The 144,179-nt window shown below is 35.4% G+C and overlaps 2 protein-coding genes across 5 annotated transcripts; both read left to right on the forward strand.

Annotated features, from left to right (window-relative positions):
• The first annotated feature begins 12,292 nt into the window (after nt 1-12,292).
• On the forward strand, nt 12,293-90,615 carry LOC145690674 (SET domain-containing protein 9-like). 4 transcript variants are annotated; one of them, XR_014132255.1, is made up of 8 exons: nt 12,293-12,410; nt 18,289-18,405; nt 20,689-20,833; nt 29,904-30,027; nt 48,435-48,558; nt 50,627-50,742; nt 75,193-75,543; nt 90,404-90,615. XR_014132255.1 is itself a non-coding variant. In XM_081765811.1 (7 exons), the coding sequence occupies exons 2-7, from the start codon at nt 18,326-18,328 to the stop codon at nt 90,598-90,600; spliced, it is 786 nt and encodes a 261-aa protein (XP_081621937.1). In that variant the 5' UTR covers nt 12,294-12,410; nt 18,289-18,325; the 3' UTR covers nt 90,601-90,615. The 4 variants fall into 4 exon arrangements, 3 of the variants coding, with proteins under 3 accessions (XP_081621937.1, XP_081621939.1, XP_081621938.1); XM_081765811.1 differs by lacking the exon at nt 75,193-75,543 and having other exon boundaries at nt 12,294-12,410; XM_081765813.1 differs by lacking the exons at nt 12,293-12,410; nt 75,193-75,543 and adding an exon at nt 12,421-12,651.
• Nucleotides 90,616-113,760: 23,145 nt separating this feature from the next.
• LOC145689469 (uncharacterized) lies at nt 113,761-114,150 on the forward strand. The gene has a single exon (XM_081763637.1). The coding sequence runs from the start codon at nt 113,761-113,763 to the stop codon at nt 114,148-114,150; it is 390 nt and encodes a 129-aa protein (XP_081619763.1).
• Nucleotides 114,151-144,179: the final 30,029 nt, after the last annotated feature.

The following is a 144,179-nucleotide window of genomic DNA, read 5'->3' on the forward strand; positions in this document are numbered from 1 at the left end:
TCACATGCACACCTTTAGTGCACATGTTCCTCGGTTCGACTTGCGATAGAAGTACATTTAATGAGTTGAGTTGATTTTCTGCTTAACTCCCGTGCAGCAGCGAGGCTACATGAGACGTTGACATATTGATTAACGTGGATTCCAAACCACATGAGCTCCCGCCTGAAATCGAATCCTAGTCTTCCAGGAAGTACATTGAAATATAAACGCATTACGATGGTTCAAATTCCACCTTAAATTGAAGGTCTGAATCTCATATAGTTTCAGTACTGGGCTTGTGTATAGCCCGCTCCCCCCAGTTCTTTGTCACCGGAACTGGTAGAGTCACTACTACTACCACACTACTACTACTACTATCACTACTACTACTATTATTACTACTATTACTACTACTACTACTACTACCAGTACTACTTCTACTACTTCTATTGTACTTATATAGAGAACAAAACCCAACCAACCCCTGCGGAACTTCTAACCCGTTCCTACTACTAGTACTACTACTACTATTGCTATTAAATACTACTACTATTACTACTACCGCTACTACTACTACTACTATTACTACTACTACTACTACTTATACTAAAGCTTCCTTATCACAAGATTTACATCTTACATCTTTATAACATGCGATTCCGATTCATTATGAACTAATATGAATCGTTAGAATCACTATGATTCGTTAAAAATCACTGGGGGGAGCGGGCTATACTCAATCCCAGTACTGAAAGGGACACTAAAGTATAATTCAACTAAACGAAGATTTTAGATTGGTTCACCTATTCTTAATCTGCACATGAAAGTGCAACAGGACTCATTTTGTAGTTCCACAGCTTTTTTTGGTTAAATTTACACTTATCATTCACTCTGCTCTTATACAAACATATTAAGTATTGCTAAATTTATGTATATATAACGAAAAAAGTTCAGTTAGCAATATATAGGCCTACGTGTATCTTTGCTACTCAATTACTTCGTTAAACACACAGAACCTAAATCCAACAAAATTTTAATTTTAGATAAAAGTTAGTAAAACTATTATTTGTGAATATTGATATTCGAACACTGAAACTTTTAACTATTTACCCTATAATGTTATAATGTAACAAACCTATTTTCTGGAAAATACTAAAACATGTAGCAGCACTTCTTTCCAATCGGTAATGACACAGCCGCAATGAAGTCATCCATACTGCTTTAAAGAATGTCATATAGCCTACATAATACAACAAGCAACACATTATAAAATAAGCGGATATTTAATTATAAATATGAAATCAATTGTAAACACATTAAAACAAGACGGCTCAAGATATACAAATATTACTTCTCACCAAAAGATCTATCTTGGAATCGGTTCTTATCAGAAAAAGATGGACACATTCTTAAACAAGTGAGTATTAGCATGCGAGACGGAGCGACACTATCGACATCGCTCTCGCTCTCGCAGTGAAAGTTATGAACTAAAACAGTGTACTTCCGGATTCCCTTTGACTGTCATGGGCCTGATATAGCTTCGTTGAATTTAAGTTTCTATGAATATGGATTCTTCTTTTTTTTTTTTTACTAATCCTTTATTATAATTCTTCCTCTTGAATTGTTATGTTAATTTTAATTAATTGTTGTTGATTCCTATATGTTTATGCCTGTAGAGTTGATAGTATGAAATGAATTTTTTTTATATATTGATACCAGTTTCTATCAAGAATTTTATAATCATTTTTATTGAATTCCAATTATGAGATGCCAATATAAATTTATATGAAATTGGAGTATTTTCATGAGCTTTGATCAAAATTTCATATAGGTTTTTTCTTAGATTTTGGTACAATTCACATTCAAATAATATATGGTTCAGAGTTCCAATACCTTTGTCGCACCAACAGTGATAGGTTTCCTTTTTATTGATTTGATATAATTTGTATGGAGTCAAAGCAGTACCAAATAGTAATCTATAGTATATAATAACTTCTCTTCTAGACCAGGATTGTAGAGTTTGATAGAAATTTTTATTTCTGTTATAATGTATACTCCAATATAGCTTTCCTGGAGGATTTGTATGTTGAGTTTTGTAACTTTGAATTTCATTTTCTACTATGTTTTTTAATTCTGAATTTAGATTTTGAGGACTGATTTTTAGTGATATTCTGATTCCTTCTGTACATGATTTCTTAGCGGCTAGGTCTATCGCTATTTTTTATGTTTACATGTGACCTTATAAATAAAAAACGTATTGAGTAGTTCTCTTTAATCAAGGATGAATAAAGATATTTTATATTGAGAATAATCCATGAAACTTTATAATTCCAGTGAGAATTACCTAGAGCGTTGATTACACTTAAGGAGTCTGTGCATATTATTGCTTTGCGTATATGGTTTTTTTAAATGTATATTAGAGCTTGTCTTATGGCGAATGCTTCTCCATAAAAAATTGTCAAGTATTTTGGAAGTTGAAACTTTTGAGTAATCTTTCTTTCTTCTGCGTAAATAGCTGCACCTACATTCGTATTTTCAAATTTTGAGGCATCTGTATAAATTAGTGAATGTTCTTTACCATATTTTTCTATATAATATTCCCAAATATTTTGGTAAATATTATTTTGTATTCCACATTCCTAAAATTTTAGTATGGCGGAATTATCGATTTTATTTGAACCAAATTTATTGAATATTTCCATGCATAGCATGGGATTGATGATATTTTATGAATTATCTGATCATATTTTTGTAATTTAATGTATGACATCAAAATCCATGGTTTGTTCTTCTTGTAAGGCGTGTTAGTTTTTCTTAGTATCATATTTATTTTTTGTAAGTTTGCTATGAGAGATGATCTTGATTTACTAAAGCTTTTTATAATAAATTTATCTGATATCTTGGAAGTTTCTACTGAAAAAGCAGTATATTTGGATTCATTTAATATCGCCAATTTTGGGCAGTATGAGGGTTGTGAGAAGATGATTTTTGCTATGTTGTATACAATTTGATCCACTTTGTTATTTATTTTATTGTTATTATGAAGGAAAATGCTCCCATATAATAATTTTGCTTGGCTAGTTTGTTTCATTATTGTTATTGGGTTAATCCCCCATTTTTTCGCTGAAAGGCATCTAAATAATTGCGATTGTTTTTCTATATTTCTTGTTAACTGAGAAATATGTTGATTCCAATTTAGCTTTCTGTCTAAATACATTCCTAAATATTTGATATAAGGTTCTGACTTTAATTTTATATTATTGTATGATATTTCCCTTTGTACATTATGTCTTTTTCTAGTGAATATGATAAATTTGGTTTTATTCCAGTTAAGATCCAAACCATTATTTTTCATCCATGAAACCAAGTATGTAATGTTGAATTCTAGTGTATTTATTCCATTGTCTATTGAGGAATTGAGATTATATAAAATTACGTCATCTGCAAATGATATTATTTTACAATCCTTCGAATTATGTTTTATTAAATCAAGTACATATATGTTAAATAATACTGGACTTAGTTTGCTGCCTTGTAATAATCCTAAGGAAGTTTCTCTAGGTTCCGAATAAGTATTATTAAGTTTGATGAATACTTTTCTATTTATGAGAGAATTGTGAATTATACGAATTATTTTTCCTGGAATTTTTAGGTTTGCAATTTTTTCTATGAGGATGTCCAATATTACGTTGTCATACGCTCCTTTCATATCAAATGAAATTATTAACATTGACCTCCTGGTAATGAAAGCTTTATAAATATCTGATGTAATTAAAGCTAATGCATCATATGTTGATTGATTTTTTCTAAAACCAATTATATTATACGGGAAAATTTGGTAATATTCTAGAAACCAATTTAATCTATTTAGAATTAAATTTTCAAAGATTTTATAAGCACATGGAAGTAGCGAAATTGGTCGAAGGTTGTCTGCAGAATATGTAGACGCTTGTGATTTGGGAATAGGTATAATTAATACCTTTTTCCATTCTGGTGGAATATTACCTGTATTCCATATTTGGTTATAGTATTTTAGGAGTAATTGCTGTCCTTTTAGTGGCAAAATTTTATAGTGTTTATAACCAATTCCGTCAATTCCAGGTGTTGTGTTTCGATGAATGTTACTAAGTACTAATTGTAATTCTTTCATATTGAATTCTGAGTTTAAGTCTGATGAATTATTACTAAATAGTAATTTTGTTAACCCAAGACGATTGTTATTTGCTCAGCATGGAGTTAGTTTTTGATGGAATAATTCTAGCCAGTCTAAATCTTGTAGATGTAACGCTGAATCTTTTGAATGATAATTTTGAAATTTTCTCCAGAATGTCCAGATTTTATATGTCGAAGTGCGTTCCGATAAAGAATCACAAAAAGATTGCCAGCAACATCTTTTATTTTGATTAATAATTTTCCTTAGTTGAGCCTTCTGTTGTTGATACTCGATGAATGTTGTTTTATTCCTGTTATTGAGGAAGTTCTTATAAGCTGGATGACAAGCATTGGCATATTTGGTTCCACCATATGTTTTTTTCTTATTATATGCTTTATATAAGCCTATATTCTCTTTATTTTTATTTGTTTATTTAATTCCGTTGCTGAATTCTTTATAAGTTAGAAGATACTCTGAGGTGGTGATGAATTTAATATTTTCCTTTCTTTTAATTCTTGATACTCATTCACATTGAAATTTGTTTGTACATGCTGTAATTTGGAATTAAAGTTTTTAGTCATTTGTTGTGAAGATGAATCCAAATTTTTGATGAAATGTGTTTTATAAATGATCGGTAAATGGTCACTGTTGCAAGGGTGATGGTAAGTGCGCCAATCTGTTTCAATATAATAAGTATATTTAGTTAGTGTTAAATCCGGTGCACTATAAGAATTTATGCTGATTCTAGTGGGAGATCCATCATTGAGATAAATGTAGTTCGAATTAGTTAAAGATTTTAGCAGATCATTTCCAGATTTGTCATTTTTATTAGCTCCCCATAGTTTTGAGTTGGCATTGAAATCTCCTATAATGTAATCTATGTTATGATTTGAGTTTAATAATTCATCCCAAATTTTTTGATTAGTTTGAATTTTTGGAGGAATATATAAATTAATCAATTTAATATTCTGAACTTTTATTCCTAGGGTTTGAATGTGGGGATGAAAATGACTGAAATCTATTGAAAAAGATTGATACTTAATATTTCTTTTAATACAGATAGAAATTCCTCCGTATCCATCATGTCTTATTTGATTGATGCAAGTATATTCTTTCAATTTTAAAGGTATCCTAAAATTTAACTATGTTTCCTGAAGGAATATTATATCCGGTGAAAAAAATATTAATTAAAAATTGCAAATAATATAATTTTCCATATATACTCTGAATATTCCATTGAAGGATGGTGTATCGTTTATATGCATTTTTATCCATAGTAGAGTCTATTGTAGGCATGATTGAATATTTGATAAGATTATTTCTAGTTGTGGGTTTGGACTATTATCCAGAGTATTTGTAAAAAATGGCACTGAGCATTTTTTATTGCTTCCATGATCTTGTTGTTGTTTGGATTGGATCGTTCCTGTAGTCGTTGACCCAGCTTAGTATTTTGTAATGATGTAAATTGTTTACCTTGATTCAATTGTAGCTGATTTATCGAACGGTTCGGCTTAGGAGTTAAACTCTCATTTGATTCTAATTGGTAGGAGTCTTTCTCCATTGAAATTTGTTTTTGCTTTTGAGTATTATGATATCCTATAGATTTTCGTTTGAAATGACTGTCTTCTTTTGTAGTGTTTGAGTTCAGAAATGATTCTGGCATGTCAAGTTTTGGGTAAGAATATACATTTTTGCTATTATTTGATTGGAATGTTGAACTTTTCTGGGAGTTTTTGCGTGAATTAGAGTCTGAAAGAAATATTCTTGGAAATGAATTTGCTTCTGATCTAGTGTATGTGTTGTCAATCTGACTACGTCTTCTTTTTTCCGGAGGAATTTCCAAAGTTTCTAAATGAGGAGTAACTAGTGGGGGCATGTTCTCAAATAGTACCGCTGAGGTATAGGTTTTAGTAGGTGATGTGAAATTAGTATTGGGTTGTATTTGACTACCTCTTGTTGAATTTTTGCCTATTAATTGTGTTGCAAGATTCATTTCTGTCTTTCTTGCCTAGTATTAAGTTGGCCTCATTAAAAGATAATTTATCTCTGGCCATCAGTTCCATTATTTTTTGTTGACGAATGCGTTCTGGACATTGAGGATTATTTGCTGCATGTTCATTACCACAATTGACGCAGTGCAAGGGATTATTACATGTTTCCGGTGGATGACTACCTCCACATTTAATACAGGTGGATTTTTTGAGACGGCAACTGGTCCGCATATGCCCAAATTTATTGCATCCATTTACACATTGACGTATTGTTGGTATGTAAGTATAAACTATTCTCTTTATGTAGTATAATTTAATTTCAGCAGGAAGTGATTGTGAATCAAGTGTAAGAATTATGGTTGAGGTTGGTTGTAGTTCTGATTGATCAGTTCTCCTATAAATTCTACGCGCAGAAGTAACTGATACATCACATTTGATGTCATTGAGAAGATCACCAATTTCAATTTCTGGATCTACTCCCTTTATAACTCCTGTAGAAAAATAACGTGGTATGGTATGTATGCGTCCCAATCATTTTGTTTGAGTATTTCATGTTCTAGAAAATTATTAGCTTCTTCCCCTGATCTGAACTGTACTTTAAGAAGATTTCTACCTATATTATCTAATTTCTCAATTCCTGATATTTCTGCCAGAAATAATTTCCTACTAATACTCATAATATGTTTTTTCCCAATGTCATCTTTAGTTGACTTTAAGAAGACATAATACGGTGCTAAGTGATGTGGTTTATATTTTACTTTTTCTAATTGGAAAGAATTATTGTTAGTAATGAAAGCACTTTTACGACTATTATTAGCCGAAGTCGATGCTATGTTTGTATTGTCTGAGATTGGTATAACTACGTTATTATCTATATTGGTTTCCGTACTTGGTGAATTATTATTTTCAATTTCCATGGTTTCTGAGGGTTGAGTCCCCTCATTAATGTCTTTGTTTGGTTCATCCATTTTCTTTACATGTATAGATTGATACCGTATCTATACATTTTCATTGTGAACCTTGCGAACATAAACTTATACACTAACACAAATATTATTAACACTAAAACATTAAACAAACAACGAACAAAGTGAAATTCTTGTGACACTCAGAAATAAAATGACAGAAGGAATAAAGTTATATATGGAATCGTCTCACCCGCTTTTCCAGAAAGTTCCAGATTTCTCAAATCGAGCACACTTAGTTAATTTTTTGTCTCTAATTATCAGCTTTTGTGATTTATTTTACTGTATCACACCAAGGTGCAATTGTAAAGTTTGTTATTATTGTACTAACAGCACTGAGTATATAATCTTTAAAGCTTGTACATTTTTTCCACACGGATTAATTCCACCTTAATAAACACTTCCACCATCTTTCCAACCAACTCCTGTGAATTCGATGCTTGTGTGTCCACTGAAACTTCACTAATACAAAATAAATTACACTTTGGCACTTTGATTTGAATAATTGAATATAATAGTTGAATTTAACACTTGGCCCAATTATTTTCACTCTGAGTGCGGAAGTCGCGGGTCACCGGTTGAACTTCACTACATTGTTAGTTTCCGTAATTTCGCACTGTCACTGGCCTCCCACTTTAATGTTTAAGAAAGATAATTTCTGGCGGTTCCAGAGGGATTTACTTAAAGTTGGAGGGATGAATATTCTTACTTCCCATTTTATCTTCTTTCGGGTAGTCTTGAAGTTTCTCCATTGAGCAGCTAGCGTATGCCGTCAAAACGACTTTACAAGCAACAATTATGAACAAATATAATTTAAATGTTCTTTTTTCGACAACATTTTCGTCATAACCAATGCACCATTTAAATTTTGGTGCGATAAACACTGTAATTAACTGCATTACGTTAACATAGTTCGCGCACTGTTGACCGTCTTCCTTTCCAGAGCTGACTGGCTGTTTTGGATTTAACTTTTGAGAGTTGTCCGAAGGCTTTGGACTGCGTTGCTTTACATGCTGTTATCACACCAGAAATAATTGTCAGACTGACTTGGCTTGCCTCCCCCTCCCCCGACTGTCCATGCTTCTACCCAGCGGAGAGGCTCCCAATGCAACCTGTTGATGTCAGAGCTAAAAATAACTATGACAACTTATCGAAGGGAATGTTTGGAGACGAAGTTTGCTCTCTATGTCGGATTTTAGCACCTTATTTGGAGAGACGAAAGGGTCCACCAAGACTTCCGTCGCAGATAGACGCACACATACTTATGCATATTCGTCTGTTTGCTAAGGGAAAAATTCTTAAGAGTGCTTTTATACGAGGTTCACTTAAAAAGTTAAAAGTTTCTTCATTAATATTCGATGAGCTGGACCATATGGTTACAAACATGTTCTATTATAGACACAATGGATACTATGATCTATTGAGTTAAAATAGTTATTTGCTATTGAAAATTACTAGTAAATTGTAGTTTTTACTTTAGATTTTTTTGCTAGTCACTACGAATAGTAATAATAGTGATTTCCAATACATAATTGCAATAAATTCGGAAGCGATGATAGCAAATTGAGCACTGGCATCACGTTATTGTTTATAAAAACACATTTTCAACTTAGGCTATATGTAGTTCAACGTGAGGCTGGCGCGAAGATGTTCTACTTGGAATCTATTCTGTTTTTGTATCCACTTTTATGTAAAATCATCTTCTGCATTTTTACTACTACTATGACTTTTATTAGTGTAATCCTTTTTGTGTGTTTCGTAACAAACCATCTTGTGCCACATCAGTATTTAGTCAATATTTTATAGTTGTGACATACTGTTCGTAATTAGGCATTTGGTTGATACATACCATCCATTTTTCTTACTTTCTTTTTGCGTTTGTACGGTGTACTTTCAATCAATTACTGTTTTCATATATTAGTACTACACATACTGAAACATTGTCAGTGGTATGGTCAACTTCGCCCAGAAGCTGCGTCCTAAAAATTTTCCTTTTTCATTTAGTGGAAGAAGCAGTAATGCCAATTTAGCCTACTTTTGGCTAAATCTAGCTCATTTGGAGAGGCATTTATCCATACAAGTGTACGAAATGTTATAGCCAAAAATATAGCTTATTTTTGGCTTTTTATTAGCCGTTAAATTAATTCTAAAAATACGTTTTCTTTGAAAATAAAGTGTAATTTAAAAAATAGCCTATTTTCCATTTTCGCTTTAATTGATTTCTCTAGACAAAACGTGTTTTATTACACAAATGTTTGTTTTTCATTGTTCTTCCGCCTCCCCACTTTCAGATTTACAACTACTTAACAATACTTTTCGACTCAGAAAGAATTTTAACGTCGCTTCCGTAACGGCTCCGTTTGACTTAAGTCAAGTTGGCGACCACACTTCCAGCCACCACACTAATATTAACAAATTTTTTTGTGCTCAATTTGTGCTAATTTATGCTGCAGTTATCAGAATTTGTGCTACAATAGTTACGGAATAAGTGAAAAAGAAAGTTGGTCGCCAATTTGATGTCAAGTTAGCGACCACACTGTGAAAAAGAATTCCTACCATAGAAATATTAACAAATTATTTTGTGCTCAATTTGTGCTGATTTATGCTGCAGTTATTAACATTTTTTTTGCAATAATTACAGAATGAAAACAAAATGAACAGGTTGGTCGCCAAACTGACGTCCAGTTAGTTACCACATCGCGGAAAAACAATCCCAAACGCACTATACCAACAACTTATTTTGTGCTCAATTTGTGCTAATATATCTGCAGATTTTAGAGTGTGTTCGGCAATAGTTACACAATAAAATAGAAAAAAAATTGGTCACCAAATCGACATCAAGTTAGCGACCACATTGTGAAAACCAACCCCTACAATACAGATGTTAACAAAAAAAATTGTGCTTAATTTGTGCTGATTTATGCTTCAGTTATTGCTTTTTGCAGCAGAACTTTTTGCTGCAATAATTACAGAATGAAGAAAATACAAATCAGGTTGGTCACCAAGATGACGTCCAGCTAGGAAGAGAAATATAAAAATTTCAGCGACCTCCCTTTCTACACTTGAAAGAGGAAATTAATGCTTGCGATGGAATTATCTCCCGATGCTTGTATTTGTGCTCGCACAAAGCAGTATTTGTGCTCGCACAGTTAATTAGATAAAATGCATTAATACAAAGTAGAGGGAAATATTAAAATTTCAGCGACCACACTTTCTACACTTGAGAGAGGAACTTAATGCTTAAGATGGAAGTGTCTCTCGATGCTTGTATTTGTGCAGCACAAAGCAGAATTTGTGCTCGCACGGTTAATTAGATACAAGGCGTTAATAAAATGTAGAGGGAACTATTAAAATTCAGCGACCACCCTTTCTACACTATGAAAATTTTCTAATACAAATTTAGTAAACTTTTCTGTTCTTCAAACCACAGAGTTTGTTCTTGTTTATTAAATGGAAAAAATAGGATATTCAATTACTTTGATAACTCTCAATGTAATCATGATGATTCATGTGGGTGTACGAAGAAATAAGAAGTATTTGTACAGACTATGACCTGCCAAAGAAGTACTACTGAAAATTGGGACATGGCAGTCTACACAAACATAACCAATCTACAATCCAACGATGGTGCATCCAGTTTCAGTGCCTCGGCTAGCTGCGACGTCATTGATGATGACTTATTTCAGTTCGAGTTGTTGATTACTTTATTGTAATTTAAAGACATGTATGTTGCTTGTTAGTCTTCAGTGAATAAAATTCATCATTTCAAATTTTACTATAACTCACTTATAATCCATCACACAAAAAAGGGGGTTTCAAATCTACAATGTGGGTTATAGGTTAGCAATTCAAAATCTAGCCAAAGATTTTTGCCTTAAAAATTTTATTTCTGAAGGCTATCTAGCCTATTTTCTTCGGAGATTGTTGGAAACACTGGGAAGAAGAAGTTTGTGATAGTGAGGCCGCGCCTGCATTGCATCCGAATGCGAATGTGAATTTCCCAGCACGTGTAAATAAATTGGAGTGCCCCGATTAGTTCCGACCTGCGAATTGCGAAAACCGACGAAAAGATGCGAATGCGAACGATCCCAACATGGTGGGATTGTTCGTCCAAATTCGTGCGAATGGAGAGTCGTCTGCAGATAAATTGAGCGCTACGTGAGAGAAGAAAGTTCGTTTTGCGTGAAAGCAGACGACGTTGCGAGGTGCGGAGTTAAAAATGGAAAGAGATGTTGATGTTTTAATAAATTGTGTTTTTGATAAAGTTCCATTGTGGATCCAAGCTCATCCAGATTACCACAAACGACACGTCGTGAACAAATTATGGGCAGATGTAAGTAAAGAACTTGGAGTGGAAGATATGTATATTTTTCTTTGTTTTCTCTTTAAAATATGAAGATTCAATTAATACACGAACCGCAACTTTTTATTCAATTTTTTATATTTCATCTTTGTTCCTCAAATAATGATTTTACGAATACATGTAATTATTGACTAACAGCAAAAACTGGTTTTTTACACATGGAGAAAATTTTCTTAGAAAGTTGGTTGATTTTGCAATCTCTAATTTTATTTAGTTAATTTATTTTAAAGTGAAAATAGCTGTTACCACTGAACCATAATAATAACAGGAGCGACATTCACTCTATTTTGCACACAAAGGAAATTAATAGATATTATTATTATTATTATTATTATTATTATTATTATTATTATTATTAGTAGTAGTAGTAGTAGTAGTAGTAGTAGTAGTAGTAGTAGTAGTATTGCTCTGAAAACTTTAAGATATGAATTTTCAAGCAAAAATATTACACATTGAAGGATTGGAAGATATATTGCAACTTGATTCGCATTCACAAAACTTCGGATGTAGTAGAGGCAATGGCTGTTACGTCGAGTGCCTCGTGTGTGGTGGTGCTCTGTGATGAAGAGAGTTGAGTGGGATTTCCTATACACCTACACTATACTTACACTTTCTTTTACATTTACACGTACATACATCCCCTTCTTTTTTATACTCTTTCTTTTTCAATTTTACACTTCCCAATTTTCTCTAACTTTTTGCCCTTTTCATCTTTGCTTTCAGCCATCTTGCACTGTCTGTACTTGTTTCCCGATTTTGACCTTTGCCTGACTTTGATCTTTTTCCCGATTGGGTCCTTTATCCCAATTGTGTTCTGTATTTTATTCATTTTTCTTCCTGAATCACAAATTCTCTGTGTGAGGTATACATATGACTATTTGCAATTGTAGCACACATGAATTTAATGCTGGTGCCTCTACCTATTTGACCGATAATGGTCTTAAGACAAAGAAGACGAGGTAGAACGTATTTTTGAATCATATTTTAAAGTTTAGGTTTTTATTGGTGTAATATTACATTTTACGAGTTTTATATTGATATTTTAAAATTCAATGGAAGAAATATAACCATTGATAAGATTGATACAAATGAAGACATAAGAAACACGAACTGTAGACACTTTGGCCTATGTTTAGTAGAAGGGGTCCAGCCCTTTTCTCTAAAAAATGTTACAATTTTGGTAATTCCTGTTCACATTCGGTTAGTTTATAGTAGGTTAGGTTAGTTTAGGCTAGCTTACGTTAGTTTAGTTTAGGTTAGGTTAGGTTAGTTTATGTTAAATTAGTGTAGGGGTCCCGCATAATTTTCCAAAAAACGATAGAATTTCGCTTATTTCTACTAATATTAGGTTAGTTAAGGTTAGCTTAAGTTAGTTTATGGTAGGTTAGGTTAGATTTGGTTACGGTATGTTACGTCAAAGTATTTGCATCATTCATTTCTCCTGTAAATTTTGTGTGTTTTACGTGCTTCTGGACCCCTTGTACTAAAGATACTCCGAAACTTTTAATGTTAAGATTGAAAATATGGGGTTCAGTAGATTTCATCATATTTTATACTTGGTACTCATTCAGAATAGTCTGTCATAAAAAAAAAGTAGGAGGTAAACTTTACATTACACGCTCCAGTTGCGCATCGTTGAGTACGAGCGCTTTAAAATGGTATGGTAAAATAGGGTAGGGTAGAGAAGAGTAAAATAGAAATAAGTGGGGCACGGTGCACTTAAGCTTAAGGTTAGGGAAGTTTTGGCCCCTTTTCATAAGTAATTCCTCGTTTCTGAGTAAGTATACCAGCTGGAGCGAGCATTGTAAGGTGAACCCATAGTAGGGTTAATTCTATTTAATACAAACCATGGAGGTGAGGCTATTGTTTACCTTTAGAGCGCTTGGTTTTTAACAGACTTCTTTGATATATTGTATTCACATTCGGTTATGTTAATAACATCCAATTCAGACATTATAACCGAGCGAGCGTCAGCAAGTGAAGGCGGGTTAGAGCTTCGCAGGGCACGCAGGTAAATACGGATTATATTTAGAATCTTTCCCAATTTGTTTCATGGCACCAGAACCGTGTACCTTGTTTTTGTCTAAATTGTGATAAAGGTAGAAAACAACGAGCTTCTAACCCGTTCGGTCGCTCAGCTATATTTTGTGAAATAAGTAATTCTGACCCTTCGTAATTGCAATTTATCGAGGTTAGGTTCCAAAGTTGGTCGTCCGTTTCTAGCAAAATTTTGAAAATTTACCGGAAAGAAAAGAATAATTTGCTTGTTTGTGTGCTTGATAATGTATAAGGAGGGCGAAAGTTATGTTTATTTTCTTATATAAACGGTTCTAAACCTGGATCTATTTAGCAAGCGGAGAGAACTACTTGGCGCAAGGTTACTTCATGGTAGGATTATGGGAATGTAGTGAGCATTTGTTTTGTAAACATGGCTGCTGATACAGGAAAATCTATTAAAGGTAAGTAAAAGTCATGGTTTGTAATAAATTAAAAGTAGATTGCAGAAAATGCGGTAACAAATAACGGCAAGGTTCTAGAACAGAAGTCCCCTTTCGAATCTAGCTGTAATAAAGAAAACAATGTGCCTTACGGGGCTGTAACCCGCCTTCACTCGCTAACGCTCGCTCAGCAGTACTATGTGAATTAAATACTAAACTTTGGTACAGAAAGAAATCAACCTTACTACTAACCTCTATGGGGGACCTGTGTTGTAGGTAGAACCATCCCGCAAAGAACTGTAAAGAAACGCGGAGAAAGTTATACTTGTCAATGTAACCGTATCATAACTAACATGGCGGCAAGGTTCTTCGACACATTCCCCCATCCCATTTACTTGTAAATAAGACAGAAAACATTTGCCCTGTGGAGCTCTAACCCGCCTTCACTCGCTCACGCTCGCTCGGCAATACTATTTGGATTAAATATTAAACTTTGGTACAAGGGAACCATTTATTACGCTTTTAGCCAAAAACTTGACGGGCGACCAACTTTGGAATAAATGTCATTTATCCTAATGGTAATTTTACGATGAAAATTAAGGCACTCTTCTGCAGATGTCAGCCCCAAAATGGACCTATATGAACCTGTTTTGAACGTTATACTATTGTTTATTAGTTGTTATTTTAATATGCTTTCCTAGAATTAGGGCCTACTGTTTCATTACTTTCGTCGTTCACTCTTAATTGTTAATCGCAATAGGGCCTATGTCTTCTTCACTCTTCATTAAATACGTATTCATCTGTAGTGTATTATAGCGTAAAGTTAGTGCCATCCAACTGTTAAGTGTTGCAAACTACACATTATTCTGAAATAATTAAAATTGTTGCAGACTAGCGCATTTTTAAAAAAATAAGCAAAACAATGAATCCTTACGTTCTCATGTTTCCAAGCAGCAGTATAAGTGAACACCCAATAACAGTGTTTTGTAAATATACTCTTAGAGGTAAATTGGGAGCGAAGCCCTCTGTCAAATGCATGTCCTTCTGACATCAGCAATTAGAAAACGCATACGAAAATGCTTCTTTTTTTTACTAGTTGCCACTCAAGGGGATAGTTATAGGTTAAAAGGAAGTTACCGTGGCCCCGTATTTTTGTAACATTTTGGGTTTAAAATGTAGGTTTCGATGAGCTGTGTTCAAGTGCACCATTTTCATTTCTGGAACCGAACGCTTCAAGATCAAATTAGGGGCCAAAAATTAAAAGTGGGACCATTTCGGCCATGCGGACCCGTGACCGATTGGGCGAAATGGGTGTCATTCGATTCGTATCTACACCCATTCGTCTCAGTCGCTCACTGCCCCGCATTGCCCAAAATTCCAGATTTTCTTTAATTTTCGAGGTCAAATTAGAATTCTCGGGAAATTGGCATATCAATTATTCACGTACGTGAATACTAATCGAATGAATCCATTTTATTTCAGTCGGCTACTGGTCTGCATTGCCCCAAATGATCCCACTTTTTATTTTTGACCCCTAATTTTTTCTTGAAGCAGTCGGTTCCAGAAATCAGAAGTGGCGCCATTGGACGCAGCTATTCGAAATCTACATTTCAAATTAAAAAAGAAAGAAGCCACGGTAATTCCCTTTTAACCCTACTTATATTCATGAAGTATGAACTTTTCTTAGCAGGAAATTCACTTTTACTATCTTAGAAAATGTTTTCAAGGGCGAAATTGGATTAAAAGTGCAGATTTACTTTAGGAGAGCTGAGTATAATACGTGTGTACGTATGGTATACAATTGTAATGCACAAAACATGCATTGACTTAAAAACACAAACCGACTTATGCTAGGTAGCCACTAAAGGGTACGAAAGCTACCTAACCGAGTCAGGACAGGAGCATAGCAAGTGGGTCCCAGCGATAACGAGGGGCATACATGTATTTATATCTTTCTATATGGGTGTTCTAAAAATTGTGATCACCGACCACAGAGCACTATTCTACAGGTCAAAATAAAGCGAAAATGTTATATGATAGAATGCCCTCCGGGGCCTCCTTCAGCCACTATTGGGAATCAAAATTTCACTTTGTGGCAACATCGCATATTAATTGAAAGCAATAGCATTGCTCTACAATTCCATCAAACAGTTACATGAATTGTTAAGGTAGTAAAATAAGTGTCAACGTCTATTGACGTTAACTAATCTGGCAAGAATCGATGTAAGTATTTAATGGGGAATATTGATTCAGTTAAATTTTGTCAGTCATTAATTTTACAGAGTATCGATACGTTGTTAGCAATATTATCAGTCATAAATTCCGTTAGAAGGACCTGATGTTTTTGTCATCAACCTAATGTATACTATAAATTCTATATATGAAGCTATCCAAATGTAGTGTTAAGAACATAGAAATAGATCTCTAGTGATTTTCTTTTGAAGTGATTCGTGTGTAGTGTCTTTGATTCAAATTAGGGAAAAATAATACTTTGTGCATGTGTAATTAACAACACAGAAAGATCTTGTTTTTCATGCAACTTTGTTTTTGTTTGTACCTGTATAATTATTCAAATGTATTGTTGGGAAAGTAGAGATATGTTTTTAGTGATTTTCTTTTTTAGGTGAAGCGTTTCGATTTGTAATTCACTGACATATGGAGAAAGACATTTAATTATTTATCAGGTGGTCCAAAAGTATAGAGCCCTTTGCACACGAAATGGCGTTAGTGTCCCAAGTCTTAGGTGTATGAGTTACAGTGAGTTAGGCATAACGTCATTTGACAGCTGATAGAGCTAGTAGATGTGCAAAAAGGTTTAATTCTTAGAATCAGACGTAAGGTATTGCACTGTGAAGTGAGTGAACTTTCCGCAAAATTGCGCTTCATTTTACGCTTTTTATTTCTATAAAGGTAGATATGTTGAGCATTCTCGTGAAGAAATTCGTGCTGTTAATGGGCAAGAAACGTTACCAATACCAACAGCGAAGAGATGGTTCAGTCGCTTTCGTTTTGGAAATTTCGATGTCTAAGATGCTTCTTGAAGTGTGCGACCAATCACAGCAGAAGTGGATGATATTCTGGCAAAAATCGAGCAAGACCGGTGTGTAAGCAGTCATGACGTCGCTGAGGACCAAAACATCCATCATCTTGCAGTCCTAAGTCATTTGGAGAAAGCTGCCACCCGTCCTCCCAAAAAAAGCACGACGTTTGGGTGCCACATGATCTGAGTCGAAAACATTCACTTGATGGTCTTAGCAGTACAAACGAAACGGCCGGAACTGGTCAACAGAAAGAGTGTCGTAAACCATACTGACAATACCAGACCGCTTTTTACATCTGTTATTTTTTCTGCTCTCTATAGAACTTTTTGAATGGTGTTAAGTTAGTTTCAAAAGAGGCGTATGAAAATGACGTGATGACTAATTAAATATGACGTTATAGAAGCGGATGTTTACATATTTGATCGAAGTAGTTTATGAATAATATACTATTTTCCTTGGTACAAATGTAGACTACTGCGGTATAGCTTCAGTCAGAAAATACTTAACGGTAAGTTTACCATGACTAAGCTTAAATTAATTCCCTTTTATTGCAAATATTTAAGGACTGTTTTCATTTCATTTTTCCAGTTCATTCCACAACTGTCCCATTTTTCTATGTTCACGTGGCACTTTAATTAGATTTCTAATCTTTCTTTCAAAAATTTAATTTTATAATTTCGTTCCAGTAATAATAAACTGGAACATTACGAACTAGTGTGCATGGGCTGTTCGTATCCTGGCATTTCCATTTATGCGAGAAACAGAACAAAAATATCATGTTTGTACAGCACCTTCCATTATCTGTACACCGGACGGCAGCTAACATGAGTTCTGGAACACTTACGGTGGCCAAGGAGCTCCTTTTGGCTAAAATCACTATTGTTTTTGTACTTCTTGAATTTACTTGATCATTCCATGTTAACTTGAATTTGATGTACTTGGCATAGTCCATATCAATTCAGGGAGGGGGTTACCTTGATAGTCTCTGATGTTAAAATTCATATATATATATATATATATATATATATATATATATATATATATATATATATATATATATATTGTAAAAAAAAATTCCTGGTCCGAGATATGGGGCGCCAGAGATGGCACTTCGGACACCATTTCTCATGTGCGATTTTCTCCAAATATTAAAATGCTTTTTCTCTGCAGTGGTTCAAGAGTTTTCGTTGCTTTTTATTTTATTTGAAAATAATAATTACTTAGAAAGATATATATATTTTTTGTATTGTTAATCCAGATATGTAGTTTCTTAATTATAGAATGGAGTGCCACGAATTATGTATAAGTATGTACTTAAATACTGCATCGCTACCTTAATAAATTCTCTCTCTCCGTAGAATTCGACAAATTAGATTCGAATGTACAAAGTAAGGAATGCTGGAGAAATTTCTAGAAAGATGGAAGAGCTACAGGTACAGATTCGTTCCATGGGTGGCTTTGAATATAAAGAACAGGTGAGTGTACAACAAAACTAATAATAATAATAGTTGAGGTTGGCAAAAACTTGTTTAAAAAAACTTTTTTGGGTTTAAACCAGATTTTTTTGTTTAAACCAGTTTTTTTTTTTTTTTTTTTTTTGGCTTAAATAATTTTCTATGTATTTATATTAGATATGGACAGAAATAAGTTTGTTCCGCCTTGGTGTCATTATGCAAAACGAGGGGAAGGGGTCACGTAAGCTTAAAGTGGAATCCAAACCGCTTCTCGACTTACATCCGAGAGAAATTGTCCTCCATTTGGACTTGGAACAGCGTAATGGAAGTTCCACCCACTTCACTCCAACACCAATTGTATATTCCTTATTTTGGAAATCAAGACTGTCCCGTTTCATTATAAAGTTGGGTGGTCCGGTCTGTAAACTTCTTAAATCGGGAAACCCCCCACCTCTGCCACCGAGAAATCCTGTTATTACTTTAAGTGCAAAGCAATAACTGTAAAATCCCGTTATTACTTTGCGTGTAAAATTTTACAGTGAACGTATAATCAGTACGCTAAAACTGAGATATTAAATTACAAATTTAGTACGTAGATATCATTCAATAAAATTAAAACTGAAAGTAAAATCGAAACTAATGTTGGGAGCAACGTAGACAGTCGATATTTTTTTCCAATTTCTTTCAATACATTTAAGCAACCTTGGCTTCTTTATAAAGCAGTCAGGCAGGCAGAAATACACAATTTGTTTTCGTTTCGTATGTCTAGGCTTAAAATCCTTTAGGTAATATCGCGGGTATCAAGAAGACTCGCTTAAAGTGACATCCGAACCGCTACTTGGTTACTCTTGAAAGACGGGTTGTGGTTCGACCGAAAATTGAACGTGGGAAGCTTTGATTAAACGGTGAAAAGGAGATAATTTGATATGTGGAAACGTCACCATGAAGTTCACACGATTTAAAGCATTTTTCGCTTTTTTTTTTTTTTTTTCGTTTAAACCAGCCAACCCTAATAATAATAATGTTCATAGGAACGTTCAAATTTTTAGTCGTCTCTGCATTAGTATTCCCCTTTCGCTTGTAAGGTCCACATAGGTGGACTTGTCGTTCCGTTGTTTAGATATAACATTTAAACCTTATTAATTCTCATCGTGTAGATTTGAGCTAAAATATTGACAAGCATTATAATAATTTAGTAAGTAACGTCAATACAGAGACGAAGAAAATCTTGCAGTGGATAAATTAAAGCGAATAAGTTTAAAATACGTTATTAGGTTAAAGAAATATCCTTAGATGAATGGTTTGTTCTTATCAGTGTTGGAAAGAAGAGCTTGTTCATTTTTAAAAAAATATTCATAGGATAGTGATGTTAGCGATGAATACAGAAAAATAAGAAATTTCGTTAATATGAAGACAAGAAAATTAAGACCCAGTATTATTGTATTATTTAAGCTTGTTCACGATCCTTAACAGTTTCGAAATATGAAGTAAAAAAATTAGGCAAACTCATAATTACAAACTGAAACTGTGCGTAACTCAAAAAGTTATTTCTCAGAGTAACTTCTTTCTTAAACAATATAATAAGATAATATAAACTTCAGATTGTATATCATAAATGAAAAAGGTAACCGATTTTATATCAATTAAATTCCTCTACCAACATTTCAATCACTTATTGTGCAGTGGCGGCTTTAGCAGTTAGGCCGGGTAGGGATGGGCCTACCCAAAAATGCTAAAAGATACAATAAGGAGTAAATATATTTTCCGCTATTTATATTAATGGTAAATAATTATTCAACAAATAGCATCAACCACTACTGTAAAAGTAATTTTCTATTGTCATTAATCAATTAAATTTGTATAGCCTATGTATCAATAAGCGAGGGAGCGGGCCTACCCAAAATTAAAATTCAAAAGCCGCCCCTGTCATTGTTACCACCACCATCATCATCATCATGATCATCATCATCATCATCAAGGTTATGCCTGCCGCTAATATTTTTTAAAAAACTAAATGTTAACATTCGCTATCTCAGTGAGTAGTTTATAATAGCTATAGAAGCTCCAAATACACAAATGATTTCTCACTTTCACCGATAGTTCCAAATAACAGATATATTCTAGTTAAAGCCTTTCGATCTGAGAATATTTCGTAAGCCATGGTCCTATTGTATAATAATCCACTCCACATGTTGATTTTATCTAAATCATTTATATGTATGTAGGACTGTTCCCTAACTTACTATTTCAAAAATTATAGCTTTTTTCTGAATAACTCATTGTATAATTCTCACGCTTTTATAGATCCGTTCGAAAGGTATCACCAGGAGAAAAGGACAAAATTGTAGATGATACTGTCGTTCTGCGTAGCTTATTAAATTTTCTACCATATTTATATACAGGAACCTCAGAGAATAATGCAAAGTTGGTTTCGCAAAAAAATAAGGAGGTGAGTAAATATAGTTATTAAGCTATGGTAAGATTTTGAGGTGAGTAAATTATTTCGTTTTCACCCCAAGAATATTTGAACAGAGTAAGTTTCTAATAATAACAGGATTCACACGGACTTTGATAGTCAGACAATCAATTCAAATATCCCGAGAGTCAGACAAAACCAACATATAGATGAATATGTTTATTAGGGCTTTCAGGTTAATACACTTCAGGAAGATGTGTATGGAAAACTAAATAGAATATGAAATCTAAGGATATTAACGGATAAAGCCCTGTTATGAAAGAAACATGGAAACAGAAAGTCCACTACATTTTTAAGTGGGAAAATGGGTCTGAAAAAAAAATTGTAAAAAAGACTCCCTTCCCGTGAGTCTTACTGCTAGAGGTACAAGTTTTTCACAATGTGCGATAAAACGAAATGCGTCAGAATTAAGTAATTTTCAGTTTCTTGACGTTTTATGATATTCTATGTGTGTTTTCATTGGTTTCCGTTGCGCGATAAAACGCGAAATTGGCAGTTTTGCGCGAAATTTCTAACAATACGCGATATAACGCGAAATTTTAAAAATAAGTTTTCATTACTTTAAAAACGCTAGTTTTCCGCTGACGGATCGGTAGAACGTGGCATGAACGGTGCATTTTGGGTGATTCGGACACGGCTACAGGGAACATGTTGCGCATTAGCTATCACCATCGCAGCTGGATGGGGAGTTCCCAAGTGATGATTGATTGAAGTTTGTTGTAAATGCATTTACATATGTGTGGCTTCCAACATGCAATGCCAATTGTAAGAGGGTTTTTTTTTCCTTTCCTTTCCTTTAATGTGTGAACTGGTGATAAGTGACAAACGTACAAAATGAATGAATCAAATGTGGAAACCACTGGCGCAAATCCCGGGGGGGACGAGGGGGACATGTCCCCCCAATCTTGGACCTGGGGGGGACTGTCCCCCCCAATAATCTGATTTAAAAAGTGATTTTTCGGATAAGTGTCATGATTTGTGTCCGACTGCCCCAAAGGAATGTAAGATGAAATTGATTTCTCTTGGCTTTTCCATTTTTTAAAAAAAAGAATCGTATTCTGTAGTATTTCAAACTGAACTTAGTGCTCTAGTGAGTTTAGTAGTCTCATCAATATGTATTAATTCCACTTCCGCTATTTGGGCACAACTTGCAATGAGTGCCAGAGGAGGATATGCCCCTCTCCTCATGCTGGAAAGTTGTCTCAGCTGTAGGTACGGGCACAAATTCTGGGGAAATGGGGAGACATGTCCCCCCCAACATTGGAACTGGAGGCTTTCCCAATAATCCGATTTGAAAAGTGCTTTTTGCAGATAACTGTGATGAGTTGTGTCCGAGTGCCACAAAGGAAAGTGAGATGAAATTTGTTTCTCTTGGCTTTCCATTTTTAATGAAAAGGAAGGCGTGCGACTGTGCGTGACGTAACCTGATATGAAATCTTATCTCCTCCTCTCCCCTAGGCTTTAGCACACGAAGAGTATATAGACTATCCAATGTCAGTAGAACCCATCTTTTCAATAAATGCGCATTTAATCTATTTGTAGTATCAGCCTACTCATGCTTCGTAAGCTAACTAACTCTATAGCCTATGGAACCCGGAGGTTCAATGCCGCGTTCACAAAAGCTCTCCACTGACTTCTATTCTTAACCAACTGGATCCAGTTTATTCTTTGTATTCCTATCTCTGCGAGATCCATCTTAATATTGTACTCCCATCTGCGCCTAGGTCTTCGTAATGGCCGTTTTCCGATTGGTCTTACCGCTAACACTTTGAAAGCGTTCCTACTTTCTTCCATTCTGGCTACATGTCCTGCCCACCCAAGCCTCCTAGACTTGATGACCTTAACAATGTTTGGTAAGCCGTATAATTTACGTAGTTCGTCGTTATGAAGTTTCCACCATTCCCCGTTCCCGTTCCTCTTGGTCCGAATATTTCTCTTGGGATCTTGTTCTCAAATACTTTCAGTCTATGCTCTGCACTCAGTAAGCGACCATGTTCCGAAACCATACAGAACAACAGGTATGATTATCGTTTTATAAATTTTAAGCTTCAAATCCCTTGACAGAATTCGCGACGACAAGAGGTTTTGAACTGAATAATAACACGAATTCCCTGTTTTTAGTCGACATTTAATTTCTTCGTGAATATGATTTTCGTCTGTTAATATTGATCCTAGATATTTGAAAGTATCCATTTTATCAAAAGTATTATTTAATATTTTAACACATACATAATTTGCCGTATTACGGTCCCGACGCACCTCCATGTATTTAGTTTTCTCTGCATTTACTTCTAAACCCATGTCCATGCAAGCGCGTCTAATAAGACCTCTGCATTTCTTTCTATTTTCCTCCTATCATCCCCTACTAAAATTACATTATCAGCGTACGCATAACCTGGTGAACACCGTTCAGCTCTAGGCCCTGGTTGCTATCTTTGATTTTCCTTATAGCGTATTCCAGGATAAAGTTGAATAATAATGGCGACAACGCATCTTCTTGTTTCAGGCCATTCTTAACGTGAAAGCTCGTTCCCAAAAATTTTCCTACCCGGACTTTACTTTGGGATCCATTGAAACATGCCTTAATTGATCTAATTAGCTTTTTCGATATTCCAAATTCTGTAAGAACGTTGTACAATGTTTCTCTCCTAACCGAGTTATAAGCCTTTCTAAAATCAATAAATAGTTGATGTACCGGACTACTGTATTCCCGCTTGTTTTCGAGTATTTGGCGAATGGTAAATATTTGGTCGATAGTTGATCGATTTCGTCTAAATCCACACTGATAATCTCCAAAAATTTCATCTGTGTATGGGGTCAATCTTGCTAATAGAATGTTTGAAAGGATTTTATAGGATGTTAACAGAAGAGAGATGCCTCGATAATTATTACAGTCAGTTTTGTCGCCTTTCTTGTGGATTGGAACAATGATTGATTCTTCCCACTCTTGTGGCAATTCTTCCTTGTTGTAGATAAGGAGAAGGAGTTTGTGTATCTTGTTCCACAATTTTTTGCCTCCAGCTAAAATTAACTCAACCGGAATTTCGTTTACACCCGAGATTTGTGTTTCTTTAATTTCTTTATAGCGATTTTTACTTCTATTCGATTGGGTTCTGGAATATATCTTCCTTTCTCCACGCACATTAGTTTTTGGCGGCATGTTAAAGCAAATCGTCAAAGAAATCTTTCCATCTATTTAAAATGCTATCTGTATCAGTGAGAACTGTTCCATCAGGTTTCTTTCATATATAAGAACGAGGTTGATAGCCTTTCTTAAATTCCTTTGTGGTGGACAAACACCGTGTGCGTGGGTTTTCTCGGGGTTCTCCCGTTTCCTCCCACTTTCTTCATTCCACCATTTCATTCATTACTCGTCATCACCGTCTCCTTTAGCCTAACCGGCATAACCGTGGGACGTAAAACTCAAAAATTTCATTTCATTTCCTTTCTTAAATTCGTTGATCCCTTTATACATGTCCCGAATGTTTTTATTTTTACTATTATCTTCAAGTTCCTAAATTTTAGCTTTCAAAATATCGCGTTTCTTTGTTCTAAAAGTTTTGGAAGTTTCTCGCCTGATGTCTACGAAATTTTTTGTAGTTATTTCCTTCGGATTTTGTAGCCAGCGTAATTTTGCCTGTTTTCTCTTCTCTGCTATTTCGAACCATGGTTTGTTCCTACGTATTTCCGCGTGTCCCAATTTTTCTTTTGAGAGAGGATGTTTAGTAAGCAAAGCAAAGAATTCAATTGCTGGAATATTTTTCACTATAATCTTAAGGTTACATCTGTTAAGTAAAGAGTATGACATGCGTCAGATTTCTGAAACGATTCCTGTAATGTTATTGAGATGATAATCATTTTGCTCAAAGAGTATTGTTGTGTCATACATAATTGATATTCTTTCTTCATAGTTTTGGGGAAGTCGTCATTTATATTGTTATATTACTATAAAACAATTTTAACGTGGATCTTTGTGGATGCCTAATTAGAAACATACCAATTATAAATATGCATGTATTCAGATTTCAGAATGTTTTCACGGCAGTGATTTGTAATACTGATATGTACTACTACTTCATCTACATCACCTAATATATAATATACTCTACAACAGTTGATTAGATTCATCTACCGTAATATGAGTTTCATCTCCCTTATCTAGAATAAGCCTCAAATCTGCCCACCTTCCAATGTTGAAGACAACCAATGGCGTATTTAGGATTTTCTTTTGAGGGCTATGCCCAACACAAGGAAGGAAGTGGGCAATTGCCCACCTGAGTTTGAGAATTAAATATATTTTAATTTATGCATAAATTGAAGTTATAATGGCAAGAATTACTGATCGATAAATCCTATTGAATCTAACCCTTTATTCTATTCATACAAGAAAAAGAAAGCATCCTCTTGGCCGTCCTAATTTCCCGGGCTAATTATTCCCCCGTTTTGATTTTCTTTAATTCAAACATTTCCTTCTTTTAAAAATAACTAAACGATATAATTGTTCCTTTGTTATAATAACTTAAGTCCTGTCATGTTGATATCCGCGCATGTTGGCGTGGAACACTAGTTTTGCTTATCAACTCCTCTTAGTTTTGGTGTTACTGATGACGGCCAACTAGAATCACAACTGACAACGGTCGATAAAGTATGATAGGCGAAATGAAAGTAGTAACGTCAAGAAAAAGAAACAGAAAAATAGAAAGGATGACAGAAAGAACAATTAAGGACGCAGTTCTTACATGGAATGAAATTTGACAAATACAGTATTATTTCTGAACAAAAAGCATAAGAAAATGGAAAGTCAATGACATTCTTAGAAATGGTAAGAAGGATTATTGTTGTACGTGGAATGCGTTAAACTAACAAATTATTTCGAGGGAAGAATGAGCCCGATAGCCTCCTGAATACGTCACTGAAGACAATTCTGCTCCCCTGATCCTTCACAGCATTGTTTTTCAACTTCATAAATATTTTGAACATCGCTTATATATATATATATATATATATATATATATATATATATATATGGGAACGTCTTACCCGTCCCCCCCAATGTTGAAGACAGATTTGCGCTTATGGTGGAAACATATAACATACTTATGTTTAATGCTTAAATGTAACTTGTGCCTATGTGTTTTCAGGAGACAGCACAACTTTCCTACTCGTAGTAAGTTTAGTTACTGATTTTCCTTCACTTTGATTTTAAAAAATATAATTTTCTATAAGTGAAATTGACAATGTCAAATGAATTATTCAGTGTATTTTGTTTTTAAGTAATTAATGGTTTAATTTTACAGTGATCTTTGAATAAAAAAACGAACAATTCTAAACATGTGAGGGAATCCTTTTCCACAAGAGCTACAAAATGAGAAACTTTATTTGGAAAATGCGACAAAACGTTAAATATGAAAAACGAAACGCGAAGTTAGTGCAAAGATCTTAGTGCAAAAATTTCGTGCTCCTACTTATTGCTGTTGTATCCAAGAATATCATACAAATTAAAGAACAGACACGACCTTAAAGTCATTTTTAAGTTGTTAGAAACATAGAAAATACTTTATCAGTACAAAAATTATTTCGTGGTCAAAGAAAGCCTAAGTGGTATACATCAGACTTATTGCATTTGAAATATTCTTACTAGATTAAAGGAACGCTTAGAGAGACGCGCGAAAGTAAGAAACTGCTTTAAGCCTATCAAAACATCTTGTAAGTACAAAACATTCAGTACAATAGGTAGAAGTGTTACACCGGTCCACAAATAATATTGTAGGAACATATTTGAAGCTTCTCGTGTCAGGACAAAAACAAACTTTGAACACCGAAAAAGGGAATCTTGAATAAGATTGGGATATGATTATTGCAAACTATATTAATAGATACATCATTTTACGAAGTTATTATTATTTACCTCTCCCCATTGGGCAGTGACTAGCGTGCATGTCTTTAGTGCACAGTGCCGAGTTTGATTTCCGATGGGAGAGCTTTAAAAATTCGAACCCATTGTGGTGGTTCTGATTCCACCTTAAACTATAAACCCACTTCTTATATAGCCTCCATGTTGAAAAGGGACGCAAAACTTCAGTAAACAAACAAACAAACAAATTATTAATAATAATAAGATAAGTGAAGTTTTCGCTTCTGCTCAAGTAACTAGCACGCCCCTTCAGGGTATCCTTGTTCGATTTTCAGCTGGAGCTGTATTGAAGAGTCGGGCGGAAGAACAGAAACTATTAACAGCATTTTGGTTAAGTGCAATATTATTGTAAAAATAATTGATTTCATAATTTCTCAGAAAGTAGAGCATGAGCTTGGAGAGGACTAAGGCGATTGGGTATCGTGTTCGATCCCCGAAGGAAACCCATGTGGTTCGGATATCATGTTAAGCCACGAACGTATAGCCTCAATGCTGATAAAAGTGCTAAATTCCATATAATCACTCGACCAATATGTATAATTTATATTCATCCATGTCACTTCCGGAGTTTATATTGTTCTTTCCAGTAAACGTTCCAGGATGGAACATCTATTACGGTTATTCCACTTTTTCATTGAAAATAATCTGGAAAATTACCAGTAAACTCCTTTCTTTGGTGACCTTAATTATCACTTGACTTTTAAAAAATAAAAGACAGTCCCTATACGGTACAGGCTTAATGGACCCGCGGGTCGTGTGAAGGTAAAGATAACTTTCACAGACTTCCTTAACTACGGCACGTAGTGGGAGTGATGTAGCCAGCACCGCGCACTAACCGTATCCAGATTGTCGTAGGTACGATTTTACAAAGACAGGTGAAACTTAGAGCGGCATTTGGACGAGGATAGAAGAAAAAAGAAGTCCTCAATCGGGAATCGAACTCGGGCCGTCGTACAGAATACACTACCGCTTCTCTCTTCTTAGAAAGGAAAAAAATGTATATTTATATTTGAACCCAACACTGGAGCTTGAACCACTTAAACATTAAATACTGTATATTTTTTAATGGGTAACTGTAAGAATAACTTTTGTGAGTACGTCGATACCAAAATAATTACTCAGAAATTGTTTCCCAAACCTAAGTCATCAAATGTTATATAATACCATTTTATTATTTTTTTAACAAATAAAATACTCATGCCTTACATAGCGTAAAATTAATGATTTAAACAGTATTTCAATCAAAACAAAATTGAATTAGTAGTACACATTTTACACCTCTTCTGAATGTGACTCTAATATTATCATGTTACGTATTATCCACTTGGAACCGCGCCGTGCATCACCGATGGTCCACCGACTACTCTTTGAGAAACACAATTCATACATTGAAATGAGAGAGGTAGGTTGAGAGGGCAGAATTTGAGGAAAATATTTGGTAGGAAATATGGACGAACAAACGATTGAAGTTAGACATTTACCGTACGCAGTTCTCAGTAAATATTATATCTGTTACCGAACGTCATAAGGACATCAAGATAAAATCGTCGAAGATGGAAGAGACCAATGTTGGCATTGTTAGCAGTTTTCCATTAAATTTGATTGTTTAGAATCATGTCTAGTGATTAAAATTGGTCGTCACAGGTTGATGAGAACGAAAACAAGTAAAGTTTCGGTAACAGATGTTTCCATGTAACTGATGGGTGCTAGGGCGAGTGTATTGTAGATGGTTTCCAGTTGCATATACGAAAAATAAAGGAAAGTGAAATATAAGACAAGTGGTAACTGTCAGTATCACATGTTTTTTTTTTCTTTCTTTCTTGATTACATATATGTCGCTTGGTATTTGTTTAACTGCTTTTTTTCCTCGGTATGTCCAACTTTGTTTCATGTTTCTATATTCTTCGAATGCATTTGTGATTCATGTTTCTATATTCTTCGAATGCATTTGCGATTCATATGATTCATTGAACCAAATTTGACGGACTGAGTGTAGGGTGAAGATGAATAGAGAAATGCTGTGTGATTTTGATTTTCTAAATAGATATTACAAACTATTAGTACAATAACTAATGCAGCTTATTTCACTTCACACGCTGAAGGTAGTGACTCCTACGATAATTTAACACCGATTATGCATTGCTGATTGGTACTAACAACGCTGGGCGAGATACATTTTTAGCAGGGTAATATGTGTAGGGTGAATAATTGTCTTGTTGGAAAGCTTATTAGAAAGAGCCTTTGGGTAGGCCAAGAACATGATAGGATGATAATATAAAGTTAGATCTAAGGATGTTAGTAACAACAATTCCCACTAAATTGGTTTAATACAAGATAAACACGTATTTGCCACTTGGGCTGAAATTAATATGCGTATATCTTCTGAATAATCAGTTGCAGTTTTGATCAATCCCAGTGCATTGTATATATTGCGAATGGAAGAAACAGTCAATCTCCTGTTACAGTATGTCCACTAGAGATACAAATTCAATGAAATTCCATGAAAAAGTGACACATGCACCAAAGGAAATATCCTCGGCCAACCCAATAGTCTCCGTTTTTATTATGCCAATACTCAAACCGTTACTCAGTCATACACAGAACAGTACTCAGTCTGCCCCAGACTATTGGGTTGTGGTAAGACAGGAGTTGTTAGTATAATCTAACTGGTCTGAACGGCTGAACATTGATTTCAAGAATGAGAATGTGTGACTGATCTTAGGATGGACTGGACACTGTAGTAGTTGAGAAGATGATACGTTAAGTCGGAAACCTGGATTTAACTCCTGTAGTTGCACTTTTTTCATTCTCTGAATTGGTAGTAGTTTGTACTGTATAGAGTGGTGTCATGGAATGGGGGCTCTAGCAGGAACTTGCCACGAAATACACAACATGTGCTTATTGTTTCATATTCATGATTCTTTGAACTTGACATGTCAGTTGTTAGTATAAAATGATGGTAATCAACTTATTAAGGTTCTTAAAACAATTTTCAGTGTGTTCATGGTAACTTAATGGAAGGGTAGAGTAGGATTCTTGAGATTTCTAACTACTGAAAAGAAAGGTGTATAATATGGACAATGCGTAACCACTCTTGTGAATAATGTATTTATTTATTTTTCTCGGAAGGTAATGTTGCAGAGGTGTGGATTTAGTATATCCCGGTCCCCAAGTCAACTATACGCGGGTGGAATTGGCGTATTTGTCGATAAAGGCCGTGTTCCGTCTGGGACAGTAGTTTCGATGTATCCTGGTGAGTGAGCAAAATTTTGTACTTGCTTTCGTGTTTTGCTAGGGATGCTTTGTTTCACAGAAATTTCACTACTTTCAAATAACAAAGAGCAAGTAGTTTTTATTCAGCTGGAAAAAGACAGAATTTTTGGTGATAACCCTTTGTCTCTTACTGAATTGCTCTCCCTTTCGTTATACTGAGACAGAACTTACCAGTACTAGACTCACTGTTTCTGCTGGGCAAGTGGTTAGTGTTCTCGCTTTCAAAGCAATAGATCTGGGTTCGATCCCCGGTGGGGTACTTTTTTGTTTTTCTAACAAGTAACATTTGTTTCAAAATTCATTTATTTTGTGGAATATTTGAAATAACGACATAACGACTAAGGAAAGTAAGCATCTTTGAAATCCATACCATCAGCAGAAATAAATATAGTATAAAGAAAAGAAAAAAGAAACGCAAACTGGTGAGCAATATAAAGAAAAGTAAATTAAATGAGTACAAATACACCAAATAATGATGCTAATAAGCGCAAAGTTGTGTGGGAAAAGGTCCAATATCTATAACGAAAACAAAGAAACTACATGGGTATAAATAAATTTTTCACTGATATACTTATCAGTCACCTGAAAGAATGTAGCTTCAATTACATTCAGAGAACTCTTTCTAATGCAGTTGAAAGTTATTATAAATTATAAAATATATCACTGCTATGAAATGTCGCCACCATATATACATATTTTCCAGTGGCGGCGCTACAGCGCACAGTGGGGCGAAAACGCAAAAAGCTGGCCAAAATATGATAACTATATTGAGATTGAATGAAATTTAGTATTAATGGGTTATTGAGGTTGCTGATTACAATTCTGCAACTAACGTTGAAAAAAAAAATGGCGGAATAAAATTTGAAAAAGTCGAAAAAGTCGTAGAAATGTTCTCAAAAGTTGCGATAAAGGGGTTATTGAGGTTGCTGATTACGATTCTGCAACTAAAGTTGAAAAAACAAAATGGCGGATCCAAAATGGCGGAATAACAAGAATGTCAACATACTTCGTAATTTTCACAATGTATCTTTAACAACATTCACTTTTTTCACATATTTTGTTGAGCAATTACTTGTTACTTACGTTTTCTTTTATTAGAAATGTATTATTACTTAAATGACACAAATTATTGGTATTTGATTCGGTTATGATAACTGGAACAGCTTGTCACTGTAACATTAAATGAACAATAATTAACGTCAACACGCTTCGTAATTGGCACGTTTTGGCAGCTACGTTTCTGTCGACAGCATTAATTAATTTTCAGACTACCATTCTACAAAATATGAACGTGGTGCACGAGGGTGCACATAATTTTTCGAACGTTTTAAGTTAATAAAATGTATAAGCAATGTGAAAATTTTGCCTGACTTGCGATTCAAATTATAAATTATTAAATCATTACTATTAATTTTTCACTTCATACACTTATTTTACTTACCAGTACGATAAAGGAAAACTTTACAGATTTAAAAACTATGAACGCGTTCGAAAGTTACAACCGTTTGAACGGACGCGTCACAATGTTTCTATTGTTCTCTACGCATTTGGTCTGCTGAAGGGTCTACTTAAGAGTGGCTCAGGTAGTCGGGATAAAGTAAAAACCCTATTCTATTTATGGATTTGGGCCCTTCTAACATCACTCTAGCCAACTACATTAAAAAAAATTCCTATATTACTAATTTTCGTGTTTTTACTTTTGGCCAGCTTTTTGCGTTTTCGCCCCACTGTACAGCGGGGCAAAGAGGAGCCGTCACCCCAATATTTTCTTTCGCCCCCCCCCTTCGCCCTCCATTTTTCTATGTACAACTGGAGAATAATAATAATAATAATAATATGTACAATCGATAGTAATAATAGTATTCAAAGCAAAACAAGTGTGGTTGCGTCGTTCCCCCAAAATTGTTCTTGCCTCCCCTCTTGCCCCCTACTATTACGAGGCCTAGCGCCGCCACTAGTATTTCCTAAACAAACTTACAACTCTCTATAATGTATACCGTTGGCCAGAAAGCAGTATAGAAAATACTATCAGAAATCTGTGTTCTTTGTACAATAAAAATTGATTTACGCAAAATATTCGAAAGGTGTAATTTGAACTCCCTTTTCTCCCCTTTAGGATACGTATTTGAATTGAAATGAAGTTATAAAAACTCAGCTCGACCCAAGTGGAACTACTTTCCAAAATTCATGTGAAACAGTTCAAACAATTTCCCGTGAGAGACAACGCCGATCGAGATTTCTGTATTACAGAAATTTCTCCCTTCTCCCATCTCCCGTAGAAGCGTAATTTTCTGAAACTTCGGGCACGTCCCTTTATTTAAGGACTTCATATTTCAAGTTTCAAATCTGTAACATGAGAGCCTGTGAGATACTCTATGTTGGCATGAATTTTGAATCCCTTTTTCCACCTTAGGATACGTGTTTTAATCAAAGTGACATGACAAAACTCCCGGCTCACTGTTTATGTAGACTGCCATAAGCTTTTCAGACTACTACTCATCGTTTCTGCTTATCACCAACCAACTGCTTTGCACGAAACTTCTAGAACCGTTCGATGCACCTTACGAGTATCTTACGCGTTCCTTCCCTTTAAGACCAACTACTCCTTCCTGTTATTTGAATCAGTGGAATGTTTTTTTACAGGAAATCGTTGTGAATGATCTAAAATAATAATAATAAAAAAAATCGTGGTTCCTTTATATTTTGACGTCAATGGGAGTAGACCATATCATTCAAATAGCTCCTAGGAAATGTAATCGCATGGTGATAAGTCAGAGAAGGGTGAAAGACCATTCAACGACTCCGAAACAGAGGCTTTCATTAAAAACAAGGGAATACGTGTTTCAGCGTTTTCAAAATTTCTCTTCTGAGGAGGAAAGGGGGTATTATTTCTCTAATATTCAAATGTATCTTTCTTTACTCAGAAAATGCTGAATATAAAGACTCGTTTAAGTGGGAGGTGTGCAATTTGTATATAGGCTTTTAATTGAAAGTAATGAAATATGTTTCCCTTTCTTTCCTTTATTTTGATAGTGCTGATTTTAACGATTCGTTTAACATGATTGCGTGAAATTTGGTAAATAAATTTTTAATTAGAAATAACGAAATATGTGTTTCAGTGTTTCTAAAAATTCCGCTTCTAAGAATGGAACCTAATACAATTCTGTATTATCCAAATTTCCTTTTTAATTATTTAGAAAATGAACCAGTTGGAGCATACTCAAGTTGGAAGTGTGAAATTCGGTATATACACTCTCTTAAAAATAAGGAAATACTTTTTCGGAAATTCCTCTCTGATGCAGGAGGGTTCCACAAGTTGTTGCTAAAATCTGATTGCCACATAGCACATCTGATTGAGCATCATGAGAAACGAAAATGAGCAAAATTTAAGGTGCTATGGACCAGAAGGATAGGAGCTACGGGGCTTCAAAATGTGAATATCCAAAAAAATATATCATGGTATTATGTACGTTTAAAGTAAATATCTTGAAAACCGTTAAAGAAATCAAAACTTGCACAATATAATGAGAACAAAATACCCTATCAAAAACCACAAACAGTGTTGCCATAGATGAATCAGTGTTGGTAACTCAGCATAAAAGTATTGTGTTTGAAATAGCACTATATACAAGTATGCACAGATTTAAAATGCACTATTATTACTAAACATAACAGTGAAGTGTAGTGATACAGTGTTGCACACTATTGGAGCTACGTGTGCTGAAAATGTACAATGGAGAAGTCTGATGTGGGGCAACGGATGGTAATAAAAAAAATCTGAGTCTCATACTATGAATTTAGTTCAAATGCATAACACAGATAGTATAACATAGCAAAATGTCAGCAGTGTCACAAAATATTGATGTATTTGAAAAACGAAATTGAGTGATGCCATTTTTACGTCCTGTGTCAGTTCCGAAGCTATATAGGAGTGTAAAGTGGGATCCGAATCACTATGAAAGAGAAAGATTTTAATGAAATGTAAGGTGAAAAGTACAACAAAAACATGTCCGAGGTGGGATTGGAACCCACGATGTCCGAGGTGGGATTGGAACCCACGATGCCTAGTATGTCGGTTCTGTAGCATACCACACGGCTACCCTGGCCGATAAAAACGAAATGAGGTAGTAATAAAATATTTCCAATGTGAATATGGTAATATCACATTGTACAAACATAATCATATGGTATGTAGGAGAGGAAATAAAAGAATATGTCACTCAACACGAAAGACAGAAACCAAGAAATTACTCTTCCAAATATTGATTAGATAATCGAGAACAAGTTTGCAGAATTAGAAAACACGTATTTCTTTCCTCGCGTGTATCATTTTGTTTTCGCGAGTTGTCTGCTTATTCATCGAGGCTACAGAAGTATAATGCAATATCCTCACTTGTTTCTAATGAATTCCTTTATTACCTTTTGTTTTCATATATTAGACTTCTCTATTGTAAATTTTCAGTACATGTAGCTCCAAGAGTATGCAACACTGTGCCACTACACTTCACTTTTATGTTTAGTGATAATAGTGCATTTTAAATCTCTGCACACTTGTATATGCAAATAAAAAAGTATGCTGAGTTAGCAACACTGTGGTTTTCGATAGGGCATTTTGTTCTCATTATTATTATTATTATTATAATTATTATTATTATTATTATTATTATTATTATTATTATTATTATTATTATTATTATTATTATTATTATTATTATTATTATTATTATTATTATTTTGCTTTAACGGTTTTTAAGGTATTTACTTTAAACGTACTTAATTTCATGGTATTATTTTTTGGATATTCAAATTTTGAAGCCCCGTAGCTCCTATCCTTCTGGTTCATAGCACCTTAAATTTTTGCTCATTTTCATTTCTCATGATGCTCTATCAGATCTGCTATCAGATTTTAGCGACAACTTGTGAGATCCTCGCGTGTGAGGAAGAAAAGACAGAATCTTATAAAATATTAAAATCTCTTTATTCCGAAAGTGCTCAATATTGGGATTTGCTTAAGTTGAAGGTGTGCTCTGCGATATACATTTTATTCACTAAAAATACATGTTTCAGCATTTAAAAATCCATGTTTGAAGGGGAAAAGGTGGACAATTTTTGCAATATTCAAATTTGCGGTTTTGTATTTATTACATGTTCCTATTCTCAGATACGAAATATCTGCTAGTATTGATAAAATTTAGCGACTATTTATTTTCTTACACAGTGATTGCCCTTACCTGCTGTGTCATCTAAGGTTTTGCTTGGGGGGAACACTCTCCGATATACATAGTTTTACATTTTTCATTAGTATGTTATAACCGACAGGAGTTCGAGTCGCTGTTCGGGCGGCCATTTATTTGTAACCGTCCTGAGTTCGTGGTCCATGTTTGGGCTGTCATTTATTTGTAACCACTTCAGTTCGTGTCGCTGTCCGTGGCTCGTGGTCCTACCAATAAGTATTCCTGATACTTGAACTTACCTGGACAGGACGATGAAGGACCTCTCCAAGAAAAGTTTACAAACTGTTTCCCAATCGCTCGTCGGTCTCAACAATGAGATGAGCATTAGACGCCGAGAGGTTCGGGCGTCTCGTCTCGAAAACCTCACGGACGATCAGACGGTCATCCAGATCATAACGCACACAAACGTCACTCATACAAGCAACGAAAATACACTAGATTAAATGACACTATACTTATTTATTAGAGCACTATTATATAAAAAAAAATAACGAAAAGAAATGAACACAACACTGGACACTAATAAATTTTGTCGCTGAAATTACGCTTTGCCCTTTTCGGACAATATAGCCCTTTATATATATATGATTATAATTCAAATATCACTACAAATGCTTCTCTCACACCATTGACACACTTGGGGGATTAGCACTGGGGAAAAGTTGTCTGGATCGTCCCACGATGAATCCAGTTGTTACGCTGAACAGTCCTGCAGCGTAAAGGTGAATCTTCAGCAAATAAATAAAAAGAAGGTCTCCACAGTGGAATACTGATATTGGAGGGCGCGTTTATAACTTTTTAGCGCACTAGGTTTGTGAACCTGGGACTTCACTAGTTGGGGCTAGCCGTAAGAAAACGTCCTTCACCGGCTAATAACTTTTGCCCCTTAACACAACTTAATGATTGATTCCCAACGCAACGTGCGTGGTGGCTGCGTACAACACCGGAGTCGAACTCCTCGAGCACCCAAGCTCAAGGTACGGGTTGCGATGATCAACTAAAAAAGGTTGGCAGTTCATTTCAAAAATCACTCAGTTAACTCACCTGTACGCACATACAAACAGAATATGGAAAAGAATTTACGTTAATTTTAGCCAACTGCCTATAATGCACTAGACACGGCGATAACACTGGCGTGAGAAAGTACAGATAACGAACTGCAAAAATTGTGAGGCTGGTGCCACTTTGGCCACTGGGACATCTGGTCAGCCCGTATTTCTCTAATCTATTGTAATGTTTCCATAAGTGATTAAAGAAAGCACTTAATTCAGTTCCCAATAACTGCAGAATATATACTGTGCATATAATAAGTCAGGGAGAAACACTGAAATGGTTAGTCACTAACTGAAATGTTCTCAGCAAAAGCAATGTTTTAAATATATATATAAAAAAGCGATGAAAGACTTCTTTGTCCAATTGTGTGGGAAAGAAGCAATTCCCACCGAAGAAAGAACTTATGTGCGTTGCAGAATAAAGTATAAATCGAAAATAATAATCACTTTCTTCACGAAATATACAGGGCGTCCACAAAAATTACTTCTATAACCTGGTGGCGGTTATAGATTTGGGGTCCGAAAGGGAACGACCTGTTAAGTGCACACGTAAACAGGTTGAGAACCCTTGGCCGTATAACGAAATATGAATAAAATTAGGTTTTTCACCTGAGATTTAAAATTAGTTAGTTGGCAACACTGTCATATGGTGTGAGACTTACATGCATAGACGTTGAATGGTTTTTCACCTGAAAAAGGGCTATTTAAAATAGTTAAAAACTTGTTCACTCACTACAACATGATGAGGTTCCTGCATGAGCAATGTCCAATCCAAGTGTTCCATGAAGTAATAAGATCCTCTTGAACAATTGGTGCAATTGGGTTTCCTTATCTTCCATTTCTTCACATATTGAAACCATGCTGTCTTCCTGTGTGAGTATCCTCCATGGTTCTTCAACGATGAGTTGATGAGGGGAGAAGGGGATTTTTTTTTTTTAACACTGGTGTGAGAAACGAGATATGGTTATAACACCTGTATGATAACTTCACTAAAAATGCGCAAAAAGCGTTCGTAGGGCTATTAAAATTCTTACTTTTTTTTTAAAAAAACAATAATATATATATATTTTTTTAAACACTTGTAAATACTTTTCGTAAAATGTTTTAAGTGTTCCGATTCGATCACTACATTTTGTATAATATGAAGTAAATATGCACACTCAATAACTATTCAAGAAAACATCGACTTAAAGAATTATCAAATATCTCAATAAAAATTAGTAAATATACTGATACCTGTATTTAAAATATTAAAATATGAATGACTATGCAAATAGCAAACATGTTAAACGTATTGAAATATTAAAATTATTATCAAAGTTTCGATGTTACTACAATATATTTGAAAAATATGAAAATCATAGAAAAAGTAAAATGAATGGAAATGTAAACACATGATAAACTGACAATATGTAAACAAAATAAGGTTTTCACCTGTATGTCCCTTTTTTTTTTTAACTGTGCCTCGTGTTGTTTGGCAGAAAGAACGAAAAATCGTTTTTCAAAAATAAAAAAAATAAATTTAAGTGTCAAAAATGACGTTCATAGTAATTCCAACAAACAAGCATGATTCTGCATATCAAAGAAAAAGATCGTGATTTCGTTGACATGTATGAAGAAAATTCGGCACGCCATAAGATCAAATGCCATCTGCTCGTCGAGATTTTAGTTCGATAATGCTCAATACAACAAATGATTTTATTCTGAAACATATTTATTATTAGCTTAGGCCTAGAATAATGGTTGTTGTACACTTCCAAAAACGTAAACATTGTAGGGTTACCAGAACATATGGGTATTATCTGCAAGAGAACTTATTAATAAAGCGTTGAAAACTATACAGTGTTGATCCAAGTTTTTTTAAAGGTCTGAATCAAGGAAGTTGACTCACTAGTCCAAACATTCCTGAAAATAAATGGTCATTATGCCATGAATTGACCAAAACTATTGGTGGGAAAATGTGTAATACTACACGTACTTACACACAAAATATGCCATCGACACCTGCGAGGCAAAACTAGAAACGAGAAAAGGCCTGCAACCATAGGCACTTACAAAATGTTTCTATACATAACTGAAATATCAACACTAATATTCAGTAAAATACACGTATGTTCCCTGGAACATAACGTACATCATCCACCTAGAATAAAGATGTGTAAACACACAAGATACAAATGCTCTCGTAGCATCGTAAAGATATGTCTCTATAAGACAAAACACATGAGACCTACCAAAAGAAAAACCTGGGATACAAACAAAAATATAGTCAACGACATTACAACTTTCTGGTCGGTCTGAAACATCAAGATTAAATTCCCTACAAAACAGTTGTAACAAGTTTCCTTAGGCATCTTCGCTACAAATATTCAAAATGGTCTTATTAACACATTAAAATTCAAAGTCGTCGAGCATATGAAATAATTGATAGAAAGTAATTTTCATAAAACGTTATGTTGCTGTTGGAAAGAAAGAAAATAAGTTTATTTTTGGGATCTATAACAATATCTCTAAGACGGCTGAAACCTCATAAATGATGGGCCATGTCGATTTTTGAAGAAAATTATCCGTCATTGGTAGTATGGCTGAAACCTAAAGGTTTGTATTCCAAAACCTTTGGCCATGTTGATTTCTGAAGGAAATCCTCCATACTGCTTGTTATGGTTGAAACCTAAAGATTTATATTCCAAAACCTTTGGCCATGTTGATTTTTTTTTTTAAATCCTCCATAACAAAAACAATTTTACTAATAAATTCCAAATAGTTTTGGGACATACTGTGACTAAAACAAACTTTCTCAAAATTAATATGAAAAATAAACATTACAACACATTAGCATACAAACGCACATAATAGAATTACGGTTCATAAACACAAATATTTACTGATATATCACTAGACAATAAATATACTCAAAAAATCTAACCTAAGAATACACATGTTAGTTACGGGTACCATAAAGGAAGAAGAGAAATGAAAAACTATATTTTGCGATTGATGGCGAAAATACAGTTAGCTATGGAATATCCAATGGATTAGCCACATCCATTTTTGAAACAGATCTGCAATTCCAGGAAATATTGCCTCCCTAAAAAAAAATATTTATATTTATCCCCATAAAATATCCTACCCGAAGAAGTTTCCCTACGGTCGTTCAGTGGTCTAGAGAAGACGAAAAAAAATGTTAATTAGAAATTACAAGAAATATAGAAGTTAAACATTTCCGCATACATATTAATATGAGGGGAAAAACGACCGTTCACCATCAGAATATCTGTTCATATAGTTCCTTCTAAAATAAAACGATTACTGCTTTCGTTCGGAGAACATACTATTCACACGACATTCCTGCACATACTATTGACCAACAAGGAAATGCCTGTTATCACTTGTTTAAGGCTTAGCCTACTTTCCGTTCTAAACTTTTCTCTTCGAACAAAATATATCATGTCACATCCTGGAAATTCAAATAAAGTCAAAATCGGGTAAATGACGTAAATGAGGTTCAACAAAATTACAGTAAACACTTCAAAATGAAAACGAAAACCTAAGATTTACACTGAAAAATAAATTTAACATTAATTATAAGTAACGTTTCATATTCTACGCATGAGATTACATACTAAGTTTCAATCACAAATATAAAATTTATATATATTTAACAACCAAAAGTTTTCTTATCCTGGGCATCTCGATACATTTTTTTTTCTAAAAGAAAATCAAACATTAATTCTAAATAACATGTAATAACATATTTAAGAATTTCGAAAGTGGGAAGGGATCCTAAAAGAATTTTTTAAAATTTTAAAACACAATAAAAATATATATATTATAACGCCAAAATATCTTCCCACTAGCTGGGGGTACGGAAATCTCGCCAAGATTTCAAATTGCTTTTGAAAATGCAATTCCCCTACGTATATAACGTAATTATTTACTAAAATCTTAAAATCAAACATCTAAAATGAAAACAAGAAAAATCAATAACATTAAACTAATAGTAAGTCATTAACAAGGTTTGCAACATTAGTATTCAATTTTGAGGTGCGACACGGAGTAAAGACCAAAAGAGGAAAAGAATCAACCAGCTGTACGTCGCTCGTCATTCGTAACCATAAACACAGGTGGTCGAAAATGCAGCGACTATCTTATCAAAATAAGAAAGAAAAACGTGTTATCTGCTCTTTGCTGAACAGTTACAAGCTAGAAGCAAAAATGAGTTTAAAAGAAATGCGTAGTTCTTCTTTTCGTGTCCAGGTGTTCTATCAAAAACTAAAAGCAAAAAGGAAGAAAAATGAATGAATGTCTATCGCTTAAAAGTTGAAAGAAAGATTAAAAGAAATGCGTTGCTTTCATGAAAGAAAAATTTGTATCAACACCCAAAGTCTTGGTTACTTTTTTTTTCTTTTCCTATGATTACTATTTCTATTTTGATAATTACGGTTTGTTCGTCTATTCCTATAGCGGTTACCTCTATGTACAAATCTATGTTTAATGTTACACAAATTGCGGTTCCTGTCTCGTTTGTGAGAACTCAGGTTACGTGGCCGTGATTTACGACTTCTTTTGTGTCTGTTATTCTTTCGTATGCGATCTTGGTTCTGATTCCCTTTAAATTTCGTATTGTTTAACATATGGTCTTGATATCTTTGCTTATTGCAATAACTGTAAACTCGTTTGTGCTTTTTCAATCTGTGGTTTGTGACAGCTGTTTTTATGCGCTTACGACCTCTGTCGTCTACAATCATATGTTCGCAATTTTCACTAGATTCTGAATGAATAAAATCATTATCAGATTTCTTACGAGGTTGGTTTAGACTACCTGTCTCTGGTTGGAGTTCAGATTCCTGCGTTTCCTTTTCATTAGGAGTGTTAGTCTCTAGCTCAGGTTCCAATTCCGGTGTTTCGTATCCAGTAGGAACATCTGACTGTAACTGGGGTTCACATTCCGATGTTTTGTTTTCAGTATTTACTATTTCCTGGTCGTTTTCGCAACATTCTTTCGGTACGGTGTCTAAACTCTGACCTGATTCATTATTTGGCTCGACAAAATTCTCTTTATTTTCATTCCTAACTTCTATCAACTGATAATGTTTCTTTCTTCCTTCTTCTACTAATTTGTTAATATCCTCATTAGTTAAACCCATTTTTTGTAAGAGTAAATCTAGTTTCTCATTAAATAAAGCTAGTTCTTTTTGTGTGTATGGCATCTTGAACAAGAATAAACTTAAAACGTACCATAAAATATACTATCACTAAAGAATATATGATTAAGATAACCTGAAAGAGATTTTTTTTTTCAGATTACTGGTTCTAAGCTGGAAAAGAAGTGATATATTGAAATATTTATCTTATGAGTATTCGAGCACCAACGGTCTCGATTCGGGTCGGTAGTTCGGGCGTCATTTATTTATAACCGACAGGAGTTCGAGTCGCTGTTCGGGCGGACATTTATTTGTAACCGTTTGGTGTTCGGGTCGCTGTTCGGGCGGCCATTTATTTGTAACCGCCCTGAGTTCGTGGTCCATGTTTGGGCTGTCATTTATTTGTAACCACTTCAGTTCGTGTCGCTGTCCGTGGCTCGTGGTCCTACCAATAATTATTCCTAATACTTGAACTTACCTGGACAGGACGATGAAGGACCTCTCCAAAAAAAGGTTACAAACTGTTTCCCAATCGCTCGTCGGTCTCAACAATGAGATGAGCATTAGACGCCGAGAGGTTCGGGCGTCTCGTCTCGAAAACCTCACGGACGATCAGACGGTCATCCAGATCATAACGCACACAAACATCACTCATACAAGCAACGAAAATACACTAGATTAAATGACACTATACTTATTTATTAGAGCACTATTATATAAAAAAATAACGAAAAGAAATGAACACAACACTGGACACTAATAAATTTTGTCGCTGAAATTACGCTTTGCCCTTTTCGGACAATATAGCCCTTTATATATATATGATTATAATTCAAATATCACTACAAATGCTTCTCTCACACCATTGACACACTTGGGGGATTAGCACTGGAGAAAAGTTGTCTGGATCGTCCCACGATGAATCCAGTTGTTACGCTGAACAGTCCTGCAGCGTAAAGGTGAATCTTCAGCAAATAAACAAAAAGAAGGTCTCCACAGTGGAATACTGATATTGGAGGGCGCGTGTATAACTTTTTAGCGCACTAGGTTTGTGAACCTGGGACTTCACTAGTTGGGGCTAGCCGTAAGAAAACGTCCTTCACCGGCTAATAACTTTTGCCCCTTAACACAACTTAATGATTGATTCCCAACGCAACGTGCGTGGTGGCTGCGTACAACACCGGAGTCGAACTCCTCGAGCACCCAAGCTCAAGGTACGGGTTGCGATTATCAACTAAAAAAGGTTGGCAGTTCATTTCAAAAATCACTCAGTTAACTCACCTGTACGCACATACAAACAGAATATGGAAAAGAATTTATGTTAATTTTAGCCAACTGCCTATAATGCACTAGACACGGCGATAACACTGGCGTGAAAAAGTGCAGATAACGAACTGCAAAAATTGTGAGGCTGGTGCCACTTTGGCCACTGGGACATCTGGTCAGCCCGTATTTCTCTAATCTATTGTAATGTTTCCATAAGTGATTAAAGAAAGCACTTAATTCAGTTCCCAATAACTGCAGAATATATACTGTGCATATAATAAGTCAGGGAGAAACACTGAAATGGTTAGTCACTAACTGAAATGTTCTCAGCAAAAGCAATGTTTTAAATATATATATATGAAAAAGCGATGAAAGACTTCTTTGTCCAATTGTGTGGGAAAGAAGCAATTCCCACCGAAGAAAGAACTTATGTGCGTTGCAGAATAAAGTATAAATCGAAAATAATAATCACTGTCTTCACGAAATATACAGGGCGTCCACAAAAATTACTTCTATAACCTGGTGGCGGTTATAATGTTATTATACTATGCACTAAAACGTTTGTACATCTCATACTAAGGGGAAGGGGAGATCGCTCACCTGCCCTTCAGAAATGACGCCCCTGCTTGCGCAAATTACTAAAGAACTAGTTTCTAGGATGAACATCTTTCCATATTGCTTTCTGTTCAAGAGTAAACAGAAAGACTGTGCTGTAATAGAATTTAGCGTCCTTTTCAACACCGGGTTTATATAAGACCTGAACATATTGTTTAACGTGGAATCCAAACCACATAAGCTCCCGTCGGGAATCGAATATAGATCTCCCACGTCGGCTTATACATTAGAGATACGAGGAAAAGCATTTGTAATTTTGTTTAATATATATGATCTAATGTACTATGTTACATAGCTGTGATATAATTTGCATTGAACTTTTTGGACCACTTTTTGTTACCAGAAGTGTGCAGGCACAATCCTATTTTATAGTATATCTATTTTGATCGTCAACCATCAGCCCTCTTTGCTGATATAGACCAGCAGTTTGTGCACTTGATCCTGAGTTTGATTCCCGGTTGAAGAGAATTGAACGCATTACGGGGGTTTGGTGGACTTCATCTTAAACTGTTGGTCCATATCTCATATTGCTTTGGTGCTGAAAAGAAACGCTGAACTTCAACAAATAAACAAGTAAGCTTTAATAACTGGCTTACTTTGTAATGGAATAATAACTGGCTTACTTTACATATTTTATTTCCTCCTCGCCGTAACCCAAACTACTGTTCAACCCAGGCTCATTGTTACCAAGCCAAATTCGTCTGATCGCTAGAGATGATCTTTAAATTGTCGAATGAAATTTTTTAGTCTATATATTCATTGTTAAAGAATAAGATACGAGGGTCACTACGAAAGTTTTGAGATACGCATTGTTGTGGCACAGTATTTGAATTCCAACAATTGCCCTCGGTAGTGGTATACAGAGCGAAGAAGCGAAGCAAGTTTCAACTCGCCTCGCTTATCGGCGTGGTCGTATCGCTTTCACTTGTTTGTTGATGTGAGCAGTATTCGGCTGTCTAGAATGGAGCGCGAAATGGAACATTTTCGGGCAATGATCCTTTACGATTTCAAAAGTGGTTTGAACGACACACAAAGCCTTGACCGTTTGCAGGGGGCATTTGGGGACCTTGCTCCTTCCCGTGTTACAATTTTTCGGTGGTTTGGTGAATTCAGAAGAGGCCGGACATCGCTTAAAGATGAAGAGAGAGCTGGACGTCCGGCAACAGCTGTGTCAGATGAAAACATTGCCGCTGTGGAACAAATGATTCGAGAAAATCCTCGAACAACTTTCAAGGACATTGAATCTACAGTGAACATTGGATAGCCAGCAATAACAAAAATTCTTCATGATCATCTTCGGCTCAGGAAGGTTTCATCTCGTTGGGTGCCTCACACTTTCACTGAACAGCACAAGCGTATGCGTGTGGAATGGTGTGAAGAAATGCTTGCAAGATTTGATGGAGGCAATTCTCGACGCGTCTCTGACATTGTTACTGGTGATGAGACTTGGATCTATCAATTTGACCCTGAAAATAAACGCCAGTCTACAGTTTGGATCTTTCCAGACGAAAATCCACTCACGAAAATGAAGCGACCGTGAAGTGTGGGGAAGAAGATGGTCGCAACTTTCTTCTCCAAATCTGGCCATGTTGCAAGTCTTCCACTTGAAGAACAAAGGACTGTTACTGCTCAATGGTACACCACTGTTTGCCAAACAAAAGTGTTCCAGAATCTTCGAGAACGGCGTCCAAGAACTGGATTGCATGGGATGCTGCTTCATAATGACAATGCGTCCGCACACACGTCCAACATCGCAATTCAGTTTTTAGAATCTACGGAGGTCAAACTTATGACTCATCCGCCGTATAGCCCTGACCTGGCCCCGTGTGATTTTTTTCTGTTCCCCAGGATTAAAGATCGCATGCGTGGGAAGAGATTTTGCAGCCCTGAAGAAGCTGTAGTGGCTTACGAGAATGAACTTTCAACACTTGAAGAAAAAGACTGGCAACACTGCTTCCAAAAGTGGTTTTCGAGGATGCAAAAGTGAGTACAGTGTAATGGTGAATACTTTGATGAAATGTAAGTGTTAAATTAATTTTAAGTATGTAAGTTATTTCAAATCTCAAAACTCTCGTAGTGACCCTCGTACAAGGAAACGTAAATTATAGGGCAACAATTCTCAAACTCTTTGGTTGATTGGAGTTTAACATTTCTTTTTAACACCGATACTGTACTAGGCAGTACTTTTTTTTTCAATGAGGTCAAAACTACATAGTGTTTTATCCAAGACAAGTATCCCTTTCTAACCGCACTCATAGAAAGCTTGCACTGTTACCACTTGGTCATAATGGGGATCACTAAGTGTTTAAGTAGTGGAGCACGTTTCAGGGGAGAACTAAATGAAATTTTGTTACTCTTATAGAATTTATTGATTTTGTGCTCAAGTGAAAAAGCACAGCTAACGTGCATACGACAGGATTCAATTCTCGACCTCGAGAGGTGCAATTAATTTCGGAGGTTAATCCAGCATTATAAGGCAATTTGAATTCGTTAGTGGCATCTTAAGTAACTTCTGAAATGAAAGGCAAGCGCAGCTCATACATTTACCAATTTATTAAATACCTATACTTTAAACATGTTATATATGGCACATGAAAGTGAACAATTTTTGTTTTGTCACTTAACAGCTTCACAACTTAAGAACTCGCGACTAAATGGCTATATTTGCAAGGCTGACACAAGCATCTCAAGAGATCTTGCAATCAAGTAGCTATGTTTGCAAGGTTGACATAGGCATCTCAAGAGACCTTTTGACTAAGTACCCCATGCCGTAAACGTCGCCAACAGCTAGTGGCCCACTTGCCGATAAATGTCGATCGTCGATATAGCGATGTGTCGAAGGATTGCTGCTAGTGTGCCACTAGTGGTAGGGTTTCATCGAGTCGAAACAGATGTCTACAGTCGGGGTGTTGGAAGTTACCCCCGCGTAGCAGCGAGGACTTCATTTTGGTCTGCGCTCCTTCGATTCGTCGCGGAGAATCGCAAAGGGACCAACTCGAACTATCGCCAGTCATGTGCAGTTGGTTATTATTGTATATTATTTTTTCCTGAGGAAATGTTCCTAAAGTGAGCTCCGAGTGTCGAGAGCAGGGGGGGGGGGGGTCTGCCTCTACATCATGAAGTGAAAAATCTTGAGATGAGTGTGTATAATTGTATGAATTTAGATGGTAACTATCACCGATCATTAGAAAGTGAGTATGGGAGAACTATGAAATAAAGTAAATAGTCGCACGTCATTTTGTTATAAAATTCCATGGCAAATGCATTTTATCTGATCCCAAACAGTTATCGTCGAATATACACAGTTAAAGGCGCACTCTAATTGGACAAATTAAAAAGACCTCAACGATTTATCCCTCTACAAGTGAGGTTTTCTGTATCTCCTCCGTGGCGAAGTCGGAAGAACACGAGCTTAGTAATCATAAGGCTGGTCGTTCACGCCTACCCCGGCGTACTTTTTCAGCACTATAAAGTTTTTTTTTTTTTTTTTTTTTTTTTTTTTTAATGTTCACCTTAATGTAAACAAATCAAGCATATAGGCGATTTAACATATTGTGGGGAGTAATTTTGTGATTCATTGGCGTTTCGTTACGCCTCTGCCTCTGGTGGGCTGCTGGTGATATAATTTTAAAAATGGAAGTGGGGTACCGCGGATCGTCGCTGCGGGACCGCTAATTTTTGGCAAAATGTTGCTAATTAGTCATCGGTGGTCCACCGACGCTTACGGCATGGGGTAGCTACATATAAAAAGTGACACGGGTAGACATCTCATACTATGTATGTGAGAAAGATCATTTCAAGGCATTCATGTACGTATAAACAATATCTTTGTTCTCGTACCCGTTCCCTGGACAACTCTTATTATGGCCAAAGGGGATTTGTTACTGGTTGGTCTTTTATGCTTTAGGCTAGTGTCTAAACCCTGCAGATTTCATCCTCATTCGCTCCCATCTATAGTAGTATGACTAATATATTCGTTAGGGTTGGTTCTAACCCCCCAACCCTCATATGTATGGTGAAAACTATTGTTGGTTGAATAGCTTTAAATATCTCTTTATTACGCAGCGTTTAATCCATCTCATTCGCATTGGGCTGTTGTTTCTTCTTATTTTCAGTCCTTGCTCGGGAGACGTAAGATATGTTAGTAATTTCTCTGTTCTCAGCTTTCATAACTCGAAACGACTAGGGTTGTTAACGGAAACGAAACCGCAGTCTACTTCTGTTTTCCCGAAAAACTATGAAATTCTCTAATAAAAAATGATTTCTGACTCTGTACCGAGACCAGTTTTCCGAGAAAATAGTTTCCGGAGCTGTGTTCGAAATTATATCGAAGTAAAAGCAAAATTACAGAAGAAAGAAAAAACTTGTAACAAAATAGACGTTAATGGTTCCCTCGAGTTATCGTTTCGTAGTTACTGAACATCGTTTGCAACTTGTAACGATTTTTAGCTCACGATGTTGGCAAATGTTGGTGGTGGGGGGAGCATGGTGGCTCAATGGTAGAGCGGTTATCTCACGTTTTGAACCGTGGAGTCCCTGGTTCGATTCTCGCCCAAGTAAGTTGTGGTTGACAACATCGTGTCCATAGGTTTTGTCAGGGTACTCCCACTTCCTCATTCCACCATTTTTTCCATCATTCACTTGCTTTATTAATCGTCTTCCTTAGCCTAAAGGGTTTAATGTTGGACGTTAAACTGGAAATATTTCATTTCATTTCCATGTTTTTGCAAATGGTGTCAGTGTTTCGGTTATCTTTCTGAAACGTTCCGAATTGTGGTTTTCGATTCGGTGAACAGAACCGATATGTTGAAATATTTCGGATATCTTTCCGAACCACGAAATTAAAACGTTTACGTAGGTTCCAGGACCGGAACCCAAAATATTTTCAGTTTTGTTAACCATTCACACCCTTGAACACTGCTAGTATAGTGACAGAGAATCATCATTGACAAGTTAAATGAAAGTAGTCAGTCGTAGAATTGATTGAATCGTTGTTAGAATTTATTAATGAAATAAATACAGAATATGTATAAGTTAAGATTGCTTTGTAACTGTTAATTAATACTTTTTTTACAGGTACTATTTATCGACGTTTTGAACCGTTATTAATACAGTCACTTGGAAACCCATTTGTATTTCGGTGCATAGATGGCATTCATATAGACGGAAACAACAGAGGATTTTCAAGGATTATATACAAGTGAGTAGTTACGTTTTTAATAATTGTGTCTAAGTCGATATAGGTCTTATTGCAAAGTGAAAACTGTGTACGGTTAATATGATCTTGCAATGTTGCAATGCGTTCAACCTCTTCGTCCTTCCTGTTGGGAATGGCTCCAAGTGAGACTTTTCATATATTTCAATGTGAAGTCTCATCTGGAGGTCAATTACTTTATGTACGAAGATTTCCACCCGGTGTGAAACCAACTTCTTCAGATCTTTAAAAGAAGCTTTTTGAGGTGTCTTTTATCCACTAAATTTTGGAAACATACCACCTAAAGATTTCTTCAGCCCTAAAAACAGATGGGTAATCGCTAGATGATAGGTCATGCAAGTACGTAGGATGTAGAAGTAATTTCCAACGCAAATAGTTTAAAATATTTTTTGACCGGCCATATAGGGTCTTGATTGTTCTGTTGCAATAAAGGTCTCGCATGCAATTTTCCAGAACTGTTTTTGATAAGTGCTTGTTGTAATGGCCAGATAAAAGTTTGTAATAGTACTCCCCATTTATTGTGGTTTTCTTTTGATAGGCAACCTATTAAGATTATGCTATCACAATCCCAGAAAACAATAATCATTACATTGCCCACAAGAAGAAAATGCGTAAGCGTTCTTCTGGTCTTCACCATTCTTAAGATCATTTCGGTTAAAGTACGGAATCAGGTTTCATATGTTGTTATTAACCTACATCAGAGTTGATCACCATAAAATTACCAAAGATCTTGAAGGTGACGACAAGTTTTCACTTTGTCAGCTGACCCCAACAATCGAAGTTCCTGACGAGCTGTCATGGACTTGACTAGTTCCAGCAATTGTTGTTAATAGTCCAGGATTCTGTTGCTGTTTAGAAATTCCTAGAACTTCGGAAATATTGTTCTACATGTAGTAAAAAGTATAATTATATTAATTACAACGACAGTGTTTACCAAAAGATTTAGTTTCTATAGTAATATCCTAATAGCAGATGGATTTAACATTTAAACATCAATGAATAAAACATATGATCATTAATAGATTAACGGTGGATAAATAGAAGGTTTTATTTTCTTTATTTATGGTAGATACCTTAAATTCACTTGCAAAGCGATTGAAAATTAGTAGGATTTCTAAATGAAAATTTTGTTATATGAAAAACTACTACCTGAAAATGATATATTGGGAAGGCCATTGGTGAGAAAAATCTCGTAGAATCTCGCACTGAAGGCTTCCAAACAAAAATATGTAGATCTCATCTATTAATGCCCGACGTATTATTCAAGTTCCCAAACGAAAGAAGGGGTGATGAATTTTGGCATCCTGTTCAGCCACAAATATATTTAGACATTTCATCATTATTTTAGATGGTTTCTAAAACCATGCCACGTTCAAAACCAATTATATGATCAATTGCATACTATCCTTTTCATGATTTTTGATTAATTGTTACTTTTGTTTTTGATACGGCCGTAGTAAGTTTTCAACACACGTATATAAATGTATTCTTTCAAATTACCCACGCTACACTGTGTATTTTCCCATTGTACGATAGCACTAATCAAATTAGGAGTTGGGCGGTTCATTTGGGAGCTAGACATCTCTCCGTTTTAGGCCATCAGAAATACCGTGTCATATAAAAGGTGCCTTTGCTCAATAACTGAGGCTAGTCACTACTTTGTGTATATTCTGTATGTTATCTACTCGTATACAGTTGCTGTCTGGTGTCTGTCGATCATTAGTGGCATAGAATGTTATCAACAAACTCACAGCACGATCGATCACAGGGCAGTATAGCCCAACCAGAGAATGTTAAACTGAGGATTTGATTTTTCACTGTTTTATCGTTTACCGTTACCGTCTTCTATCTTTGCAACCCCAGTGACAACCGTGCCATATTGCTAGTACTCAGGGTAGGTATGAACAGCCAGCTGTCAGATTTAATTTCTTCATTTTATCTTGATGTTTCAGCTTGACGCCGAGTAGAAAGATTGAAATATTTCGGACATATTTTGTGATCGTGTGTGTGTTCATTATATATTATTCTTGCTTTAATTTCTTTCTTTCTTTAGATCATGTGTTAGTCGAGACCATTTTGTGCAGTATCCAGCAGCTGATATATCTTGGCTAACTGAAGATTGTATTAATCCCATGAATGTTGGGCAGTTTGTAAATAATCAGAACAAAGGTAAATAATTAATATAAATGTAAGAACTCTTAAAACGTACAAAAGTCTTATTGAGAGAGAGAGATACATAGAGAGAGAGAGAGAGAGAGAGAGAGAGAGAGAGAGAGAGGTGTATATCAATTCTGTTAATTAGCAGGGGAACAAATGTGTAATGCAATAACATTGAAAGAAATGTGGTAAGTCAGGCTGCTTTGAACCCGTTGAAGTTTTAAATTGACAGAATGTATTTTCTTAGTATATTAAATCAGTGTTAATATGAAGTTTTATCAAAATAATAAATGATTAGAGAACGAAGAAGTCGACATGATACAACAGTAGTTGGACATTTAGCCCCTATGGCCAATTTAGCCACTCACGTATGAGGGATGACGTCCCTCGGCTATCACACTGCTCGGAGAATTGGGGAGGAAGAAAGAAATGGGGCAGGAAAGAGGAGGCCTGGGACCATTATGTAAGGTACCATCCCGGCATTTGTCTGGAGTGAATGACGAAAACCTCATTTACGATGGCTGACCTGCATAAAACCTTTACACTTTTTCGACTCAGTGTCCCCACCGGGAAGCGAATCCGAGACCGCCAGCACCAAAGGTGGGAGCGTTACCGAGTACGCTATGCGGGGCGAATGCAGTGGCGTAACTACGTTTTATCCGCCCCTTCCCCCCGCAAGAGAATACCTAGGGACCCCCGCCTTAATAACATTTTTTGTGGAATGATAGATAACAATAAATAACCATACTTCCCTGTATCTGTGAATAATCAGTTAAATACATGCAACTACTAGGCTTAAATTTTCATAAATGGAAACCACGTTGTTATACATATAATTTATTCAATAAGCTTCAAAATGGAAGATGGGCTTAACTCTTTGCAGTCAGTAACGTCAGTCTTCATGAAGAGTAGTAGAAATTAATTGAATGGTTTCCTTCTTGCTTTTCTGTAAGCAAAATCTTTTACTAACTACCGTACATCCATTTTTTTTTCAGCTTTGTCCGCATTTATTGAGAGCAGTTCTAGATTACTTAACCTATTTTGGCCCGTTGTGCTTCTCACATAGTTTTATATTAATTTCAATTTTGAGGACCTCTCCGCAGAACTAACAGAGACAGGGAGCGTCAAAAACAACAAATACGCGGCAATAAGTTCTGAAAAGCTAGATGCCAATGACTTATATTTCACAGTTAAGAGCCTTACATTTTTAGGTCAAACAGAATTCTGAACACTTATTTCAAATTTCAGCTGTTTCACAAAGCAAATTACTTCCATCGAAAACGAAGAACCAATATCACAACTGTAAGTTGTTTAAAGTATCTGTGCCCTTTTTAGAATTTCTTCATCAGTGAAATGAATTATATTGGCAGGAAACAAAAAGGAAAATTTGTATACTGTATCACGCAAAGATGTAAAACGACAATGTAACTGAATTTAGTAGTAGAATCAAATAGTTTAATATTGTAAAACTTTGTCTCATATAGGTTATAGGTAGAGCATTTAATAAAAAGAGCGTCCGGAATCGACTCCCACTACCAGTTTTATTATAAAAGCTTCCACTATAAAAGTATTTTCACAAAACACTATACAAAATAATCTCTCTAATATGAAAGGTTAAAAATAGGTAGTCTTTGACCGTAAGGTCGCAGACAGGATCTTCAACAGAGCCCCGTAGCAGACTAAGGAGAGGGGAATTAAGGAACCAATGCTCCGTAGCAAGCAGAGGCGGGTTAAGTGGCCAACAGAGCCCCGTAGCAGGCTAAGCGGCTGAGGTTAGGATTCCCAGACAGAGCCCCGTATCAGGCTAAGCGGCTGAGGTTAAGATTCCCAGACAAACCCCGTAGCAGGCTAAGCCAGGAGATAGGATAGGCGTAGTCCCGTAGCAGACTAGAGGCCTGGGGTTAGGTTACTCCAAAAGTCCCGTAGCAGACTAGAGGAGGGTCACCAGAAAACTGGTGTCGAGTTGCCTTCGTCCATCCAATTTATAGGGTCCTTTGGGTGGCGGTGGCACTGCTGCTCCGATGTCGTCTTCTGCTCCGTGGGAGGGGCCAGAAGCCGTCGTCTGCATGTGACTGTAGATCCATCTGGTGGGAGATCCTCTTGCCGAACCACGTGGTGGTGGTTGTAAACACTGATGCATGGAATTGTTTGTTTACAACATCACACATAGGATATTACAATATAGATGTTAATTTTAAACTTTGATTCAATATTTCCCGCCGAAGAAAAATATAAGAGCCTATAAAAGCCAACCGAACCGAATTTCCCTCCTTTTTTGTTCGCGGTGCTTGACCTACACGTCAAGCTTCCCAAAGATAGCCAAAAAAAGGGGAGGGTGGAGGAACATTGCCGACTAATACAAAACTGAAAAGCATGTGATTCGACCTATTAGGAGGGTAGGGTGAAAAACCCCCTTGGAAGTTTCGAGCCCCCCCCCCCCCTCCGCGTTGCAGGGTTTCGCGCCATAGTAGTTACACCATTGGGCGAATGAAGTATTGGTGTAACATTAAGTAATACCTGTGAAAACTATAATGGTTCGGTGATGGAGCGAGTAATGAATAACAAGTGATCATATCCTTGATAATGGGTGTGTAGTTGTAGGTAGGGATACCAGCAGGGTTTGAAAAAACCCGGGTATTTTTGAAAAAGCCCATCCCACCTGGGCCCATATGGGTTTTTTCGGGTATTTTCGGGTTTAATTGTTTTTTTTCGGGTTTAATTGGGTTTTTTCGAAATATTTCAATGTCTTTGGGGTAAAAGTGTTAAAATTTTATTTGTATTTCAAGATTGTCATTGTCGCAACTTGCAACAATATTCTGTTCACTACTGTTTTGAAAAACTGGGCGCCATTTTGAAATTTTACGTTGGATGGCCGCCAAAATATATATACAGCTAATTTAGAGTGTCTCGTGCTTCTACTCTGAAAATTTATATTTAAAAGACCCAAAATTGCGCCTTGTAGTGTGGATACCCGCTATTTTGAAAACAAAATTGCCGACATTTTTTAAATTTTACATTGGTATACCGCCAAAATCTATACAGGAAATTTAACTTGTCTCGTGCTTGTACCCTGAAAATTTAAGACCGAAAGCTGTACCCTGTAATGTGTGTGTGTGTGGTACAGGCAGACAAACGAACAAGTGTAGATCAAGTCATCCCAGGAGCCTTAGTAACGTTCGCCAAATATGAATATCAAATATATATAAAAGAGAACGCACAAATCCTTTGTGAACTCATCACGCTAATACGGCTGAACCAATTTCTTTCATTTTTGGGGGGTTATTAGGATTTGGACCCTAGATGGTTTTTATCATATCACTTTAATTTTTAATTACCAGTGTCTTGAGATAATTGACCATTCAAGTGTCCATACGTACAAATCCTTTGTTATTAGTTCATCATAGGTAAAAATAAACGTATTTATATGCAACCCGCATGACCATGTGACTCGGCGGGTTAACATAAATGACAGGCGCTATAATGTTAACATTTACTGCAATTTGAAAGCGAAAAAGTAAAAATTATCTAAGTAACAAAGTTTATTGCGTTCCGGGGTGACCGCAGCGAAGCGGGGTGAACGCTGCTAGTCAAATATATCAAAACAAAGATATCATTCATGGCAAATATTTTACAGCATAAAATAAATGGTTTTGTTTTTGAAGTTCACTTTCGATACTTTGCGCGTTCAATTACGGGAATTTCCCTAGTACTAGCAAGATGGTTCTTTCCTGAAAATGAATTTAAAACAATTAACACAGAGATAATTCACATTTTATAAAGTAAGTGTTTCAAACTGCCTTAAATGAAATTAAATATCTTCCAGCTTAAAATAAATAGTTTTATTGTTGAAGTATTCAGTTCCGATGCTTTGTGCATTCAGTTGCGGGAATTTCCCGAGCACTTCTTTCACGACGTGTTTTCCCCGAAAATGTAGCTTTCTTTACTGTACATCGACACTTCCACTAGTACGGAAGTTTGAATTCAGCACTTGAAATAGTAGGGCTACATTGTCTTTGGAACTCCGAGCATTAAGCTTCATAAATCTGACAAGAATTTTTTTACGCTATTGCTGGTGTTGATTCTACAGAATGCTTATTTGAAAAGTAGCAAGTAATGACGGAACTACACTACTGTTGTTGGAAAACAAAATTTTACGTAAGAATACTTGCGTTACCATCAAATGTATGAAATAATACAAATGTATTTGCATATTTACTGCTGGTACAGGCACCTATGGCCTTAAACTTGTCAAATGTATGGGGGATAATCTCCCCCGGTGTCGCCGAGTTGGCAAGCACACTATTCACGGAAAGTATTTTCTAAAATATAAAATTGCATATTTTACTTCAAGTAGGCTATAAACACAATCCATACATTAATTTGTTCTATAATTATCTCAAGCTAAAGTAAGCTTTTTTATCCGTTCAGTGCATTCAGAACTTTATATAGGTCTAACGTTGAATGTTTTTGTATACTTTAACATGAAAGCATCTAATTCGCCTAGTGATGAGCGCAAAAGTCTTGGTCTTGCAGTTTTTGCAAGAGTCTTGCATGCAAGACCAAGACCAGGAATCCCGATGCAAGACCAAGACCAGGAATCCCGATGCAAGACCAAGACCAAGACCATCCCTGCAAGACTAAGACTCTTACGCAAGAGTCTTGCACAAGTACTGATACTACTTACTTTTTTAGATAGATGTAAAACGGAAGGTAAAAAATCATTACTTGAATTTTTTGGCTTCAGTAAAAATTTTGCTAGAGTGATTGTGTTCCCAGTAGCAATGCTATCCATGTGAGATCCATGTGAGTAGAGCTGCCCCTGTAGTATATAGGTCCGGTATGTTTTTTTCTGAATTGGTTGTTTCCGTTTTCTGTAGTTATTACTCGTTATCAAACTACACAGGTGTCATTCTAATCAAAGCTTGTTGCACACAAAGAAATATATCATTGGTGCTCAATTACGATGCATTCCTGCGTTTAGAAGATGACCGGGAGCATAATATGAATTGTTACAACGTATAAGAACTTCAGTGTCTGATTTACTTTGGTCATCATTTGATTCATTTACGGCAGCCCATGATTGGATTTTGGGAAATCATACGAAGAATAGTTGTGTCCATAAGAAGCGGATAAGCAAAAAGTAAACTAAAAAATGTTATGGCCGCAGCGGGTCAGTGGTAGAGCGTTTGCCTCTTGTGTACGGGTTCCCTTGTTCGATCCTATATTGCGCCATGTCAGCTTTTTGGTGGACAAACACCGTGCACGTGGGTTTTCTCGAGTTCTCCCGTTTCATCCTACTTTCTTCATTCCACCATTTTATTCATTTCTCATAATCACCGTCTCCCTTAGCCTCGGTGCAAAATCGTGGGACTTTAAACTAAACGGCATGACAAACATCTTGGCATTTGAAGGCGGCGCTCCAAGTTCCCTTTAAATGCTGCTAACAAATGAGAGGCCAGCGGTATTGCCACGTTTATTTCGTACACATCCACGTCTATCCTCTGCCACCTGATCGCGCTGTAGTTCGTCTGCTTAGCCATAGCTACACCTCTTAGCACTCGGCAACGTCGAGTCAAAGCTTGCGTTTTGTTCATTTAGCTGAAATGCCAAGATGTTTGTCACAGGCTTTAGATATATTGTTTCATTTCAAAACACGTTCGTGGTGTTCCTCTTCCAAAACTATAGAGAAATGTAGTATTGAACATCAGTAATTCCGTACAACACAGGTGCCGACTACATGAGTATGGCCTTGGCTCCGAGGCTTAAGCATACGTAGGAAATTTTTAATGTGTGCTCATATCGAATTGTGCTTAATATCGAAATAACATCCACAAGTTTGATTTCATGGTCGGATGCTTATACGTTGAATAATGGTTTATCAGTATAACGTTTAGCCTCCATAGGTATACGCCACATCGAGGATTCAGCGATATAACATTATACAACAATAAATAACCCATATTCACAAGTGAGAGTGATTTTGTACAATTACTTCAAATAACTTGGAGTTTGATGCCGTTATTTTGTATTTCTAATATAGGTCAAAAGTATTGATATAAATTGAGTTTACACAAAAGACAGACAGTTGAGTCGTTTTCAGGTCTCACTCAAATTATTCTAAAATATTAAGACGTTTGATTAATAATCATTATTATTTTAATTTTCTCTCTCTCTTTTTTTGGCCAATATTTCTAAAAAATATCATCATCATAGCTATTCTCTCATTATTGGCAGGTTACTTGCTTGCACTGAAAAGCTTCGATGTATGGTGGCATTAAACTAGTCTCTTCGACTTGACGATAGCAATTTTCTGTTTTACTATCTTCCTCCAAATACAGTCTCCACCTCTCCCTCTTTTTCCTTCCACCATACATTCTAGCACGTCTCCCATAATACAGTTCCTCCTCAGCAAATGTCCCAACCAGTTCCTTTTCCACCTCTTAATTACAACTAAAGTCCTTTTCTCTCCTACTTTTACTATTTCTAATACCTTCTCATTCGTTTTCCCTTCAAGCCAGTTAATTCTCTCCTTTTTTCTTCATGTACATGTTTCAAAAGCCTCCATTTTTTCTCACTTTTGCGTAATGTCCATATGTCTGTCCCATAGAGTACATATTAGACTCAATAAAACAATTAGAAATTTGTTCAATACAAAGATTAGCTAATCGTGGTTGGAAAGAAAATATCTGACTCCTTTAGAGTAAAAAAATAATTTTGCAATTCATGGTATTTCACTAATCTGTTCCGTCTTGATTCTCTTTTATGCGTCTCAGGGGTACCCTCCCCAGTTTGGGAACCAGTGGAGTGTTTCATCTGTTAAAAAATATAAAAATATTCGAAACATTGTGATTTGTCTTATAATTAATGAAGCGTGGGCATCCATTGAAAAAAAGTAAAGGTCGTCGCCTATGTTGTACACTGTCATCATACTTACTAGAAGGTAAACTATATTATATTTAGAAACAAACGTTGTATTTCCGTTACTATTGGCACATTATAGAATTTATTATCTCTTATATCCAGAGTATAATTTGCCTTTGAAAAGCATAAGATTTGTTAAAAGCAAGACTTGCAAGACTCTTGCAAGCAAGACCAAGACCAAGACTGTGTGTGCATGGTCTTGCATTTGCTCATCGCTAAATTCACCCAAGGAAAGTCCAAGATCTGATAAAAATCAATTTCAATGTGATCCCCTTAGTTGTACCAATAATATACTAACGAAAAGGTCAAAAACCCAGGTGGGTTTTAAAGTGGGTTTTTTCAGGTGGGTCCAACCCGAAAAAACCCGCCGGGTTTTTTCGGGCTGGACCCACTTGGGCAAACCCTGGATACCAGATGTTACGTTTTCCCCATAAGTTTATATCTTTCTAGCACCTTTTAGGTTATACGTTTTTATTTTCCCTGTAAATGAATTTCTTCCATTTTTATTAAATAAAAAGTGAGACATTAACTAGACGAACTCATTCCTACGCAACTCAACGACGTAACTTATTATTCGGAGAAGAAATGCAACCGGCTACGTTTTTATCTTCTATCTGACCAATAGCTCAACCTTATGTTCAACAATAATTTGGTTTTAGCATCCTAGTTACTGTGAAGCTATTGTGAACAAATAAAAGCCGAACTCTCAAGTGGTTGTGAATTTTAGGGATGGCCAGAACCGGTTCCTGTTGGAACCGGTTTTCGGGTCTGAATGGATCCGGTTCCGGAACCGGTTTTTCGGATCTAGGTCTGGAACCGGTTTTTTGGATCCAGGTCTGGAACCGGTTCTTCGGATCCAGGTCTGGAACCGGTTCTTCGGATCCAGGTCTGGAACCAGTTCTTCGGATCCAGGTCTGGAACTGGTTCTCAAGATCCAGTTCTGGAACCGGGTTTTCGGATCCAGGTCTGGAACCGAAACTTTGTGACGATCCCTACGCTAAACCCGAGCTGCTGGAAGGCTGTGAACAGTGTGCTAGATGAAATGATGGAAGCGACAGGCAGGCGCCCAGGCGGCGGCCGCTTGTCTCATTTGGCTAAATAAACTGGGTAACTGACAAACTCAATGGTTAAACAGGCAAACTGGCCAACTCATTTGGCTAAACACCCACTGGTGGACCAAAATAAAAACAAAAAAAAAAAAAAAAAACACTGGTGGACCAAAATTTTTGGAGGGGGGCACAAGCGCATGGTCCTCTTTGCTGTGTTTTGAAGGTGAAATTTGTGCCTCCTTTACGGGTCTTTGGGGGCTTTCGGAGGTCTGGAACCGGTTCCTAAGATTCGGTTCTGGAACCGGGTTTTCGGATCCAGGTCCGGAACCGGTTCCCGAACCGGTTCTGAAAACCGGACCTCCGAGAACCGGTTCCGCCGGAACCGGAACTTTGTGGCCATCCCTAGTGAATTTCGATATGTCCTGCAAATATTTTTTGAATGTATAACAAGGATGTGGGACTGTTAAGAATAGATGCCAAGTATTCCTTAAATACAATTAAAAGGCAACAAAGATGTGTGTAATAATATACTTAGTTGGTTGGATTAGAATTTAGCGTCCCCTTCAGTACCGAGGTTATATGAGATGGGAATCTACACCTTAACGAGGATCCAAACCACTTGAGTTCCCACAAGACTTTATTTCCGGTGGGAACCTTTATTGTTCCCTGTATTGTTTATGCGTTTCAGTTATTTTAGTTATGCGAGGATACAAACCCTTTGTTTTATGCGTCTCAGTTATTTTTAATGAAACTGCCCACATTTCCAATTAAATTATTCTATGTACTATATGGAACTACACATGAGTTGGTTGCTTTGTAAATTCTTAATATCACATATCTTGCATTCTTTCTTCCTAAAAATCGTAAAATCTTCTTTATTTCTCTCTGAGAAATCTGGCAACCCTAGTTGTAGGTAGTAGTTAAAGGAAATGGAGATGTTTCCAGTCAAGTGTCCAATACTGGAAACAGTGGATCTTTTTAGGGTTGTGAAATTTATGGTGAGAATTCAGGAAGTTTTGTTTCTGGAATATGATGATGGTTTGAGATATGCCCTGGCCTGTTACTGTAAATATTTGACACTGTTCTGAAACAGATAGGGCTTCAGAGTCAGTGAATTGTTGTTTAGTGCGTGTGGTTTTGAATTTGATCCTTGATTCTGTTTAACAGGGATAGAACTAAACTAATGTGTAAACGAGAAATTATTTCATATTTTTTTATTTTGATTTAGAATTTATTAAGGGAAGTGGTGAGGTTATCTGCTCCACTATGATGTGAATCAGCCGCTATAACGACGACGGAACAATACAGAAGGTCGATCCACATTTATGGAAACGGAGTGGAACGTCCGTCAGGGGCGCTAGAATCGCACAAAGCACAGCAGAGTTATCAGAAACCAGTTGTGTGGAGAATTCGGTAGCAGGAAGTGAAGTGCTCAGAGTGTAAAATACCTCCAAAAGTGACCCCATTCTGGGAGGGATACATCACCGCTCTTTCCGACATCGGATACATCTACAGTGCAGTTGTGAAACTATGTTCGTCCAAGGATTTCATATTTCCAAGAAGGGTATTGCGAATGTACTCAAACGCAATAAAAATGCACAGCCAGATGAAGCGGGTGTGCGCACAGTGGCACGAAAACAACACCTCCGTTCCAAACGTACAATGGATGTGGTTCGACAAGTGCAGAAGTTGGTGACCCAGGAGAATCCGCCGCCACAAAGAGATTCCCAGGAGTGTTAGAAGATCCAAATCAACTGTACAGAGGATAATCAGCCAGGATTTACGCTTGCAAATGAAGCATAAGCCACATGTTCACACCCTCACAGCCAAACATATCCGGGCACGCAGGGTCCATTGCAAACGGTTCTATGAACGGTATTTAGCGGGTGCCAAATGGAAATATGTGGTCACGTTAGACGAGGCCTGGATCTATTTGTCAAACTAAAGCGGGTTCGAGCCATTTACTATCATCCAAAGGATGCCAAGGACCATGCCAATTGGGTCCGCACGTGCCGCGAAAGTTTTCCCCGTGGAGCGAATTTTTCCAGGTCAAATCAACACAATTTAAAAACAGAATTTACCTTAGCATCTTGAATTGTCATGAAATTTTGCACAGGGGTACTATTCATATAGACTAAGAAAAATACCAAATTTCAACTTTATATATCGACCGGTATTGAAGATAGGGCTATGTAAAGTTTGGAAAAAAATGCCCAAAATAGCATGTTCAATGTATTTTGAAATTGGAATTGCAGCTCTCCTAATTGAGCTAGCGAGCTGGTCGAGATGTCATTTTACGGCATTTTTCATGCCTTTTCCTGTGGTATACATCATATAGGCTAATACAAATTTTTATTTTCAAAATCAAAATCAAAATTTTTCAAAAAGTACATATTTTAAAATTTTGAAATTAATTCCATGAATAGATAGTATTGTTGGAAAGCACAATATGAATTTGTTGTGGCAAAATATGAATTTGGGATGATAATGGGTTCATTGTTAAATAAATTTAAAACTAACACTATAATTTTCATTAATACCCTGTTCCTATCAGAAAAATATACGAATGCATTTATTTTTTATAACTTATGGGAATAAATTTAAACACTAACATGAAGAGTACAGTAATGGGTCTAAAACATATCCTACCGACTTGTAATCTGCTGGCTATACTTATTACCTCATACTTTAAAAACTAACTTAAAGCAAGTTAAAGTGCTGATACTTTTGAACTTTAAAATAATATTAATACAAGTTTCACAATTGAAAATGTTACTGTAAATAAACGTGGTTTCTAAAAAGTATACATAAAGCACTGGTACAACAGCATGGTTGGCTGGTTTAAACAAGGTGTTTTTTTTATAGAAAAAAACAATTGATGTAAAAAAAATGCAAAAATGCCAATTGAATTTCATAGTGACGTTCTCACATATGTCGAATCATCTGTGTTCGTTAAATCTAATTCTTGCCAATTAGTTAAGGAGCCCGATGACCCACAAAATTTCTTACAGGTGAAAACCGAGTAGTAGTTCAGATGCCACTTCAAGTAATATGTCCAATCCTTCATAACCTCGCTGTTACATAAGGACGTTAAGCGTAAACAAACCAAACGAATTGTAGCAGTTTTAGCGGGTAGTCATGAGTTCATTGCCAAGCAACAGGGAGCCTTCCTTAACTACACAAAAGAAAATCTCAAAGAATCAGAATTTGCTGTCATCTGTGATTTTTCTAAAAATTATAGCACAGCGCTACAAGATGAAGCATAGAGCTACCACTGGACAAGCTAACAGGTCACAATCCATCCTTTTGTTTTATATTTCAAACAGGAAAAAGAAGTTGAAGATGTTAAATATGTAGTTGTTTCCGATTGCCTGGAGCACAATACAGTTGCTGTCTACACCTTTCAAAAAAGACATATCATTTCTGACATCCAAATTTCAGAAACTTCCAAACAAGGTTTTTTAATTTTCCGACAGGTCTACCGCGCAATACAAACATAAGAAAAACTTTGAACCTCTGCTTTCATGAGGTAGCTTTTAAAATGAAAGGAGGGTGGTACTTCTCGGCTATAGCACATAGGAAAGGGTCTTGCGATAGAGTAGGCGGTTCAGTAAAGAGACTAGCAGCTTGTGCTAGTTTGCAAAGACCCTATGACAATCAAATTGAAATCCCCAAGACAACTTTTTGAATGGGCAGTAGAAAACATTACCAAACGTTACATTAGTTAGTTTGTTTACTCAACCCAAGAGGAATATACTGAAACTGAAATGTCCCTGGAAAGTCGCTTCGATTAAGCACTGACTATCAAAGGAACACAGCAATATGATGCATTCATTCCCAAAACTACATCAACATTATTGGTGAAACATTTTTCAGATGGTTTGCAGGCAGTGCCGTAACAGAACTCTTCGCTCCCCACCCCCCCACAAGAAAACGTATTTTTCAATATAATAGTAAAAGTAGCAGACACAATAGTACACACACACACGCATATATATGTATGTATGTACAGAAATACTTTCTTCCAAAGTAATCTCAAATAGTAATCCCAAAACAAGAAAAAAAAAACTTAATATCAAAGTTGCAATACAATAAATAAATAACAGAATATAAGTATTCAGTAATAAACGGGTTAGCAGGGACCACTGGGCTTGGGGGCCCCAAAAACAGAAAAGAATGTTACAAAATTGCTAGTAATCCAGAATTTCACCACAACGATTATTTTTCACACATAAGAAATGTCTCTATAGGCTTGGGGGCCCCAAAACAAACAAACAAACAAACAAAAAAAAGTTACTAAAATTGCTGGCAATTTTAACATGGACAATGATTTTTTCCCCACACATAAGCAATGAATAATAATATAAGTTATTAGTACTGAATAATGAACAGGTTCAGCGAGACCTCTTGGCTTGGGGACCCCAAAATCAGAATAAATATTACTAAAATTGCTGGAAATCTTAAAATTGATAATGATTTTCTCTCGCACATAAGAAATGAATAATGAAATATATGTATTCAGTAGTCTACTGACTAATTAATGGCTCCTAGGCTTGGGGGCCCCGGTGCGTTGCACCGCCCATTGTTACGGCACTGTTTGCAGGGTTGGAAAAAGGAAGTGTCACAATCTTCAAATAAACTTCAATTAGAAGACATATCAGGCTGTCACCGCTGTCTATGAAGGAAATTGGTGGCTCGGGTATGTTTTACAGAAAAATGAAGAACTTGAGAAGTAAAAATAACTTTTCTTCATTCACATGCCATCTCCATCATTCTCATATCCAAGAAACGCTGATGTTCTGTGGATGTCTGTAGTGGACGTTCTGCAAAAGTGAATCCTGTAACTCCCGATGGAAGAAGTTATGTTCTCCTTGAAAGTGATGTATGCCAAACAAATGTGGCTTTCTCAAATTTCAAGTGATAAACATATCCTATTACTTACTGAAAAAGTTTTACTATGAAATCATCTTTACTCTTTCTTCAGATTAGTGTTCATTTTTATTTTCACAGAAGTGTAAAACTTAGTATTCTTGTGCTATTACCCTACGTACAGAGTATTCTTGAAAAATAAGTATTAGTTTTGATTTTGTAAACAATGAACTCATGATCATCCCAAATTTGCCAGGTGCTTTACAACAATACTATCTATTCATGGAATTAATTTCAAAATTTTAAAGTATGTACTTCTTGAAAAATTTTGAAGTAAAATTTTAATTTTGATTTTGAAAATAAAAATTTGTATTAGCCTATGTGATGTTGTATACCACAGGAAAGGGCATGAAAAATGCTGTAAAATGACACGTCAACCAGCTCACTAGTTCAATTAGAAGAGTTGCAATTCCAATTTCAAAATATATTGAACATGCAATTTGGGCATTTTTTCCAAACTTTACATAGCCGTATCTTCAACACCGGTTGATGTATATTGGTTTGGTATTTTTCGTAGTCTATCTGGAGGGCATCTGTGTACCAAATTTCATTAAAATCTGGGATGGTGAGGTTAAATCACTGTTGAATTGATATAGAATGACCCCGTGGCTTCATGGTGGTTGCAGGTTTTTGCCATAAAGGGAAACTTCCCTTGCATACAGTTGCACGAAATGTGAAAATTAACGCAGTATACTAACAACAACACGTTCTGGAGCCATTATACCGGCAGCATATTCCGTCGTTGTATGGTGCTGAGGTGTCGAAAATCTTCATTCATCAATACAAAGCAGTCAGCCATACAGCTCGAACAACTGTGGCATACATGGCCCGCAAAGCACGTGAAACTGGAATCCGTGCTATCCCATATTCAGAGATCTCTGTCAAGTCTCCTGACGCTGCACCAATGGACGTTTATGCTTTCGGGTGTTTGAAGCGAGCGATTTCCTTACGTCGCTCACGCACATTGACTGGCTTGTGGAGAGTTTGCAAGGAGTGGTCCAAACTTCATCAGATTTCTCTGAACAGAAGCCTACTCCAATGGAAACTTTGGTGTCGGGCTAGAGTTTATAGTCAGGGTCGTCATATGGAGCACAACTGCTGATGGAAATACGACTTTACGCCCTAGCGTAGGGGACACAAATTCGTTTCCATAAATGTAGACCAATCTTACCAACTTTCTGTATTTCTTAGTTGAAATGGAACCTCAAAAAATAAAAATTACAAACCAAATAACCACATATGAGAAAAAAGTATACAAGTAGAAATAGAAATGTCGCGATGTGGGAATTTTGTACTCTTCTCAATAAGGTTTTTTGGATGTTGCAAAGTTCATGAGTGTAACACCATTTTCATTGCTCTCCTTATGCAGACTTTCATTCCCTGTAATCGGTTTGAAAATATCCTCTCGTCCTATCTTTGCGTTGAAATCCTGTAATAAAATTTCCATATGTTTCCATATCGCGGAAGTTGGTAAAATACCCGTTCTACTTCTTCGTAAAAGCTGTGTCTTTTATGTCGTTCCCCTTATCTTCTGTTGGGGCATGTACATTTGCAACAATATCACACCACCGGTCCTTAAGACTAATAGACTAATAAAGAAATATATCATTAACAGATTTTTGCTGATATTCGATTGTGAACGAAAAATCCTGTTCCTAGTTGATGATTTTTATTTCCTTTCCCGTACAAGAACGTAAAATATCCGGATTTCACTGCTCCCTGTCCTTTCCATATAACTTCCGGAACTCCTACTAAGTCCATCCCATATTGGCGCACCTGCCCTATAAAGACTTTTTATATTCCATGTTACAAATCTCGTATTCATTTTACTTTCCTGAGGTTGTGTCAAGTTTACAATCCTGGTTCGAGTCTTCTCCACAAGTTGGAAATTATTCTGAACAAGTGCTTTATATATATACATATATATATATATATATATATATATATATATATATATATATATATATATATATATGGATGAATTTGTTGTTGTTTCAGTAGCCCCTGACATAGGGTAACTCTGTTATTATTAGGGTTACAGGAGCCATTTGGACTGTGTAGCCGCCCCTTCACTTTGCTGGGTCACATCTCTGGACATCATCAAGCCAACACGAGACGGTTCCAAGTAGATTAATATTTTTATTTTGGCCTGGATATCACTAAATACGCTGCCAAGTCCCCTGGTTGTGGTCCGTCGTTCTGTAGAAGTACTGTGAACTATGTAGTATGCAAGACACATATGTCTAATTGGAATTTTAGCCATTAGATGATCAGCACAAGATGGAGAAGGTAATTTCAATATAAGGACGAGTAAATAGAAGATACCGTATTATATGCCACCTATCGTCGATCAGGCTTCTTAACCACGGGCCACAGACGTGAATACTATGAAGAGAACAATACGCTATAACTACACATACGCGGGCTCTTCAGCACCAGCATCAACATATTGCAGCATTGCCTCCATTTTATACATTCACCGTGACTTATTTCACACACCTGATAACTATACGTAGTCAGCAGCCAACAAAATATATGGTACTCGTTTACACAGGTCATCCTAAGGAAACAGAAGTAACTAATATTTAACAACGCCCAACTGTGGATATACGCTGACTATCACCAACGACATGAGAGGTAACTAAATTCCATCTATAGCATGAAAGAGGAATGGGACATTATTAGATGTTAGGAGATCTGGTCAGGGATCTCAACTACTTACTTGTACATGGTATTTTTATACGTATCAGGTTCATAAACAAACATATTAATACTATTCACTATTGTGATCGAAAACAGATTCTCTCTCTCTCTATGGAACACGAAATAACTACTGTAATCCTTGTAGTTATATTTTATAATTTTAAAAAGAATTTCTCACGTTTAAAGCTACAAACGTAGTTTGACACTGACTGCATGACATATATAAACTCCATGTCAGTAAATTCTGTATTTACAACTTTCTTCTTCTTCTTCTTTACATAAAGTTTTCATTAATTGTTCGGTTTTCATTAAAATAATAAAAGTTTAGATTGGATTTCCAAAGGATTACAATGCTAAAATTTATAATTATTTTGTTACATAATTTTGAAATATGTTTAATTACAAAATTGTTTTTTTATTACATAGTTCATCGTTCTAAATCTGGATATTAAATAGCGAATTGCACATCTAGATATAAATAATCTTTGACAAAATGATAAAATAGATTAAATAAACAAACTATTTCAAACTTTCAGATAAGCAGCTAATGCAGGAGTTGACAAACTGGATTTACATGATGAACAAAATAAAACTGTAACGACCATGTACCAAATGGTCCGTTACAAGTATACATTCTTTATGAGCCCAAGGCTAAATAAAAATGCAACGTTGCAATTTACCTGGACCCACAACATAAGCGAATGAAGTGACTGCCTTTTACGCTGTTGTGTCGATAGCCAGCCCCCATTCACTGTACTTTTACAAAATTTATCCACATCTCGCCTCACCCTGCCTTCCCCTAGCCCCTCTATTAATTTTATGAAGTTCATTTCTTGAAATTATTCCTCGGATACCATTTAAAGTTATGCTGTCAATTATTGTGTTCATTCATAAATTAACTGCATAAGCCATATTTACAACATAACAAAACTGTCAGTTGCTACTCATCACAGTAGAAACAAAAAGTTTGAACAGTTGACAGCCATCAGGGCAGTAGGTGTTCGAACTGATTATCCTGTTGCTGTACACACAACCGGATACGATTATGGAAATTCGCTCGTACTCGTGACTGTATGGTAGATAGTAGTATGTAGTATGTGTTCGTGGTTATAAATGGGGAATGCGGCGTAGGATCCAAACTGCGTAGGAACAAAAAATTCAGCTCAAAACCTGTTTGGATCCTACGCAGTTTCGATTCTATACAGTTTGGATCCTACGCAGTTTTGGTCCTACGCCGTTGCCCTGAAATAATTTAAATTTTAATCACGCACTCAAAAAAATATTTTTTATTATCTCTTTAATTTATTTAACCTATGCAGCTGTCAATTAGGGTTATATTCATGGACTCCGTACGACCGAAACTGCGTAGGGTCAAAACTACATAGGATCTAAACTGTACGGTCCAAACTACATACGATCCAAACTGCGTAGGATCCACACTGCATACAACCAGGGGCTGTGATTTTCAATTTCTTTATGAACTTGGCAGTTGGCACAGTTGAATGTTTATGTAATTAGTCTAGTTTTAAGTAGGTGGGAATTTGTCGCGATATACAAAATTTCCTCATCCTACGGCCTCGCACCTCATAAACCTACAAACATACCAAACTTCCTAGTTTTTATTCTGATTTCAATCACGGTACCTAAAGTATGATATTTCATACATTCAAAAAGTCTATTTAAATTACCCAGGCTTTCTTGTCTCTTTAAAGCTGCTAAAAATGGAAAATATTCACTTTGGGAATTTTCTATATAGTTTCAGGAGGCTACAAACCTCACCAAATTTAGGGGCCGCGGTTGCTCAGTGGTAGAGCGTTCACCTCCGGTGCTTGGGGTCCGTGGTTCGATCCCATATCGCGCCGTGTGGGCTTTGTGGTAGACAAACACCGTGCTCGTGGGTTTTCTCGGGGTTTTCCCGTTTCCTCCCACTTTCTGTATTCCACCATTTCATTCATTTCTCATAACCACCGTCTCCTTTAGCCTAACCGGCATAAGCATGGGACGTAAAACTTCAAGATTTCATTTCATTTTTTTCTTCTGCGGTTTTAATACTGTGTATCTGTATTTGCCTAAGGTTATGCCGCGTTGCCACATTCTTTACACCTCCCCCCCCCTCAATACAGTCGCAGAGACCCTTGCATGGCCGGTTTCACTGCAAAACCACTGCTTTATCGGACATGTCTGCATCTCGAACATCTGAAAGCGATTTTTAAAGTGGGATGCAGCACCATCAGAAATGACTGACACGGTTTGGGAAATTGTAGACACTTATTTTCTCGTATTCAAACCTTTTTCTATAAAATATATTTTCGCTTTTCTTCGAGTATTTTTAGAATCTTGTCTATGGCTATGAGTACATGAGCCGAATCGTGTGTTTTATCGTCGTTTATTACAACAAAACCGTCAGTTGTTTCATATTCCGGTGATAACTCTGAATTTCACTTTGCAGAATAACAGTCCAGTTTTCAGCGAAGTCCACATGAAGTAAAATAGAATTTGTATCTTGAAATTTTATATGGTGCTTTTCGGTAGCAATTAATTCTTTTTGGATTTTCTTGATGTAGTCATGAATTACAATTCTTACAGTTAAACCAGCAATGTACGATACGAAAACAGAAAGTGGCAAAGTTTTTTAACGAGATTATTGTTTTCCCATATGGCATACGTAACACTTTCATTTTCATCAGGATCAATAATTAAAGACTCCACACTTATTCCTTCCACTCCAGGACATTCACCACATTCTTGAAGAAGACAGTTGTCATTTTCTACGGATCATACTACTAAAAGAAATAGGTCACTCATGACAGCTTCAATACAGGCTGCACCTTTGATTTGTAGCAACGTAGTAGCAGCTAACTTAAAATTTGCACAATACACACACACACATACCCACTTCCCTCGCAGGTTGCGGACTGACCCACTTTAGTCGAATACTGTAAAATTCCGAGTGACCCATTCTAATGTTGGGATTGTTCTGTTTAAAAAGTTAGTAAATTTCTTTGGAACGCGTAAGGAAACATTTCGATTTTTTGAACTTTTTGTCCTTTTTCGATCACTGTAATGACATCGCACTTAATTGAGACTTTGTCTGGAGCATTCCAAATCATCACTGAGGTTAATAGTTCAGGTTTTCTGTAGATCATCAGAATTTATTGGATGGCCATTTCAAGTAAACTTAAAATTTGTGTGTTTCGTAATCGTAATTTCCACCTCAAATTATTTCGGTTTAAGAAAACGGAGGCATAGGGGGGGGGGGCTCATTTTACTATTTCAGAGCCTTCTTGATCAAAATAATGAAAAAACAGTCAAGAAAAACCTTTTATTCTTCATTTAATGAATGTGAACCACAAACATCATCAAATCACTGCACTTTTATTGTTCCCAGTGTTGCTAACTGTGACATCAAAGTTAACGAAACTTCGCTAACTTTAAAAGGCTGCAGTTAATTCATGAAGCATTGGTCGAGAATGGTATTTGGTGTGTTTATTATTCATGTAAAGTTGAACCATCTGACAAAATTTCAGAATTTTAAAAGATGGTGTTTTCGAGAAAATGGCGCCCAAAAATGGCGATTTTTGAAAATTTTACAATTTCTCGAATTTTTTGCGACAAACCGGTTGCACACAGAAGCGATACAAATTTTTTTTTCGGAAAGCGGGTAACTAGGTCTTACCAACCGTGAAAACAGAATTTTAAAATTCGAACCGAAAGTGCTCGAAAAAAATTCGCAAACTTCGACTTTTCAGATAAATTGACGTTCATTTGTTAATTTATCTACAAAAAGATACGCATGCGCAAACTAAACTATAATAAAATATAGTTTATTTATATCCCTATGTACATACCACAACAAGAATTATAACTTTACCTGTCTCCATAGCCGAATGGTGAGGCTCCGAAGTTGACCATTTTCCATGTCTTCTACAATTCATAAATTGTACTCCCCGTCTTTGATGGGCCATTACTTGGCGGAAAAATTTTTTTCGACAAAACAAATTAATATGGGTCTCTTAAAAACATGTCTAGTTGCTATAAAAAAAAGTTTCAACAATATCTGAGATGGTGATGGTACATGCTCTGCCTGAATTGAAATGGAAGGCACCTATGAAATATTTTTATGTACGTGTAATCACCGTAAAATGCAACATAAATTAAACGCTAGAAATTGATACGCTACAAATATTTTACAATTTATATGAATAGCATACCTACTAACAATTCGAATTTCAGCAGTATTCATCAATATCAATTAAAAATAAAAGTAGAAATGAAATTTTGTTTTTTCGTGAAAGCAGGCCTTTAATAAGTACGAAAATAATGTCACGAAGAGTATAAAATTCAAATAACTTGTCTAAAGGTAAAAACTAACTAATTTGCGTATTAGTATTTTTCTAAATATCATATATAAATAATTTGTCGGCTAGATATATATATGATATGCAGAGCCGGCTCTACCATATGTGCAAAGTGCAACACGTGCATTTGCATAGAGCGGAAAGTTTGAAGGGTCCGGCAAAATCTGTCATAAGTATATTATTTAAATTAAATACTTCTTGTTGGAAACAGACTTCATGATGATGGTAGTTACATTTACCAAGCTGACCTATGTGAATACTACGTTCATAAATTATGTTTAGGTCGCATTAGTTTAAGGTCATATGGACAATGCTAAAGCAAATGGTCAAATAAATCCGAGCACAAATTGTTTGATTATTGTCATATGCAAGAATTCAATTGTCGATTAGTAGCGAATATCTGTTCCACTTAGTCAGTTATCACAGTTTTGATATGACAACTAGTTATGTTTTTGTCACAAACTAGTTCCTTATCATTGAATATAAAAACAAAAAACAAAAAAAAAAAAAAAAAAAAAAGTTAACAGATGTAGAAGAAAAATCAAGAAATAAAGATAAAAGAGCTAAGTTTAGTTGCACTGGAATTGCAAACTGATACATTGAGATTGAAGCTCGATATTGAATTCTGTAAAAAGGATTATCATCTTTCCTCTGCAGGTGTTTGCTTTATCTTTCACTAACATAACAGGTTAATATTTAAAGAAAAAAACAGACACAACGAGATTGTATTTTTATAAGTATTTAAGCCTTTCTGAGTGCGACTGCATTTACCCTTCCCTTCGTCGTTCATGCTGGAGTAGCATACTTAAAATCATGACTTTTAAGAGTTGTCCTTTCTTGTAGTTACAGTGCAGCCGTCTGTGTGGAGAATATTAAGGAGACGCTTGCAACTATCCTTATCGTTTGCAGTTGCTACTGGTCTAAAGCTTACAGACTACGGTTTACGTGCCAATTTCGCAAGTGAAATATCGCAGCATAACAATGAAGATTTTCTGGATCGTGTCGTCTTCAGTGATAAATCGACATTTCATCTAAGAGCTAATGTGAACATTCATAATGTTCGCATCTGGCGGTCAGCAAATCCTCAGAAGATGGTACAGTTGAAACGAGACTCCCCTAAATTGAATGTTTTGTGCCATATGGCGGAATGTTTAAGGGCCTTTCTCGCCTATCGACTAGATGTGTGCCGTGTGACGAATGAATCTCACATCGAACATTTGTAGCAAAGACTGTTTGATATGCTTTTTCACTTGGTGTATTGTTTGTAATTGTACGTAAAATGTGATAAGTACTACGAAGACTTAAAATCCCGATATTCATTTTGAAACACCCTGCATTTCTCACTAACTGTTGGAACTAAGATGTGAAAAGGATGAAAAATTTTCCTTATAAAGTTATTATTTACAACAACGATATTATTATTTGTCAAGACTGTAACTACTACAACAACACGGGTTAGTAGTAAAAAAAAAAAAAAAAATAATAATAATCAATTGTACACTCGTAACCCTTTCGGACCCAGGTGGCCAAAGTGGCATACACGGGTGTGTCACTTTTTTAATCCGCTCTTGTGTGGACACTAATTAAGATATCGGGGTATTATTTTTGGCAAATATGATTGGACCATAGTTTATCATATTAATTTCTTTTTGTTCTGGGTGTCGAGTTTCCTTCTTAGATTTCACCCCAGTCAAAAATTCGAGAATTTTCGAATTTCGAATTTACTTTACTTCTTTTTTCCCAGCTTCCTTCGCTATAGAGAGACTTCCTTAAGACTTGCCAGACAGATACCTCGGATGGATACCTAATTGTTGACATTAATTGGACGGGCCTACGCGCAGTGTTGCCAATTAGGGAAATTAAAATTTCCCTAAATTTTGGCAAAAAAATCGAATTTTTTGTTTATAAATCCGTAACTATACGTCCGAGTGCAAGTCAACTTACGCCAGTCGAACATTTGTCCTTACTGAACAAACGCGGGTACAGATCGTTATAATGGGGTAATTAGGGGGCGCACGAAAAATTCGTATTTAGGTTCTAACCCTAGATATTTTCTAGTTTTTCCCTACTTTTCTGTTTACCGTAATATATTTATGGTAATTAGAAGCTGTGCTCCTTAAATATCGCCATGATACTTGTAGGATATATTAGTGGTGTACCAATGTTTAATTTAAGATAGTTTCCGTCTGTCTGGTAGCAGTCTTGCCAGCTACAGAAAATTTTAATTCTAAATTTTAGGGGCAAATTTTGGGAAAATTATCTGTTTTGTCTATTATTTCCCTCTTGTTAGCTACATCGGAACAAACGCACCAGTATCTGAAAGTCTCGTCTTTGCCCTACACAACGCACTATAGAAAGTTTCAATAGGATAATAAGGAGAAGTACAGTTGAGGTTTACAGTAGACCTTGTTCTCTAATAGGAAAGATAACTGATTTTTTTCTTTCTTTAGGTAGAATGATATATTTTTATTTACATGTTTACTTTATTAGATATCGCCACAATACTTGTAGGATATATTAGAGGGATACCAAAGCTTATTTTAAGAAAGTTTGTGTGGGTCTGACAGCAGTGTTTCGGCTACAAAAAATTTTAACTCCAGATTTTAGGGGGAAATTTTGGAAAAATTTCCTTTTTTGTTTCTATTGTTTCCCTTTTGTTGACTACATTCAAACAAACCTACCAGTGTCTAAAAGCCTCGTACTTAGCCTACACAGTGGACCATAAAAAGTTTCACTAGAATAATTAGGGGAAGTACAGTTGAGGTTTATAATAAACCAAGTTCTGTAAATGGCAAAAAAAAAAGAAAAAAAAGAAAGAAAAAAGTGAATTTCTAAGGTAGAATAAGATATTTGTTTAATTTCATGCTTACTTTGTTAGATATCGTCATGATACTTGTAGGATATATTCTTGGGGTACCAAAGTTTATTTTCAAATAGCTTTCGTCTGTCTGATGGCAGTGTTTCCAGCCAAAACAATTAATTCTCGATTTTAGGTAAAAATTTTGAAAATTTTCCCTTTTCCCCTCTATTATTTCCCTCTTGCTGGCTACAGTGAAACAAACGTACCACTACCTGAAAGCTTTCTCTTTGACCTACAGAACGCACCATAAAAAGTTTCATTAGGGTAATTAGAGAAGTTGTATCCCCAGCATACGTTGATTTTTGCTTCTGGGGCGTAAAAAGTGTCAAAATTTCATATGTATGATAACAGAGAATTTTTTCTTTCCCTCGTTGAATGGAAACCAGCGACTTCAGGACTTCACTGTACCTTGTCAATACACCAAAGAATTTTTTTAGATGACTTGAACCCATATGGCAGCAGTGGTGCTAGATACAAAAAATTTTGAAATTCGGTTAGGGATTTTTTGTAAATTTTCACCCCTACATTTCCCTCAATAATTTCCCACCCGTTGACAACACTGTAATGCAACTTACACCAAAAAATAGCCACATCCATTTTCTAAAAAGCAAGGCCTTAACCATATCAATCGAATAAATGATTTTTGAGCAATGAGTCACTAACTGAAAATGTAGGAAAACGACAAAAATGACCTGGGTCCGAAATTAATAATCACACAATTTTGCTCGTATAGGTACAAAGAAACAAACGATTTGTAAGTTACGAGGGCTTCGACTCAAGTTCTATTGACTATTTCAATAATTTGCAACAAATAATAGTTGCCAGAAAAAAAAACAGACATTTGAAAAAACAAACATGAAAAGGAACGATGTTTTTTATTGAAAAAAAATTCACAGAAAAAAAACACGTTTTTTTTTACAACACTACTTGGGATGCTTTAAATTGAAATAAGTTGGAATGATTTTCAGTTCCCCATAAAACACAGTTAAAGTTTTAAACTGTTATTTTATTTATTTATTGTAATTTTCATAGACAACCCTATCCAGACCCTGAAATGCCAAATTTTAATTGTTTTTTAAATTCCAATTTGTGGTCCCTGTGGCGTAGTCGCTAACGCTCGCGGCGAAGACAAGAGCGTTGCCGGGTTCGATTCCCAGTAGGGCCACTAGTTCGAAAAGGTGTACAGCTTTTTTAGGCCAGCCATCCCGAGTAAAGTTTTTCCTGGGTTTTCCTCACGCACACCAGGCAAATGCCGGTATGGTACCTCTCATATAGGCCCCACGCTGCTTCCTTCCCCTCATTCGTTTTTTCCCTTTCCTTCCCCGGATTCTGTGCTCGCCGAGAGACGTCATTCCTGAAACGTGACGGGCTTAAGGCTATTGATGCCGCTAACGCCACAAAATTCTATAAATTTATAAAACTATATGAACTGACAGAAAATAACGCATACTTCTGGTTAACATTACACAAGTTTAACGAATTGTATGTAATTTTAGGCCAGTCTTCCCTAGAGGTATCGTACAGTGGTGTTAAGTACACTTTCAAATTTTAATGGCAAATGTTGTGTCTGGTATACCAAAGCTACCACTGAAATGTTAGCGTGTTATAAAATCTTACAAAATGAATTTACACTTTTACGTAGGTATCCAGTTGAAGTTAACTTACCATTTCCAAGCGTGGAAACTTTCAAGTTAAGAACTCGAAGAACAATTATGCCTCCAACACCCATAAATCTGGAACATGCAAATGACTTATTAAGACATCCTCAACATGCATCGTTTGGAATGTGTGGCAGTCCTCCGAAACCTTTTTACAGAAATCTGATTTCAGTAGAAGATAATACCTAGGAAAGATTTTGATCTTCATTCCTGATGAGGTAACAGAGCTGCTCCAAAGTACAGAAACGTTTCTAACTGATGGGACTTTTAAAGCCGTCCCAATTTCAGTCGGTGCAAAATAACTGGTAACCATTCATGGAGTTGTTCGAGGAAAGGTAAGTTTCGATACTTAAAATCATGCACATTTTTTTTTCTTTCAAATCTAGTTCCATAATATAGGATGCAAATAAATTCAGGGGTATAAATTTGGGAGGTGACTCCTAACACCAAAATAAGAAAAAAATGTCTATGCAAAGAGATGTCCGAAACTGCATAGTTTCGAAGTTACAGGCTCCCGAAAATGCGAAAAAATGGTCCATAGCTTCAAAGACTTCAAAAACTTCAAAGGTCCATAGCTTCACTACTATGGAACCTATCGTTGTCGGATCAAGACATTACTTAGTAACTAGTGTGTGTTTCATTCAAATATTCATGTTTCAGAATCCTCCGATAGTTGCGCGTCAGTTTTTACAGATATACTTGGGGAATACGTCAAATTTTCTGAGAACACTCTAACCAACTATCTAAAGATTGTTGCGCAACTACAGAAGGATGATGGTACATGAATATTTGGATAAAACACACACTAGTTCCTTAGTAAAGTCTTGATCCGACAACGTTAGATCCCATAGTAGTGCAGGTGTGGATCTTTGAAATTTATTTTTTTTTTAAATTTCGGCGCCCTATAACTTTGAAACTATGCAGTTTCGGACATCTGTTTATAAAGACTTTTTTATTTATTTATTTATTTATTTATTATTTTGGTGTGAGGAATTACCTCCAAAATTTATATCCCTGAATTCATTTACACCCTGTTTAACTTCAAATTTAGTTCAGTCATAAATGCCATATTCTTATGAAATAGATTTTCTGTTTCCATACATTTAGATTTGGAAGTTGCATAACCGTTAAAATACTTACTTAAGGATTATATTTCATATTTTTACGTATTTCACGATATGTTACGTACAGTAAAGCCACGAATAACCGAGTTCCGGGTTACCGAGTGGTCAATAAAGAAAATAATAAAGAAAGAAAGAAAAAGCTACCGGCTTCCGTTGCATCGCTACTCGCTGTCGCATTCGGTTTGGTTTGCTGTGGTTATTGAAATTTGGAACATCTTTTCAGTGGCGAGGCTATATGAGACGTGAAGATATTGTTAAGTTAGAATCCGGATAATCGTATAGTCAGTGCAAAACCAAGTGGGTCGAATGAGTAAAACTCTGTTACAGGAAAAGGCTATTGAATTCCATGAAAAAAAATTAGAGATGGAGACGAAGAATTTACAGCAAGTAGAGGATGGCTACATCGCTCGAAAACGAGGTATGGAATCAGGCAACTTACTATTTCTTGTGAAAAGATAAATCTAATCATGGGATCATGGTAATTTTTAAAGACAAATTCAAAGCTCTGATTGAAAGTGAAAATTTTCCATTACAACAGATCGTTAAGTGAGACGAAACGAGCTTCAGCTAACGCATGCTTCCTACCAGTAGTTTATCTAGAATTTTGAACTTAGGGGGGGGGGGGGGAAGGTGTTAAAAATCTTGGGGGTGCAATCTTGCATATTTTTTTTTTTTAATTCTTTGATGCAACGAATGATTGCATTGGATTTCCTTCCTCAGCCAGAGACAATTAGCGTCGACTTTCTCATGCTTGGTGTGACGTCGACATTAAATTATTAGCAATCGATTGATGAAACGTTGTTGTGACGACCACAGCCATGTAAAGGTTGATTTTCATGCAATCTTGCGTTGCGTGCTTTGCTTGAAAATTTATCTTGTCGAAAGTAAGTTGTTTTATTCTATTGGCACTTAAAAACAAGAATTCAAAATCTTTTAAAAAACAAAATAGCAAGATTTTTAATGGTGTGTTCCTGTTCTGCCTAAAGGCCCTCCAGCACTTTGTAGAAAATATTTTAAATGATCTTATCTTTAGGCAGAACGGGAATTACCGTTCTGCCTAATCTTTTGAGACGAGGAATTCTGTCCAGGGAGGGATTTCTTCAAGAGAATTTTTCTTTAGTAATTGTAACAGATTCTTTAAGAAGAATGACTATTTAAGTTTTATCATAAATTTTAGATGTTATTCTTGTCGGAAAAATGACGAGATACTGTTCTATTATTAACAATGTTATTCACAACTATATCAGTAAAAATAAATGTTATTTTTTTTAAAAAAAAGGTACCTGCATAAAAATGGAAAATTGATTGACTAAGTTGCAAGAAAGCTGTTTGACATTGTAGCTGAAACCAAGATAAAACAAACTTACTTCGGTCTAGTATCAAGTCATTTCCTAACAAAATTTTATTCAGTTTTCCAGTAGTTCACCTCCTACATGCTAAGTCGCAGTCAGGGGTGGTTTTAGGATTTTAATTGTGGGTAAGCCCGCTCCTCCGCGTTTGGATACATATGCTTATAACAATAGGAAATTACATTTACAGTAGTGGTTGATGCTGTTTATTAAATAATTATTTACTATTAATATAAAAAGTGGAAAATATATTTACTCTTTATTGTATCTTTTGGTGTTTATATATTTTTCAAAATTTTTGGGTAGGCCCGTGCTTACCCGGCCTACCCGCTAAAACCGTCACTGCTCGCAGTACGTAAAAGGTGCCACAGTTCACAGCCTCAAGACATATTTGGCCATATGTTAAGCAAACAATGCAAAAGGATGCGTAAGACGGCCCTTATCCCCGATTATCTGACCTTTTGATGTGATTGAAACTACAAAAAACATACAAGTATTTCGATATTGATATTGATATTTTGTATTGCTTCTATTTACATTGATAATATAAATATGAAAATAGAAGTATATATGATACTTTTGCATATAGTATAGAATTATGTATATAACACAAATCAGCTGATAAGGTGATGCCGAAAAAGAAGTTATGATTTAAAACGCTAACATTCTTTCTTAAGAGTCGCCTTAAGCATCCTTTTGCATTGTTTGCTTAATATATGGCCAAACATGTCTTGAGGATGTGTAAACAGTGGCACCTTTTACGTATTGCGACTCTTTAGCATGTTAGAGATAAACTACTGAGAAAGTGAATAGAATCTTGATGGGAAATAATTTGATATTATACCGAATTTAATTTATGTTTGTTTCAGTTACAATGTCAAACGGCTTTCTTGCAACTGAGTCAATCAATTTTCCATTTGCCCGCAGGTATTTTTTTTTAAAAATTACATTCATCTTTACCAAAGTAGATGTGACTAACACTGCTGATAAAGAACTATATCCTCGTCATTTTTCCGAGAAGAACAAGAAGAATAACATCTAAAATTTATGATGAGTTATTCTTCTTACAGCCTCTTTTAGAATTACCAAAGTGATAATTACGAATGCAGGACTGAATTCAGGCGACAGAATCATAGGCGCAGATTAATAAAATAATGATTATTTTTTTCTTCAACTATTATGCATCTAAAGCGTTATCTGAAATTCTTCACTTTACGGAAATAACATTTTTTTTAAATGTTGAAAACCCAACAAAATACGTAAGATTGTTATAGTAAGTATATATACCCTGTTTCAAAAAGAATATACGTATTTCGAAGAATTATTTTGTACAAACTATCGATCGCTGCGCCTCGGCTCGGCTATTGGAGAAACGAATACATAGTCTAGTTTATATTCATGTCTTCTGTTTTGCTTGGTAACCGTCATTTGTTTAAAATGGCTATTCCGCAGCAGAAATCATTTTGTGTTCTCGAGTTTGCGAAGCGCAATTCCGTGATAATAGTGCAAAGACGTTTCAGGTTGAGGTACCAAATTGATCCTCCGAATACGTGGAACATTCGCAGATGGTATCGACAGTTTGTAGATACAGGATGTGTATGTAAAGGAAAGAGTCCTGAGAGTCGTGTTCCTGAAGAAAATGTTGCACGAATTCAAACTGCTTTCCAACGTAGTCCTTCAAAATCAACTCGTCGTGCCAGTCGGGAGTTACAAGTGCCGACAACAACAATTTGGCGTGTTTTGAGACGTCGGTTGGTTATGAAGCCGTACAAGTTACAGCTGTTACAAGCTCTGCGTCCTGATGACAAACGCAAACGTGGCATTTTGCAACGAGATTCTGGATGCTATTGACAATGATAACACTTTTGCACAACGCATCGTGTTCAATGATGAAGCGACTTTTCGTGTTAGTGGTCAGGTAAACTAACAAAATGTTCGAATTTGGGGCCTACAGAACCCACATGCAATCATTGAACATGTACGAGATTCGCCCAAAGTCAATGTGTTTTGTGCGATATCCCGATCATCTGTTTATGGCCCATTCTTCTTTAATGGAAACACAGTTAACAGTCAGCAGGATCTCGCTATGCTACAAAATTGGTTGTTTCCGAGGCTGCACGAAGACAACTTCATTTTCCAACAAGACGGGGCACCCCCTCACTGGAGTCGCCAAGTGCGTGAATATCTGAATGAAACTCTACCGAACCGTTGGATTGGTCGTCAAGGATCTGGCGACTTAGCATGTTTTAGCTGGCCTCCACGGTCACCGGATTTGAACCCTGTGACTTCTTCCTGTGGGGTTTCGTTAAAGACGTTTATGTACCACCACTCCCACAGAACCTGGAAGAGTTGAAGAACCGTATCCGTACTGCCATAACATCAGTGACGCAGAACATGCTTGCCCGAGTATGGGAGGAATTTGAGTATCGATGTGATATTGTTCGTGTCGCTGATGGAGGACATATTGAACATCTGAAATTTGAACTTTGAACTGTAACTTGGACTTGAGAGGTTCGTAAAAATGTGTGTAAATTTCATATTCGTATGTCTTAAAGTTTAATAAATATATGCATTTGAAATACGTATATTCTTTTTGAAACAGAGTGTATTTCACAATTTGATCTTTGCTTAAAAAAAAAAAAAAAAGTATTTCAGAATTAAAATAAATAAATATACATTACTGAAAATAAAAGACTGCCACACAAAAACGACTTTTTAAAAATCAAGTAGCATCATAGTTACTTTTTGTAATTAAAGTGAATGATCTTACTGTAATATGCTAAACGTATTTCAAATATATTAAAGGTATAATAAATAGGAATACCCAGAACTTTTCATATTGGTATATGTAAAAGTAATTAAAACTAGTCTGTCCTTTTATTTAACATTTTTACGCATGTTACGAGTTTTCAGCATTTTAAAAGAAAGAAAAAGTTATTTCAGTTGAAAAAATACAGGTAACATTTTAGAATATGTGACAATTGAAGGGAAAAAATAATCATATAGGGTGTGCATTGATACATATTCCTGTGATTTTGTCCTTTGGATTTTGTCCTCGTCAGAATTTCCTTGCATTTGGCCTCTTGGATTTTGTTCCTGCGCTCCTTACTACAGCTATTTTATACATGAGTTCCTATCTGCATACAAACACGCTAGGAGACAAGCTTTTCGGTGCTGCATTTCCCTAAAAATTTCTTCCTCGCATAGAATTCCCTATCTCCAAAGATTAGGCAGAACGGGAATTCCCGTTCTGCCTACAGGTAGAATCATTTAAAATAATTTCTACGAAGTCCTGGAGGGCTTTAGGCAGAGCGAGAATGAATCTTTTTAATATTGCACCCCTAGTTCCGAAAATTTTAGGGGGGTGTAGATAAATCACTGCTTCCTACGGAAACACTTGCTCCTAAAGGCGAAGCATTTGCTCCTGGTTTCAAAAAATCAAAAGATGGAGCCACACACATGACATGCATTTTGTTTTATTAATTAATTAATTTATTTATTTATATGTTTTATTTTCAAACTTAGACTAGAACCATTAAACATGTTGTACAATGAGTTAATTAAGACAGATTTATTTAGTTAGTACCTAACGCCTTCACTACCATGCGTACAGTACTGCTCTTCATTTTTCAGCAAGTTCTTATTATCGGAGTATTTTTTTAAATTTGTTCGAGCTTGGAAGATCCATATTAGCTTGAATATTTATAGCTCTACTGAATTACTGTGTTTCCTATTATTCTATACAATATATAAGTACGCAATATGAATCGTGAATTCAATCAGAAAAGCCAGTAAGCAATCCATATGATATCTATATATATTAAATTCCTCATATTACGGCTACTAATTGACACTAATAATAATATACCCTAATTCCTCCCTGCCTGATGAAGGCGTGGGGGGGTGAATGTCCTATTTCGTAAATGTATCAGGGTCGTATATATTCTGACGAATTGGGACACTGTTTTGAATATGTACGTATTGTTCTTTCCATGAAGCGAAATACCGTTGTATTAAAAGTGGTCTTAGTGGGACCAGAAGGATAAAAGAGTCTTTTCGGACTCTTCGGAAATTCGTTGGGTTCCTCCATGCAATGATGGATAAAAACCAAATTCAGGACATGTATGTTTCACTCACTGGAATGAAATTCCTCTCATAGTATCTATCGGGGCTTCGCCCCATCCCCCTAAGGGTCCAGAAGAGAACCATTTCGTAACTTCGAAATTTTACTTGAGTCTTGTATGTTTTAACGAATGTAAAGCCTCGGGAAATACCGGGAACTTGAACATGTTTTATACAACAATATATATTTAACACGATAATCCTTATTTGTAAAATCTGGCATTAAACTTTTCAATCTGGTATAAGAACTTCGAAAACGAGCTGCTCTTAAGAAAATTTCATACCTTCCATTATTGGTATTCAGTTACCATAAGGTACCTTGCAATGTGTTGACCACGAATATATCTCACTATCACATTCAGCAATTCAGTTGCGAACTTCATGAGTTTGATTGTAATTATCTAATTTCACTAGTTACAGTCAGTTATGTTTCGATTTCGGGCCTCAGAAACTCCAGGAAAAAAATGTGTTGGCCAGGAAACTGAAACCCTTGTGACGGTTTGAGAAGCTAGCATCTCCCATTTATAATCATCTTCTCGCCTACGTCTTAGCAAATCTTCTGTTGAGTTACTGCTAATTACTATTGTATCACACAGACAAATCTTTATTCAAATAAACTACTAACAAGAAATGGAATATATACATGTACATACATAAACATAGGTTCTCAAAACTGATTTGTTCAAAGCAATTTTAAAATATCACAGTTAGTTACTTGTAATATGATGAAGCTTCAGCTGAGTTTGTGTTTTCAATCTTAATGCCCAGCACATTATTTTGCCTCGAAGGGATAGAGATTATATGTCCACCCTGAAAATGCCACTAATATGTTTAAGTTGTATGTTTTACATGACTTTAATGCCTGTGTGACATTAGTAATGCACTACTTTGAAAATGAATCAGTAATTTTTAAAAGGGGTTATGTCATTTGTGGCCAAACAGAGTTTCGCATAAATTCGTAATGTATGTTAGTAGACCTATCTGTCACTGAGAAAATTTTGTTGTTATTTTACTCCTAACCCCTCTTTTTAAACACTGAAATTCTCAGTCATTGTTAAATTACATTTGTCACTATTTTATTTGTCAGTTTCCTTTCTATGCAGTTTGGTTCCTACGCAGTTTCGGTCGTATACACTTTTGATCCTAGGCCGGTTTTTCCCTACATAACTTCAAAAAATATTATTACTTAATATTCTGTGATTATAAAATAATTCTTTTTTTTTAAAAAAATTTTATTCGATCATATGGCCATACCTGTTTTGGATCCTACGGCGGTTTCAGTTTCGATCGTACGCAGTTTGGATCCTACGCAGTTTGGATGCTACGAAGTTTTGATCCTACGCATGTAACCCTATTAATGTAGCTCGCGAAGTAGAAACGAACACGTCATTAAACATAGGGGAGGGTCGGGGAAGCATGTGGGTAAATTTTGTGACCGTATGGTAAATAGAAGTATGTAGTTGTAAATGTGTTTGTAGTTATAAATGGTGTCCGAGGAGTAATTTCAAGAAATGAACCTCATGAAATTAATAGGAGGGCTAGGGGAAGACGGGGCGAAATGGGAGTAGGGATGTAAAATACCTGGGTATTTATTTCAACGTGTAAATACCCGGGTATTTACCCAAAATGGGTATTTTAGTGGGTATTTTATGTTTCAATTACCAATAAATGAATTTTATCGTTGTCAATGAAAAATATAATGGTCATTTGTATCGCCTACAACAGGAGCACTAAATAACCACATAATTGATCATTTTTTCTAGCAATTAAAGAATGAATTTGATATTTATTAAGTAATACAGTTCAGATTTCCTAGCTACTCACCATTATTTTTTCTTTCTACTTACACTAAATTTCCTTCTATTACCCTTGGCGGAAAATTATTGTCCATTCTGCCCCATGAATTCTTACCTTAGTGTACCCCTGATGCATCCAATCAGCTGCACGGTAGAATTTGATAGTTTATCAAACCAACACGAAAATATAAAATTTATAACAACATGACGATGACTAAAAAAAATGCAGTCAGTTGTCACCAAACTAATCATACACTATTATTAAGTATTCTATCTGTCACCAGCTCCTGGTATTAGTGGCATGGAATTTAAATTCTTCCTTAGGTTCGCGTCTGACGAAACTGCTTTCTCCATTTTTCTCGATCTGGCGCATCTTCTTTTATCTTCCAATACCTTCTACAGCTTTTCAAATCACCGATGAACACACTAACTAAACTATTTAAGGTACAGCAGGATCTCTATAACTAAAATGAAGAACCACTTTTTCTTTTGGTTTACCAAATTTATTAATCGCGGATAATGAATTATTAATAATTACTTTTCTATTTTAAGGCTCTAAACTTTACATTACCTTAAAAAATTGAATAGTATTGATGACAAACAACTTTTTTAATAATTAAAAAACTGAACTGATATTCCAAATACAGCTGATTACTTTCTTCACGCAAAATTATGTTATTTTTTGTAATTTTATCTATAGACAAGGAGATGTCCTGAATTGTCAATTATGCAAAAAAAAAAAAAAAAAAAAAAAAAAAGACCAGTAAGTTTCATATATTTTATTCCCGGTTTACTGAATTAATAAAAATTACATCTATTTAAGAAATTACACTGTAACAACTAAGTTGTTAATATAGTTATATCAAAGTAAAGAAACAAGACTTTAGTAAGTAGCCTAATAACCTAGAAAATACTTAGGAACTAAACAAATTACACATTTACCTAATATGCCATTCTGTAGAAGTAATTGTATGATTACAAAAGTTATAGAATAATTAAAGTAAATAAATTTAATTAATTTGTCGATCAAATTATTTACTGAATATGCCGTTGAAAGAAAATTATCCATAAAATAAGAAATAACAGTTTGTAAAACACTTGAGTAAGTAATTCGTGATTTTTAGAAGTGTTCACTAATTTGAGTTTAACACTAACAATAATACTTTGTGAAAGTATTTATTGGAATAACATATTTAAAATATTAATGCGATAAACAACGTTAAGCTGTATAGTAACTCAGTGAAGGAAAGATTTATACCTTAAATTATTCAGTATAGAACAGCAATTAACCTCTACCATGTTTGGAGCACTATAAATAAAACTACCACGAATTTTACCGTCCTACTCAAAATCAACCATAAGATCAGAGTCGGAATCATCACACAATTCTTCAGTGTCACATCACTATCACTCGTTTCTTCATTTTCTTCTATGTCACTTATTTCTTCTGTGTCCTCTTCCAGTTTCTCTGGTGTTTTGTTCTGTTGCATGCCAACAACTGGTGACTTCTTCCTTGACCCTGGTCCTGAGTGTTGCATCCGTGAAACTTCAGGCAATTTCTTACTGAAAAGCTTCCAGTTATATGAAAGATAAGCTGGCCTCCTTGCCCTCTCCTATGTTAAACGATTTATTGTTTTACTATGGTCCAGCTAAATGTAGAGAGAGTTCTTTCTGTGGCAGCAGATGTAACCGGAGCACTAAGGATTCGAATGGCGACATCAGCTAATTCAGTGATGCCTCGAAACCCTCTTCACCAAAGTAGTGAGCTCATTTGTTCCACTCGGTCCCAAAAAACTTCCTTGCTCATATTCCTTCTTTGTCCCTATAGTCAGTTGAATGTGCTCTCAGTAAAACAGAGTTCAATCCCATTTGTTTTCCAACTTCACAAACGAAGTTTACTTCATCAAGCAATTCTTCAGCGGTCAATTTGCAGCACTGGAAAGTAGGATTGAGGAGATCTGCAGTCAGATTACTTGGATCCAAGTCAAATTCGCTTCTTTCTTTAAATTTTTCCATTATTGATTGCTCTTCTGTTTTCGAAATGATTGAAACTGTTCTGTCAGAGTTTGATGAAGGCTCTGAAATTTTGAGTGCACAATGTCTGTCTGAGGCTCATTTTACTCCAAGCAATTAATCAAATCCACTATAGGTTTCAAAATAGCTACAAGTTTTTCAATACGAACCTAGAATACATAATCAAGAATTCTTTTCTTGGTTTCTGAAGGTAATGACTATTCCTCACTCAGAGCAAGTGTCTGAATTCGAGTTCTATTGACAAGCAAAGTTTGGAGGCAGTGTAAATGCCTTCCCTATCTTGTTTATCCAGCAACTTTAACGAAATTGTAAGCCTTTTTTTCCGTGAGATTTGTGTAAATAGTGCTTGCAAATGATGGCTAAGTTGAGTTGTTTTAACATCAATTACACTTCCCAGTAATGTCTTTACCGATGGACATCCGATGATGTCAGAACAAAGCAAATGGAGAAGATGAGCAAGACAACCCAAATATACTATACTAGGATGCTTCTATTTTACTAATATAAAAGCTGCTCTCATGTTGTACGCGTTGTCTCCTATGATTACTAAAAAATTTTCATTCTTATATTGCTTACAGAACATTCATAATCTCTTCAGACACTCGCGTCATGTTTATTTTCTTTCGACAACGCGAAATCAACAAAAACAGGTCAGGCTTTGAAATGACAAAATAAATGATACAATCATTTCTCAAGTTACTCCAACCGTCACACTGTAAATGTGAATTTCTTGATTCCTCTAACTTAATTTTAACTTCCCCTTGCATTTCACTGTATTGAGCATCGTAGCCAGGCGATGGGAGATCATACGAAGGACGAATTTTCTTTAAAAATTCAATCCACAAAGGATGATCAACAAGTGACAGGGGACACCCACCAACGAAGATCGCTTTGGCAAGGCTTTCGTTCAACACTTCCTGTAAGACTTCGTTATCGTTCTGTACGTCGGTATTTGTTAAAAAAAAAAAAAAAAAAAAAAAAATCATCATCAAGATTCTATCAAAAGTCCTATATAGTAACATTGAACCTAAGAAGCCACAAAAAATTAACAAAAGTCTGTATTTGATGGAAATTGATGCAATGTTTTATCTTCAGAATTTTTTTCATATAATAAATGCGACTACACCAAATATATCGAACTCACTTTCTCCTTTCATGATAAAACTACTCTAAAATGTTCTTTTAAGTTCGAAACTAGTAGACATAAGGCACAATCTTTTTCATGATTAATTTGAACTCCACAATGTTCGACTCGGAAAGATTTTAATAATTTTGGTCGTTTTTATTCAACTAGTTGTAGCCTCTGATATGTAATGCTTTGGATGCATGATCCAGCTTTCGTATCGAGACTTTACATTTAAAACTGGGGCTGTCTCCCAAAGATTCAAAAAAGAGGGTTTATATGTTTGGACAATCTCAGTATTGAAGTCATACTATAATTTATTTATTTATTTATTTTATTTTTTTTAAAGTCTTGGTGAAACTAATTCAAGTTTAAAAACCGTTCACACTTTGGTGAAGAAAGGGCATAGGTGGACTAGTAAAATAGCCCCAGATCAATCTTGAAACAACAAGTGGGTGGTAATGTAGGTACCCCTCAAGTTTCAACTCTGGCTCTGATTCTCAACTCTGATTTGTTCGTAAGTAATGACATAAAATCGGAAAAGTTGTGTGAATTATTTCTCACGATTGGCTCTACCGATGTTCTCCAAACTTAGATGTATGTATAGGTGTACACGAGGGCTTCGTCTGAAAATTGCAACAGCTCACCCCACTATTTCCCCCTTTCAAGAAATTCGTTTTATTATTTTGATCTCATCTTTACCTATGATGATTATCTTCGAGAAAAATTATTTAAAAAAATAGGTTTTAAATGTCGCTTTAACCTAGAATAGCACATAATATCCAAAATTGTACCGCGGGTGCGGCATGGTCAGAATTGCCTGCAAAACCGCACCGAACCTGAACGGGGTCAATTTATTATTATTTTGCATATTTATAGTGAACGAATGAGAAATTACGCTCGAGAGACCCCTAAATCTAGAAAACCTTCACCGGTATGGTTAACAATTCTTAAAACTTCATAATAGTTGAACTTTCATAAATTACCCATTTTTTGGGTAGGTAAATACAAAAGGGGTAAATACCTATTTTTTATTTACCTACCCACTGAGTATTTACCCGACCCACATCTCTAGGTGAGAGGTGAATAAAGTTTGTAAGAGTATAGTGAATGGGGCATGTTTGAAATGGGAACTGGGAATCGACACGATAGCATAAAATGCAGTCACTTCATTTACTTATGTTGTGGATCCAGGCAAATGGCAACATGCATTTTCATTTAACATTGGGCACATAAAGCGTGTACAGCACAGACGGGTGACATCCAGAAGTCCTAAAGTGCAGAAGTCCTAAAAGGCAGAAGTCCTAAAAATATGGGCACTAGACCTAAATTTTAGGACTTCTGCACTTTAGGACTTCTGCACTTTAGGACTTCTGCATTTTAGGTCTTCTGCACTTTAGGACTTCTGCACTTTAGGACTTCTGCATTTTAGGACTTCTGCACTTTAGGACTTCTGCCTTTTAGGACTTCTGCCGTTTAGGACTTCTGCCGCGATATGATTTTTAGGACTTGTGCCTTTTAGGACTTCTGCCATTTAGGACTTGTGCCTTTATCATTCACTTGCTTTAGTTCTGAAATTCGCCACCACCACACGAAATTGGACGATGCAGCAACTAGTTGGCAATAATGTTACGAACATATCTAATTCCAACAGTAACAGCTATATTTGTACTACTAAGATCGTTATTATCACTATCTGTTCTGCACTTATACACGAATTACATAATACAACCTATTTCATTCTAAGAATTAATTACATAATTTGTTAAGAAATTCGTTTCTTTCGAATGGAGATACGAGAATCCCAAGACAAATTCCTAAAACAAAAATAAATAAATAAATAAATAATAAAAAAATGTTTAAAAAGCATATTTTACCAGACTTCTGAAACCAAGCAAACATTCAGAATTGCAATATATACTGTGCGGAGCGTATTTTATTAAGAGTAGGACAAAAATCCACCAAAGTTTACTTAATTAGGACAAAAGCTCACTAGACATTTCACGAGTGAACATTAAATACCAACTGTATACCTAAAGAACGCAGTAAATTTAAAATTGAGCAAAGAACATTTATTATGCAATACAGTGGGTGACATTAATAAGTCTTAAAATTAGGTAGAAAGTTAAAATTTTGTCAACATAGAAATATATCATGGAAAGAGTAAGAAAGGACAATAGGCTTCATTTATTTATTTATTTATTTATTTATTTATTATTTCAGAAATATAGAATATGTATTTATACAAATAACTTGTAAGAACTAAGGCTCTGTAATATGAAACAGTATATCTAAAACTTGACTAACAGATTGACAGTATTCTTCTTACGGACGCGATGGTAGCGCCACAAGAGATTTTTAGGACTTCTGCACTTTAGGACTTCTGCCTCGGTATGATTTTTAGGACTTCTGCCTTTTAGGACTTCTGCCTTTTAGGACTTCTGCATTTTAGGACTTCTGCACTTTAGGACTTCTGCATTTTAGGACTTCTGCACTTTAGGACTTCTGCACTTTAGGACTTCTGCCATTTAGGACTTGTGCCGCGAAATAATTTTTAGGACTTGTGCATTTTAGGTCTAATGCCGTTTAGGACTTCTGCATTTTAGGACTTCTGCCATTTAGGACTTCTGCCGCGTCCCCGCACAGACGGCTCGTCCGATTTAAAATTTTCCTTCACTTTAGACTGAAAACATCATATTTGGAGACGGTTTTCCCTCTTACATTTTGTTGTAACTCTAATAATAACAGAGTTACCCTATGTCAGATGACTTTTGAGACACATAATATATGATGAGGTTTCTAGCCTCATGCCAAATTCCTAAACTAGAATACCAACCCTTGTTGTCCGCTACTGTTTATTCAATTTATTCACAGCTAACCTCTATTTCAAGAGGTCTCCTCGATCCACAACCTGAGGACACGCCATGTCATGATGACAGGAACCCACATTACACGGTAGAAACATCAATCAAAATAGGGGTATGTTAAGTGAATATGACAAAGGAAAAGTTACTCGAAATGTTTAGAAAAAGTAATGAAATAGCAAGACTTATAAACAAATGCAAAATAATAATAATAATAAAATATAAAAATAAATAAATAAAAAAATCAGAAAATCTAAATGACCAATTTCATCTAGTGCAACTGGATGTGAATCCGGATATTATTTAGTAATTTGAATTGATGCATATTAAATGCTAACGTAAGCATTTACATTATTACAAGATTAAACTGTCAACGATATTACAGATAGTATATGCGTCACAATGACGATTACGTGGTTCGCTGCGGAATATGTGTGCCACCGTCAGAGAAAAAATAACAGATACAAGCTGCTTCTTAACTGTTTTTCTAGCATACGCAGTACATAAAAACTCTAAATTAATATTGGCAGCAAATCGCATATTTTTAAGCACTATAAAAATTTGTTCTTCATTTTCTCGAAAATTACGGATGAGAATTTACCTACAAGCATGCCATTTTCTTTTCAGCTCAATAAGATCTTCTGCTTAGTATTGTCATCTTTCGACTTTTTTTTTTTTTTTTTTTTTTTTTTCACGTGATATGCTGATAGTATTGTAGAATTTGGGTGAGGGATGTGCAATGTGTTTGTGTACAATTGTATTTTCTTTCTTTTGTACTTACAGAATTCCCATGCAATGTGGCTTACCAAGAGTATGATGTACCTGAAGACTTCCCACTACATCTTCTCCAGTTTTTACCTAATATATTCTACTCGTCCGGATTAGCTTCGCAGTCGAGGCGAATTGTGGTACTAGTCTCCGTAAAGGATATAGAAGAAGGGGAAGAATTATTTTCAACATATTTCACTGTAGTCCAATAAATGTTTGTTTTTGTATTGATATGTTTTATTAAGCTTCATTCAGAAAGCCTTAATTTCAAAGTGAAACTTTATTGTTGGCTTCTTAATATGAGAGATATTTGTGCAATCGAGAACAGAAGTTTCATAGAAATGAAAGTTGAATTTCATGTCATTTTTCTGTCAGTTGAATAACTTTAACCCCGTAGATAGTACTATATAATCATGACAGTTTAATCGATCTTAATGTGTTCAGGTTGGAAATTATCCGTACATCTGGGAACTTCCTACATTTGGATTCATTGATAAGCAATCTACTTATTGAACGAGAGAGAGATTTACACCGTATCGATGAACTTAAACATAAGTTAACATTTGCTTTCGGATTATTTAACAGTAAAGTAACCCGTCCAGCAGCCCGTAGAAAAGAACAAGAAGCTACCAGCACATACTGCTGTAAGTTGAGTATATGCTACACATCTTATCTATCAACACCTTCTTTCGTTCGGATGTACGTAATGAGGATTTCTGGCGGTTTCTTGATCGATGTTCGCATTGTGATGCACGGTGGATATAATTATTACATTTGTTTCTTGCTGGCACATATGATACTTTTGTGCTGTTTGGACTGAATTCAGAAACACTGGTGTTTATCTCTCGAGTTTTAAGTATAACTAGTGGTGTAGTAATCTCTGATTTATTCTTCCTCAGAGTCCTGACGGTCTCTTTCGCAGTATGCTTTCTGTGAATAATATGCTCGAGAACCAATTATTTGCAGTTACGTTTCTGCCAGTTTTTTCAATTGATATCACTAGCTGTAGAATCACATCATTAGGTTGGATTGATAATGTACTACGTGGTCTTTCAGTTTGGTCTCCCGAATAAACCTTTATTGGTTTACAGTAGATTGCTCTTACGTCCATAAGAGTAAATGCTTGAATTCCATACTTGACAGGCATACTTGCCATGTGCTGCCGAAATCAGCATTTTACTCTAATATTAAATTAAAGACGATCAGCTTTGTTGTCGAATCTATTATACCATAGTAAAAGTACAAATCGTTTAGCAAAGTGTTATGGAATACATCTATTTTAAATCCCTCTTAATCCCACAAGTGCTTAAGATTTATGTGCCTTGATTGAAGAGATCCAGCTAGAATTGGCAGCTCCATTGTAGCTATCGTTTCATTGTCTGTTAGTTTCGCGTATCCGTTACGGCTAAATTTTCACTTACCTCGTAAATACTGTTTGTTTGTGCTTCTTGTAGAAGAAATTATATATTTCTATAGCACTTGTAAGTTATTTTGCTTCCTTAGCAGGACATGGAAGATGAACAACAATGTTCAACTAGGCAAACCAGGATCCAGAAAGAAATATTGTATGTTGTGAAAGAGGTTTGGTTACCAAAAGAAGTATGCTGATTGTAAGAGGCCTCATTCTATTTACTAATTTTGAAATCTCGAGTTGAATACTAGTTCGGAAGCGCAGTTGTTCAGTTTTGTTGCAAATTTCCTTACTCAGATGAATTTGAATTTTATACGAAAAAGGTCAAATTGAAAGCAAGCTTCAGAATATTATTACGAAAAACAGACTAATTGACCTCTTCGGCTGAGGAAAAACTCAATTATACACGGAAAGAGAGAACTTAAGAATAGTCTAGCCATCAACTTGACAGATGTGCTCATCTTTTTGAGTTTTAAGGGCAAATTATGCAACAATTTGGCATCCGATATTTGCTAAATATATACGCATCATTGATCACTAAACTGCCGGATGCCAGAAAAAATACCTCACGAAAGGGGAGGGGGGAGGTTGGAAAGCCGTAATTTTAGCCGTTTCTATTATTCACTATATCTCCGTAACCATTGGAGCTAGAGCATCCAAACTTCCTTTTTTGTTTGTCTAATTGTCTTCTGCATTTTAATTTTAGTGCATTTTTGTGCTAAATGTAATGGTTTTCGTGTTATTTTCACTTTTACTCAGTATTGGTTGCGCGTGACGTAAGTATTTTAGCCATAGATTCTTTACAAGATCGAATTCGAAAAAAATGTTTCCTTTAAAAGTTTTTCGTCATTTTATGCTCTTTAAAAAATGTATACTTATACAAGATGTGACTGTTAAGATCCAGGACTGACGTCACAGCACGAAACCGATCACACATTGGAGAGAGGCGCTGCTGATATCCAGAAGGTAGTACACCTGCAGATGCTCCCCGAAGCACGCGCCAGTTGGAAACAAGAGCTTGACTGGGAAAGACGCGTCGAAACGTATCTGGTGCAGTGTTGTTGTCGAAGTAGTAAAGTGGTGTTGTGAAAGTACAGAAATGGAGCAAAGGGTGAACATCAAATTCTGCTTCAAACTGGGCAAAAGTGCAACAGAAACACATGCAATGCTGAAGCAAGTGTATGGTAAGCAAGCATTATCCCGTTCCCGCACATTTCAATGGTGTGGACGTTTTCGGGACGCGCGTGAAAGTGTTACGCCCACATCGGAAGGCCGATTTCCGTGTGTACGCCTGAAACAATTGAGAAAGTTCGCGAACTTGTAACATCGTATCTGCGACTGACTATTCGAATACTGGCCAGTGAACTGAACATCAACAAAGAAATGGTTCGCCAAATTCTGACGCAAGACTTAGGGGAACGCAAGGTATGTTCAAGATTTGTTCCGCACTGTTTATCGGACGAACAAAAGCAACACAGAATGGACGTGTGTGGTGAACTGATCGACAACGCTGACGCTGACCCTGCTTTCCTGGATTCGATGGTAACGGGTGACGAATCTTGGTGCTATCAATACGACCCTGAAACCAAGAGACAGAGCGCAGAATGGCGGTCTCCCAGCTCCCCTAAACAGAAAAAGTGTCGATTTTAAAAATCAAATATCAAAGTCTTGTTAATCGCTTTCTTCTATAGTAAAGGACTTATTCTTCATGAATTTGTTCTACCTTGCACGAATGTTACAGGACAGTATTATGCAGAAGTTCTTGCCCAACTTCGACAAAGAATTCGCAGAGTATGTCCTCATTTTCGACAGAATGGGAGTTGGTTTCTGTTGCACGACAACGCCTGCCCTCACATTGCGTTGCCAGTGAAGCGGTTGTTGGCCAAGCATGAGGTTGTAGAGCTGCATCATCCGCCATACTCTCCTGATTTGGCTCCCGCAGACTTTATTTTTTCTTTTTTGTTCCCACAACTCAAAACTGTGATGAAAGGAACACGGTTTGTGGATGATGAAAACATCAAGAAGCACGTGACGACATTGAAGAGCCTTCCGAAAGAGGACTTTTAAAGTTGTTTCCACAACTTATACAGTCGAGCACAGAAGTGTATTACAGCAGGTGGGGTTTACTTCGAAACATTAAAAGGGCACGTTTTTCATAACATCTGTCCTGGTGTTATTAGAGCAGTCCTGGAAATTAATAGCCACACCTTGTAAATGTAGGACTAGCAGTGCCTGAGTTATAAGTGACTTTATTCTGTCGTGTGCGAAACTGATCATGGCGCGGCCCGAGAGTTACATTCCTACAAACGGTAGATATTAGCAGCTGATGATGATTAATATATATATATATATATATATATATATATATATATATATATATAATCTTGTCTGCCTGTAAGTATATAAACGTGATGATTAAGTCTGTCTATAATATAATTAAAAATATCCACTTTTAATATCAATTGAGGAGCTTTCTGCAAAAATAACCCTTGTCAAAGCAAAATTTCTCTGAAGAATAAAAAGAGAGCCTTCTCTAGTACACACTATGAGAAACTCTATAAATTTGTTTCTTTATTCGTGTCTCTGATACCTTCTAAAGCATGGACAAACATACATCTTTCTATTATTTTTTCTGAAAAAATCTTGTTTAGACAAGGGCTCTTCTTGCTAGAAGTTCTTCGATTTATGTACTGCAATGGTACTGAACGAAATAGAGCAGGAACCAGGTTCCAAATTGTATTCTAAGAGGGACCATGAACAATTTGCCATCCACACACACACACACACACACACACACACACATATATATATATATATATATATATATATATATATATATATATATAGAGAGAGAGAGAGAGAGAGAGAGAGAGAGAGAGGGGGTCTGGTAAGGAAAGTCAAAAGATTTTGGGAGGTGATAGGGGAGGTCATTCTAAGCAAAAATGCTTATGTGAACATAGGGTCTATTCCCCCTTGTTCCGGAGATAGGGGTGGGGGTAACTTTTTTACCTCTTGCACACGCCGATTCTCGTTTGAAACATTCTAGAACACCCTGTAGTTGGGGTTATGTTACATATTATACCTCGTTTGAAAGCTAATGAAACAGGCTTGCAGATGGTATACAGATTGCCTCAGTACTGCATACAAGAGGAAAGTAATGGAGGGAATTTTTCGAATTTCCTTATAAAATTCAATTTTTAAACAATTTTGCACGGTTCTTGAGTGGAACAGTATTTGATTAGGCGAAAATGATACCCTATATCAAAGATCGAGGTAAGGTGTCAAATTTTTAGCTTTATTAGAAGCCGTAAAAAAAAGCATCCTTCCTAACTTCTTACTTTAATAACATAACAATGTTCCAACTTTCCACAGATGACAATGGTAATGAATATCAATAAAAGAATGCTTTTTATGCAAAACGGGAAACACAATACTATTCGCTAACATACGAGAGATCGACATTTTTATGCGGGAACACTAATTACAGTTCCGAACAACAGATTGCAGTGAAACAAAACCCACTTGAATTAAAGGTTTCGTATAACATACACCAGAATGTCCATTGTCATAGGGTTGTCGAAATCATAAATATTTACTTCTAATGCACACAAACATTTTGCTTGTCTCAAGTAGACACAACAGAGAGGTTGCCACTGTTATGCCTAATTCCTTCGAAATATTTTTGGATTTTTTGCTGCAAGCGGTGCACCGCAACTTATTAACTTGGAAGGGCCCTTTATTAGTTTTTTTGCCTCGTGTGTGGAAGTGATAGCAGGAGTTCCGGTATCGTGAGAAAGTGTAAAGTGCTTGTGTGTAGACTGAAAGAAGTTCGACAGTGTTGTAGTAGAATGCTGTTTCAATACACCCACGCTGAATATGCAGATATGATTTACGTCTATGGGTTTTGTAATGGTAATGCAAAAGGTGCGGTGGAAGAATACCAGCGAAGATTTCCTTGCCGCAGAGTCCCTACTGCACGGGTCTTTACACACGTGTATACTAAACTGGTGAGCTTCCCAGCGTAAAGCTAACATTGATCGAGCCTCAAAATACACCCCTCAAGAAGAAAGTAACGTTATTCAGGTTGTACAGCGAAGTTTAACCACCAGCATTAGAAGACTTTCTAATCAACTTGAACTTCCACGTACGTATGTACATGATGTACTGCAAGAAGGGCTCTATCCGTTCCATGTTCAAAGAGTGCAACATCTCCATTCAGTAGACACTGAACTACGTGTTGGTTTCTCCCAATGGGTACAGGAGCATCCTAATGTTTTGCCATTCATCTTGTTCACCGATGAGACCACTTTGACCAGAAATGGGATAAACAAAGTAGTGTATATCTGCATTCATGGACCATTTTTGACCTTGAAAGTACTTACACTCTAGGTACTCTAAGTTCATACAGTAAGTACTCTAAGTACTTACACTTTAATTACCCTAGGTACTCTAAGTACATACACTCTAAGTACCCTAGTTGAAGTAACGAATATTTTAATTACTCTAAGTACCAGGGGTGTAGCCAGCAGGTTTATGTAGGAGGGGCCCGTCGTTTTTTAGGGGGGGCAGCTACAAAGCCAAAATAAATCATGTTGCAGCTAGTGTTTTTGAGGCCTGAAAAAAGGAAAAGTTCGGTTTCCTTCGTGAAACTAAAAAACACTGGTTTCTAGCTTATTATTATTATTATTATTATTATTATTATTATTATTATTATTATTATTATTCGCTTTTTCTCCATAAATTATATTCCAGGTAGTTTTTATTATGGTTAAACAATAATTACTGTCCCGGACCAAACATACGTTTGTGCATAATTATTTTAGTTTAAGCCCTTGTACACAGGCCCTCAATCTACATAAAGCTGATTTTCTTTAAGATTTCCTGATAAATATATTTATTTATTATTCGTGACTAAAAGAAGAAACATAATTATTTTATTAACATATATGTCTCATTTCCTGTTCTAGGGGCCGTCCACATATTACATAACGCTATTTTCGACCAATTTTTACCCTCCTCCCTCCTGCTGGTCACATTTCGTAACGCAAGGCCGAACTCCTCCCCTTTGTTACGTAACACTTTTTGATTTTTGTTTTTTCATTACTTTGATTGTTTTAGGGGTTATTACTTTAAAAAAAACTATTTTTAATAGTAGAACTTTTTATTACAAAATGCTTATATTATTGTGAATATATTTGTAGCGTTTTTCGCCAACAAAGCAAAGTATTAGAAAATGGTAGACTCGTAATAATATTTTATCCCCATAAGGTTGTTTAATTAACCAATCCTAATTTTTCAATACTACTGTCGTTTCCCCAAGGAGATCGCACGTATCATTTTAGGTCACTGGTGATTGGCAAGGAGAAAGTAATGCGGAAGATACAGTTAAAACAGGATTTAAAGAAATAACATCGAACATCTTCTTCCGAGATCCAGGATGCTTCGTGCATTTAAAGTTCGCCAGTGTCAACGATGCAAAGTTGTGTTCCTCCTCGAACATAGATTCGAAGTGGCTGAACACGTGAAGAAGCAGGACATCTCGTTTGTGAACAAACTTTCGAGCATCTTCTTTGGACTTCGGACTTCAGTTTACCACTTTACAAATTCTTTTTTTCCTAAATCAGTGCAAGAATGCGAATGAATTCGATTTCTTCAGAAATATTGAAATCCAATAATAATAATAATAAAGTAGTACGATATTAATATCTGACGAATCAGGTTTTTAATATCCTTAGGTCTGCAAATCGTGCATCGTTCCGTCGCGGAAAATATTACTTCACGAAAAAATGTTTCTTCTATTTTACATGCGAAAGTTCTTCGAAGAAAAGAGTGGGTAATGATTCGAATCAGAAGTTTTAAATAATATTCTCAGAAATAGAGATGGGAACGCGAAGGAATTTTAAAGCGGTGGTTACGATCACTAACAACTACAGAAAAGCGTGTGGCGTGAATGCAATGCTGCGATAGCCACAAAACGGAGTTTTATTGTATTGTAATACACACAGGGTTCTTCACCAGTCATGCTGGTGTCTAATGCGTCTTTGAATCCCTTCTGTATGATTCAATTTATATAGGCTATAGTTCGAAACTTTTCAAAATAATGGAAATATTTATCTATCTATATATACACGGTGAACTGTAACTACGTGGACGAACTTGGACAGGTGATAGTACAGCTAAACAGAGGGAAAGAAGTCCTAGTGAACATGGGGGAAATTCCGTCCCGTTTAGGAATGACAATGTTGAAAGTGTGGTAACATAAACTTCAGAGGCCAACAGCTTAGAAACAACACATCGTAGAGAGTGTGGTTAAAAACGTCACTTAGAAAGTCGTACCTATTCTATTGAAAAATGCATATTTGAAAACGCAGCTACGTGTGCGTACGGGACTAACAACGTGTGACATTCCTTTCCTTTACAGCATGTCCGGGAATCCTTCCGTTCCTTCGGGGAATCCCGTGCGCATGCCTAGCTATTAGTAACATTGTTTTATGGTAGTATTTATAGTACCTTGTTGAAACGTTTGTCTTCAAAGTGTCAAATATGAATCGCAATAAATTGTTTAATCTGCTGCAAAAATAAATAAATAAACCATACTGTTCTCCGATTGGTATGAGGAGGAGATACCATACTATTTTTCGATTGGTATGGTAAAATAGTATTTTTCCATACTATTTTACCGTAAATTATTAATTATATGAACTTCGTTATTTTTAAGTGACTGAAGAGAGGTAATCTTAAAATGATGCTTTAAAAACTGGTCATATGGGGGGGGCAGGAAATCATTTGGGAGGGCCTGGCCCCGATGGCCCCCCCCCCCCGTGGCTACACCCTTGCTAAGTACTTTCGTCGAAGTACTGAATGTTTTAATTGAAGTACACGGACTCACTTGTAATTGAACATGAATTATTACGGCTTTCTACCGATACATTAGGAACATGACATGTAATTACACATGCTTATGATAATACTGTACCGGACTGTAGTCTCATTACTCCATTGTTGCCTTTTTGTGTACGTAACATTGAAAGTACTTAGTTTTTGTACTTATACTCATTACCTGTAACTAGTATTACTATGTGTACTTACTGTATTGCCCTTTGACTATATGTAACCTCCAAAGTACTTACACTTTCATTACTTGTATGCAACTTACCTTTTCATATATGTAGTTTCATTGCCGAACTGTAATTGAAGTTCATAAGTACCCGTAATGTACCTTTTATTTGAATCAAACTTGTGGTAGTATGCTTACTACTATTACTAACCTTTTGCCATTAATATTGATATACGGCTGAAGGTCACTTACCCTTCCAAAACAGCAGGAAGCATTCTTTCTTCTTTGAAGACCATCAATTTCCAAGGTCAAACCTCATCGGTTTAACTGCTTCGTATTCTCTTATATTCATATACGGTATTGATTTGTATGTAAGAAATACTAATTAGTGATCTTTTGTAATTGTTTGGTAGGAATTATCATATTTCTATTTTTACATAAGTTCAGAATAATTTTGTTGCGTGTAATGACAACATTTAAGTACATAGGGTATGTATAAAGAATTAGTAATAAATTAATTTAATATTTAATTGTATTGCATGGATGTGATACAGTATAGTAATTCTCTTTACTTGGTTGGAAGAGAGGGGGGAAAAAGTGAATGAATTCTTTAGCGATCAGCACGCGGAAAGACGGAATGAAAAAAGGATGAAAAATCACTTTTTTTTTTCTTTGGCGCAACTGAATAAGGTCGCCGAGGGTTTTATGTTAATTTATTTTTGTTTCGTATTGTCTGAGAGGAAACTTACATCTTTAAAATGTCTGCAGAATGTAATTTATATGGATTCTTGTCATTGTATCACCATAGTCGCTTAGTTATATATATTAAGGAAACGATTATCACTAGTTAACAAATTTAAACTTTTTGTTTGTTACATGAGAAAAATCACCTGATCTTAAAGGAACATTTTGCGCTGAATTCGAATATGCACTCGGTTTCTCTCCATCAGGTACAGTTTTCCCGTAACAGAGGGATTTCCGGGAAATTCCCTCAAAAATTTCCCTTTTTCAGATATTTTATTCTCCTAGCTCCTGTCGCCTTACATATAGTAACATAGAAATTATACCTAAGTATACCTTGATTTATATTTAATAAACCCTAAAAGTTTCGTAAAAATCGCTTTGTTCTTTCTAGAGAAATAAATATATTTGTATGTATACTGTGTGCACTGTTTATTGCACCTGATAGTAATGCTTTCAGATCTCCTGAGTTGGGGTAAAAACGATTTGCTTTATTACTACAAACACAGACATAAAAATGAATATTTACAATAGTCAACAACACACTTGTATTGCTCTCTGTAAATTAGAAACGTGTATAAAAATAGAATGTACTTCCAACGTATATTTTTTTAAACGTACAGTATATGTATATCTTAATACATATATATACACAATTCTCCAAGTTTTTTCGTTTTGTTCATGAAATGGTTATCAATATTTGTTATCAAATGTAACAGAATGCAAAAGAACTTCCACTTCCCGAGCCCCCTACCAACTGGGAAGAGGTATGGCCAAAAGACTCTGATGATGATCATGACCTTGATGAACCATCGACATCAACATGTACATCCAAGGATCCAACGTTCATCCCTGATTGTGTTCGCGAGCCACATTTCATCCGGCAATGTGAACTTAACCCATTTAAACCCAAATTATTTTTTTGTCGAATTTAATCTTGGTTCCTGTCAGATTGGTAAAAATAAATGTAAAGAACATATTTAAATACATTATGTTTCACGAAAATGTCATGGACCCCTAATTTGGTAATGTTCCATTTTTGGAACAACGGGCCTGAAAGGGTACAGGTTTCTGGAAGAAAATATTTCAATTTAGCCAGGCTAAAGTATTATTTTGTTAAAGTTTTGGGATACAAATTTTACAATAATTTGCAATATTCATTAGATACAAAGTATACAAATATTGAAACATGTTAATATTATGCATATTCACATAATAACAGATTTTTTACATTATACTTATTTTCCAATACATCACATTCTTACTACTGATGGAAGTAAATGAAGCACTTCCATGTTGTGTTATATTCACTATCCAGATCTTGATTGTCTTTCTGATTTTACAATGAAATGTAATTCTTTGTCATATCCACTTCATTTATTGCTCGTTTGTTGACCGGTCGCAATTGGTTCGAAATAGGTCTCTCAAGAATTGCACGTTGTTGGGATTATATTTCTTATGTGACTTTGCCGAAGGCTGACTTTCATTGGATGTACTAGGTTTCGTAGTTTCATCATCCAACAGACTCTTACCTATAAATTCATTTCTCAGCTGGCCGCTTTTCGTTACTGTAAAAGAAGCTCCTCCCTTAGCGAGCAACTGATTTCTACATAGCCTCTCTGTATCTGCTTCATCTTCTTCCGAGAACTCTTCATTTTCTGGTGGTGTAATGACAATATCTGCAGCAAGAATATCTTCTCCGTTAGCAAGTATATTGATAATTTCGTCAACAGTCAATCTGGAATAGGGAGAGAGGATTTAGATTTCTGGGCTTTCGGCATCTGTGGCCATGTTAGCCCGTCACGTTTGATGGATTACGTCCCTTGGCGAGAACACTCTCCAGGGAAAGGGAAGGACGCAAGTGTTGGGGAAGGAAGGAAGCGACCTGGAACATATATGTTAGGTACCACCCGGCATTTGCTTGGTATGAAGTAAATCCTCATTCAGGATGGCTGGCCTAAAAAACTTCTTACACTTTTTCGATCGAGAGCACGCACCGGGAATCGAACACGGGGCTGCTCGCACTCAATCTGAAATAAAACAGTATTTCTAGAAATAAAATCCATATGAAGTTGTGAAATACACATTTAAGATATAAAACAACATAAAATATTTATTTATTTACAAGCTACCAGATACAGCTCAAAGGTTGGATTGATCCACTGAAGTGATCAACATAATGATAACATTGGGGAAGGAAGTGAAAGGAAGGCGGCCAGGGCCTGTAAAATAGTGTAGGCTGGTAATGATTCCCCTACAGTACCTATAAAATTTAACTATATAATATGCCTTTTTCTATGTCCAAAATTTCTGTTTTTATCTCACTGCAGTAAAGTGAACTCAATAATAAATGTTACAAAATGTAATCAGGCATTCCTAACAACTCCTATATATAGGTAAATAAACGTATCCAGTGAATGAGCGATGAAGACATCTGTAACTCTATTTGGCTGTCGTCTCTCAACTGAAAAAGAGCTCCTTCGTGGCTAAGCGGTTAGCGTACACACCTTTGGTATGGGAGATCGGCTTCGATCCCCGGCGAGCGTTTATGTGGTTCGGATTTCACTTTAATGAGTAGGTCACGTCTCATATAGCCTCGCTGCTGAAAGAACGTTAAATTCACAATCAACTCGACTCAAATGAAAAGCGTACCGCGTGGGTGTAACAATTAATTCAAATTTTTGTGTATAAATTTCCCCTCCTCCATGAGACCAATAAATTCCGAATGCAAGTGCAAAATGCCCTCAAAAGCGGCACAAATAGCATCAAATAAAAATACGCTCATAAAATGTACGAAACAATTACTAATGCATCCAATAAAATTACCATATTATATAGTTTTATGGGTACATTTACGCCCGTTGTTCCAATAATGGAACAAACAAAATGCAAACTTTATGTACCCGTTCGAGCCCGTTGTTCCAATATTGGAACATTCAAAATTATAATTCTATTTTATTAATAACAATCATAATCAATTGTTGCATTTCACATGCACTGAAAACTTAATACTTCTCGTACCTAAAGAGTATTATATAGGTAGAAAATTCATAAACGAACATAAAATTTACTTACCTCCTTTGAGACACCATAATTTGTTCTTATTCAACGCAACTAATTTCGACAGCACACATCGTTCGCGCCAATTCAAGACAAAGATACGTCATTTGCTAAACTATTGGTACCAAATGAAGAGGTCCATACAAAAATTGTTACCTTTATTCACGTTAAATGAAAAATAAAAGTAAAGTAAAAAATGTTCCAATTTTGGAACAACGGGTTCAAATGGGTTAATGACCTAGTCCGTGATTTGCACCTGACAAAACAAGTGTCGGAACTTCTGGGATCAAGGCTCCAGCAGTGGAACTTATTGGATGCAGAAACGAACATATCAGTGTACAGGAAAAGACATGTTCAATTTTCAAGCTATTTCTCAATGCAAGATAATGTGTGCGTATGTATGGATATAAATGGGTTGATGGCGGAGCTAGGAATTCCTTACGTTCCAGAAGAATAGAGGTTATTTATCGACGCGTCAAAGGTCAGCCTTAAAGCTGTCGTTTTACATAATGGAAATAAAAAAACCTTCTATACCACTTGCGCACTCAGTGAAGATTAAGGAATCCTATGACACCATGTCAACTTTGCTAAATCTTATAAATTACAAGGACCATTGTTGGCAAATATGTTGTGATCTCAAGGTAGTTGGTATTTTATTAGGACTGCAGTGCGGTTACACGAAGTACCAATGTTTTTTATGTTTATGGGATAGCCGAGCTGATGACAAACATTATGAAGTGAAGGAATGGGAATCTAGAGTGAATTACGTACCTGGAGAATGCAACGTCAAATACGCTCCTTTGGTAGATCCTAATAAGATATTACTACCGCCACTTCATATCAAGTTAGGACTTATGAAAAACTTTGTCAAAGCCATGGACACATCTGGTGAAGGTTTCAAGTATTTGCGAGATAAGTTCCCTAACCTGAGTGATGCTAAGATTTCAGCGGGAGTGTTTATTGGTCCCCAAATTAGGAAATTAATGCTTGATGATAGCTTTGACAGCAAGTTAAACAGTGCTGAGCTAGCTGCCTGGACAGCATTTAAGTATGTTGTGCGCAACTTTCTGGGCAATAACAAAGCTGAGAGTTACACAGAAATCGTACAGGACATGATACAGAAATACAAAGAGTTGAGTTGTAGGATGTCTTTAAAAATCCACTTTTTGCACTCCCACCTCAGCTTCTTTCCTGCTAACCTAGGTGCTCTCATCGACGAACAGGGGGAAAGATTCCACCAAGATATAATGGCAATGGAGAAAAGGTACCAGGGACGATGGGATCCTTCAATGATGGGGGACTATTGTTGGGGTCTTGTTAGAGAATGCAACATTTCTTACAAAAGAAGGAAGTAGTGTACGTTTTTGTAACCCAATGGAAGTTTCATATATTGTGATAGTTTTGATTGTCTTTTCATGACCTTTTGGTACATTTGTATTATTGTTTATTGTAAATTGTCATACTTGTAAATTATATTGTATTATATTTTATATATGTGTTTGTGGTAATAAAGCAAAACGTTTTACCTCAACTTAAGAGATCTGAAAGCATTACTATAAGGTGCAATAAACAGTACACACAGTATACATACAAACATATTTATTTCTCTAGAAAGAATAAAGCGATTATTACGAAACTTGGAGGGTTTGTTAAATATGAATCAAAGTATACTTAAGTATAATTTCTATGTTAGTATATGCAAGGGGACAAGATCTTGGGGTGTAAAATAAACGAAAAGGGAAATTTTTGAGGGATTTTCCCGAAAATCCCTCTGTTACGGGAAAATTGTACGTGATGGAGAGAAACCGAGTGCATATTCGAATTCAGCGCAAAAAGTTCCTTTAAGAACAGGTATTTCCTTTTATGTAACAAAACCTTTGTTAACTAGTGTTATACAGGTATAAAAGCAGGGACAGCTAGCAGATTGTGTTTTCTGTAGCAGGTAGCAAAGGTCTTATTTCTGTTTGTGTGTGTGTGTTTGACCTTCAAACTACAGCGGAAGAAACAGATCTTTATATTTTTCTTCAACCGTTAGGAAATATATGTTACATATAAGCTAGAGTAGTTGGGATATTCTGATTAAAATATATTTCATTATTTAACTGTACATAAACGCAAAAATAGATAATAAGAAATATTATGAAGAATGAAAACACAGTTATTTGTTACTGATTGTGTAAACACTATGTATTATTGTTTGACGTAAAGATACGTTCGTGTTTGTATTTGAAAGTGAAATGAAATTTTTGAAGTTTTACATCCAACGAATATACCGGCTAGGCTAAAGAAGACTGTGATGATGAGAAATGAATGAAATGGTGGAATGAAGAAAGTGAGAGGAAACGGGAGATTCGCGAGAAACCCTATGCACACAGTGATTGTTTACCACAAAGCTCATTTGGTGCGCTGGGATCGAACCAAGTACCCCTGCACCAGAGATGAACTCTACCACTGAGTATTGCAGCTCTTGTTTGTATTTGAATTTATTTTCCCACGATTATATTTTCGGATAAAGGAAAGGAATGAATAAAGTACGCATTTATAATTTGATGGAACGGGAATGTAGGAGGAAATGGGAGAACTCCGGGCACACTGTTTTGAAATAGAAATACACTCTGAATAAGCGAAAGCATTTCGTTTTAGAAGTGACTTATTTTTATGGACAGTGCTATTTATTGTTTACGAAGTTTTGGTAGCAAACAATTTATAAAGAAAGAAAAATGTTGTAGGTAAATAATGTTGTAAGCCTAATATGGTACAGTTAACGGATGAAATTCTGAATATGGAATTAGATTTTTATCTATTTGTATACATAATACATTACATTGAAGGAAATGGATTGAAAATAATAAGTTGTCTTATACTATTGAAGGTGATTGCTTGACTGAAGGATATTGCTTTTAACACTGAAAACCCACAATTATTTTCCACTGAGAGTTCAGTAGCAACTATATGTATAAAAAATAGATTAGTAAAAGAGATATATGTAATGCACGATAGGACAACTTTGGTATAATCTAAAGTGTAGGTAGCGACATTAATAGTGTGTTTGTTTTATTAGGATTAGCTTTATATACAAATTGAAACATTTGATTTATAATAAGAGATACTACTTGGAACACTATAGTTTAGTTAAATTGTTCTACAGCGTCAGGTAGAAGGCAAACAGCAGCATAATTGGCGACAGCCTGACTAAGCTATGGGATTTAGTGTGAATGAGAGACCAAGATGTTTTGTGTATATAATAATGATTATCTAATTTTTGACACCTACAAGATTATGAATCAACATTTCATAACTGTTTTGAGGGTTGCATATGATATTCACAGGCAGTCTGATACGATTTTAGTTGAGAAGTGTGCTTAAGTATTGAATGTGTTAAACTATTTTTTTCGTGCTTTTGAATTAAGAATAGAATATGTTAGATAAACTAGAAATTATTCTCATCCATTGCTGGTATTGGATTAAAATACTGAACTTAACTATTTCAGGAAGTTGTTGAGTTATTGTTTCACAGGTTTTTGATTGACTAAAATTTAAGATCAAGGCTACGTGGGAAGGGCGCTCTTGTTTAAAGTGGAATTTGACCCATTACTGTAATTTATAACCGAGGAAAGTACATCCATTGGGAAGTTTTCAGAAATTGGAAAAGGTGGACTTAATTCCAAGCAAATGAGAAGTGGCTTGTTTTGAGATAGCACTGGATAAAGTATACCCTTTAACTGCCCTACACACCGTTACAAAGGATGTAATAAATATCTAAGTAGCTCTATTAAGAATTAGGATTGGTGCATTTTAGATATAACGAAAGCTTTATGCAGTATACTTGATATTTACGGTGTATGTTACGTAAAAATAACGTGTTATTTTTATGTTTCATAAAATATTTTTTTCTAAGTTTGTGATTTCTGTGACAAAATGTGCATTAGGAAGTGTGCTGCAATCTATTTTGTATTTGTATAATTATTACTATAATTATATTTTCTATACTTCAACCAAAATCAACGAGACATAGGCCTAATAAATTACTGCTTATTATTTTTAACAAAACATATTGCATTCAAATTGTTTTGTTTGAAATATAATTGTGTTCTTATATTTGATATTGAGGAATTTCCGGCTGTACTATGATCATAAGACTTCTAAGAAGGAAGTGAAGAATAACAAGCGAAACGAAAATGGCACCAACTGTGTGTAAAAGAGCAATTCACAACTTTTAATGCAAGTTGGCTACTAGTATGTAACTGACAGATTGTTAGTCTTTTGCAGGTGCTCGCTTGCTGCTAACTTCGAGATCAGAAAACTTTTATAAAGTTCCGCAAGTTTAGTGCAAGTGAAGCGCAAACTTATGCTATGTAGGATGTGATATACTCTGCAATGAAGCAGAAACGGAACTGGTGGGTCAGATACCTAGAACAGATAGAAGATGGACGAGAAATAACATACATTGGATTTTCTAGAGATAAGAAGCGATGCCCATAGAAGACAATCGAATACAAAATGTATAGATATAACCAGTCATTTAGCAGAAACTGTACAAATGGAAAAGATCAGCTGATGGAAACATGTAGAAGAAAATGATGGAGACCTTAGTTCAGCAGATGATTGATATCATTTGAATACATATGAAAGTAACACATTTTATAGTTAAGCTGAACGTTACAATTTCTCTACAGCGGTAGCAAAATGATCTATCAGTTGGCAACACTGACAAACGTTAAAAGCACAGACGGTGGATGGTTTAAATTATTTATTTTTACGTTCTAATAGCTTTTTAGCCTCACATACATCCATTGTATTTACGTTTTTTTTTTAATTATAAACATGAACATGCAAAGCATTTTGTTTATACGGTTAGTTTTAATTATTTGATAATATTTGATACTGTATTAATTGGTATATTATTTCAATTACTAGAAGATAGTTGAAAAGTTTTGTGTAGCTAGACGATTATGGAAACCTTAGGGTATTGTGATATGAGCATGTTTTAAGTTACATTAGAAGGGTGAAACAGAATCATGATGAAAATCGTAAGAGAATGTGTAAAGAAATAAGAGATTCGTGAATTTAGAGATACAATTGAAATCATGTTCAGTTATTAAACTAAAATAATTGATAAAGACTTTTAAAAATTTCTATAATTTTATCTGACATATTCAGTTAAAAATGCCCACGTTATTCACAAGTAATGTAGTTAGACTCGTATTTGAAGACATTTAGTGGTACTTTGATACATTTTTTTAAAGATATGCCTCAATATTATTTTTAACGATATATAATTGTCTTGACTATATAGCTATTGTTTTGACTACATACTGATATGTATTTTGGCTATATGTCTTGTTTTCCAAGGCCCTAATACGTGATATATAAGCTATTCAGCATTTCATGAACTTATTTCGTTCATCCACTACTAAATTACATACATCAGTTGCACTTTTAAATCATTAGATATTTAACTTATGAACCAACTAGTTATTAGTGTGAAGAACACATTACATCATAACAAATCATAATTGAGCAAATCAATTATTTCTAAGTCTTCAGCAGTGGAGATTCAGATGTTAACTATCTCAATTGTTCAAAATTGGATTCCAATTGTAAGTGCAATTGTTATGATTACTTTTGATATTTTAGTTTCATATTTAAGTATTACTTTAAAGTTCGTTTGTTTATTATCTATATAAGTAAATGTTTGTATTCATACTATTTGAAAGTATCTATAATACGTTTTCAATGAAAGGAAAATTTTCTGCATTTTAGTTTATCCGAAGAAACAATATGTAGTGCATTTTCCTACAAGAGAAATGTTTACGTAATGCCTTGACTTACAAATGCTATAAAGAAATGAAGAATTGAAGAATTTGGGGCAAAAACCTGTCAAGTCCAAAAAGTGAAAGTGTAAAGGGGATAGCTTTACAAGGGTTTCTCGTCATCCAATTTTCTTCAAACTTGGCATATATATATATATATATATATATATATATATATATATATATATATATATATATATATATATATATATATATATATATATACTAGATCGAAAATAAATCGACACGTATTTTTTGTTTCTTTCGAAAAGTATGTTAAGAGGGGCAAAGGCCCAATTTTTAAAGGAGTCCCCTTGATTAAAAGGGCCACTTTAAAGAAACGAAACTCTGCCGATGCAAAGATTACTTAAAGTAGGAAATACGGGTTCCCTCGTTTTTGCGAGAAAAGGGTTGCAGGGGCAATGCCCTCTTCCAAATGACAGAGGACCCCTCATAATCCTAACAAAAATTGGATTTCGGTGGAATTGCTTCAAACCGTGATATGTTTTAGAATGGTATTGCTAACAAAAAATCTCAGCGGGCATAACCACAAATCACTGACCATTTGGCCACTACAGGTCCACTTTTTTTTTTTTTTTTTTTTTTTTTTTAACAACCGAAGATAACGACATTCTGTATTTCGGTAAAAAATGACTGAAACTATGGTATGTTGTAGATATTGTGATCCTGAGAAAAAGTCTTAATGGGCGTAACTACCAATCACTGATCATTTGGCCACTACGAGGCCACTTTTTTGAAAAGCCGAAGATACTGATATTCTGGATTTTGATTAAAATGACTGAGACTGTGATATGATGTAGATGTTGTGATCCTGAGGAAAAGTCTCAATAAGGACAACCATCAATCACTGACCATTTGGCCACTACAGGGCCCCACATTTTTGAAAACAGCAGAAGATAACGTTATAGCATAACTCATGTTCGGTCGTTTTGAGGACTTACCTGTGAGGAAATGCTTCACGCCTAGTATGTACCGCAACCCACATAACAGTTAAATTTTGGTGGTTGCATAGGAGCCAGGCGTTCATTGTGCTACTATTGGAAGCAAAGTTTTTACCTACTTGGACTCTGCAATCCGACACGAGATAAAATCATCTTGTACCTGAACATTCTTTAAAAAGTGGGGTATTTAGTTTTACTCAATTAAAGCCTGGCATAATTTTTCGAAGCGTAGGAAGAAAATTGTGTAAGATATAAATTGTACGTCACCAGGTAATAGAATATGAAACGATGAGGAGAACATATTATTTTAATAATGAACTTCAGACGTACAAAATTTTCTTCAATATTAGGATCCCGATGTAAGATTAGAACGAAGCGCACATACTCGAAGTAACGTAACAAGGAAATAAACAGTATTGGAGATTCTAAGCTTGAAAAAGAATTAGAAATCACACAATCGTTCAACTGGTTCCAGTATTATTATTATTAGTAGTAGTAGTAGTATGATTATTATTATTACTTCTTTATGAAAATTCTTTAACAAGTTAACTCCCAAAATACGAATTTTGAAAGAAACCATAAATCTTACTTAAAACAGGAGTACTACTGGTTGATTGTTCAGAATACTTCGCTGCTTCCAACGCCTCATGACGATGAACAATAAGAACATGTCGGATATAATACAGACTTCGCAAATTATTAACAAAATGTATAGTCGAGACATGTTTAAAACTAAATTTTTATTTCCCTAAATCTAAGTAGGACTAGTTATTGAGAATATATAATATATATGTACTTGTTATAATCCATGTCGTAGTCACGATAAGAATTTCAAATGTCTGTGGCATATTTTCAACATTTGGCACATATTTGTAAATTCAACGTTAACTCTGTAAACGATAAGAATATTGTGTCAATTATTCTTTTATCGTAGGCCATCTAGCTTTGGTTTTGCTGTCAGTACGTACTATAAAGAATCGATATGGTTTTGGTCTGGCTGTGTTCATATCCGTTAAGTGTAAAATCTGTTACAACAAACAAAATTTAGTAGTTGAATACAGAAAGCCAAGATATACAAATAAAATAATATCCATTATTTTCCTACTATTAAAAAAAGTCGCATATCCTTTAGCAAAGAACTTCAATCCCAAAAGAGTAAACCTGCGTCTGTACCTAAGACATACATGTGCATGGTCAAATAATTAGTATCTGCATCTTTTGTGTAATATACAAGAATTTGATTTCCAGTGAAAGCTTAACAATATTCAGAACCACGTCTCACATAGCTTCTACATTGACAAGGGATGTTACGGTACCAAGCAATTATGCTTCGCTTACTCATATTAAATTCATATTAACCTTTAGTTTAATGGGAATACGTTTGGAACGTTGAACTTATAATGCACCATTACAGTTGAGGTAATGAAATTTTTGTATGGAGGAACCCAATAATTTTTGGACGTACTGTGTACTGTAGATTTTTCAATATATAATTTTCGGTCCATCTAGTAAATTCAGTTGTACTCTATTCAAATCAAAATTAATGTGGAAGCTTCGGAATAATCTAGTAGGAATTATATTTCGGGGAAAAATATCTTTATTTATGCATTATTTTATTGTAAATCCTGTATATGAGCATTTCAAATGGATGAGTATTGAAATATACACTTTAATGCTATATGAAAAAATAGGCCCGCATTTGGACAGCAGTTCTTGAAATTATCCACCAATCTGATATTTGGCAGAATAATTTAGACCCCTTCGTCCCTCTGAGATGCTTATATCCTCCAAAAACACGATTTCATCTAGCTTTTACTATTTTTTATTCGCTTTATATTTTCCGCCACCAAAATTCTTTACTCTGATCGGAACTTTTTCCAACGCTATTATATTAAGGCGCGTTTATTGTCATTCTCTACTTGGGAGGAGCTTCGAGTAAGACGACGTCTGTTTCCTTTCTAGAAAATTTTGGATTTTGGGATAGGAAAGCAGTAAAATTCAGGTAAAATTAGTTTCAATTAATGAATAGATAGTGAGGAAGCTTTGAGAGTCTCAATTCAGTGAAATTTCATCTAAAACAGTCAGAAAATCGGTTATATATGGAATCTCAAGTCAAGGACGCCATATTTACGTCAACAAGTTGCTGTAGACAGGAATGAAACAATAGTGTATTTTTTCTTTCTTTCGGTGATTAAGATTCAGTGAATTAAAACGTTTAGAATATCCTTGTTACCCCTCCAAATTCGTATAAGGTACGAAAGCCTGTCCACTTATAGTTTTGCATGTGCAGTATGTGTGATTTTTTAAATTTTATTGTAAACATGGCGGTATTTCTAGGCTTCTTTCTGGATAAGTTGAATTTTATTATGTCCAAGTAAACGTTAACAGGGACTCTCATTTATTCCTGAGTTGATCACAACTTCCAACGGAGATGGATTGAACGATGTTTGCTGAGGGTTCTTTTCCTATCAGGAAAGGGACCTATCTTTCTTTCATTAATAGCAATTGGAAAACATGATTTAGTTAATAGAAGGACCATTGGGCTCTGATTATTCCGTTTCTATTTTCCCAATTTATAGAGTCGGTTTAGGACGGTGAAGTTCAGTAATTTGTTTGATTTATTATATGTATAGTTGAACTGTGTGATATAATGATTTAGCATATGTAGTGATATGTATTAATATTTGTTTCTGGGTTTACATGTTTGTCCGTATAATTTAGTAATTTGACCGTAGAAGTGATGTGTGAGTGAAAGTGTGATTTATTTCTTTATGGACAGTGTATTGTTTAATTAGTCATCTCTTGTAGTCAGTTAAACCAATTCGCAACGCAAAATCATAGTAACACTGTACCGTAATTACTTATTAAATTACTTATAGTTATCGATGACAAAGTACAAATTTTATTTACTAGTGCAAAGTTAGTTTTCGTACTATTAATGCCATCTCGCGTCGGGTTGAGAACTATTCGTCGCTAGGTTTTTGTTACTCCAAAACTTAATGATGTAGTTGATACGACAATTACCCTTCTTTTGCAGTTATTGATGCGTAAATATTAGTTCTGGCCCATATGAATAGGTATTTAGACGATCTACATTATAAATGAACGTTCCTGAAAAGCACAGTCATTTATATAGACCAGTAATCGAATTATTAATAATAGTAAACTTTACTTTTTTCCCCTTAATTGAAGTTTGTCTATATGGCTTTAGCTTGTTGTCAAGCTGCAATTTCGAAATTCTCTCTTCGATACGTTTGGTGAACTATAGCATTGTTGACACTTTTAGAGAATATAATTGCATGTAGTTAAGAGGGTAGTTAATGATATTGAATTTCCATTGCATACAAAATAATTCATAGCCGTGAATTCAAATATAACAGTTTGCTTTGAAAGAATCTAATATTAGTTCACACAAGCTCACGCGTATTTATTAGTATACCATAATAGTGTGTTGATTTTAGTATATATAATGGGACTGCTGCGAACTTTTTTGGGTGTATTTGTAGAGTATAGGGTGCCTGAAAATAAATCGACGTTATAAAAAAACTGAATAAATATATAAATGAATAAAAATAGTGATATATATATATATATATATATATATATATATATATATATATATATATATATATATATATATATATTGTAGTGAGTGTGAATAAATAAGAGAACGCCCGTGCATATACACTACTGTTCTAAAGTATTGCACGCATCCATAAAAATGTGTATTTGTCTATATTTTACGGAATAAAATAAGTTTTACGCAGTAATAAATACGCATAAGTTATAAATAAATTAAAGAACAAATTAGAGATATTGTTTTGCCATATCTGGCTTCACTGCTAAATTGTCAATGTCACGTGGTAGGGTTTTGTTGCGTCATCCGAGTCTCGTGGCCAAGTCATCAGTAAGTTTACAAAGGAACTTGCTTGTGATAGTGTGTTCTGGAAGTGTTATTTTATTTTTATCTGTTTATTTTCTGCACGTAAAGTATTAACAATGGGAAAAAATCAAGAATTAACACCGAGGAAGAAGAAATGTATTGAAGTATTAAGTAGGAAGCAATAAACAATACTGAGATTGCAAAGTGATTGAACTGTTCAAGATCAGCTGCCAGCCGCAATCTCAAGAAGCTGAAAACCTTCGGCAGCAAGGAAAACTTGCCTAGAAGTGGTCGCCCGCCCATTTCTTCACCCCCAGAAAACATAATACTTCGCCGTTTGTGCCGCAGAAACAAGACAGCCACCTCTTCAGAGCTCGCAGAAGCGTGGAAACTAGCGACGGGGGTTATACCAAGTTCATCAATTGTCAGAAAAAGACTTTGTGCAATGGGCATGAAGTCAAGAGTTGAAATGAAGCCATTTTTGACAACTGCAATGATGAAGAAAAGACTGGCGTGGGCTAAACAATACGAAAACTGGACAGAAGAGAAATGGAGGACGGTTATATTCTCCGACGAAATTCCATTTTCTGTAATGAGTGACAGACCGCAGCTTATCAGATGCGAACCGCATGAAAGGATGGAACCTGATTGCTTTCAGCGTACAGTGAAACACTCTCCTTCGGTTATGGTGTGCGGATCAATGACATACCAAGGTGTTGGACACCTATATTTTGTTACGGGTACAATGAATAGTCACGAATATGAAGTTGTTCTCAGGGGCCCTCTGATGAACACGGCTCGCGATGCTTTGCAGGATGGTCCGTGGATTTTTTAGCAGGACTTAGCGCCATGCCACACGTTAAGAAAAGTAAGTTCATATTATCTGCCTTGTGAAATTTCATTATTTGTATCTTTAATACGTTTTTAAGGTTGGTATTGAGCAATATTGTGAACCTTTTTTGTTTAGCAGATTCGTTCTGTGATGTCTGAATTGGGTATAGAGGTTTTGCCATGGCCGGGTAATTCACCAGACCTTAATCCCATTGAAAATTTGTGGCGCCTGATGGGGAAAAAATTCAAAAGAAAAGACCTGGTACCAAACGCGAACTGAAAGTGATTGTGAACGTATGGAATCATGAAATCGACAGCAATATTGTGAGAGATCTGATAGACTCAATGCCAAAAAGACTAAAGGCTGTCATTAAAGCAAATGGTGGTACAACAAAGTGCTAAGCATTTGTGCTGAAACAAATATGTTTCAAAATTATCATTAAATACGAAAAACTCAATAGCTAAAAATAATAGTTGCATCAAATATTTCAACAACTTTCTATACTGCAAATATGTAGCATAACAAATATGTCGTCATTGTGTATATGTAATGTGTGAATATTGCTATTAAATTACACTTGATAAAATACTGGAATTCCATTTCATTACAAGTTTCATATTTAGTAGGTTTCAGTGTCACTTGCCTAGTATAGTTTTTGAACGAAATATACAGCAAATAATGATTCATGTCTTTTAAAAGAATAACATACTTGAAAATTTCATTTTTTTCCTAGGCGTGCAATACTTTAGAACAGTAGTGTATATACCCAGTTGTAATTTTTGCAAGATATTGATTATATATATATATATATATATATATATATATATATATATATATATATAATTCATTAGTACGTTAATCATTACGTCAGAATATTTGTGTGAGGATAGCGTGTTGTGTAAAAATAGATTATATTTTCACTTTGTGGTTTGACATTTGATAGTAAACATACATACTAATTGATCATCCAGCCTAACGACACAAACGGTAGCCATATAGCAGATAATTATGGATATTTCCCAGTCCATCACAGAAAAGAATAGACGTTTGCGGAATTGGTACAGTTCAAATATACGCGTTCAGTTTATATTTGCAATACTACTCTGCATCTCTGATTTTTTCAAATCACCTGATTAAACTAAGTTCATCGCTGTTCGCAGAGGTGACAAGGTGGATAGGATCGAATAATATAGAAAATTTATTCTAGTAGAATCTCGTTATTCCGTACCAAGGTGTCGATTCTCTCTCTCCAAATATTTTTATTTTCCTTAGTTCTAAACTAGGTAGCAATTGAAACTAAACGACTACTCAAGGTTGGCACTCTTGCGGATTTGGAAGTTACTACTGTAGTAAGTGTTGGCAGACAACTTACTAGTGCAAAATTTATCTTTTTTTAATTTTGGCAAATCCCTGTTACGATTTCTTGTATTTTATCCACTTTATTCTATTTTTTCCGTACTTTAAATTCTTCTTAGTTTCTGAGAAGTCGGATATATTTTTATTTAGAAATTCTAAATTAAGAGATCACACTGATCTTCCGGCTGGACCGGCCGTAATGTGAGTGAATTGGTACCGGAAACGGTTAATAGTCAATCATTCCACAGGGCTTATTCCTTGTGAGATGGTTGCCTAGAAGGCACGGACTTGTACTTAGACACTCAGAGACCCCGTTGGGACATGCATTTTAGTAGGCCACCTGTTTCGGCACATATGAAAGTATATTTGGCTGTGGATTGTCATATGTTTAAATTCGACCACTTATCTCTGTAGTTTTAGTGTCCCAGCTTATTCTTTTGGCGCGCTACTTCTTTCTTTCTGTTTTCTATCTACCAATCTATTCTCTTCTTCAAGTATTTTTAAAAATTTTTCAACCTTCCCCCCAAGTTTGAACTTTACAAATACCAACCGTTTAACGTATATCTTTTGAACCTGAATTATCAACTGAGATGTCGCGAGACACGATTCCTGGAGATATCCGTTCATGTTGAATATTGAGGGACGTTTTTGCATCATATTTCGACCCACCGCAATAGTGAGCGATCGTTCAGTATACTATTAAATTTTACTTTTTATTATCCGTTTAAAATATGCAGTGTATGTCAGTTCAATTTGCGGAAACCATTGCATCAGTAGAAATCATTTCATATTTTTAAAATATGACAAATAGTGATATTATGTGTGGACATAACACAAGTTTGTGTAATTTTTTCCCAAATTAATAATACAAGCATGTTTTTATTAGAAACATATATGATAACAAAAGAATACGTGGTCTCTCTCGTAATACGCCGTAATATATCATTCACTATCTCTTGCTATATTCTCGGTAATCGAGAACTGTAATTTCGTAAAGAATAAGAAATAAAAATGAACTAAGTCAGAATCTAATATGCATATCGACGAATGTTTAGGATAATATTTCAATTGCAGATATCTCCATTCTCTCTTTCTCTCGGTTAACATGTACATTATTCTTGAATCTCACCTCTAGATGGAGAACTTTGAGCAAAGAGGAGTCATCATACACCCTGTAAGAACAAATTAAATTTAAAAGTATATTAAGTTGACTTAGAGTGGATTTAAACCCAAGACCCTCCGATATCTAATCTAGTGCCTATAACACCTTGACTATTCTTCCATTCCTGCCGAAGGCTCCCAACTTGCGAGTTCTGTCATGAAATAATGCTCGGAGAGAGAAAGAACCGAAACAAAACTTTGATTTAAAAATAACAGAAATAAACAGAAAATTTCGGTTTGTCGAATGAAGGCTTAAGTAGCCAAGTATCGGTTAGGAAAACCCGTCTTAAAGAAATTTTCAGTGTGACACAAGATTTCTTTTCTACCATAGAAACCTGTGTATCTTGGTAGGTATTAAATTAATTACGCTGAAATCGTAAAGAAGCGTCTTGTGTAGTAAAATAATACATTACTATCTGTCAAAAAGATTTGTCGCGGGTCGCTATTGTTTTACTCTTCCTGGAATCTATGTTATGAATAGCGGTGGATATAAATCATTGATCAGGTAATGGCGACTGTTTTGAAACAAGTGCAGAGTATGAGAATTAAATCTGTCATATCTGTAGTTTTGTGTGGAGAAGAAACAAACTTGTGAACCAAAGGTTTAAGAACAACTTAAGTTATTAATATAACCTTTGACGAAGAACATTCACTTATATCGTCATAAAAGAAATACGAAAGACGTTTTGAAACGAAGAAATATAACATACAACTTTGTAATCGGAGGCAAGAAACCTAACGTAACCAGACTAAAGGCGAATCATTTACAAGCGTAGTATGCATGGTTCAAGGCGCTCGATCAGTAATCTGGAGGTTCTTGGGTCGTATCCAGGTCGGGTAATTTTTTAACTTAGGATTTTTGATGGCCTGACACACGTTTTATTATACTCAAATATTTGAATACTCGGATGTTTCAATACTTGAACTATCAAATCTAATAATAGTAATAATGATAAACTAATATTAATAATAATAATAATAATAATAATAATAATAATAATAATAATAATAATAATAATAAAAATAATAACTTTATATGGTAGAAGATTAAAAATTAGAAACTTATTATCGGACAGGTCATACCATTACAAGCAGAAACGTGACATTTGGCAAAAATATTTCGGTTTTGTTTAATGTTGACAATGAGAAGAGGAATTTTTCATCTCCATTCTAAAAGAAAACAAACAAAATCGGGATGAGAATTAACATTTTACATGCGAGACGGGACAAAGCTAACTCAAATTATCGTCTCGCTTTGGAGATGAGAATCGAGACGAGGCGAAAAGTATCGTAAACATTTCTCAACGTATCTCGATTCTCGAAATAGTGTATGTCCACTCTTTAAGTAACAATTGCTCCGTGCACTGAATCTCATACGCTCTTACTTTGTATTTCAGAGCTCACTGAATTATGGTCTGTGTATATATTTTTGTAGCGAAGCTTTTATAATTACATGTGCATATTCTACAAGTTATTTTATTATATGTCTTACTGTTCAATGATATTCAGTTATTTTTATTACAGTTATTAGCCTTAAAACGTACAGTAGAATACTTTCTACATGAAACTTTAGTGGAAGGCTTTCGTTTAAAATTTGGGTAGTTGCAGAGGTGTGTCTTGAAGGTACGGAACTCCTTCCCCAATCCCTACTTTTAAATAAGTTTTGTCAAATTTTAGGGCAACTTTAAAACTTTTAATACCAGTATTATTATTATTATTATTATTATTATTATTATTATTATTATTATTATTATTATTATTATTATTATTATTACTGAAGTGTTGTGAATTAAATGGTTCTCCCTGTTGCAACTAGCTCCCACCTAGTGGGAATTGTGCTGGACAAACACCGGGTGTGTAGGTTTTCTTCGGGTTCCGCTTCCTCCCACTTTCTTTATTCCAATATTTTTTCATTCTCTCATCGACGTCTTCTGTAGCTTAGCCGTCATAACCATTACTTAAAAACAAATTTTCGTAGAGTTTTTGTGAGTTCAGTAGCCCTACTTTCTACATGAAATTTTCCTGGAAACTTTCCGATTAATATTTAGCTTGTTGTAGGGACATATGCAGAGGGCATGTCTTGATATTCCTGACACTTCTCTCCACTCCCGATATTTTGTAACTTTTGCCTAAAGCTAGAGGCAATTTTACAGATTTTAATACAATCTGCCCTCATACGGAATTATTATTATTATTACTATTACTGAATATTCGAGACCTCAATATTACGTCCTATTCTAATGCAAATAAGCATACTGAAGTTAAGAAAAATGAAAAGAATATTTTGGACCCTCTATAAGATTGAATTGCCTTATAAGAAATACTTTGGAAGGAAAAGAGGGGGAAAAGAAGGTGTCAGCTCCTGGACAATATGAAAATCGAACCTTCGGATGCCTTAACAGAAACTAAGTAGGATTTGTCTTCATCACGATACATAGTAACGCCCTTTCTTCGGGGGAAAGACTGTGGATCATATATGCGTTATATTGATATTTTAACAAAATATACATACAAATATAATAAATCATAGTTCCTATTTACCAATTTTGGATGAACTAATGTATGGAACGTGTCGGAAATTACGAACGGAAATAATATATTGGTTTCTAGTAAGAATGGAAGAACTTAGAAACAATTCCACAATGAAACAATAACGTTTCAGACACACTTATGACTCATACTAGGCCCTAAGGAAGACCCTTTTGTATTCATGAATTATTTGCGAAACACGCTGTTTTCAGATAGTACGAATGGACATTGTAGATTGTGACATCATGCTGTTATATTTCCCTTGTGAAGGAAGTCGTTTCAACTCTAATTTGTAAGAACGAAAGAAATTGACTATTTTTCATGTTATTATACATAAAAAATATCAACATTGTAAATGATAATTTTTTCTTAATTTCCTCAGAGGGAATCGAACCGAACCCTAAGCGGACCCCTAAATTACGAAATAAATGCTGAAGCCACTGCCCTAAAACTGCTCTGTTAAGTAAGAGTCAGGAAACACTCTGGTATGTAGCAAATTACACACGTTTTCGATTCAAATATTTTATTAACGATGAAACACTGATTTCGGCCAGGATAAAATATTAACAGCCAGAGAATTCAAATTTTAAATTTTATTAAAAAGACATACAAACACGCAAGACCATGAAGGAGAAAGTGGTCTTAAGAGTAATTCGAACCCTTAATTGGAACCTTGTGCTTCAGACCACTTTTTTGTGATTCACCTAAAGTATCTCCGTAACTTGTCTTTCTTTCACTCGGTTATTCTCGTTTTACAGTTATTTCCAGTAACATTGAACGACAGAGACACATACACAGATACATCGAGGACATTTAATATTTCAAAGGCTTTCCCATCGGGAACCGAAACCGACACCCCGCTCACTGAACTATCTTATGGACGAGGTTTCTGGTTCTTTCCCAAGGCAAGTAAGCTTGAGATGGACAACATCGGGCTCGTAGGTTTTCTCGGAACACCCAGTAAATGTGTCTGAAACGTATTCCATAGTTTTGGAGCTATTCGGCAGCCTATAACTCCGAAAGGAAGCATTTGTGCACCCAGGTCGGTCTATACCTTTTGTCTTATATTGGTGTCAGGAATCATATGCCAAACGTTGTCGGTGTTGTTTTGAAACACCCTATATATATATATATATATATATATATATATATATATATATATATATATATATATATATACAGGGTGGCCCATTTTAATCTTTTCTCGAAAAAATCTCGAAAACTTTTCAACATAAATGTACGGAACAAAAACTCAAATAGGAAATGTCATGGGGCACATCAAATGGTGATATCGTAGTGCCCTCTAGAGCCACCCTTCATGAGGGCCCATGACCGAACTTTAAAATTTTAAATGGAAACATGGGGCGAGTGATACCTCGTTCCATAGATCTTGAAAAAGTACAAAGCGTTGTAGCAAAAAATCATATCGGTCACCTACTCAAAATGGCGGCCAAGACATGGTGCCTATATCAAATAAAACATCCAGTACCATTACTGAGAAAACGGTTGGAGATATATGAACAGAATAAAATCTAAAACAGGAAAATTGTATGGGGTACGTCGAATGATGACGTTGTGGTGACTCCTGGGCCGCTTTTCGTCGGGACCCAGGGCCTAACTTTGAAATTTTAAATGGAAACATGGATCGAGTGATATTTCTTTAAATACTAAACAGCGTTGTGGCAAAACAATTTTTTCATATGGTTCGCCCTTTTTAAAATTGGCCGCCAAGACATGGTCTCTGTATCAGATAAAACGCTCAGTACCACTAATATGGAAACGATAAATGAACAGAATAAAACTCGTATAGGAAATCACAGATGGTGTTTATTATTGCACGGCTGGAGAAGTCGAGGGAACGATATAAATCATGAGGTACATACTAATTCCTACATTGTCATAGCAAATTTAAAAATTTTGTTACATTCAAAGTTTAAGTCGAAATCGATACATTGCCTCCCGAGGCTTCAATATACACCTGTCGTGGACTCCAATATTCATCTGTAACGTAATAAACCAACCTTAAAGATGAGAATCCTTGAGGTTGAAAGCCTTCCATTTAGGCAACTTTATACCCATGAAAGGGAACACACATGGATTACGACAAACTATATACCATGCCATAGAAATTTTCAAATTTAGCGGCGGTTCTATATATCCTCCGATAGGAGGAGAGTTAATGTGTTTCTGTCCTGGACCCTCGTGCTCGATGATATAACCAGAGACGGTAATAAGACCTCATCAAAGAGGATAAAATAGGTCAAATGCCTCCAAAAGTTATATTTTGGATACACTCTTAAAAGGGAACGAGATGGGCCTTCAGACTTCTAGAGTTGTATACGCCGCTCCTGAGGTGGGTCAAGGCACCCATTGCCTTGGAAGGTGGTCCTATGCAACCGTGGGTGGTTCTGTGCACCCCTGAAGGTGGTTCTCTCCCCCCGTGGGCAAGAGACCCAGGGGCACTAAAGTTTCCTCAACCGATGTCCTTACTACTAGTGTGATAAGGAAAGAACATAAAGAAACATTTGATTACAAGAAAAAAATGACACTCCTATACAAAAAATAATATAATTTATACCAAAGTCACTGTGGCTCATAGTGACCTCTCTGACATTACAGAAGTAGTTGTAGGTCCTTAAAAGGATGTCTGATCACAACAGACAGCGATGCACGCTCTGCATCGTGCTTCTATGTTGCTCAAAAGTTTGGTACTGAATTGTTATGGTGTGAAGTGCCATTCCTCCACCATCGCTGTTGAGAACTATTGGATGGTCCTTGGTGCATCAAGGCTTGCTGCAAGACGTCTCACTACAGCATCTCGCATGTGGTCGGTAGGATTCACACATGGGACAAACAGGCCAGTCAATTCGCTAATTATCCTCCCGTTTCAAGAGCCCCGCCATATATGCTGCTCGACACACTCGCGCTTTATCATACTTAAAGAGGAATTCGGGATAGGGTCGCTATATTTCAAAAACGAAAATCCGGAACGCTACTAAATTAAGAGAATCTTTGAAACGCTTAAAATGAAAAGAAATGTTATATACTAATTTACTTTCTTCGATTAAATAGAGTTGTTCAAGCATTACATGCAACAACCGAACCGAACCGATTTCTCTGTAACTTTGGGGGGGGGGCTTTCATAAAAAATAGATACAACAATACATGTAACAACAAAAAATACATATTTATAAAAATACATGGGAGCCTATATGAGCTTTGGGGGGGCTGGGCCCTCGCCCCCATCATCGGCGCCCTTGATTACATAATCACATTTTTAGTCATTTTAGTAGACCTTCTCCTTCCTAGGTAAGCAAACGTAAGCAGATGATTTACCCGCTCATCCCTGGTAAGCATTTTCTTTTTATTTTCTCAGGATATGTTATGTTTCGTGGTTTTCAGACTCTGTTTTAGTTCATTCAAGGTATGATGTTTCCTTTCACACGTTTTGTCTGTTCAGGTTGCATCCCCCCTTTTTTTCTACAACGGTTAATTCATTGGCAATATGTTCTGGCGGTGTTTGCTATCTTCAAAAAACTTCTTTCATTGAATTTTTACTTCATTTCTGTTGTTTTTTTAACAAACTAAAAACTCAATAAGTCGTATGTATGCTTACATCGGCATGACCCCCTCCCCCACTGTCAACAAACATAAGAACCTTGAATCTAATTCCCTCTTAGGCTCCTTACGTAATACTTGAACTGCCCCTTTTAAAAATTCAAAATAGTGTATTTATTCTATACTGTTTTAAATCTATTACTCTATTATTATAAATAAAAAACTCACCTTATTGAGAAGTTCCTCGCAGTAGCGTACGCAGGAAATTATTTCGGGGCTCCAAACTCAATATGAGGGTATTTTATATTAAAATTCCTAAAATTATCCCTAAGATTAGGCTAAATTTACACAAAAGTCGAAATTTCGGGGGGTCCGTACCCCCAGGACCCATCCCCCGCGTAGTCCCTGAGTTCCTGATTCGTTTTGACGATCCTGGGACTGCACGTGTGAGTACTTTCTTGAATCGTGAATTTGTTATGTATACCTTTTGTCTTTAAGTATTTTCTGGTACAATTGTACACATGATAAACTGGAAAAAAGTCGTGAGTATCACATGCTCCAATGATGTCAATGCAAGATGCAGATTGAAACAGAGTACTAAAGATAATAAGATTCAGCAGTAAAACCTTTTGTGCCTGGTCCAATGAAACGAATGCTTCGTTTAGTGTCAAGGTAGTTAAATCGTGAACTTAATTAAATCCATGTTTTATGTAGCCTATTCAAGTCCTTTTTTCAATTTTTGAATTGTCATACTCAGGAGTTGAAGAAAATAATTACAACCTAACCCTGTGAAAAAGGCAAACTATAATATTCCCTTCCTTTCTTCTTCGCTGAAATCCGAGACATATAAGCGTCCTGAGAAATATTCTCGGGACGTCGGGACGCAGATTTCTATTCCGTGACAGTGCCGGATTTTCCAAGACGAATCGCAACCCTAATTCGGAGATACCTCTGAAAAGACACACATGAGGAATGATTACACTGTCACAATAACAGGGTTGACTGGTGAGTTTACCCCTTTCAAAAAAATGGAAATCAATATGTCCATGCAATAATACGCTTCTCCACACAAGATAATCTGTATTACCAAAACAATCATGTTCGACAATGTTTCTGGGCTCATTGCGTCTTTCTACTTCTCGCCAGATGAGTGTACGTCCAGAATCAATTGGAAAGAGAATGCTACCCAATTCCTCCTTGGTCAGTCTTGATACTCTTAGTACCATCGCAAACGGAATACGACGTAATGGCCGTTGAGCAAAGAAACCACCCTATGTAGTCGATATTCCATTGTAAAGCGTAAGATTGGGTGTTTTCAAATACACGTGCTGTTTGACATCGGTCTCTTTTTGCCTGTTGCACAATGTAGCGATCGCCCAGTGCTGTAGTTGACCGTGATGGACCACCTCAACTACATATATTATTGCCTGTGGTTTGGAATGATCCCTATGTAAACGAAACATCATGGACAATACTAAAGGCCTATGCGACACTAATCATACTTCATCTTTCTTCCAGTTTCCCGATGATTCTTCTCCGCGTAAAGACAGCCATATGTTGTCTTTGGGTCATGTTGTTGTAAGTAACACCACCACGATGCACTTTAGCAGCTCTCTGATTGGTACATATTGTCTCGTCCCTTTCTTTCAACTGCTTCGTGTTGGGGGAGCACACCCATTCGGCGCTACGATCACGCTGACGTCATGCCATGAAACGTCTTGCTTCATGTGTACCTGTAGGAAATCTCTGCAACACTCTTTGGGACTTTTATTCGTTTCCACCGACTATGCTATATTTTATGTTACTTTATCTATCTCGCCCTTAAGTTTCGTACACCAGTGTGCATTATATCTTATACACGTAAACCAGGTTTGAGGACTTCGGTGCTGGAAGTCAATCATGTCCAATGGTAACAATCGTCTACATACTCTTTATATTTTTATATTACACTACTTTCATCTGCACCGAGTATTGACATCTGTAAAAGAACTCACAGTCGAACAGAACCACCGTCTGATACTCTCCTGTGTGACTATTCCTTTCATCCCTTCATATTTATAGGTGTATATATACGTAGTTGATATTCGTTAATACTTTACTAACTGTACGTATGGGAGAGTCTTTTTTTCTGTTAGGTTCGTAAGTATTTAATTTAATTCATTGATTGTTAACCTAATTGTTGATTTTTGCTTATTTTCCATAGTTACAGGGGTGAAATTATTTAATTCATTTGTAGAGTGAATGTAAAAGGGCGGTAAAGTATAGGAGAATAATATATCTACTGTATATTAGGTTAGAAAGTACTGTTATTTCACTTCCATTCACTGATACAATTTGTACCAGTATTTCTATTTGCTTCTCTTACATAGTTAATATGAACTATTTTACAAGTAACCTATAAGATTCACAGAGTTATGCATCTTTTAAATATCATATCCAAAAATTCTTTGTACTGATACTAAGTTTAAATTATGCTTATAGGTCTACTACCTAATGTCATTTGTTTTCAATTGCAGACAATCAGAGGAAATTGAATTCCTTTATTTGCCAAGTAATGAGTTTCATATTCAAATGAAACTGCGTGTGTCTGCAGAAAGTTTTCAGGTAAGTTCAAGTGAAATAGTGTCTAGGAACAATAACAAAAAAGACACAGAATACTTATACCAACTCAAACATGTGCTGAAGTATGGCATTTACTTTAATTTTAAGTCTTACATTTGGGATTGTTTTGCGAGAAGTACATGAATAAAATCTTATAAATCGAACTTAAAGAATCTTTTAATAGAGTTTAAATTAGAATGCGTTATTTGCCAATGAATCGCCTTATGCACTGAGTGACGCATAGCACAAATAAAACTTGATGGTTGCTGATGATGAATTTTTCATTCTCAAGCTATAGGTTCTTATTACTCAACTCCTTTTCTGATAGCTTCATGATTGATGGCTGTTAATTTCTGCGGAAATGAAATTATGTTGGGCTAGTACTCCCTTACTATAGATATACCACATTGACTTGACACATGGTCTTTCGTTCCAAGTACTGCTATCGGTTGAAGGAATTCTACTCCCATTCGTCATCTGCTGTCTTGCTTAACAAAAGCTGAACCCTTATTGGCTCAACGCGTGGGTGGGAGCTTTAGTTCGTATTTTTGACACGGATGAAGACATTTTGGCAGCACTATAGTACCTTGTAATCAATGCCACTCACCCACATCGGTGGTGATGCACTTAATCTGAGTAAAGTTTCATTTTAACTTGTACTATATCTGATATAATTTAAAACTAAGTCTGTTTCATCCCATCTTGTTGTGTTTAGTGAATTTATCGTTCATCACAGAATACTACTGAACTTAAGTCATGCCCATGTCTTGAGACATAGATAATGTGTCATCTATCTTCTGAATCGTATTAAGTTTGCTGTATGTACAATTACCTAAGACTTTACATCAGGATCTTTGCTGAGTTGATAACCGAAATGTCCGTTGACGTGACGTAAAACTAGGTGCAATAAGAAACTACTGAGTCCGGACTTCAGAAGCTCCAGAACAAATTTCAAAATCTACGAAGAAACAAAGAAATATGTCTGTGCCAGCTCTCATAGTGAGATCACTCATTATGTAACCAGAGCTATATCAGAGGATAGCAGGAATTCACAGCCGTAGTTGTATATGAAACAGTTTACATCATGTTGCAATTCCTTATATTCACCTATTTACAAATGAATTTAGTTCCGTGTTTTTGAACATTGCAACTTTATATTGTTAAACTAAAAATTAAATTTAACTCCAAATAGAATCTAAGATAATTCCATCACATATGTATTATATTCTTTAATTTTGCGTTACGGAGAGTAAATTCTATTAATTTGCATCACATAAGAATTTGCTTGATATTATGTCAAGCAGTAATCCATCGTATTGATAACATTTACGTCATGCTAATTTTCCACTATTTACTGCTGTTTTATAGTAGGATTGGAGCTACTTCTACACTTAAATAGCCCAACAGGTGGTCTAATTGAACTGGTATTCAGTGTATTTTCTTGTCAGTGGGTGCAGGTGTGGTCGGACAGGTCATTAGGAGGGAAAAGATTTATTACCCTGACCGTTAGGTGGTCAGATGGGTTCCTGGAAAGGTTCACCGTTAGGAGGGATGGTGTAGTTTCTAGATTAGGTTGAATGACCTGTATCACATGATTTCTTTATAGGGCTCGTTTCTATAGGAAACTCAAAGGAATTATATTCCGAAAATTAAGAACGCGTAGAACAGCTATACTGTGATCATATTAAAAATAAAATTAATCTCGAACCCAAATTATTTATCGGAGCGTTTTTTATTTAATTACATAATATTGTTTTATTTCATTCATTCGTATGTTATACATACTCGGTATATGTGTTGCTGCGTATGAATAGCATACTCGATGTTAAAATTGTTTCGAAGTACTAAGAGATGGGGAGGGAATAAACTTTATTCATGCGGGACTTTTTTTTAATTCGATCATTTGCTTAACAAATTCAGAACACTCTTTGAGTGTGAACGTACTAAAAAGCTTCTGTACGGAGTATATATACAGAGCGTGGTTCTCGTACGTCTTTTGCTGGTAAACTCAAGATACGAACTGAACTTTTCGCGCGCTTTTTGGGAACCGATTGGACGGGAGTGAAAGATTGCGTTGTCGGATAATGACGTTACAGGTGCATGTTAAAACATGAAAACAAATACAAAAAACCGACGCCGTGTCGGGTAGACATCACAGAGTGCCGACAGAGTAATAAAAATAAGCTTGGTGCTGCGGTAGGTAAACAGAAGACATTGTCGGTGGAGAATACAAAGATTAAGGTTGTGCTAGGTGAACATGTTGAAACATGCCCTATGCTAATTGACAACATAAAAGAAGTTTGGCGCCGCGAATGGTGAACACGAGATTACCTTGCGGGTTTGAAAATACTTTAAATACGGACTATAGCGGGAAATATATATAGAGATATCATGCACTTCTTTGAGAAAGAACAACCCTACGAAGTTAACACTGAAGCAATATCTGATACTGAAACAGAAATATACGAATCATCGTCAGCTAAAGAATATGATTTTGATACAATAGAATCACCAGTGCTAACAGTTTTACCAACCCCACCATAATCTCCAGTTGTATTATCAAGAACATCACGATTTTGGGAGTTAGGTTGTTGTAATAGTCAAAAAGTGGACTGTGAATATATAAAGAAGGCTATTGAAAATGGGATTTCAACGGTACATTAATATGCGACGGATGTACAGAAGGATCCCATCATGATTTTGCTCATGATTGTATGAATATCCCTTAAAGGATCTTGGCTTTTGGGGCTATTTTTTAGACTTTCGGTCAAGCAGCTACTGCATCGTCACTATTTATCCTAGGGTCATGGTTCATACCTCATTCTCTTTAGAATATAGCTGGCTTTCAAATTGTACCACTTGCATGCTCATACCATATACCAGAAGCGGGAAAAAATGTCAAAGTGAAAATTTCGGAGGGAAAAAATTTTTCCTCGAACTTTGGCCCCCCTGGACCACCGCGTGTGAACGTAGCCATCTAAAAAAATCCGATAAATAGTATTTGGTATACTGAATGTGTGTGCCAAATTTCAAGTTTCTATCTTGAGTAGTAAGGGCGGAAGAAATTTTATCAAAAATTCCCACAATGCCCCAAATTACCACAAAACACTATGATCTCAGGGAAAAATTTCCTGAGACGTCCCTAATTACCCTAGGGACATGTGTCGCCCATATTCTCTTCTGAATAGAACTGCCTTTCAGGCGGTACCATTCACATGTCTCCATCATGTATGTGAGGCGTGAAGATCATGAAAAATGGGATTTTTTGTCTAAAAATTCCTTTTTTCAACTTTTTCCCCTTCTGGACCCCCTGTTTTAATGCAGAGATCTGAAAAAAATCTGAGAAATACTACTAGGTGGGATCAATGTTTGTGCACAATTTCAATCTTCTAGGTGCAAAAGTAAGTCCGCCAAAAAAATATACCCACCATGTCCCATTTTCCCTATATAGAATTATATTTTTCAAAAAATCCCTGAGACGTCCCTAATTACCCTAGAATAATGATTCGACCGTCATTCTCTTCAGAATGGAACTGCCTTTCAGACGGTATGACTCACGTGTCCCCATCATGTATGTGAGGCGGGAAAATGACGAGAAACCGGATTTTGGGGTAAACATTTCACCCCTTTGCCCCTCTGGTTCCCCCTGTTTTAGCACTGACATCGGAACAAAAATCTGGTAAATACTACTCGGTGGACTGAATGTTTGTGCAAAATTTCAATCTTCTACGTGAAAAAGTAAACCCGCCAAAAAATAATGAACATAGGCTTCATAAGGGAAAATTTCTATTTCAAAATTATGACGTCATCACCTCTTATGTCTGGACGCAGGACGTTCTGAAACCATATGTAATGTCTTCTACAATGTATCTGGACTTGAAAAACAAAAAAAACTGGACGAAATAGAAGAGAAATAAGGCAATGTACCATGAAAAATGCGTATCGTACAAAATGTACGATAAGATCCCCAAAGGGATATGCATCCAAAGTCATTGGAAACCGGTGCTGGGAGTATTATAGCAAATCCTAGTGTTGAAGATGTGTTTTACCTGTATGCAAATACGCATATTATTGGAATATTAACAAGAGAAAAATTTTATAAAACGTATGTGGGATTATTAAGTGATACAGACTATCTTCCGGAATTACTGGACTCTTTCACAAGAAAAGACAGACGGAAATCGGACATTTCAAATTTAAAAAATGTATTCGAATAGTGCTAGTATTTCGTGTGTGTTATGTAGTGGTGAAAACATTAATGCGAATTGTGTATTAAAAACTATAAAAGTATACTTACTTAACAATAATCCAATTGAATGGAATGTAAGTTAAATCTTTCTCATGATTGTACTCATCTTCATAATAGTGGAACATTTGCAACGAAGTACTTCTCTTGATAAAACTCTTAGTAACCTTTTTGAAGTTTTTGAACAAGAACATAGTCAAATCTCATTTGTATGGTTTATGCGTAAAATTTATGATCTTTTAAAAAATACAGAATTTGTTGGATAGATTATACCGTTTTTCATTCATCACACAAATGAAATTTCACCGTGTGTAAATCAGTATATTATCGATATTCAAGGTCTTAAAATGTCTTATAACGAATTTATCATTCGTGAGTTTTGTTTAACTGCATGCGATGATACAGTAGATTTCCATTGCTTGGTAAAATCACCAATAGATTATAATTTATTATCACTAGGACGTCAAAAACAAATTGATAGGTTAACATTAAATTTACACGGTTTAAAATGGAATAGAAAAATTGGATATACTGTATCATGCATACGAAACCTTGTATATCAATCATGTACAAAGAATGCAACCTTTTATTGTAAAGGTTTAGAGAAATCTCTTTGGATTAAAAGAATATTTGCATTAGATAATGTCATTGATTTAGAAACAAAACATTGTCCTTCATTAAATGAATTATGTGGAAACATTTAATGAATATTGTACTTTTCACACAACTATTATAAAGAACTCAGGATGTGCATATCGTAATGCACAACAGTTGCATTATTGGTGGAAAGTATGAAAGATCAACAGCATTACCTAATGCATTATCAAGATTGTAATGTTTTTAGGAATTGTAAATAAAATGCAAGAATGTGTTTTAAAAAAATATTGAAAATTTAAAAAATGTACATATGATAAAAATTGTATATATAAAATAAAAAATTTTAAAAATTGTGAATATATAATTTAAAAAAATTAAAAATATTTGTTTTCTTTTTTAAAAAAATGTTTAGATGTTTATAATCGATATCACCATTCTTTTCCAAATTTTTCTTGTTAAACGTTTTTAAACACTTGAAATGTATGAGTGCGAATAATATGATGCAAAACGAATAAAACAAAATAATCCTTACAATACAGAATTATCATGTTGATATTGATGATTATTCGTAATGCACATTTTAGTATTTTTTGATATTTTTTTTATTTCCTTGGGAATGTCCATAGCAAGATTACCAAAGTAATATCCATGTTTTTCTCATCGAAGTACACTGCCACCCAATGCGAACCAGCAGAATCAGATGTATCGAGAGTAATCTCAATTGCAGCAGGAGATTCTACCGTTACAGAAAGTCCGTCAATAGGGTAAATTCCAGTAACACTTGCACCAGTCACTTTATTAGTAAGTAACACTTTTAACAATTCCTCACTATACATGATGAAGATTATTATTTTTAATTGTAGTAGGTATGTAACTATCACTTATTCACATGTAACACATACACTTTTACATATTCACTATACAGTAATGCTTCATGAACACTGCACCTATATTGTCCAAAATGATGTTTATGTGCACACCGATGAACGTGAAAACTTAAAGCAGTATACTTTGAACAGTTTCTTCTAAATTTGTAACGTCTTTTTGAAGAATGTCTTGAGGAAAGCACTTTCTAGTTATTCCGTATGTGTATATGGTTGTACTATTTGATCAATATTTTGAAATATTTCCTTAAGATGTGAATATTCCACATCGCCTTCGTGCCAGGTAATGCCATACGCATTCTCAGCTAGATACTTGTTTGTAGTTATGATCGGCTCAGCTAAATTATTTAAAGGAAATGGTGGTTAAAAATCCAGTTTTGGAGAAAGGGAACGTCAGGATTAACAATGTCTAGTTCCTTTACAATAGACTCATCTTCTTTATCGTGATAGGCAAGAAGTATACAACAACCCTCACCGTACCAACTGAATAAATTAAAAGATGTTATCAGTATAAATATTTCTGTCTTTGTCTACTTGTGCTAAGGAATCGAATTGTGCATACACAATGTATTTAACAGGTTCAGTTAAAGTTTCTCAAAATGATACTTTTAAATTTACAGGAGAATCGCGTACTAGATCCCATGTGTTCTCATCTAAAGTTCTATTGGAGATAGAATAAAAGCATATAGAGCATATTCGTTTGGATATTCATCAAGAGTAACAGTATGTGAATAATTTTGATAATATATGCCAGTACCTGAAATCAAAGTATAGTAACTTAGAAGGTATAAATCGTTATTAAAATCAGAGGTGAGGGGGTTGGGAGAAAATGATTTTGAGCCGACTTGTAATTGCAGTTCGTTGACGTAAAAGTTTTGAAATTCATAGGGATTTAAATGTGATTTCCCATTGAAGGCTGTGTTGGAGATGAAACCAATAACCAGGCCTTTAGGAACATTACCCAACAAGATATTATCAATGTTGTAAGGTTTTACTTGTGCAAGTATAGTATAAGATATTGTCTCCACTCTCATCAGAGGTAACCTGGCAGTTTTCGAAACCATTCGTGTATTTAATTGCACAGCTAAATATGCAGCTACATGATGCAGATATGCAGATGCAGATCAATGCGTCGTACATGAAGAATAACTTCCTCAAGTGCAACTTTATAACTTGTATTTTCAGGAGACATTAAGCAAAAATTATCTTTACTACGGTGTAATTTTACACGTAAACTTACTTTGATAGGAAGCATACGATCTAAACTTACAATATCAGTTTCAAGACCTCCATACATTTCAAAAGATTTACTATTTTTCACCTTATTAGCACGCTTTTGAAAACCAGCATTTGTATTATCTAATTTATTAAAATATTCTGCAATATCTTTATGCCACATGGCACATGCTAAATGTGTTTCAGAAGCATCATAAGGATAATTTAATAATGTTTCAATGTATACACGATAAGAATAAGAATAAGAAGATGAAGAACTAATTAATTTATCATTTAACGAAATATCAATTTGACTAAATAATGAATGTAAGAAATTATTTACCGATGCAACAGTATCATCTTGAGTTAAAGTAGTCCCATTAGCTTTTGTAATTTTACAACGTACATAAAGATATAGATATGCAGGATAAATAAATTCCCCTGTTTCTCCAGGAATAACAAATTCAACAGGTTCTTCTTAGGTTAATGTAGAAATAGGACGATATTCAGCATTTGAAATTGCTTCAATAGCTGTTTGTGTCATTGGTATAAAAAAGAAATCAAATTCATTGGTACAACATTCAAAACTATTTGAATTTAGGAGCGCCATTATGAAAAGATATCTTTTGAATGTTTACGATTTGTTGGTGGTCCAAACTACAATTGCAGGAGCCTTCCTCTTGCGTGATCGTCTCTTGCCGTTACCAGTTAGCAACTGACAACTTTATTAATGGCTTTTGTCTTTAAACTATCACCAGCTTCTTTTACACGAGCACGGAAAGATTCTTTAAATGGTTGATTTTCTAATATTTAATACATCACCCGCAACTTGTTTACCCGTTTGTAATGCCTGACGTCCTACAGTTTTGCACCTTGTTTAAGAAATGGTAAGGAAAAACGAAATAATCCTTTAAAGCAACTACCTATCCCATGTCCCCTTTGATATACAGGTCCTTAAAAATATGGTATTCCACGTCCACGATGATAAGTAACGCATTTTGCTCTCATCTTTACTATTATAATTATTTACCAGATGCAGGAAAGCGTTTAAAATGTAGTGTTACGGTCAGTGTCCCAGAAAGAAATGGCAAATTTTGCGCTGCATGATATTTTAATAGTATTTCGATCGTGGTAAAACAAAATTTTGCAAGTGGCATATGAATATCTTCAAAGGTAATTGTTTGAACTTCGCCGTATTTAATATCAGACATTGTTGCTATACGTAATAATGGTGGTGCTTTTGTATCACCTAAAAATTCACATTGTATAATATTTGTATAAATAAAACTTTTATGTGGATACCCGATATCTAGGTATGGTTGTTTGAATCCACGAGATTCTTTAGCAAGATCTGATTTTTCAGAAAAAACTAATTGTAAAGCTAATGAAGTTGACAATATAACTAATTACATGTTCATCACATTCAAAGTGTACAACATTTGAAAAAGTAAATCTTATAAAACTAGATACTGCGTTTAATTATTATAGTAAATGATGAATGGATGGATAATATCCAACAATAATTTTACTTTTCATAGGAACTGCATTTTTAAATTTGTACCATATAATATTTTCACCTTCGGTAACATAATAACATGTTAATGGAGTATTTACTTCACTTAATCCTACATGCCAATTGGATTCTGATAAACGAAATTTATTTTAATTGATTAATAAAATGTGTTGGATTATTTGTAGGATATACATCTGCACTAGCATTTGGAAATAATGTAATGTAGAAACTATCATCAATACTTTCAGAAATAATTTTTGTTTAAACTGAAGTGTTAGGTTTGAAGTTCCAAAACGAAATGATAATTTTAACACGTGTTCATCTTTTAAGTTTACTTCTATCGTATCAAAATATTTCTTTACAACTTTAACATAATGCGATGTGTGAAACACAAAAGATTTTACATGACCGTGTTGTACATTATATACAGTAAGTTTTCGAACTAATGGTCCTATATTTTGTTGTTTTACAATATCAACGCACACATTAAGTGTTTGGGAATATTATAATCTAAATCACATGGAAATTTTCCACGTGTTAATATTAAATCAACATTTCTAACTTTTGTGTATACAACATTTTTAATATCAAGTGTATTTTCATTACTAAATCCTAAAATATGTTGTAATCCTGGTGTAATACCAATCATACATTGATCCTCTAATTTTAAAGAATTCTTAATAACAATTTCATTTTTATTTTGTAAATAATGTTACACGAAAATTTTCAGGAAACAATTGTAGAATAGATTCAATTTATGAATAATACCCCGGCGTTATTGGAACATGATGACGTTGAACTTTATCATCGATAACAGCAGTAATTATAATTTCTTCGTTTTCATCAACATTATAAAAACTCCACGGAATATTAGTTTGTGTTAATGCTACACCCCATTCTCCATCACTTAAATCAATAGGTTGTGCTCATTTAACTAGAAATGATGTATTATTATCAAAAAGATTGCTACTTGCATTTGATGGAAGAGTAACGTAAAAGTCGTGTGTAAAGTTCGAATTCATTTTGCAGACTGTACAGAACCTGATCTAATACATGAATTCATACTTGATGGATATCCTAACAATTTTACATACGTACACCCATTTTTACGTTTCACTACTTTTTCAATTAGATAAGTTTTCTTTGAATTTATAATTACGTTTTGTAATTCCTTTGCATAAAACATCCCTTTAATTTCTTCACCACTCCAATCTTTTAATTTATAAGTAACAGGATCTGATTTAATACATTTATCAACAATAAATATATTTTGTGACCTTCTAGGAAATATTCTTTTTCTAATATGTTTATACTTACTAACACGAACATATTCTTTTTATTCATTTTCTTTCCCTATAATGTTTCCCACACTTGATACCCATTGGAATAATTTACTTGTGCAGGTGTCATTTTAATACTTGAATGATACGAATGATTATAATTATTTACAATTTGATCTAGTACATTAATATAACGATAAGTATTCTTTGCAGTAAAATAACGATACAATCTTTCTTTTAATGTACGTATAAAACGTTCTGCTAACGCGCATATAATTCCGAAATGAACGCTATAATGATTAATTTCATATTCTTTAAACAATTATTTTACACGATGACAACACAGAAGGTTTAGAATTTAATTACTTTTTGAAAACGAAATAAGATTTATTTCACATTTCCTTGAAACAAAAAAAAGGCATCAAGGTGGGTTTTGTAGATATCGGCGCCCAACCACTCGCCGATCAAAAGTAATTAAATTCGAAACGATTTTTCTGATATCGGCTCTGTGGTGAACGAGTCGTGAGCCGACCCATTTAAACCAATTGCACCATTATTTTTTTTTCTAAAGTCGGCACAGATGATTCAACATGATCAAATGGATCGGGTTTGTTTGTTCACTAGAAGTTAGATGTCGCTTTTATTTAAGTGACTGTATAAGTGTTCCATCTATACGTACTTTTCGTATAAAACAATATAGGCGTCAGGATCTCACATACAAATGGACGTATATAACATATAACTGAGGAATGTAATATAAATATATGCATATGATATACGGAAAAACTGTTAGATGTCAAACATCCTGCAACGGCATGATGTAACATCTAAGGGCAGTGCGTATGTAGCATATGGATAACATATGCTCCATACTGATTTCTGTAGTAAGCAAGAGAATTCCGTGTATTTTTACATTATACCGCTGTCTGGATAACGGATTTTTCTCAGTGTATCTTGAAGAATTTATGGATAGAAGCAGTGACTAGTAGTTTTCGTTGGTTCAAGTTAGTGAGGCCATGGCAGAGGCGGGTCTAGGAGGTAAAAACTGGGGGAGGGGGCGATTTCTTTCATTTCTCAGCAACACCGTCTTCTTTAACCTAGTTGACATAATCGAGGAACGTAAAACTTAAATATTTAATTTTATTTTCTTTCAAATCAGCTAGGCCGCTACTTAGACAAGCTTATAAGGATTTTCTTTTTTGCATCTTTCTGTTGACGTTTTGTGGCCCAATCTAGAAGTTTGGAGGTTTTACCGCTTCAAACAAACGTACAGGGCACAAAAGAGGAAGATCATTTTTTCCGATTTGCCGACAGTAGATTCACAAAATACGAAACATATGAGTAAATATATTGTTCCAAACAGCATGTTGTAAATCATAACCAGTCGGTCTCCAGAGAAAAAGTTTATTTTTCCCTCCCAATTGTAAAAGACTCAGGAACACAGATAAAATATAACCGCTATTTGCAGATGCGGATATAACAGGTTGCCAGATCTACATATTTAGTTTTAGATCTAGGGATTTTTCGTCACAATACGGAAAACCAGATTTTTTAAAAGTGTGGTGTGTAGATTTTCTGTAGTGTAGGAGAATATACTCAAAAATATTGTGGCACATAGTTTTTTTCAGTGAGGTCAATGAACTATACAAGTCTTATATTTTAGTCCTTGAAGGTATCATACTTGGGAGAAAATGCGAGGACTGATAATTGTCAAAAGAAGGTTTCGCTGTCTTCACCTTCCTTTTCCCCCTTCCGTTTTAGGTTTCCTATATCCTGCAAGAGGTCTGTCATAAATAGAAAATAATGACCATAGAACAAACAAACTCGACCTTTGTTTCACCTTATGTAGATGTTAATTGTTGAACTTGCCGCTATTCTAATACTATCACATTGCTGCAAGAAGCAGCAGATGAGTGATAAACCAGGGGCGTCATTTAGGGGGAAGGAGGGGGCAATTGCCCCCCAAGAGTTTGAAGAATACATATACTTTAATGGATTGTCTACTAATATACTAGTACAAGACGAGAAAGTCTTATGTCGGTGCGGTCTGAAATGACGCCCCTGTGATAAACAGTTTAACCTAAGATCTATCGAGTCTCTCCTATAGGTTTCTCTATTATCATTGCATTCACGTAATTTCTTGATGAATGCATTTGTTACCTATGTATGCGTTTGTATCTATAATTGAGTTTTGTATATAGGTCTAAAGTGAAAATTAATTGTTACGTTAAGGAAACTTTAACTGGGAACAGTGGTCAGTTTTGCTACCTCTTTCCTACCAAATGGCGAATATATTTGCCCTCTGTGTGTGCGGTCCCGGCTCTACTCTCGACAAGTTTTCTTGCTTCGGTTTTAGCAGGCGGTAGAAGCAAGTTTATTATTCTTTTCCGGTTGATATTCTGTATGAGCAAAAAGCTCTCAAAGTTAAGGAGACGAATTAAAATACCAGAGCCATACAGAAAGGGAGGGCTAGGGTCCCATGGCCCAGTGGCAGATCTAGGCAGGGGTCAGGGGCACCTAGGCCCCCAGTTTTTTTGAGTGACAAAATAATTTAAACTATTATTTATATATCTTTGAAAGTTTATAATAAACAAGGTATACTTATCATAATCTTGGTTCCGACTGCGCCCCCCTCCCCCAGTTTTTACCTCCTAGACCCGCCTCTGCCATGGCCTCACTAACTTGAACCAACGAAAACTACTAGTCACTGCTTCTATCCATAAATTCTTCAAGATACACTGAGAAAAATCCGTTATCCAGACAGCGGTATATTGTAAAAATACACGGAATTCTCTTGCTTACTACAGAAATCAGTATGGAGCATACGTTATCCATATGCTACATACGCACTGCCCTTAGATGTTACATCATGCCGTTGCAGGATGTTTGACATCTAACAGTTTTTCCGTATATCATATGCATATATTTATATTACATTCCTCAGTTATATGTTATATACGTCCATTTGTATGTGAGATCCTGACGCCTATATTGTTTTATACGAAAAGTACGTATAGATGGAACACTTATACGGAAAGTATTATAAAACACCCGTTTTCAGTTATAAGTCTGGTGTAAGTTAAGTTCAAAAACTACAGGAAATACGCATGTAAACTACCATTTTAAGTACGCTTCCTACATTTTTTCTTAGTGTAGCTCACAAGAAATTTATCGAGTTGGAAATTTACACCTGATTGTACAAGAACTTAGTTTTGTGATAGTCTTCCTCATATCCGAACCAAGAATTTCTTTAAACTAGGGCCCAGATACAAGATCCATTGATCCAGATATACAGTCACTTAAATAAAAGCGACATCTGACTTCTAGTGAACAAACAAACCCGATCCATTTGATCATGTTGAATGATCTGTGCCGACTCTAGAAAAAAAAATAATGGTGCAATAGGTTTAAATGGGTCGGCTCACGACTCGTTCACCACAGAGCCGATATCAGAAAAATCGTTTCGAATTTAATTACTTTTGATCGGCGAGTGGTTGGGCGCCGATATCTACAAAACCCACCTCGATGCCTTATTTTGTTTCAAGGAAATGTGAAACAAATCTTATTTCGTTTTCAAAAAGTAATTAAATTCTAAACCCTTTTGTGTTGTGCAATCTTTGATTCTTTGGTTAGTTTACATCCCCCCACATTTTTTGATAGCAAATAGGATTCTTTCTCCACTATTTCCCATTTCAGGTTTTAAATTGGCATTTTTCGAGATTTTGTTTCTACTACTGTTTTAGCTAGCTTTTTCTTCGTTTGTCATTTTGTTCTCTTTCAGGTACCTTTTATTTTATTTGGATTCGTTGTTTCGACCCTACAACGCTTTATTTGAGTTTAGTGACCCATATTGCGTGGGCTCGTGACCCACAAGTGTTTGTTTGTTTACATTTTATCTTGGTCATGGTCTATGACCCAGATTACTTGTTTATAGTTGGTATCATTTCCAAGTTTTGTTTTTCTTCTAGATTTCCCATTTTGGTTTCGTTCCAGGCTACGCTTTAATTTTTCTTTTTTTGTTTCTTAAGAATATTTAGTTCATTTTAACCTGCGTTAATAATTGCATTTTATTTTTTTATTTATTGGTAATTTAGTTTAATCTTCAATTGGCAGCGTAATTCCTTATATACCATACCTTAATGCTACTTAATATAAACTGTAACGTGCTACTCGTCTCACCGATATCATAATTGGAACATTAGTTGCTACATGTGTGCTATAATACCAAGCTGTGTTAGTACGTTATTTTTTATTTATTCATCGAACTGTGTACTCACCATCCTGCTTTCTACTCCAGCATTTTCATTCTACTACCTCGGGACATTCTTCACTACACCGTCACCACATTCACCTGACAACAACAACCACTGTTGCATCATCGGCTGTTATGGTTGTGCTACAAGTGTGTGTTCCTATCCCCAGCAAGTATATCGCATATGCCATCTGTTAGCGTTGTGGATAATTATTGGCAGTTGTTCCTACGTCTTTTGTTATGGTCCAGCGGTAATAACTCCTTTTTCCTCTCCAGCAACCGTCCATCTGTGAAACCTACAATCTGTTTTTATACCTTCACAGAGTTTGGTCACCGTCGAAACACCATGGATCTCCAGGCTTTCGCTCCCTGCTGATTCGACTTTTTTGGGGGCCAGTGATGTTGCATGGCTCGAACAAACGACCATATTTTTATTGGAGTTTGGAACCAGTCATTCATTCATTATAAACGAACATGTATTGTTTGGAGGAAGTTCATCGGCTGTTAGATGTTATTCACGTCGACATCACCAGCTGACTACAGATTTTCAATAAGGAAATAATTAATTACCTTATGTCTCCTCTACTACAAGGAAGTCCTTGTATTTGTAAACAATATGTAATAAACACTGGTAGTAACTTCCTACTACCTTTTGCCTACCAAACAGTCTCACACGCGTTAACTGGAATTCAGTTTTGTTTAGATCAGATGCTTTCTCAATGTGTTTGTTTTTACTGGACTCTCATTGTCATGCACCTACGACGAATCAGTGCTCGCTTCGACCATCGACCTAGTAAACATTGACACAATAAGGAAATATTGTTGATGAGTAATAAGTACTTCGACTCTCGGAAGTCTCTCTCTCCCTAGTTTTAGTCTATATGATTCTGATGACGTTAGCAGCCTAGTAGGAAGTATAGATGCTTTATGTTGTCATCGATATGTACTTTGGCTGAGTCAATTTGGGGAATTGAATGTGTATATCATTGAGTGAGTGTCACTACTATTGCTTCCTTCATGACGTCAGAGAGACAGTCGAGAGAAATACACTTGAGAAAGCTCGATTTTGGTCACTTGGTCATTGCTCATTGGGACCTTCGTTAGTTGGTCTTTCGTCACTGTACCTTCGGTCCGGCATTCGATGCCTTGGTCGATTGTCGGACAAGTCTTCATGGAGATCTACAAGATGCCTCGATCTACAGGTCTACGCCTTCAACTTCATATTAGGGTGAGACTGTTCTAAATTTAAGTTGCAAATCCTACCTTTACCAATCATTCCTTTAATGTTCTCATTGCTACCACTCAATATTATTAGAATCATGTGTTTCATTTTAATCAAATTTAGTATTGTTGGCTAGTCCGTACTGTTTCACTAATAATATTTTCTCATTATTACATGAAGTTGCGAAGGTTCTTCCACAACTAATATGCAGTCTACTGTTCCGAGTGAAATTATCGAGAAATGAACCATTTCTATTCTACTTGCGTCATGTTATCTGCAAATGTGCTGCCTATCATGGAGGCTGTAAGATGTACCCTTATTACAGATGTTGTGACATTTGTAAGCAAAGATAGAGAAGTTGTCACTGATTGATCAAACAAGATGATTTTTGTACTATGTCTTATGTACGATTTCTGTATTTCTGTGACACATTCTTCTAAACTTTCCTTGTATAGTTTATTTACATCAGCGCTGATACTAGTGGACCAAACAATGCCGCAAATAACTATGATAGTGAGTAAGATACCATTTTCCTGCAATAGAAGAATAATATATGTAATTATGTTTCTGATATTAAAAAAATCACAGAGGAAATTCAGAAAATTCTGTCGAATAATTACTTACTTTTGCTTGATATGGACATAACATTGAAAGATAAAATAACTTAAACATTTCTTTATTGTCTTCCATGACTTATTTGTGAAGAAAATGAAACTGGTAAAATTTAATAATATTATTAAGTTTATTTAACAAATTCAGTAGGCAAATTTAGTTTTCATTTACAAAGATTTAGAACTGCTATTTTGATTGATATATTATTTGTTTTACATTCTCATTAAACTAGTTCCTTCTCAGTCATTAATAATTCCTCCGTTACTTATCTGTCTTCTTTAGCCCACATAGCATAAGCATGGGCCATAATTGTGATTTCATATCCGCAGTAATTTACATCTAGTTTCCATTAAGCAGTTAGAAGCTTGTAATGTTTTGTTACAAAATTGGCAGGATTTACTTTCCTTGACTCTATCAAAAATAAAATAATTTTAAAATTTATTTTTAGCAATCAAAATTGTAATCTTGAACAATTAATGAAATATGTATAATTATGTAGGTTCCATGCCGCCCTAAAATCCCAAGTCAGGATATTTTCTGAGTTCCGAGGAACTCCATGACTGGGAAAGGGGATTGTCAGTTGTATATAGTATATTATTTCTCTAAGTTCACATGTATTTTTCCATTTTTATATTGTTAATATTTAGTAACACTACATTCATTAGAGATCCAATATAAAGAATTTACAAATTAGTGAATTTTCTTCTTAAACTTACAAATAAATATTTTTCATTCCGTATTTAGCGGAAGCTGGTAGAGCCATGATTGTTCAAATCGTACAAATTTTATTGAGTATAATCCCTATTCCCTATATATATAGACTTAGACAACTTATTAGCAATTTTTTGAAATTCATGCAAATTTCTTGATTTCTTGTATATCCTAAATTCTGTTGAAGAGAGCCAGTCATTTGTAAGAGACCACATGACAATGTTATCACTAAGGGATATTTATAAGTTATTTACGAATTCTTACATGACAGGTGAGTAATGATTCATCCACTAATCTGACGCAATATGAGGACACGTGGTTTCCAGACGAGGAATATTTCAATGGAGGAAAAGCTTAGGGGGCAAGTAAACTCGTAGCTGATAATATTCAATCAAAAATCCTTTCTTGATAGGAAAAGAACTTACTGGAGCAGTTACTAATTCATTTACGAATGTCTTGTGTGTATGTAGGGTGGTTCAAGTGCGATTTTGTGTGTTTGCTTGAAGAGGATTCTTTGAATTGTTGTAAACTATGGTTATGGAGCAATGGGTAAGAGAAAAGTTGCGTCGCCAAAGAAACGAGCGATAATTCGGACTGTTGAAATCGAAAAGCATGTTCAAGTTAGAATATAGAGGAAACCTAGGGGTCAGTGCATCGTATGTCGCAAGATTTGCACAAAACTTTTAAGCCGTGGGAATGCACTGTCACCAAAACGTAATAGTGCTTTACGCCTATTATCCCTATCAGCCTTTGCAGACAGACTGCTGGTAAGAGAATCAAGCAAAGTTCGTTGAGTAACTTGTACACAACTATAGGGAATAATGTTCGCAAATGCTGGTGCCCATGTTTCATCGAAAACTATTTGTCACCGACTGTTTGAGAGAGGGCTGAATCCTAGACGTCCAAGAAAAAAAACAAAAACTGACTCGGGCGATGGTGAAGAAACGGTATCAGTGAGAAAGATATAATCAGGATTGGAATGTAGATGATTGGGGAAAGATAGGTTGATATTTTATTTGTAATTTCAGTGTAATAATACATAATTTAATTTATCATTTAAGTATTTTGATAGATTGCAAATGTACAGGTTGCCTGCATTGTTGGTTACTAAACGAATTCTTATGCAATTCATGTGGACTTAATCACTTTTAAAATCATTATAATATGGTTATTTGTCCACAGGTTATATTCAGTGATGAGACCATCATTGCTGTAAAATAGGAGAACTCCCAGTATGTGAGAAGAACCGAAGGCGAAGTCTTTAAGGCAGATTGTGTAAGACAAAGTATGAAATATCCTACACAAATAATGGTATGGGGCTCATTAGTGTGAAAGGAACGGGGCTTCTCTATGTAGTAGAAGGAAGCATGAAGGCTGAACAATATCAAAAAATTATTACAGAACATCTTATGCCATAGTTGCGTGAATGGTTTCCATCTGGGGACCCGATTTGTATTGCATAATGATGCACCGTACCACAAGGCTAAGGCTGTTTCCAAGACTGGAACAGAAAGGCGTTAGAGTCCTTCCCTGGCCTGAAAATAGCCCAGATATGGACCCCATAGAGTCTTTGTGGGCTTTCTGAAGAACAAAAGTTACGAAGGAGCACCCAACTTCAAGAACCCAAGTGATAGAAATGGTGAATAATGTATTCCGCGGTGATCCAGAAATAAAGAAGTTTTGCTTTACGTTAATAAACTACATACCAGAACGAATTCAGGCACTACAACAAGTACTGAATTCTGTAACAGTACGTAGAATGTAGTGGGATACAAAATTATTGACATATTAAAACATTTACATACGTATGCTTTCTTTAATTTAAGATTTTCTTCAATTGTCACGTGAAAATCCTAAAATTGCTAATAATTTGTCCACGTCTATATATATATATATATATATATATATATATATATATATATATATATATATATAGAGAGAGAGAGAGAGAGAGAGAGAGAGAGAGAGAGTCAAAACAACACCGACAACGTTGGGGAGGTTATTCCTGACACCAAGATAAGACAAAAAGTATAGACCAACCTGTGTGCACAAATTTTTCCTTTCGTACTTATAGTCTGCGGAAAACATGAAACGAAAATGAATTTTAAAGGTCGATAGGTCCAAAACTATGGAGCCTATCGTAATCGGGTCAAGATTTCCCTCAGGAACTGATATGTGCGCTATGCAGAACTCCATCTTTTAGAATCCTAAGGTACTAACGTAACAATTTTTGTGGAGGGTGTTTACTTACATGCATATATTTAGAAGTACTCAGCAACTACCTCTATAAAAAAT

This window comes from Thermobia domestica, chromosome 7 (assembly GCF_964235325.1).
Source record: "Thermobia domestica chromosome 7, izTheDome1.hap1.1, whole genome shotgun sequence".
NCBI classification, from domain to species: domain Eukaryota; kingdom Metazoa; phylum Arthropoda; class Insecta; order Zygentoma; family Lepismatidae; genus Thermobia; species Thermobia domestica.

Excerpts from the sequence above, each read along its gene's own strand:
- LOC145689469 (XM_081763637.1), top strand. The coding sequence starts at position 113,761 with ATGGGCATGAAGTCAAGAGTTGAAATGAAGCCATTTTTGACAACTGCA.
- LOC145690674 (XM_081765811.1), top strand. The coding sequence starts at position 18,326 with ATGCTGGAGAAATTTCTAGAAAGATGGAAGAGCTACAGGTACAGATTC. Across the intron at positions 20,834-29,903 it reads TTTCGCAAAAAAATAAGGAG|GTAATGTTGCAGAGGTGTGG; the intron begins GTGAGTAAATAT and ends TTTTCTCGGAAG. Across the intron at positions 48,559-50,626 it reads TTTTCAAGGATTATATACAA|ATCATGTGTTAGTCGAGACC; the intron begins GTGAGTAGTTAC and ends TTCTTTCTTTAG.